Here is a 138,006-nt window from a genome sequence, read left to right on the forward strand (position 1 = left end):
AGTAACTGCTCACCAAGATCAGCGAGCGATTGACATGGTGTCTGGGAGTTTACACAGATTCCCTAATCCACATTTAGCTGCCTTTTTATGCAATTCCCTATAGGCCAGGGGTCAGCAACCTCCAGTGGGTGCAAGAGTGGCATGTAGCCGGTTTTCATTGGCATTGGAGGCGGGAGCTCAGCCCCAGCCCTCATCCCCCATGCAGCTGGCAGCTTGCTCAAAGTCAGGCCACCTGTGGCTTAGCAAAAGCCCAGCTAATGCTACCAACCACCACCTACACAGTAAAGCACTGCACTTTCATTTATTTATTAATGAAGCTGTTGTAAGTAGGACTCTTACTGACTTTAAAAAGTATCACCAGCACTTGGACCTACACAGAGGGTAAAGGGTCAAATTTCGGCACTTCGCCTCGGAAAGGTTGCTGACTCCTGCTATCGAGACTCCATCCCATCCATTCCTACTGTGATTACAATAATCTCTCTTGGCATTCACTTGATAACGAGTAGGATGTCTTCATGTCAACCTCCTATTTGTCAGTCCCTTGATGACTGACCAGCCCAACTCTGGAACCACAGGTGTTATCACAGAAAGGGCAGGTGTTGGTAGCTCTTGGAAGGGAGTGGAGTAATTTTTGCCACTCTTTTCCCCGTCTCTCCTTATCTGCGCTGAGGCCAGACCTCTCAAATTGCGTCACCCCCTCCCAGATCACTGCTCTCCACTGGTGATGGTCCTGGGCAAGGTTTTCCCAACTGTTGACATCAAAGCTGCATTTTCTCATGTGTGCCTTTAGCACATCCTTATATCACATTAAATAAAGGCTGCATGGGGTTACTCCAGGGATAATGGGGGACATTTATCCCCATTTACTAAGCCAGCAAGTTCCCAGTAATTCTGCAATTCCCTAGTGGCCCCTGCACTCCTGGGAAGGGTAGCACAGAAGAAAGAATGTCTCAGCTCCTGTAGTCAGAGAAAGAGGCAGCAGATGCTGGAAAAGTCCGAACGACAACCCTACACTTCTTCTGCAGCCGAGAAAGTTATCCTTGGTACCAGGAGATTTCAGCTCCAGTTGAAGTATGTGTTAGCTGCTCTGGTTTCTTATAATGATATGAGTTGGGAACCACAGTCTGAATGCCTTACAAGGATAATTACAGGTCCCTTGTGTAATTCAACTCAGTGGCAGTAACTGGCTTCTACTCTTCAGCCAGCAGAATGGAACAGGTGTGGCTGAAACTATATCCCACCCCACATCCAAGTTCAAACATGAAATCTATGGGGCCTGCTGCTCTGGGGAAGCACAGCACATTTCTCTCTCATTTGCATGGGCAGGTGGATGCTATAATTCACCCTATTGTCACCCCTTTCTTGCACAAGTAACTTCCCGTGGCTAATGATCAAAGAGCACAGTGGTATTCTCAAGAGAAGGATGCAAACCCTGAGGTCTAAAGAAATGTGCATGATTCTGAAAGCAGTGTTCATGGGATCCAGAAAATGCACGGAATATATCAGACTGTCCTCAGCTGGGCAGGAGGGTTATTATTCTTGCATTAAATCTTGAGTTGATCCTCCTTGCATCACCCATGCATGGCCATTGTGCTTTTGGTTATATGGACAGCTAGGCCACAGGGACTTTAGGAACAATCATAGCAAATGGGGAAAAGGCCCCACACATACGGAGTTTTATGGGGAAGGGAATACTGTGAAGAAAAGGTCCCTTCACCACCAAAAGAAGTATCACTTTCAAGTTGGGCCTTTTTCCCGAGAAGGCCTTCCATCAAAACTGAAGAACAAGCAGAATGGGATATCATGAATATCCTCATTACACAGAAAGCTCAATGGGAAAACTGCTCCACCTCTCACTTATCCATATATGGAGATATACCTTGGGAAATCATTGAGTCCAGTCCCCTGCCCTCTCGGCAGGACTAAGCACCATGTTTTTTTAAATCTAATTGCCCCAGCTCCCTAAATGGCCTCCACACAGATTGAACTCATAGCCCTGGGTTTAGTAGGCCAGGGATCAAACCACTGAGCTATCCCTCCCATCCCAGCATGCTGTTCCAGTTGTGAAGATCTGCACAGAGCAACCAATGTGTCTGTCGAGATGAAACGAAGAATCAAAGTAGCTAGAACCATTGTGCTTCCAAAACCACGTTAAGAGCTGACAAGGGGAGATGTACAGAAGAACCATTTGCAGCACACAAGAAGTTTCACTGGTCTTACAGAAAACTCAAATGTACTGCATAGCCATGAGTGCTGTCTGCTGGCTCCTTAACTGTTAATTATTTGTCTATCTGCAGATACAGAGTGTGCTGGTGAAACCCACCACCCGACCCCATGCCATTCCAGTCATCTCCCCTCCCCATCAAGAGATGGCAAGAGAGGTAGGACCAACACACTCGCCACCTCCACATAATGAATCCTGCTGTTTCCTTGTGTTTCTGGGCTGGGTCTGGCAAAATAAAAAGAAACAAGACATTTTATTTATGGTTGTGTCCATGGACCACTCTGTCTAGACAGCTGGTATTAGCATCTGAAACCGGCCTGGAATTTGAAATGCTATTTATTTATCAGGAGAAATAAAAACCCTGAGACGAAACAGTTCATAAAAATTAGTTGGGAACTGACACCGACCTGGAGGAGACAAAAGGTAACAATGTCTAGAGCAGGCGTCTTCGTTTGTCTTGGCCTCAGAAATATTTTCACAGAAAACAGAAAACAAAAAAAGTCAGCTTGGCTCCAGCAAAATGTCTTCTCTCTCCCTCCCTCCCTCCCCATCCTTCCCTCAGCTTCTCTGAACATGTCCCCACCAGAGAGCCTGGAAGCAAACCAGTCAGTCAATTGAAAAAGAGAGATGGAGGGAAGAGTAGCAGGTGTCACCTATCCACAGGGAGCCTGGGGATGAGCAGTCACTCCCTCTTCATGGAGGGCAAGGCATTCGGGATGACCAGCTAAAAAGAGTTAAGTTCAAAACAAGGAGAGGGAGAGCTGGAAGCAGGAATCCTCAACCCGCTCGTTTCTCTGGCATAGAGGATACAGAGCAAGCCGTGCCTGCCTGATTCTGGAGTGGCATATTTGCAGGGCACTGCACCTCCTTGTCTTCAGATACAGCACCATTTCCATTCCAGTTCACAGGTTCCAGGGTTCCAGTGACAGAGGTTTCAAAATTCAGCATGGACAGAGCAAAATAAGTGTCTGGATCGCAACTTCTCCTACCCCTTGCATGAGCAGCTCACAGTCACTCAGGGAAACATAAAGAGAGTTTAATGGAGCCACCTCATAATTTTAAACAACAGCTACAGAACTTTAAAGAGGAACCACATGAAGTCATGAGACCTCCCGTCTTCCAAAGAGCAACAGGGCTCTGTGTTGTAGCTGAAAGTTCATATGAATATAACTAACTCATTAGGACAAACACAGCAGCTTGGCTGGAGAATTCCTCCCGTTCTCCAAAGACAGGAAGATTTTAATAAGTGAAGCAGAGATCACAGCATCAGGGCTGGAACTAGCAGGGCTTTGTGTGGGTCAGACAAAGGCAAAAGTTAGCATTCCAAAACTGAAGGAGTAAAATAAAAACAAACTTGGTCAGGTAGTAGATAGGGGAGAGGAATCTTGTGCCATTAGTTAAGTACGAAAGCCCTGAAGATCTGGAAAGAAGGGAGAAATTACAGTCTAGAACATATCAAAGCATGTTCCCACTGCAGGCCATGGGAGCGTTAGCCAAGGATTGCAGGAGCAGTAGTATCCTGTGTTTTGTTTTTTTAGAAGCCTTGATAACATGTAGGTTTGGAATCTAATGTGGCTATTCTCAGTGCCTCTATCCCGGTGATAACTGAGCATTCTGCTTCTGAACGCAGCACCTGGCACCTGAATGCTGGATGATGAGTGATACCCTGCAAGTGAAATCTGCAGCCTGTTGTTTCAAACTACTTAAAGTACAAAGTACAAAGATGGTTCTAAGCTCACAGGAAAATTGCCACGTAAGGCCAAAAAGGCATGGACGCAGTAATCAACAGGTGTTAATACAGCAAACAGTCCTCACAGTTAAATTACGTATGAGAAACCAGGGCACAGTAAATGTTCTCAGTTCTATTCAGCAAGGGGGCTCAAAACGAGCTTTTTAAAGCCAATTATTCCAGCCCGAGTTCAGAGGATGGTCAGTGGGTTATTGGAATTTTGGCAATCTGGGTTTAACTCCTAGCTGATTCCATGCTTAGTATGAGGCACACTTATTTTCTGGGCCTCAGTCTCCCACCCCTCCACTCTGAAATGCAGATGATTTCCCTTCCCTACATTCTCTCCCTCCCACCCCGACCCTTGTCGTATGCAGAGTCGTTGTTGTGCTACGAGTAAGGTACCTTTCTCAGACCTGAAGAAGAGCTCTGTTTGGCGAGAAAGAAAAATTGTCTCTCTCGCCAACAAAATTTGGTTGAATGAAATAATTAACCTCATCCACCTTGTAGTTCTCCTCTTCTAATCCATTTGGAATGTAAACTTTAGGCCAGGGGTCAGCAACCCCCCAGCACAGATGTCAACAGTGGCACGTGAGCCGATTTTTATCTGCACATAAGGCAGGAGCTCAGCCCCACCCTTCCTCCCCCATGCCGCCAGCAGCTTGCTCAAAACCAGGCCACCTGTGGATTAACAAAAGACCAGCGAATGCTATCAACCACTACCTACACAGTAAAGCTCTTCATCTTCATTTATTTATGAATGAAGCTGTTGTAAGTAGGACAAAAAGTGACTTTAGAAAGTTATCACGAGCACTCCAACAGTACATAGAGGTCAAATTTCAGCCCTTCACCTTGGAAGGGTTGCTGACCCCTGCTCTAAACTCTCTTACCACACATACGCAGTTCACCTAGCACAACAGCGTCCTGGTCTCTTTGGAGCTCTGCCACTGTTAACCACAATTCTCTAATTTGTTCCGTGCAGTCTTCTAGATATCGCTAAAGCATCTCATAACTGTATCAAATTCAGGTATTTTGTGCAAAGGGTGAGTGGATCCTGCTAGAAAGACAGGATTTGCTGGACCAAGGTTCTGATCCACTATCATAAAATACTACAATCATAAGGGACCTCGCGAGGTAATCAAGTCCAGTCCTCTGCACTCAGGGCAGGACCAGACACCCTGTCTAGATCATCCCTGATAGATGTCTATCTAACCTGCTCTTAAATTCCTCCAATGATGGAGATTCCCTAAAGTCCTTAAACAATTTATTCCAGTGTTTAACCATACTGACCGTTGGGAAGTTTTTCTTAATATCCAACCTAAACCTCCCTTGCTGCAATTTAAGCCTGTTGCTTCTTGTCCTAGAAAATGTTACCGACCCCTGCCATACAACCTCCTAACCAGAATAACCTCCTCTCACTTCCAGAAACTTCCCCCCAGCCAGCTCCAGAGAAAAACCTAAGTCATGCCCCTTTGATATGGCCAAACTTATCTAAGGCTTCTCCTACACATGCCACTTCCCGTCAGAAGTGCCATAGTAACAAGGCAATTCGAAGCAGGCTAATGAGGCATTAATGTGCATATTCAGTACCTCATTAGCATAATGGCAGCCACGTAATTTCAAAGTGCAAACTTGGAATTGCAGATTGGTAGTGGAGATGGGGGCAGCTTCAAAATAAGCAGCCCGCTTCAACATTCCCTTACTCTGATCTAATTCTATGGGAGTAAGGGAATCTCAAAGTGGCACCCCCATATACATGGTCAATCTGCAATTCGAAAATCTCACGGCCACCATTGTGCTAATGAGGTGCTGAATATGCACATTTACACCTCATAAGCCTGCTTCAAATTGCCTCATTACCATGCTAGCGCCGATGGGAAGTGGCATGTGTAGAAGCAGCCTTAGTATGGAAATGCTGTGGTGAATTCAGAGACCAAAGAGCCAAATGCTGAAGCACAGCGAGGAAAGGATGTTTTCTTTTCTGCTGGACAAAACATAACATTTCTGGCAGGCGCGAGCAAGGATTGAACACTCTGTCCACTTTGGCAGTACCCTGAATTCCTGGATGGACGCAAGTGTGTTTTTACATGCAACATGATTGTGTAATCAATCTCCATCCACTCCCTCTGAAGGAACTTGGCTAAAAAGCATCCACCAGGCTTTGGAAATGGAGAGTAGCCCAGGCACATTGCATTTCACTCCATTCCAAGTACTCCTAGGCACAGCTGCAGAGCAAACACCGCAAATAAACCAAGCCCCCTTTTACTCAGCACAGTCTGGGACTTTGCTGCACCTAGCTTGTAAGAAGTTCAATCATCAAAGCCCAGTTTCTCTCTCTTGTTACACCCAAATCAAATTAAGCTATACACAAAAAGACAGACAGATAGAGTCATGAACTAGCTACACCAGACAGCACCACTGAAAAAGTCTGGAAAACCTGAGACCAGGGTTCCCTACCTGCTAGGTGCTCAGAAGGCCAACCAGGAGAAATTCAGGTTCCGTCCAGCTGATTAGCAGAGCGTCCACAACCAGCAGCATATATTTCAATGGGTGGTGCACATCCACACATGCCTTGGTTCACATAACAAAATTAATTCTGCTCATAGATGGAAAATAGAGGGAGCATTACCTTAGCCTTAGAACTAGGATTTCTAGGCTTGCTAGCTTGTCTGTCCATCTTCTCAGGGTCTCCCACACAGCTCTGGGCTTGCTGCACAAGAAAAGGCACCCTGCAAACAAGAACACAGTTAACTAGCTGTTATGTGTAGGCAACTCACCCATGAGTCCAGGCCATTTGAGATATACAGATTGCATTGGAATTAACAGCTGTTACTCGTCAGCCTTGTCTGCCAGGCCTAAGAAGGAGCAGACTCTATCGGTACTTGGGAGCATACATCCAAAAGAAACACCCCATGCTTACTAATTCTAGGCAGTACTCTGCTTCCCAATAACAGCTAACCTCTGCCCAGAAAAGCGTGAGAGAATCCCATTGCCAGAGGTGCTTGCTTTGGGAGAAGAGATACACCAGGATGCAGGTGCCTCACAATCAACAGAAACCTTGTGTGCTTTTGCAGGAGGAAGAACTAACACCCTTGTCCTAGCCAAACATCAGTTAAGGCAGGCATATTTTGCCAGACTGTACTATGAACCAGCTAGCATATTTGCTTGTGCGAGTCCTGAACTGCTGTGACATTTTGCAAGGCTCTTCTAAATTGCAGCTACTGCCCAGGCACAAGCTGATTACAACAGTACAGGGCAGCTGAGCTTTGAAGCCCTTTGTGACTCATCAGGCCAAACAAAGCCTTTTCTAGAAGGCTATACCACTGCAACACCTCCACTCAAGCCTGTACTTCCCTGCTATTTGATACCCCAACCAGCTCCTCCCTGACTTATTGCTATCTGTTTTCTTAAGGGGATTCCCTGGGAAAAATCCACCACCATCCACATGTACTTTGGGGGGAAAACTGGTGGGTGAGTGGGGAGAAGTGCTGAATCTGCATGCTTTTTAGAGGTACAGGTTTAAGTCCCATTGATTGAGTATCAGTCAATGCTCACAGTCATGGCCTGGTACCCAGTATCTGATCTATACTTACACAATCAACATAATTGGAGATACTTACCTCCTAGAACTGGAAGGAACCTTGGGAGGTCATCTAATCCCATTCCCTGCCCTTTTTTTGGCAGGACCAAGCACCATCCCTGACATCTGTATGCACTCATCCCTAAATGGCCTCCTCAAGGATTGAGCTCACAACCCTAGGGTTATGAGGGGAATGCTCAAACCACTGAACCACAGAGTTTTGGTCAGTACAGCTTGAACCTCTCTAATCTGGAACTCTCTCGTCCAGCAACATCTGTAATCCAGCACAATTCTAGTTAGTTGGATGACCACCTATGGCTGTGACCAAGCTTCCTACAGTCCCATAAAGTTTGTTTACAGCCACCAGTCCTAGCTCTCAGTATTCTGTGCTGTTATTTAGCTCTAACTTACCCCTAAATGGTCGTGTCTACACCAGCCCAAAACTTTGAAATGGCCATGCAAATCAGCAGATAGGAATAAGGGGATTTCGAAATTGCTGGGGTCCTTTCGAAAAGGAGCCCCATCTGGACGAGCCGTGAGGTGGCGAGCCGCGGCAATTTCGAAGTGCTGCAGCCACCCGCATTCTAATGAGGAGCTGAATATGTATTTCAGCGCTTCATTAGTAAAGGGCTAGTGTAGACATAGCCAATGTCTTCCAGAGCCTAGTAAGCTGTGGCAGTGTTGGTAATGCAGTAAACGATGTTAACCATCTGTGGTCTGGCAAGTTCTCTCGTTCAGCGATGGTCAGGTCCCAAGAGTGCCAAACAAGAGGGATTCAACTTGTGTAATTCTGTTAGTTTGGTTTCCTTCCTAAGGCACTTGCACTGTTTTCTGCCATCCTGTAATAAGATCTCCATTTTACAAACGGGGTCCCAGAGAATAGTAGAAGTTCTGGACCTGAACGTAAGCTTGCAGCTAGTCAAGAAAAGCAGCTGTTGAAGACTAATTTTATCGCAATCAAAACATTTGGCGTAGACATGATGTCAGCACATCTTCAGGTAGTATTCCTGCTGCTTTGCCTACCTGCAAGAACTGGGACCTTGTCAGGGCTTGCAAGCTCCCAGCTTCTTGGTACCCTCCCCCCAGAACCCCAGGGCGTCAGGACTCCAGGCAACCAAAGGAGCTGTATCAATTTTGTTTAGAAAGTCAAAATGAAACAATTCGATTTTTTCAAACTGGAAATTTCAGGCTGTCCCTGTTCTGCAGGAAATTCTGTAACCGCCATTTGATGCAATGCAGCATTATTTTTTCCATTATCAGACTTTCCTGCCTGCTGGTGATTCTAGGTTCCAACCAACCCTAACATTAGGTGCAAATCTATGTAAGGGAATGCAAGCTCAGGCCAGGATGTGTCTGCATGACCCAGTTGCTTTTACAAATGCCTGAAAGCCACCTTAACCTCTACGCAACATTGTAATGTGCAAAACAGTGGAACATGGCTGGACCAGGTGCATCTCAGTACCCCTGAGGGCCAGAACAGCAAGTTAGGCAGTCAACGCGTAATGCCATAGGCTTGCGTGAAGCTCTTAAGCTGGTATCTCCTCAATGCTATGTATGTATGTGGTTTGGGTGGAATTGGGAAACAAGCATTTCAAGGCAGCAGAACAGAATGCACCAGGGCAGTTCGAACTCTGGCAGGAGAGCCTTGCTAAACAGTAAGCAAGTTGTAAAACACAAGTCAGACAAAACATCTGGCAGCTGCTTCAAATAGTTTTCTGTCTGAAGGGCGGACAAGCCGGCAACAGACTCATAAATCAAAACATTTGTGAGGACAGGGCCAAAACCCTGGGGGGAAATGAGAGGGGGCTGGCTTTGTGCAGCCCTGAGACAAGCATTTCTTGCTTTGGCACCACTGCCAGGGCCAAGGAAGTTTTAAAAACAAAATAAGGAAATAAATCTCCAACTATGTCCCTCTCCAGTCAAACTCACACCAGCTTTTGGTGCAAGATGATGATTATCAGTGTGGGATAAGGTGGGGGAGCACACTACACAATGCGTTTTACTTCGAGCTTTGGAACAGCTTCCACAAGGGAGCAGACCTTTTTTGCACCCAAATTGGAACATTCACTACATCAGTCAGCAGAGGAAGGCTGTGTGCGGTGAAGACCGGTGTTTGCTCCCCCACATCCACGGGTGGAATAAATTGTTATGCATTCATGTGCAGATGTGCACCACCAGTAGAACTATACTGCCAGCTGTGGGCACTCTGCTAGTCCCTTGGGCAGCACCTGAATGTCTCTGGGGTGGCCCTCCAAGGCATTGGTTTACAGGGAACGCTGGTGAAGGCATGAGGCAGGGATTCAGGAGATCTTCAGTCAGTTCTAAGCGGCCCACTGGACATCCTCTGTGACCTTGAGCAATCTGTGCCTCTGTTCCCCATATACCAGGAAATGGGACTTCTCCTTTCCAGGCAGCACCCCAGGGCAGAGTTGCTAACTTTCCAATCATACAAAAAACAACTCCTTTGCTCTGCCCCCACCTTGCCCCTTCTTTGAGGCGCTGCTGGCTGCTTGCTATATCCCCTGGCCCTCATTCACTTTCACTGCTCTGGGGGCAGGAGTTGAACAGTGGACTCGAGCTGGAGCCAGAGATGGGGGTTTGAGGGGCAGAAGAGGGCTCTGGAGTGCAGGTGGGGACTCAAAGCTGGGGAGAGGGCTTAAGTGGCAAAGGGAGTGTGAGCTGTGGAAATGAGGGGGGATGTGATCTGGTGCAGAGGAACGGGGGTGTCTGCTGTTGCCAGAAAGCACTTACCTTAGACAGCTTCCAGTCAGCACTTTTACTCTAGCCACCAAGGCAAAAAAAACTCTCCTTCAGGCTTCTGAGTTATTTCCATAGGTGCTGGAAGCAGTCCTCTGGCTAACTAAAAGCATACTGGATTACAGATGTAGCTGGATGAGAGAGTGACAGACTAGAGGTTCACCCTATAGTGGAGGTGCTGGGAGCCACTGAACCAAACTGTAAATCTTGTAAGTAATGGAAACCTGTTCAAGACTGCACCCTTCCTTATGATGGGTGTGGCCAACTTTCCCACGGTCCCATGAAGTTTGTTTACAGCCACCAGTCCTGGCTCTGTGTTCTGTACTGATATTTAGCTCTAATTTATGCCTAAATGTCTTCTAAGACCTCAGCAAACAGTGGAAGCATTGGTAATGCTGCTAGACAGTATTGACCTCCCATGGTCTGACAAATGTTATGGTTCAGCACTGGTCATGTCCTGAGGGTTCCAGGCTAGAGATGTTGAACCTGTGCAAAGAATTGTTCCAATACCCGTGTTCCCTTTATTTTTCCCCATGGAATAAATTTTATTATGTGCGCTAAGGCACATGTGGATGTCCCCCACCAAAAGAAACTTGCTACTGACTGTGGGTGGCTGTGGGCACTTTGCTAACCAGCTGGGCAGCACCTGAATCTCTCCTGGGCAGCCACACAAGGGTTCAGCTTACCGAGAACACTGTCCCGCACCCCTGCTTAGTTTTGTGTGTAAGGGGTGTTTCTGGGGCGGTGGGGGACGGCAGGGAAGAAGAGAGGTTATCTAATCAGCAAGATACCTCATTTTCTTCCAGAGATCATCACAGGCCTTCTGGGGGCAGAGGTGCTTCGGGCACCTCGCCTTGCTGAGGCGGGAAAGAGTGCAAGAAAACAGAATGGCAAAATTCCTTGCAGATGAACTGTGATTAGTCAGCAGCAGAAGGGAGGCAAAGCGATATGGGCCAGCAAGCCGTCATCTGTTGATTCCACCAGGCCCCATCCTCAGCTCCTGACTTCCTGTGCGGTTGCTACGGCGACGTACATAAACACTGCAAACTCCAGGGCCGGAGCAGGTCATTTATTTCAGCTATTCCCAGCAGCTGGAACGAGAGCCTGTTTGGGTGTCTGGAGTGGAGCATGAACAATTTTCTCAGTCTTGGGCGCCTGCTCTGCCTTCTGTCCCCGCAAACCCAGCTGATGGCTGTACCCCCCGCCCCGCGCCCCCCATAGTTTCTGGCGCAGTAGAGCTTGCATTCCACAGCGCATCGATGGGACGGGCGGCGAGCCTTGTCCGCAGATGGTCAGAACTTCGCCTTTCTCTTTCAGTCCCTGCACCATGAGGAAGGGGCTGAGATTAATTCCTACCACGTGGGCAGGCTGCCTCCCTCAGCATCACTTCCCCCCAGGCTCACCTTTAAATGTGAAGAGATGGCACCAGAGAGGGGTCGTGCTCCTTTCCCCGCGTTTCTCTTGCCTTTGCCCCCAAGGCCAGGGCAGAAGCAATCTCTCCCTGGGCTGGAGTTTTTGAGGCAGTTTTCCTCTCACATCAAGCCCATCAGGCTGGGTAGCTCTGTGGCTGGTGCACTTCCTCTCCCAAGAGGGCGTGGGGTTTGTTCCAGATTAGGACAGGTCCTCACAAAGCCCAGCCAAGTCTGTTGCATCCACACAAGCCTGCTGGCAGGGGCAGGGCAAAGGGGGCAGTTGTCCCTGGAGCACCAGCCACCACGATTGCTACTTGTGCAGTTGGGGTGGTGGCTGGAGCTCCAGGACCCTTTGAAGTGCTGTGCCAGCACTGCTCCACCTGCGGGCAGGTAGGGAGGGAGGAAGCAGAAGGGATCTGGTCATTAAACCAACTCAATTTAGGTCCATTATTTCAGTGGCAGCAGGGCAGGGAGCCACAGAGAGCCTCACCCACCCACCTACCGGCAGCCACACCCCTCTGGTGTGCATGGCTCAGTTTACGCCTGCCAGGGGAACACCTCCATGCCAGGCTTCCTTCTGCTGGGTGCACATGGCTGCCTGGCCTAGGGTCCCCAGCCAGAGACACAGAGGGGTTAGGTTTGGGGCTGAGGCGGGTCAATGCTATGGAGGGGAGGTGGATTTGGGGCTGAGAAGGATTAAGCCTGGCAGTAGGGGCAGTTTGCAGGATGTGGGGTAAAGCTTGGGATAAGGGAGTAGATTTAGGGGGCTGAGGCATGTAAAGCCTGGAGATCTGGGGCAGGTTGTGGGGTAGAGCCTTTGAATGGGGTTCTGCAAAATTCTTTCAAGTTTAAAAGGGTTCCATGGCCAAATAAAGTTGGGAAACACTAGTCTAAAAGATTGGTCCTCATCAGAAGTCATGGAATCCATGGGTAAAAAAAGCTCTAGGATGGGCTATACAAGAAGTCAGCCTAAATAATTGTCTGTTAAGGACTTAAAGACTTTGAGTGAACCTAGGTTCATTTTAAGGAACAAAGTTCAGGGACAGTGACTAGTCTGCCCAGTCAAAACTGCCACCTCATCTCCAAAGTTAATTCCAGCCACATGGGCAGCAAAGGTCTCCAGGCATGACTGGGTCCCACAGGTATTAAGAGGTTAATAATGTTGCCCAAACACAATTTAGCTGAAGATCACCAAGGTTTCAAGAACACAGAAACGCTGCAACTCCTACATCTGGTCACCATTCGCTAGGCCTGCTGCCTGCCTCCCTCCTCTCACTCCCCGGGAGGGAAGTTACGTACAATGGAAGGGCATCAGGCTTGATCCCAAGTGACAGGTGGGGTGGAACCCTAACTCCAACACTTGTCACCAGTAAAAGCAAAGCAACACCAGCTGGTTTGGCACCATCAGGACCTGACTGGCTCTGAATGAGAGAATTTGTTGGACAAGTCCCCTGCCCTCAGCTCCCAAGCTGCAGGCTCCTGGTTCAGCTCCCACCCACCCTCCTTGCGCAGCTGCTGTGTCCTGGATGGCCCAGGCTCTGGCCCTCACCACTCTCACCCACCTCTGCTGTTGCTGCAGGGCTCTGGGTCCAGTCATATGCTGGTGGCAGCCTGCTCTTAGGCTCCCAGTTCCTCTTGTCCAGGAACATCCATGACCTGACCAGAGTGTGCTGGTTTTTGAGGTACATCTTAAATTCAAAGCCCAGATGCCTTTATGGAAGTTCTGCTTTAGCCAGTAAGTTATTCATATCAATGCAGGGATAAGGGGTAAAACTTCAATGGCTTGTGATATACAGGAAGTCAGACAAGGTGATCTAATGGTCCCTTCCAGCCTTACAATCTATTTAAAAAAATATATATATATAATCAATCAGAGCCATCTCAGCCTATAGTGGTCCATTACGTGGCTCTGCTAGAAAGCATGCACTGGACTTCAAGGAGTGCAGAGTTTGTGAGACAGGATGTAGGGAGCTCTCATGGTCAGATAGAGGTGCCAGACCCTGTTGTCCTCAGCCTACACTTCTATTCCTTCCCCTACAATGTGATACTCTGCCCTTTCACCAATACCACCACCACAGTGTTCCCCAAGTAACTTTATACCTCCAACACTGCACTTCTTCAGCATGAGAGCATCACCACAAGGTTACCCCAGATGAGCTTGCATAAAAGCACAACTAGTAACAACCTCTCTGGACCTTAAGCGGAAGGAGGAAGCAGTTCTTCAGTTTGAAGAGCAAGGATGGTTGGTGTTCTAATACCTAAGGCCAGAGTTCAAATCCCAGCTCTGTCACAGACTTTTTGGGTAGCTTCAAAAGGAAGTCTGTAAAATGGGCATAATTCATGGCTTCATCTTTGTTCTACTCAGATTTGACTCTCTGAGGCAGTTCTCTTGTCAGTGTGTGTACAGCCTTGAGCTCAACTGGCCCCTGATTTTGGCAGGGCCCCCAGGCACAAATGAAAAAAGCATGACTCCTGCTCAATATTTAATAAACTTTATTTCTGTATCAGGTTACTGAATATTATCTACAGCTGTAAAAGAGAAAGCAAAGAGTTTAAAACTGTACAAAGCAATGCACTGAGGACAGGAAAGAGACAGTGGAGACAAAGGGGATGCTAAAAGCACAAGAACAGGGCAAAACATGGCCACTTCCCAGGAGTGGTGGAAGACGCTGCTAGAGTTGAAGGCAATAAAACTAGGCTCTGTACACACTGAATTCTCTTGTGCAACTTCGTACGTGTCCCACCTGGTAACAGAAGCTTGTACAAATCCCTACATAAAATAATCACCTGGGTCACGTTTAAAAAAAAAACACCAAAGGGGCACTCTGCACCCCCACCCAGTCTTGGCACCAATTCTGTGCTTTAAAAAATATACTATGGCAGTAGATTTTTTTTTTTTTTTTTAAAAAGGTACCCTACAGCAGCTGTTTAAAACAGGATTATACAAACACCACAAATATATATTAAACATTTTCAACAAATAAACTTGTTTGTACCTGTACAAAACTGAAGCAAAACACACAAAACCTTGTTTTTCAAGGCAAAAAAGAAATGTGCAAAATAACCCCAGAGAAGGCAGCTGGATAGCCTACTATTTGGTGAAGCCAGGAGAGAGCAGCTCCTGTTGTTGGACAGGGTTCTCTCTGTTGAGCTACCAAGGGGAGAATCTTTATTTGGGATGTACAAGGATTTGCCTCCCCATCCCCACTCCTTTTTTAAAAAAAGTTTCACAACGTTTTTCTCCCCCTCGTTCTTTGTAATTTGTGCCATTTCCCTTTGCTGTGCATGCAAAGCCTCAAAAGAGCACTGTTAAACCTCCCATCAAAGTACTTTCCACCACATCATCCTCTAGACATCTGGCCTCCTGATATACTGCTAGACAGAACACATACTGTGCACACCCTTCCGCCTGGGTCATCTCTCTGTCCACCAGCCGGGATGACAGAGGATTGTTCCTGCCAGAGAGCAAGGGAGAGATTATCTTGATGGACAAAGCTCTGATCTGAATGCTCCAAGTGGTTTACCAAAGCAGAAGATTCCCAGGCAGATCCAGGTCAGGGGCATTGTAGGCTTAAGCCTTAACAAGGAGCCAAATAGGACACAGACATACAAAAGGAGAAATTTGTAGTTATAAAGGATCTGTGACTGATGTCTGGAGTGGCTAGCTCTCCAACGAGACTATTGCATGCCAACGTGTTACAGCAGGGGAAACTCACCATCACTGGCATGGGGATAGCAGAAACCTGATCTAATGACTGCAGGTTCAAGTGAACACAAGGGAAGAGAGGGGAGATGCAGACCTCAGAGGGGCTTCTCACTGCTTTGCTTTCCCAGTCCACAACAGGCTTTAATCTGCCACTGGTGTCACAGCCAGTGACAAGGAAGACAAGACGCAGAGGGGAAGGGGAAAAAAAAATCCACAGTGTGAGGGATGGAGCACGACAGTGAAAGAAGTGGGATTCAATCTACATGAAGTAACAGTTAAGACAGGGTGAGACAGTATCACAACACTGACATCAGCTACATAACCACCTTATCCAAGTTTTAAAAAAAGTGTCCACAGAGTTTTTTTGGTGTCTTCGCTCCCCATTGATGTGTTCCAGGTCCTGGCTTGCCCGACGGCCCCCATCTCATGCCATTCACACCTAGCACCTGGCATTCAACCTGTTTACATTCCCAGCACTTCCCCTTCAAGCTATACGGGCTCTCCTTCAACCGGCAGAATTTGCTCCTAGACTGCAGGCATTCAAAGGACGCTCGACAGCAGTTTGCCAGGAGCTGGGAAGAAAGCAGCAAGGGATGCGTGGAGAGATTCTGCAAGAGTGGCGTGCAGGGATGTGAATTTCATCTGCAAAGGTCACTTCATTGCGGAACAAGGATACTTGAAAACAGCCATTTTAAAGGCATATTTGGTTTTGGCATTGGAGGAGGGTACTTGGGCCGAGGGCATCCAGCACTAGTAACAATGAGGGGGGGAGGCTGACAGGACCACTGTCCAATGGGTTAACGCCAAATTGTTTGCCTCTGTTTCAGTTCTCACAGCGTCCTCTTATCAGTATAGGTCATTGGTAGAGAAGGTAGCTCTTGAGGGAGGCCGGCAAAGGCAGTGCGTGGATCTCACTCAGCCGATCCTTGCCCAGAGCCAGCCGCACAGAACGCCGGCACAGGTCCATCAAAGGCAGTGGTTCAGCTGCAACAGACCAAAAAAAAAAAAAGCCATGTGTTAGCTGGAGCCAGAAGTTAAGAGCTTGGTAGCTGTGCTGCTAGTTATGGCACCTGGTACTCAGGAGGAATGAGAAATGGAGGGCCTGGCATGTTCAGGAACCACATGCTCTTAGTAACCTAGAACTGTTTCCTGGCTTGCTATGAAAAGGGCCCACAAAAGTTGAGAGCTATTTGCAGAGAGCCTGGAAGGTGGTGCACAGCCTGGCAATGCCATCAGTAAGGTAAGACAGGAGATCCTGGAATCCCACCCTGAGTAGTTAGGGAGATGTAGCAGCATTCAGGGAAGGTCGGGGATCCTGCATGTTTACCCATCACAACGCGGGAGCCTTTGTGAAAGCTGTTTGCATACAGCCTTTGCCGTAAGATTTTACTGTATCTAGGCACCCAGAAGCAATGCACTACTCTGCCCGTTTCTAGGTACCCCAGAAGCCTACGCATGCTTACTTCTGACACCCCCACAATGCAGGCAGGCCAGCTCCATCAAGCTGCACAAGTCATTGTATTTGGCTGCTTCAGCCAAGATTTCCCTTCCAACCTGAATTCTGGTCTAGCAGCACCTGATGGGACTATATACAGCACCCATCAGTGCAGTATCCAGGCAGTGCGCTACATAACCATTTATTTGGAGCTCACAAAGCCAGTCCTACTGGGGTGTATTTCTACATGTCCTTGGTTGATTGGGCAAGTTCCTCCTGCCAGCACAGCATTCCCCATAGGGAATCTAAAGAGTTCCTATTCAGTGAACACATCCTGAAATGCAAGCACCATTGTACAGCTGCAAGCCTGCAGACAAGGGGCCATGGCAGGTATATAAGGGGCAGCTGCCCCAGGGTCCAGCAATTCAGAAAGACCAGGGACACCCAGCTGGCACTGCTGCTACTGCAACAACAGTCCAAACCCCAGTCTAGTCCCATCACGGTTTAGATTGAAGGATCCATAACATAACAGCTCCAATCCCTGCGTGTCTGCTCCTGAATGTCATCGGAAGTGCCTGTTTTGCCTTAGCTATTTCTGCATGGTTTGGGACTTACAAACTTATGAGTAGGGCCCTACCAAATTCACAGCCATGCAAAATGCATCAAGATCATGAAATCTAGTGTCCTTCCATGAATCTGATATTTTATGTGCCTTTACCTTATACTATACAGATTTCACTGGGAAGACCATTATTTCTCAAAATGGGGGTCATGACCCAAAAGCATTTGAGGAGGGGTAGAAAAATCATGGCATTGCCACCCTTACATCAGCTGCCTTCAGAGCTGGGCAACTGGAGAACAGTGGTGATAATGGTGGCTGTGTGCCCAGCTCTGAAAGCAGCTCCTTGCCAGCAGCAGTGCAAAAGTAAAGGGTGGCAAAACCATACCTGCCTCATCCTTTACTCCTGTACTACTGCCTTCAGTGCTGGGCCCCTGTAGGGAGGCAGCTACTAAGGTCCTAGCTCCGCAGAGAGCAGTGCAAAAATAAGGGCGGCAAAGCCACTAGGCCATGCTCAGAGCCCCCGTACACTAAATTTGAAAAGCCAAGAGACTGATTGGTCGGTGTTCACAGCAGGTCAGACTAGGAGACATGAAACCTAAAGCATACACACGCCCCAGAAGAAAAATGAAACAGGCATGCCAAATGCACTGGAGACCTGTTTCCACACATTCACTCCAATGCCTGTGAGTCACTACTAGTGCTGTCTCAGGCCAGGAATACTCTATGGCAGGGATGTGCAAAGTGCAGGGAGAAGGCCCCTTCAGGGGGACTTGAAATTTCCTATATGGGGGTGCAGCACAATCAGCTACTGGGTCTCAGACTAATCCAGCTCATTAAAAACCTTGAAATACTTTCCTGTTCTGATGTCTGTGTATTCACATTTCTAGATCAATTCATAAAATTTTTTACACTCTACAGACTTCTTTTCTTACACGTGCCAAAAGGTTTCCTGGACCCATATGAACATAACCGAAATTTCCATTGGTTTGGATTACATTAGACAGGTTCAGGGGGCCCTGCTAACTGCAGAGAGACAAGAAACGGGGCCTGATGTTGAAAGTTTGGTCATCCCAGCCCTACAGCATGTAAAATACAGCACAGAGCAGCAGAAAATCTTCCAGCTTTCACCTGTCTCTGCAGTTCAACCTGAGTAACAAAAACTAAGATGAGCTTTAATGCAAAGTGAAAAAAGAAAAAAAAGATATCCCGCTTTGGTTTAAAACCTTGTCCCTTTGGGTCTGTGTTTATACAGCTGCTAACAGAATCCTGCTCCTTGAGTTGGGTTCCTGGGGGAGGGAGAACCATAATGCAAGCACAGCCCATTGTCTTAAACTGCTGCAATGGCAAGGCGGGTGCAGTCTGTGGTACTCGACACTTGGACTTTGTTCTACTGAAGTGAACTATATAACCCTCCCCTGGAAATCCCCACTCAGGTATCTGATAAAGCGGGTCTTTGCCCATGAAAGCTTATGCTCCAAAATACCTGTTGGTCTATAAGGTGCCACAAGACTTCTTTTTGTTTTTGAAGGTACAGACTAACTCAGCTACCCCTCGGCTACTATACTGCTGAAGTAATTCATTAACTATAATTAAGCCCACACTCAAGGTCTTAAGAGGCTCTATTATTGCACTGGGAGGCCTCTGAACAGTTTCGGAGAAGAGCAAGTGCATCTACCTGCCAATACAGGAAGAAAATATTCTACAGCCCATTGCAACGATACAAAACAGGTGCTACTCTGGGGTGAACATTCTATCCCCCCCATATTAAACCTGACCAATTTCAGTAGCAGCAAATCCAGATTAAACCATTTCTTCCAGATGGGCTAAGTCACTTTAGGACAATTGGGAACCTCTATCCGAAATGGGCTTCTCCCCCACCCCCAACCAGTGTGAACTGGGGAAGCTTGTACGAAGCTTGGCAACCAACAGCCATCCTGAATTTACACCAAGCTGTCAGAACTAGGAAGTTTTTCATGGCTGCAGTACCGAACTCCCCACTGTTGAAGGGCGTTCCTTGGCCTCGAAAGGAAAACGATGAACAGCTAGTTGCTGAAAGAGACAAGCTTCCAGGCTCATGACTGTACAGCTCCCTACACACCTGCCTGCAGCATGGAGTTTAGAACCTGCTCTCCTGCATCAAGAATACATAATGATAGTACCGGGTCAGACCAAAAGGTCCATTGAGCCCAATATCCTGTGTGCTGACAGTGGCCAAAGCCAGGTGTCCCAGAAGGAGTGAACGTACTAGATGAAACCTTTCAATTAAACGGGAACTACAGAGAATCAAGAAAACTTCGCTTCCTTTATTGACCTAAATCCATAGTAAGGGCCTCGAGACTCTGGCAGTAAAGAGGAGAAGGAGAACATCAACTTTCCACAGAGATTTACCACGGATGGCTGGAGTACCAGCAGTAGGTTTCCCTTCTGCTCTACCACCCAAACATGTCATGATTTCCAGTCACCTGTTTACTGCTGCCTTCCTAATTTGAGGGTGTGTATGATGCACAAGCAGACTTGCTGAGTTTGCTCTACTATAGGGACATAATCTGTCTGCCTGACAGCAGCACTAGATACAGATGGTGCCGGGGGGGGGGAGGAAGGAGGAGAGAGAGAAATACACACCGCTCTTTCCAAAATGTAGCCCATCAGCAGAGACTAATCTGGATTAGAAACCCTATCCTTCCCCCAAACCCTTTGGGGCTGCTGCCCTAATGAGTATTTTGGCTTCACTTCAGTTTGCATGAGTTTTCAGGTACATAACTCACTAGCTACTGGGAAGGTAGTGTGGATATATGGTCTGGTTCCTTTAGCAGGGCTAGGGAGGCAGAAATCTACACTTTCAGAACAAGCAGCAGAGGGTTATACTCACGGTCAAGCCCATTCAAGTAGCGCATCCGTATTTCGCAGTGCCCCCACACTGCACTCACAACCGGATACAGTTTTTTCCCTTTGAGTCCTCGAAAAGCAACACCCATGAACTGCCCGTCTACAATGAAGCTCAAGGTCCCATCGTCCATGTCCAGGACCACCAGGAAAGAGTCGGGAACAATGAAAGTCTCATCTGGTTCTAAGAAGGCAGGGTAGGTTTTACTTGGCTGGTTCTTCCCATCATGGTACAGTCTGTTCCGCCCAAGGTCCCAGCCCCAGGATTCATGGTTATTCCCTATTAGGGTTGTGTACCCCACAGAATGTAAGGGGGCATCTGCTGTAGCCACTCCTACCACGGCATGTGTGCCCCGCTGTCTCATGGCCCATGTGATCTGCCACACATGCAGTCCCCTCGTATATCCAACTTTGCCTCTGATGGCGTCTGTGCTTTGAGCCACCGGATGCCGGTGGAATATTAGTTTGTCGTCCTCTTTCACAAACACATTCAGCGAGCGGTCATCATTGTTCCAGGAATGCAGCAGCTGGACCTCATAGGAGACTGGAGGCATATCTAATAGCAAGTCCAGGCGCGTGGGTTTGCAGTAGTCCAACCCCTGGAGCTCCTGCTTCAACGGTCTGTATGCCGGGTCTCTCATATCCACAGTCTTTATCCCGCCAGTGACCTTTTGACCCATCTTGTGTTTCGATTTCAAGTACTTATAGACTCCAAGGGCAAGCTCATCAATTACCCTCCTGCTGTCATTAAGTCCCCACCAAAGAGGTTGCTAGGAGACCTTATCGAGATGTGCACTGGTCAGTATTGCCTAATGGAGGGAAAGAAAAACAAGGAGGAGAGTTAAACATTAGCGCACAACCTGTAAACAAGATTTCCAGAACCTGGTTGTCTGGTCAAACAGACCAAAGTTCACACAAAGGGGGCCCAGCAAGATACCGGCTCACAACACCCTGCAAAGACAGAACTAGACCACTTACTGCAGCACGTTCAAGAGAGCCTTTAAAAGCTCTGCCTACACTGTAGGACAAGGTCTGACTGCAGCACATACTCACCTGAGCTAGCTTTAAGCTAGCTAGTCAGTGCCAAAACCAGTCACGACAGCGTGGCAGCTTAAGCCTGGCTAGGACTCAGGAATCTGCAAATTGCCTAAGTACCCAAAGTCCTTGTGGCTGTACCTTCTCCACTACTGGTACTTGCACTGGTTGATTAATGCTCTCAGGCCAGTTGCCAACATCGTGCAGTTTCACCTCTGACTGCCGCACGGACAAACCCACCGCAGTCGCTGAGAGTTTCCAGGTAACTCATGCAAGTGAAGTTTACATTTTTCTAGCTTCCTTATTAAGCACATACAGCTTCGCAGGAACTGCAAAGAGAACACAAGTCTAGATACTGGGATGTATGATGCATAGAGAAACCCAGACCTTGAGCCCTTTTGTCTCCCTGATAAATAAATGGGTTGTGGGGACATCATTAAAAACTCTGAAGCTTTGGGTTTTCCTTGCACTACAAAGACTGGACCACTCCATTGTCCATGTTAAAGCTTTTAGACACAGGGCTACTCTAACATGCAGTTTCCCCATAGGCATCCCTTGCATTTAGTCCCCAAATACTCCTGCTAAATTCTCTAATACATGATGCATACACCACTACAAGAGTTACAGCCTGATACAAGACCCTAGCAGAGATTAAGAAATTCCTCTTGGCAGCCCTGAATAGGTGATCGAGCTGTAGCAAATACAGCTTTTAGCAAGCACAGCCTTGCTTTGTCTCATCTGCCACCTATATCCCCGTGGCCGCAAGCTGCAAGAGACACCCCAGCCACTGCCTGCATCATCCTCCCGCGTGTATCTTTCCAGATACTTATACAGTCCCTGGTATTACATTCCAACTGGACATCAGTCAAAGTAATCTCTATGGTTGCCCAGAATGGAGCCAAAACACACACTGCATTTAACACTCTGCAAATAAAAATCCCTGAACAGCCCCAGGCAACTACAACAGCTATTTGAACCCTTGCAGCAAAGCAATTCCCAGGGGCATCCCAAGTTCAGACCGATTCAAGTTGCGTTCAGAGCCTGGGAGGAACTAGCTTTCATCTTACCTACGGGGAGAGATTGCTCTGGGAGGAGAAGTGGGCTTGCTTACTGAAGCTTAAAAGGCAAAGTCCAGGGGTTACTGCATGTTCAATATTTAGCTTGTTCTTCGCAGCGCAAACTTCCCATATCCTGACCCCCCAGCTATTATTTTGCCATAGACACGACAGAGACAACCTTCACTTGCCATGAAAGGAGAAAGGTAACTGAAACCTTACTACAAGAGGAGAGGAAAAGGAGCAAGCTATGTTTCAGCTGGTTGCCCTTCAAGGTTTTGTTTCCTACTCACTGTGCTCAGAGGTGGAACCCGACTGCGGGAACATTACAGGGCCGGCTGGCAGATCCTGCTGTCTAGCACAGCACTGTAAGCCACCGGGTAGGAGTTTAGCACTTGGCAGCCCATTGGCTGGCCTGGTAAGGGTTGAATTCCCAGCCGAGGAAGTGCTCCCCCATGTGAGGAGGGGAAGCAACTAGTTTAGATTTCCCAGGGAGCTGCCGTGGCCGGCAGAGGGAGCCGGATCCAGCCTTCCTTGGCTGGCTGCCGTAGGTGACCAGGCTGTCTAGTTGGGAGGGAATCCTCTGGGCTCTAAGCATCCCTTGGAGGGGGGGCGGGAAATTCTACAATGCAAAACACACAGGCGAGGTTGGCTTGTAGTGCTGGTACAGCCACAAATGGGTTTTCCTGCCTCGGCTCAACGCCGCATGGCAGCTCCTGAAAAAGTCTTAAACATGGCTACCTCCCAACAGCAATAGAGCTATTTCACTGATCAAACAAGGGAGAGGCCAGGCAATAAGAGAAAGCCCTGAACAGTTACAAGCCGCTTGCAGGACAGCGGGCAGAGTTAGAGCGTGCACTGTCTATCCCCTGCACCCTCATCTCTTGCCTAGCCCGACCCCTCAATTCTGTCAAGTACCTTGGAAGTATCCTGACATCGCAGAGCTGAAGCGGCAGGCAAACAGGCTTGGCCCAGCCTCGGAAGGCTCACATTCCAGCAGAGCTCCCATTGAGTTACTGGAATCCAGACAGCAGTTACAAAAACCCTCCTTGTACGTTTGGTCTCAAATTCCCCGCATCAGTGGGGCAGCTGGTCTTCCCAGGCAGACAGGCGTTCAGAGCAGGACTTTTTTGCACAACTTAAGTTTCCTTCCAAGCTTCAGACAGGCTCCTTTCCAGCAGAGCCGATCTGCCTAGAGACCAGCCACTTTCACACACCGCTCTGTGGCATTGTGTCCACCCAAACAAATCTGTTCTGGCTCAGCTACACAAGCAATCCTCTGTTAAGGAGTGGCCAGAGTAGGGGTAGCTATTAAGAAAATAAAAATCTAGGCGGGGAGGGAACCAGCTTTCTAAGAAAAAAAAAAAAAAAGTGTTATTTTAACATTTCCTGGAGTGAGGCAATCCCCCAGAACTCTTGCCAGCTACAGTCACAACACTTACTCACGACTAGGACCTCATCTGCCATGGAAAAATCACAGTGCGTGAATCCAATCTTGTCTGAAAAATACAATAAGGTGACCAGACAAAAGGAACAGCACTTTAGTAAGACAAAGGGGAAGAGCTGTAATGTTTGTTGGCCTAATCATGGACAGACATGTCAAACTGCCCCACTCTTCTATATGAGCAGAGTTAGTGAGACTATTCTGCTATTTTAGGTGCCTGCGGTCCAGGGTTGCGGCAGCTGTTTGGCTATTTGCATAGTGGGCTACACCACATGCACACAAAAGCTTTTCAGAGACTAACCCTAGCTCCATCTCCAAGAAGTCAGCTCCACAGCAGCCAACACAGCTGCCTCTTCACACTCATAAGGAAAGCCCTGCAAACCTGCAGATATCCGCAGCTCATTTTTGCCAAAATGGATGCAGATGCACTTTTTTTTTTTTTTTTTTTTAAATCTAGCACACCACAAGTTTGTGGATATCCTCTCTATAGCTTTAGGTATCCACAATCTGCATCTGCGCAGGACTCTATGCCTAAGGGATCCCTTGACCTGAAGCTCTTTCATATTCTCTTCTGCCTTTCGCAGGATTCTGGGAGATGTGCAAATCGCTCCCAACCCCCCAACCCACCTTGCTTTAGTTTGTTCGACTGCTATGGAAAACAAGGCAGTTACTACTTAGAAAGGTGGCTTCCACCTTCAGAGGTTCAACCCATTGTCTGCTACGGTTTCACATGGGCCTCATGCTTCCCCATTTGAGAGACAATGTCAGTGAAGCAACAAGACCTAACCCTACACCTCGTATTCACTTGCCTGGGATTTCTGATGTATTTCCTTAATAAACAGAAGTGCTTGAACAACTCCAGTCCTGTAGACCAGGGCTGATAACATTGGTAATAAACAACTTGAAACGGAGAACAATTACTGTAAGTGAGACACCATCCTGAATTATCCGCATGGGCGCCTGAAGACAAGTTAGGGAACACGCAAGGAATGCTCAAGTAACTCTCCAGCACTGGCCGACTGCTTAAAAGTCATCCACCATCTGCAGAATTATATTAAATGTTCCCCTTTGTTCAGTTCACTGCTCATCTTTCAAAACAGGAGCCTCATTCCCCTTCACTTCAACTGGTGGCAAGGCTAAGTCCTGATAAACCTGCAGATATGGAGATCTCGAATCTGTCTTCTCAGCGCATCATTCCTTCCTTCGCCCCACACAATCCAATCCTAATGCAATGCATGCTGCTCAAGGTGCCATCAAGATGCCTAGCACAGACAGTGTACCTGCTCCTGAAGGCAAGTCCCAGCATGTATTATTCTGCTTACTCTGAGGAACATACCTAGCTCCTAGTGAGACCAGGTATATTAGGTGCACACCAGAGAGCAGTGATCAACAGCTTTAGACAATTCTGTGCTTTTCTTCACACTAGGCCACACACACGCTCCATGTTTCCTCATCAGGTACCATGTGACTCACATTCTCCCATTTTAAAATTTTTTATTACACAGATCATTGCTTGCTTCCAAGTCATCTTAGCTCTACCCTTCTTTCTTGTTGGATCTTCTGGCTTCCAACCAAGAGCCACGATCAGCAGTCCAATACGGTCCATCCTTATCCCACGCCCTAGTCATTGAGGTCTTCTCTTACAAATCATTTGTGCCGGAGACCTTGCTTTAGCCATTTTTCTGACCATGTCTTTGCTCTTTCCTTATCGCTTACTCCTCATATTCGCCAACAGCTCAACACACACAACTTCTGTGTTAACTGTTCCAAGTAGAACAATGCTACCCCACCCCACAAGTCTTCTTAGCACCAATGCAACACAGCTCAGCTAAAAAGGAGCAGGATGTACCTATAGCAATTTTTTATTCACTGCTCCTAAAACTCTGTTCCCTGCCCCTCAACACACATGCCCCTTCTTGGGAGCAAAAAGCCTGAGCTGAGGGTTCAAACTGAATACCCTTTGGTCCTCCATTTTCAGGCTTTAGCAGCCTAGTTCTGTGAAGAGGTGCTCCACTCTCCACCTATTCTAGCTGTCTGGATCCTCGACTGCAGCAACTGAAGGCCAACTCTGGATCCTAGACATAGGCACAGATTTGCACCCCAGGCCTCACCACAGATTGTGAACGTTCACCATATCAGAAGAGGTCCCTTTGGAGACGAATCACCCCAAAGTAATACTGAAGTGATTGTGGGTAACTGTGGATTTTGTAAAGGCTCAGCTTCATCCAGCCAGTCAGTCAGTCACTTACTCAGAGTAGGAGAGCATGTGTAGTTGTCTTGAGTTTGACACCACTCAGAGTCCTTATGATATGGAAGACCCAAATTAGCCAGCTGACATTTCAAAGAGCTGCTGGGCTTGAGAACAACTCTGAGCACTGAGGCTAGGACACATCTGGAAGTTGAGAGACAAATTCAACTGGCAGGAATTTTGACTAAGACAAAGATCTTCTTGATCACCAAATGTGGGATTGGAAAGGACATTCCCCCAGGTCAGGCTGGCTGTAATTATGGGGCACATTGAAGAATGAGGTATATTCATGGATGATGGGTTCATGATTAGCCAAGAGAGTCAGAGACAAGCCCATGCTCTGGTTGTCCCTTAACTTCTGACAGCCAGAACCTGGGACTTGATAGAGAATGGATTGCTCAGTAGTTGCCCTGTTCTGTTCGTTGCCTCTGAGAAATCTGGCACCAGCCAGTGCTGGAAGACAGGATACTAGGCTAGACAGATCATTGCTTTGACCGTTTTCATGTTCCTCTGCAGCATCTGTTGCTTGCCAGGATTATCTGTGTATCCTCAATCACTTGTCTACCAGTGCAGGTGCCTTGGGCTTTGGTGCGACTTGGCCCCTCCTCCTATTCGCTTCCTGTGGCACATAATAGTCTAGTCTCACTCAGGCTGACTGCTACCATCTAATTTTGGTTTGCCTTGTGCGTGCTGAGTGGCGTTAGTGTCCCAGGACGTACAACAGAGCATATTGGTTGACCAGGTGGACCTCGTAGGCCTTAAACTCTGATGAAAAGATCAAAACACAGACCACAGAGATGCAGAGATTTTCCTGAATGCAAGAGTTCATGGTGATAGCAATTTACAGGAAGCCACAACCCAAACGATGCACCCTGCCCAACTGTATGCTATTTTCCAGTTCAGGACAGGCCAAAGACAAGGAGCGTATGAAACGTTTCTATAGCTAACAAGTACTGGAGACTAGTCATGCTGCTACTCGCGCATTGGCAGGCACACAGAAGTACCTACTCCTCTCATGTGGCTTTTGCTTCCAAATGGTCTGCACCAGATACTCCCCAATCCAGACACACTTGAAAGTGGAGCGTACTTCTGTACTCTAATGAGCCTCCAGCACTAGGTATCTACAGAAGTCTTTCACACACCACTTGTCTTGGACTTGACCTGCGCTTAGAAAGAGCTTCCATTCGGCGGTCTCTACTACTGAACCCGTGCTATCCACAAGAGGAGATGGGGCATACCTCTGCATGGACACAAGGATAGACTTTGCATACTCACGACACTGAGCTGAGCAAAGGATTCTAAAAACAGGGCGAGTGCTCCAAATCAGAGAACAGCGGTTCAGCAATTATTGAATTACATCACCACATACACCTATTGCAACTCTCCACCACATACCGTGTGCCCTACAGAACCACTATTCCAGGAAGGGACTAAGTGTGCTATGAAGGCATCAGCTTTCTCAGGTGGAAGAGCCCCCCCCGCCTTTGGACGAAAAACTAGTCACTGCTTGCTTTCCTGAGGCAAAGAAGTATGAAGCCAGCCACGTCCAAGCAGCAAGGAACTAGAATAGACATTACAGCCAAGACACGAGACAAGAAACACCCCACATTGGGTTAGGAGGGAGCAACGAGAACTAAAACACTGGTTAGCACCTATGTATCACAAGGAAACGTTATTTAACCTATGCTCCAAGGTGCATGTAGAATGAGGCTGCTTCACCCTCTGACAGGCTCAGCAGAATCTCTCAGCTCTGTTAGAGGATTTGATGAACACTATGCAAGCTGACATTGAGTTATAACAATCAAGGCTCATGGAGGAGAGCCAACTCTGGCAAGGAATCATATCACCCAGTGCAGGGTTTATGCCTTACATCCCAACAGATTTTAAAACAAGCTTCTGCATTTGTGAAATAAAGCACAGCAGCTGCCCTGGTGCTCAGCAAGAGCAGAGAAAACCAGAATACAATCCTGCTGCGCCCCACAAGACTGGATTTGGGTAGCGCTAGAGTGGCAGCTCACCTGTCTGGGAACACAGAGCTGTGCGTGAAACCTCCCCACAGACTGCTCAGCACGAGAGACAGGCAGCCCTGGAGAAAAAGGGTCATAAGAAGCTAAGCACCTAAAGCCACAACAAACCTTCACCACATAGATTTTCAGGTGTCTAACGGTGCCTATCACCTTGGTATTTACACATTGGAAGATCTCCACTGATCACACAACCTCTGCTTGCTGGATTTCTGCATTGCTCTACCAAGCAGCACCTTCACCTGGCCCCAGTGCTATTCTGCTTTTATTCTTAACTTTACAGGTGTCGGAGCTTTGGAGAGGGGACAAGGAGGTCTTAGTCATGAAGCAATAACGTGGATTTTCAAAGCATTAGCTCTTCCTTTAGTTTAGCAGTTAGGAACCACCAGAGAATTTCCCATGGCAGAGACACACACAACTGGATCCAAAACAAACGATGCTGGCGAGCAGTCAGAAGAGAGGAGACGAGATGTTTCATCAAGGGCTTTCACATCTCCCGAGAGGAGGCAGGGACACCATTTTGACCTCTAAGGCTGTGCAAGAATGGCTACTGCAAAGGTGCAAATAGAAGCAGAGATAGAGAAGAAGCATCCCACCTAGAAAGCCTCCTCTGTCCTCCTGGCACTGTCTCTCCTGGGCGGAAAAGTTGCCCCAACAGTCAGGCTCCATCACTGAACACATCCAGTTCATCTTCCTACCACTTCACCCAAATAAGTTTGGGTGTAGTAAGAGTCAAGGTCATGCACATATTGCCCCACAGACACCTCCCTATGCCCTCTCCAAAAGGATGCAACCTTCCAATTGTACATCATCCTGCTCCCCAGGAGTGGAGCATCTCTAACCCAGCCCCATCATGCAACCACCTTCCAAAGCCCCATCTTAATCTGCAGGTCTTGCAAAAGGCCTGTAAACCTCACCCACCCTCCACCAAAGCATTAGCTAGTTCAGTGAGTCATCAAAATACTGCAAAGACAATATTAAGATGCAAGGCTTTGCCACTTCTTCCTAAATCCTCCCTCCATCTCTTCTCAACTCTAGACAAGCTCTGGCAAACTACACCCATCCACGTAACAAAGCCATTGAGATTGAATCAGGAAGACAACCATTTTTGCAACATGGAAACATTTTGGGTCTTGCTGAGACTACAGGACTCTGCTCCATTGCTTTTAGTTGCTTTAAGTAAATAAAAAAAGAACTTGCCCAGTGGATCTGAATGTTTCACAATAGTTATTGCAAGTAGAGAACAAAAGCCCACTGCTACATTCCAGACAGGCTATGAGGAACCCCACAGATTCACACACCCCACCTCTCAACCCACTGTGCTCTCGAGTCTGGAGCCTTGCAACATGCTCTCAAAGTTGAATAAATCTGGATCATCTGAACAAGCAGGAGATGGAGCTCTTAGGAAGAAGAATGCCCCCCTCCCCACTCAAGGTGCTCTCTCCAGCTTTTCCTGCTCCACCTAATGCCAGATGATGGACAGCATTGCAGTTTGGACAGAGAAATCATTTCAGGTAGGTGCATTTCAAACTAATAGGTCAAATCCAGCAACTTAAATGCTGTTGAAAAGCTAAGTGGAAGGCAGTGCAAATCTACAGAGCATCAATGCATGTGGTCTCGGCACAAAGCAGGGATTTGGTGAGGAGATCTTGACAGGGGACACAGAAACAGCTGGTGCCATTACAGCAACACCAGCTCAAACTGTGGAGTTTGCAGCAAGTCCTGCCTCGAGGTCTGTGCGCTCCAGGGGGTTAAATCACATATTAAAAGATGCATTAAGGAAAAAATCAGAACCTCTCCATGTGTTTTGCTTCCCCTTGCTCTGGGATGCAATGTTGTCAAATGTGGAAGCAGCAGGAGGACATGTTAGACAGGAAAGCACGCCCAGCATGGACCACTATGATCCACTCATTACATTCAGCCTAACAGCAGAGCCACACCGGTGTCAGTGGTGCAGACAAAGCAGATTGGTTCCTTTTCACATTCAAGCACCGCACCAAGGGAGCGGCTGATGACACGTCCAGCCAGCTCTGAAAGGTTCTGGATAACTGAAGTTCAAAGACATCCACAGCTGCGCCGACCACGCTCAGCTGCAAAGCAGCAGATACCTCCTCCCAGATCCCCAGCCATGGAGGCCTCAACCTGCCTTTCTCCTTTCCCCAGCTTCCCCTTGAAAGTTTTGCTCTAAAGCTGTTCCTTCAAGGAAGGGTTTACTCTGGCTTGCTCTTTTCCCCATAGTATTTACACAGCTTCTGGGGGAGGGAAATCAGGTATCTCTAGAGCACCATGAGGTGATCCTACCCTTATGCCAAAAAAATTTTGGATCCAGAGCTGCCACACTGAAGGGCCAGGGAAAAGGAGATGCTGTGCACAGCCACTTAAAACCATTCTCCTTTTATAAGCCTGGTTAACCACCTGCAGGCCCACTAACAGGCAGGGTGTGGGATTGAAGGAAGGATGACAAGGAGGGCATTTGCACAGGGGCCCAGCATTTCCAAGGGGCCAGCACTCCAGTTGCTGACGTTGCTACACCAGCAGCGGCAGCCTGAGCTACGGGCCCCTTTGAACTGCATGGCTGGAGGGGGGCCAGCACTGTGGGGCAGGCAGTGCTAAGAGCTGACAACCCTAGGTCCTGTCCCTTCCGGGGGTAGAGAGCCAGGCTCCCTTCTCACCTTGCCCAAGGGCTTGTGGCGGCTGTCGGCCCTGCAGACAGCCCAGTATGGCACTCGTCATCATGGCCTTGCCTATCACTCTTCAGCTGCTTTTCAAACAAGCATCTGATTTTGCAAGTGGCCCCAGCCATTTTTTTTTTTTAAATGATTAAGTCAATTCTGCCCTTCTTCCCACTTGTTAGAGACCAGACACTCACCGGGGCTAGCAGGCAGAGCACAGGGCTGGCTGGCGTGTGGGAGTCTTTGTTCTAGTCCCTGCTCTACCCCCTAATCTGTACCTCGGACAAGTGACTTCTGCTCTCTGCCTGCAATTCCCCCCCCCCCCCCCCCCATCATCCTTTGTTTTGGGTGAGGACGCTGAGTTTGTACAGTGCCTAGCACAACATGGAAACCTGAACTCACACAGAGCCTCTATGGGTATGTCTAAAGTCGCAACGCACACCAGCTAACACGAGCCAGCACCGCATCATGCTGACACGGCCGTCAGAGCGACCTTAATTCAAAGGGACCATAATCTATCCTCCTCTCTCAGTGCCGTCCTGGAACACAAGCTCTCGGTTACACCGAGCTGAAAGCACTGCTGACTTTAGCAACACTTTAACCCAAAGTGAAAGCACGCTGCTGGAGTTCCCCCGTGAAACTAGCACCACCAATATCTGCAGCCCTGTTCAGCTGATCTAGAGCCGTGACAGTCGATTCTCTTAGGTCTGAGCAGAAATCTTATCAAATGTTACCCGTACAGCCTTTTTATTGTCAGGACTGCGATCCACTCAAAGGGGGAACAGAGGAAGACTTCAGGACACCCCCTGCACTGAAAAACATCCCCCGCACACACACCCCCAGCTCCTGCTGCTAACAATTAATCAACACTTTGAAACAACAAGCTCACCTACCTGTCTTTGCCTGCTACGCTGGAACCTAGTTGGTGTGTGCGCCACAATGCTCAGCCACCCACCCCGAACAGCTGCTCAGTAGCAAACCAGGACCACTGTATCAGCAACTCTGCTTGCACTAGTTTTGGAGTGTTGCAAGTCAGCCCCAGCAGACGGGCAGGCAGGATCATCACTGCCTGGCAGTGGTTTCGGACAGTGGCTGCCGCCCTTCTCCAGTCTTGCTTCACAGACCACAAAAGGAGGTTACCCAAGGGGGCAATTTCCCCAACCCTACCCACCCGCAGAGGCAGTTTGAGAAGGAAGAGTCGGTTGCTGGAAAGGCCCTTACAGTCCTCTGCAGAAAGTGAAACTGCCTTTGCTTCCCTCCTGTTCTTATAGAGATGGCACGTGTCCTGGCAGACAGAACAAGAAAATCCTCTCTGAAATCAGAGGCCCCTGACAAGTAGCTGTATTCTGCAGATCAGCAAGGCCTGGGGAGAACAAGCCAATTTGTGGCCAAAAAGCACAGCTCTGCCAGAAGCAAACCTGGTAATTCATGCTCCTAAGCCAAGCACCAAATTCTTTGCCAGGTTGTAAGCCCTATGCCTACAGGCTTCTGCAGCAACAGCCACGTTCTCCTAGATGCTGGCTGAGACATGTACCTACCCTCTCTCCTCCAAGAAAAAAAAGTCTCCACTATGGTTCTAGTAGGGATACCTTTCTAGAAAAATCCCTTTTAAAGCACTCCTAGGACCTGGAGCGGTTTTTGGAAAAAAGCTAAAGTACAAGATGGAACTTTCTGAAAATTTTATTTTGCGAACTTCTGCTGGGAGAACCCTCCTGAGCTCCTGCCCAGGAGGGTTCTCCCAGCAGAAGTTTGCTGAAAGCAATGCATTATGGGTAGCAAGCAAAATGCACTGTGGGTCACCCTCGAACTGTTCAATTCTCCAAGGGAACAAGCGTAGCAACAGCAAGAGTGTGAACATGAATGAGCCAGGACACTTTCCCATAGACGTCTCTGTAAAAAATAAAATCATAACTGAGGAGCCACCTATAGGAATCCCATTTCCAGGTTGTTTCCACTGTCACCCTGCCCATGACAGCTATGAAGCTCTGCAGCTAGCAACAAGGCAGTCTTGAAACACCTCTGCAGGCAGGCAGGGGATAGACAATAAGTTCCAAGGCCAAAAGAAAGCACTGTGATCTAGTCTGACCTGTACAACACAGGCCAGAGAACTTCTGCCAACTAACTCCTAGAGCACAGCTTTCAGGGGAGCAGGGAAATCACATCTTAAACCTCTAGTCAACAGATTCTTGCAGCTCTGTGGTCATCAGGGTAATTCTGCACAGCAACTAAGAGTTCAGGCACCCAGACATTTGCTTTGGTGAACGTTTGTACTCAGGAAAACACGTCTGGAAGGAGGTGGTTTCCGCTCCTGCTAGAGATGCTCTGTTAGATTACACAGCCCAGCTGCGAGAGAGTCAGTGAAGTTGCACTTCTGGATGCAATGCACATATCAACATTTGCTAGTACTCTTATGCCAGGTCCCGTCTTTGAGGATTTAAAAGCAGAAAAAGGCATGTTCTCGCATCACAACATTTAGTGGATGCAATAAAAAAAGTCATTAGATTGTCTGCAGCATCCTTAAAAATAATTAGCAAAGAACCCACACGTTTTCTTATGTCAGCTGCAATTCAAGCAACACAAAAGCATCCTCTCAAGGCTCTTCAAATACCATGCTCGAGTGAAGGCAGAATCCAGCCATTCCCTCCCCAAAGCAGTGAATCTACACTCAAGGGACAGCTAAGTTTCAAACAGTGCTGCATGTACAGGTTGAACCTCTCTCTTCCGGCACCCTCAGGATCTGACTAGTGCCGGATGAGAAAGTGTACTGGACGATGGGAGGTCACTACTTTCTAGCAGCGTTACCAACACTTCCACTGTTTACTGGGCTCTTAGAAGACATTTGGGGGTAAATTACAGTAAAACAACAGCACAGAACACTTGGAGCCAGGACTGGTGGCTGGAAACAAACTTCATGGCATGCGGGAAACTTGGCCATGCCATTTGTAAGTGGCCGTCTGGTTAACTAAAATCATGCCACACTACGGATGTTGCCAGATGAGTGTGTTCTGGATTAGAAAGGTTCAACCTGTACATGGAGCCCTGCTAAAGCAGCATCACTCAGATGGTATCCTACTTGCAATGCTGGTCAACAAACAGGCTCTTCAGATAAATGCTTTAATCCTTGCAATGCTCTATGAATAAGGAAGTTGGTTTCCTAACTATCCCCCATCCACAGCCAGCCCGCTCTGGCCTAGAGCACAGGAGATGTTAAAACCTCACATTTCGAAAAACAACCTTGTTCGAGACCTGCCCATAAATTTTTTGTTACTTTCGCGCTCACGAGGGATAGTTCCCATTTAGGCCATGACCCACTTGGGGCTTATGAACCTCAGTTAGTGCCACAGATACAAGGGAGACGGGGATAGATTTATAGCCTCTCAAGCGCTGCCAGAGTCTCCTTGGCAGTGACACAGGATTCTGATTTTTTCCTATGGGAGGATATCCTGGGGGCACGTTCGTTTTCTTTATTCTTTGATGGAGCAGGACTGGCACGAAACGGTGCAGGGATGAAAGGCAGAATTCCCTGATAAGGGTCCTCTGGCAAACCAGCACCAGCTACCTGGACCCAGCTGCGAAGATACATATGTCACCACAAACTGTAGCTGTGCCTGTCACTGGATTTCTCTCTCTTTAATTAAGGCCGGTTCACACGCACCCAGTCTGTACACTATTATTTCCAATGCGAAGTCAAGTCATTGTTCCATCCCCATGTTGCCTCACTGTGTCCAACGCCAGGCAGAATAAGGATTTCATTTCCATTAGGGTAGGTGCCTCCAGTTACCACCATGACAATCCTTTGGTAGTGGGGGACTGGAGAGAACAAAGCACAAAGATTAAACGACTTGCCCCATGTCTCCCAGAAGTGCCATTTGCTCAGCCAGGGACAGAAACCCCCAAGGGAACTGCCAGCTCACTGCCTTGAACCCTAAGGCCCAGTGAGCAAGAGCATCGCAGAATAACCTCTGGGAAGCAGATTTAGCAGCTCTGCATTCTAGAAAGCACCTTTAATAGAGATAAGAGGGGAAATAAGGACATGGTGACTGCGTTGCCTCTAACTTTTTCCATCCATGTGCAGAATAAATTTTGTTTGTGTATCAAGGCATGCGTGGCTGCTCCCCACCAGTAGAAACACAGGCTGCTGGCTGTGGGAACTCAGCTAATCACCTGGGCGGCATTTGAATCTCTTCTGGGTGGTTGCCAAGTGCTCAGCTGACAGGGAACACGGCACAGGGAATCAAAATCATAGAATCCCAGGGCTGGAAGAGGAGACCTCAGGAGGTCAGACTCCAGCCCCCTGCCCAAAGCAGGACCAACCCATATTTCAGCAATTTTGCCATAGGTAGGCCACAAAGTAGGTGTTCACCAGAAGTACAGACTGAACATCTCTAGTCCAGCACTGTCTGGTCTGGCAATGTCTGTACTCCAGCATGATTTTAGGTTGCCAGACAACCACTTCTCATGCTTGTCGCCAAGTTTCCCCTGTTCCCAGAAAATGTGTTTACAGCAACCAGGCTTGGCTCTGTGTTCTGTGCTGTTATCTAGCTCTAATTTACTCCTAAATGTCTTCTAAGATCCCAGTAAGCAGTGGAAATGTTGGTAATGTGCTAGACAATATTGACCTCCTCCTGTTCGGCAAATTCTCTTGTTCTGTAAGGATCACATCCCAAGGGTGCAGAACTAGAGAGAGGTTCAACCTGTAATGGCAGGCTCCAACTTGATCTCCGATATTCAGTCGTCAGCCATCTCCCCCGGATACAGCCCCGACAGTTTGAGCTCACACTGAACAGATACCGCACAGCATCATCTCCACCAAAGTGCTGAGAAGTTTAGCCAAAGCCCCTTCCCATGTCCCCAGCTTGCAGCTGCAGCCCTGACCTTCCCCACACCACTCCCCTTTGCTCCTCTCCAACATCCTGCTGATCCAGAGCATTTGGCTGCAGCTCACTGGCAAAATGTTGTTTTGATCAGCTGCGAGTGGTACAGCATGTGAATTCCCAGGCAGCCTTGCAAATCAGAGAGCTGGTCTAATGAGCCCGGTTTCCAGGTATACTTCACAGCATACAAACCACCTGCAAGCCAGACCGTCAGATGTCCCAACGTCGACTGCCAGCAAGAGTTAACCCAGCCATCTGCCAGTAGCAATCTCTGAAGCTAGCAACATGTGCAGACGGATTGCAGACATACCTTGTTTTTATGCAAGGGTTGCAGACAGGCTGTAATCAGAGACATCACTGATGATGAGCATATGTGGCAAGTTAGAGTAAGAGCCACCACTCTGAACTCAAGACAGACTCTTCTGGAGGAAGCAGCATGACAGTTGTGGTCAGGCAGATACAGCAGCATGGAGAGGCACCTGCACATTGCTTTATGCACAGATTTGCCTGCCTGGTACTTCTTCCCCCTCCCGCCCAATCAGAGAGGGAAGCTAAGAGGCACTGGGAAAACAATCTGTCCTTGAAGTGATTAGGCAATTACACAGCGCTATGCCTCTCCAAGGAGCTTTGCAAATGTTAGTCATCAGCCTCCCAGGCAGCACTATAAGCATTTCACCAATGAGGAAACTGAGTCACGGATTTTAAAGACTTGGCTGTCGGCCACAGTGTCAATTGCAACACACGCGGGCATGGCAGCTGATCCACATTCTTCAGTGAAAAGGAGACACTACTGCTTGTTTCAGGAGAGCAGATTTGCTAGATCAGCCCTCTGCCCCAGACAGGGGAGACAAAGGGCAGTTGCCCCTAGACTCGCTGTTTCAAAGGGGTGTAGAGCTCCAGTCACTGCTGAAGCAGCAGTGGCAGCTGAATCTCCGGGCCCCTTAGAAGTTCTTCAGTCAGCTGCTCTGCACAGACCTGCTGTGTGTGCAAGTGCGCAAGAATAAGAACTGCCTGCCCTCTGCCCCACCCCCTCCATCCTTGGCTCCATCCCTGCCAGGGTCACAGAGCCGGACCCCCTTCCCACTTTGCCTCAGGGCCCACAGTGGCTCTTGGTCCCACTGGCCCCCCAACAGGGGAACAAACCTTCAGCATGTCTGAGTTTGCCAGTTTGTCAAAGGCAAGGCCAGGGTGTGGAGTCCCTGGTTCTGTGCCTCAGACTAGTGGTTTTCTTCTAAGCCCTTCGTGGGCATTTATAAAACATCACAGCACATGACGAAGCTACTAGTCCCATCGCTAGGAACACTGACAAATGACCAGTGCAGAGCGGCTACTAAGACCCATGCTCATTGCCAGAGCCATGTGACAAGATGCTCACAGGTGGGGTATTAGCACCTCATGACAAAGCCAACATCATTTGCAATGAGCTAGAGGATCAGACTGGGAGAAGGAAAGTCAGTGGTTTAAATCAGGGACGAAGAGCGCAGTCCTTTCTTCTCAATGGCCCAAGCTTGGCAGACCTTCATGGTTATAAGTTTCGTATACCCACACCCGATTTCCACTGCCTGCAGTGGGTAAAGAGCCAAGAACCGGTGTGGAGACTGTCAATGGAGCATTGCAGCTCTCCTCTGGAATCTCTCCTTCCACCCTCTCCCCACCCAACACCTGCCCTGTTCCCAAAAGGGAAGTTCTAGCACTGCAAGGACTTGAAAAGCTCACACACCTCCCCTGCAAAGTCACCGCACCGTTCGCTAAGGGCCACGCCATGCTCAACTTGCATCACCGCTTGCCAAGATCCCAAAGCTTAGCAGCACTGGAAAGACTAGTTTGGGCAGCTGGGAGACTGCAGCGACAGGCACCAACTAGGCCCTCATCCAGGTTACGTAACAGGGCCTTGCCTTTCATCTCCTGTCTTGGGACAGCCTCTCCCTGCTTTTACAAGCGAGCCGCCACATCCCCGTTCTGACAGCTGCGCTCCGTGCAGGACAGGCCTGGCTTTCAAGTGATGCCTTTGGCAAAGCCAGGCACTCAGGCAGGCGTCACAATCTTTGGACGTTGCATAATGGTGCGCGTCCTTCAGAGAGGCTAGAAGCCGTTGGAGGCAGAGGCTCTGTTGTGTACAATACTGTCCATTTCCCGAGGGGATCGTGGTCCATGACTAGAACTCTGGAGGTGTCCCTACAATCCTACAAGAACATCATCCTGGGCGTATGTAGCCAGACGGAATACCCCTGCTCTACTCCATCTTACCCCTCTTAGGTGCCTCAGAGCACAAAGGACAAAAGGGAACAGCCCAGTCTTAGACTGCCTGAGAGCACAGATGTGCTAATCTCAAGCACAGTCTTTGATGCCTCAGAGCACAGATGTGCTGCCTCCTCACAACCCTGGACAATGGAAGAGCACAGATAAGAGGGCTAACAGGCCAGCCGATGACCACAGGGCCTCAAACTGCCCTTGGCTGGTACTGATAATTGATACGCCTACACATCATCCCAGGAGAGCAATACAAAAAAAAAAAAACCACGTTCTGTCTTAACGATTTAGTTTTCTCTGTCTTACATGTGTAAATTAAGTCGCAACTCCCTTGTAAGAACTGGCGTCACAAAGGCGAACCAGTACAATTGGCATCTTTCGATAAGGAAGAGTGTACGTGACCCAAGGGGTATAAAGAAAGGTCTGGCAGCCCACTTTAACTGAGCTCCAATTACCTATACCTGCCAGTTGGGTAAGGTCATTGCCTCCCAAGGGACGCCCTCCTCGTACTCTTCTTCCCGAGGGATTGAGTGAAAGATGCTGGCTACACCGGAGTCAGAGGACGCAGGGGTGAGAATTATATCTGTAATGTATTTTTGTGCATATTTAATAGCGAGAGCTCTGTAAGCTAAGGTGTTCTGTCCTTATACGTGTAACTTGTAATCTAATTGGTATGACATATGTATCACCCGACTAATAGTTAAGAAGACAGAGCAATAACCTTGTAACCGCTAAGATTCTTATTTCTGCCTTTTAATAAATAGTAACCATTTAAGCTTCAGCCTGACGCCTTCCAGTTACCGTAACTCGGCCGAACACAAACAAACAAAGAACCCTAGCTGGTTTGCCTATGTTAGTATGGTCAGTGGTAAGGTGCAGCGAGAGCTGAGTGCTCAGTCACGTCGCCTCCACGGGACAAACACCTGGGACATCCGTCAGCCACCTCGGCTGCCCGCTACGAAGGGACAGTCTGTTCTAGCAATTAAAGACTCCGATGAAATAAGGCTCACAGACCACTCATTACCCAGCCATCAGCTAACAGTGTAGATGCCCCCTACGTCCCCTTCCCAGCAGACAGTTGTAACCTAGGTCTGGCCCAGTTAACAACTCTCAGAGGCCACCACACGAATGCCAATTGCATCATGGTTTTGGTGGGGTTTTTTTTTTTCTTAAACTACAGCCGACAAGCCTGAGACACACCCAGCTGGTGAGCTAAGCGGGTGAGAGACTGAGCCCTCTGCGGCCATGCCAAGTTTGTACTTTTATTTCTGGGGTGGTGCACCGCAGCCATCAAGAAGTCATCGACACCCTACTGGATTGACTGAAATTGCTAACCTAGCTCAGAGCAGCTGCTCTGACTTGGAAAGCTTCATGCGCCTGCACATAAAGAGGCGCTTAACAGCAGGTGGGTCAGTTTCCCACCACTGACCCTCAGCCCTGACAGTCTGTCAACTGTTTTCTGATCACTCCCCACCAGGAGCACAGCCAGCTGAAAAGTGCAGCCTCTGGCATGGTTCATTAAGTGGTTCTTTTGCAGGATCCACTGGTTAAACAAGTAGGAGACAGACAGCAGGAGTGTGTGGATGAATGAAGAATCAAGCAGTCCTGTGGCAATTGGAAAAAAAAAAAAAAAAAAAAGCTAAAGGAGTGGAGGGCAGGAGAGCTCCCCCTTAAAATTAACACCTTTTGGCACAGTTACTAGACAGCAACGTGACAGAGGCTCACCAGCAGCATTCCCTCTATTTTTTCCCATCTGGGGCAGAATAAAATTTTGTTATCTGCAGATGTGCACCACTAATAGAAATATGACTGCCCACTGCTAGGGCTCTGCTAATCAGCTGGGTGGCACCTGAATCTCCCCTGGGCCGCCACCCAAGTGCTCAGCTTCCAGGGAACCCTGCTCTCAGGTTAGCCCTAATTCCAAGGTGTAACTGTTCTGTGCCTGGTCTAGGGAGCTTCTGAACAGTTGGTGCCTTCTACACCTCCCTCAAGACAGATTTCCACCCCCCTGCCCCACTCCCCAAGGGAGGTGAACTGACTAGCTGCTTCCCACGCCAGGTTTCTCTGAACCTAGGAGATATCAGGACAAGCTGCATTTCAAAAGGCATTTCCTCTGCTATTAGGCCACATTACAGTTAAAACAGTAGATGAAAATAGCTCCAATTGTAAACATTAAAGAAACATCCATAAACCTTCGCCAAATGAAGCTTCTGCTACACAGCCAGTGCTCGGGTGTCGAGCCTATTCCCTCATTACTTATTCATCCATAGCCCGTGCTGCAATTCATGCAGTCTGGATGTTTATCTGCCTAAACAACCCGGTTTAGTTCTGTGTCATTCGTTGGACCACCACACCAGTTTGAGGCAGCAGGGAAGGGAGGGAAAGAAACTTAAGTTTCTATCACGGTCCAGAGTTTCCGTTCCCATATCAGCAGCTCTCTTCTGCTGAGCCAGCACCATGGGCCAACAAAACAAGCCATCGGGACCCGGGTTTTCGTAACAGCACTTCTCTTGAAGCCCGTTAACAGTGAGTCACTGTGGTTTAATGGTAACAGCAGCTGCGCTGGTGGAAGAAGTCCACGCTGAAGTTGTACAACAGCACCTACCAAAGCTCTGTCCCCGCTCCCCCTACCCCATCCTACTCTAAGCAACAGTGGGGCAAGGCTGGCACTGCTCAAAAGCACAATAGACTGGGAAAGGAGCAGCAGTTTCACTAGGGCATAGATTGTCCATCAGTAGAAGGGGCTTGGTGGATAGAGCTCTGCAGCAGGGAGCCCTCTATGTTCGCATGGCAGGCCCACTGACAGGGAAGGATAAAGGGGGCAGCTGCTCCAGGGCCCAGCAAGATGGGACCTAGGGGTTATGGTGGATGAAGGGCTGGATATGGAGCAAACAGTGTGCCCTTGTAGCCAAGAAGGCTAATGGCATATTGGGGTGCATTAGGAGGAGCATTTCATGCAAATCTAGGGAAGTGTTTGCTGCCCTCAATTCAGCAATGGTGAGACCACATCTAGAATATTGTGTCCAGTTTTGGACCCCACAGCACAAAAAGGATGTGGATGTGCTGGAGCAGGCTCAGCGGAGGGCGACAAAAATGATTAAGTGGCTGGAGCACAAGACCTATGAAGATAGGCTGAGGGATTTGGGGTTGTTTAGTTTACAGAAGAGAAGATTGAAGGCTGCTATTAAGTCACCCCTCTACTTCCTGAAGGGGAGCTGTAGAGAGGAGGGTGAGAAGCTGTTCTCAGGGGTGTCAGATAGCAGAACAAGAAGCAATGGTCTGAAGTTGAAGGAGTAGGTTGGATATTAGGAAAAACTACTTCCCCAGGCGGGTGGTAAAGCACTGGAATGCGTTGCCTAGAGAGGTGGTGGATTCTCCATCCCTACAGGTTTTAAGTCCCAGCTTGACAAGATTCTTGCAGGGATGACTTAGTTGGGGTTGATCTTGCTTGAAGCAGGAGGCTGGACTTCATGATCTCCTGAGGTCCCTTCCAGCCCTATGATTCTATGAAAAGGGCCTGGGGTTCCCATCTGCTGAAGCCACTTCATTGGGAGCAGCAGTAGCCAGAGACCTGGGTCCCTTAAATTGTTGTGGGAACTCAGGGCAGCATGAGTCAGGTGATGCGGAAGGACTGGCGAGGGCAGGCTAACTCCAGCCTGCCCGTACCACCTGAAACCCACCCCCCCTTTGGAGCCCACAGGAGGATGCGACTGAACTGACCTTGTCCACTGTCCCTCCTCTTGACGGGGACTCCCTCCTTTCCATGAGCCTATCAATTTAGGCCCTCCTCTGGAGCCTCCACTCATGCACCTGATGAAGCGGATTTTTACCCAGAAAAGTTTATGCTCCAAAAACATCTGTTAACCTATAAGATGCCACAGGACTTCTTGTTACTGGTGAAACTTAAGGTTCCCACACACCTACTGGGTGTGGGTCACTGTCCCATGTAGTGGCACTTGGGCCCCATACAGAAAGTCTTCTCTGCTATTTGAGCTGAGCGCCAGCTGACTTTTAGCTTAATTGGTAAAGACTCTTGCACGAAGTTCCAGAGGTCCCAGGTTCGGTTCTGGCTGCTCACGGTTACATGCGTGCTTGCCTTGTCACGGGGAAACTAGCTAGTAATATCACAGGAATTTAGTCTCCATTCTATTCAGTCTTTGGCTATTTCCCATGCAGACATCTCCTAGGCATCCACACTGCCATACCAAAACACAAAAACAAACCAACCAACCCACAGAATGACGACAAAGAGCCTCACAGCCCCAATCTGCTGACCCAAGCTTGACTTGGGTTAAAATTTACAATTGAGATCTTTAGGCCAAGGCTGGAATTGGAGATCTGAGACAACACCCCCTCCCCAGGGGTTTCAGCCCCTGAACACCAGCCCAAGCCGATATCAAACACTACGATTTTTAGCCCTGCAAGCCACAGCCATCCCACAGGTCTTCCTGCAGCATGGATGTACCTTTCACAACCAGAATGAGACATCAGTTACCTCACTCGTTTTCATGCAGACCTTTCAACAGCAGCCAGAGTGCAACTGCCAGACATTACCAGCCCAGGCCGTGCGCGAACTAGTAATTGAAAACTTTTCTGGTCATCAGGGTCTTGTAGGATGACTAGGGAAAGTAGAGATGGGTTTCCCTGGTGCATCAGCCTTCCAGGAATTTAAATTTCCTCTTTCCCCCTTAAAAAAAGCCAAGCAAAAGTGCATGGTGACAGTCAGTCAGTCATTCTGAAACAATGCAGGGACAGTTCTTATTCTGGCCTGCTCAGCTGTAAGCAAGGCCAAGACTAAAGCCAGGTCCCTTCTCTATTGCCTGCTGTAGCCACTAGATGACACTCAGTTCCAGGAGACAGGCCAGCAGAACAAAGCCAAGAGCCCTTTCACTGTTAATGCTCTGTTTTGCCTTTGTTAGGAGAACACAGCAAGTTTGTCTGGAATTCAACAAGGCAGCCTTGCAGTGAACCGGCCTCTGACCCCTGTGACAACCTGTACTAGTCAGCTGCTGAGAGAGAAGGAGTATCAAGGGCAGGAGAGGAGTGGGTTTACATATATGTGCGGTCAGTCCCTGATATAAGTCACTACGATTGAAGCAGTTTTGCACCAACTCCACTGAAACTTTGAGGAACATGATGTAAAAATTCTCACACTTAAATTGTTCCGTCTAGAAACCAGAAAGTGAGCGTACCCTCTGAGCACCCTCTGCCTTATACTGCACATAGGATAAAAGTGGTTAAAAGTGTACTTTGAGTTAGGATCATTTCTTTAAATGTTGCTTAAAACATCTGGTACGGTAAGTGAGCGGCACACTAGGGTTTAATGGTCACATAGGAAACACTTATGCTCTCAGTCCCTATCCCCTTCCTTTATTTCTTATGGGGGGGGCGGGAATTTCTCATACGTCTTTTCGCTTTAAGTCTCAACTTTACGGTCCCTTCTGGCAACGTATGCTGAGGGCCCCCTGTACTGCATTGACAGGGCTGTACATATACTCCGAAGAAAATGTTTTCATGCTGAGCCAGAAGCAGCCAAGCCTCCTGCATGCATGGACAAAGGCTGAGGGAGCTGGGAGCAGTTGTGTGTGACCCAGCTACCTGTATAGTCTTTGTGAGCATCCACTTGGCTGGAAGATCAACCCCCTCCTTCAAGGTTTCTGGCAGAAGTCTTTAAACACCCAACGCCGAGGAACAAAATTTAGTTTGCAGGTTCAAGTTGTTCACGCACCCCTTACATGCCCACGAATTCTTCAAATGCACTTTCCTGACTACATCTCCCGGGTCCAGCTGTAGCAATGTGGACATCTATGAGCAGGTTGCCCAGGGTATCCGGAAGGGACCAGCAGCAGTGTCTTCAGAAAACAAGAACTTCGGTAGGTATACCAGACGGCCAGGAACATCTACGATTGATCCACAGCCAAGCTGCATCCTGCTGCTTTTACAAAAAGTGACATGCCATGCTTGGCAGAGACCACACCACCAACCCCCACGCCACAGTGGACACCTCCAGGAAGTCCAACGCAAGGGCACCTGGTATGCATGTCTAGGACAAGGAAGATGACAAAAATGGGGGACATCTAACCAGAGGGTCCAGTTATGCTGTGGACTAGGACCTGTTTGAGATTCACCCACAGCTCAGTGTGCTGAGCACAGGCAAGCCCAATGCAGGGGAATAAACTTTGAGTAAGCAAGTAAATTTATTTCCCATCACAAGGATAGAACCTCCCAGTTAGCAGGACACATCACTATGACTGCTCATTAACATATTTGTACTAGCAGAGGTATCAGCATCACAGAAATAGAGGCACCCCCTGCGCTGTGAAAAGCAGGCAGCAGATGTGGAACAGTTTCCGTACACAGGGATGTCCTCGGAATCCTTGAGATCTCTCAGTGACGCTTTGCTGGAGATGCTCAGCAATCCCTCTCTGAAGGTTTTTAGGGCTGGTTGCAACGTTCTCTAATTTTTTCCATCCGTGTGTGGAATAAGTTTTATTATATGCACTGAAGCACGTGTGGATGTGCCCCACCCACCAAAACACGTGCTGTCTGCAGTCTCCTAATCAGCTGGGTGGCACCTGACTCTCCTAGACAACCACACAAACGCTCTGCTTTACAGGAAACACTAGCCAGCACCCTTGTTTCTTCCTCTGCAGTAGGTCACTTTCTCATACCAGTGAAGGATCGCTCCAATGGTGCTTGGCAGCATATGGGCACAGCCAGCTACTGAATGCCAGCAGCTGCTGCCATATATCCTGCTTTCGTTAACCTCGGGAGTGAGGTTTAGCTACAACCACTGCCATCTGTGCGGAACAATGCCACTCTTTGGGTGCCTGAGCCCAGCTTTAAAGGGCTAGTGCTGAGAGCAGAGCCATACGTAAGCACTCAAACCCACCTTGATTAAAACCAAAGGGGAGCCAGTGCAAGGAGCTCCGAGTTCTATACTCTCACTTTCTGTTGTGCCTACACAGACAATGGTGCTTCTGTGTGTTTTAGCTCCGAGCTGCTGCTGTTGTGCTCCAGAGGGGTTTACAGAATGCCTGACCCAGAAAACGACGAAGGGGAAGACTGGGGATGACGTGGTTCATGAGAACCAGCAAGCCAGTGCTGCATCAGATGAGGAGCAGAGAGTCTGGAGGGTGCATACTGCACAGAGAAGGAAAGAGGGGACAAGCAAAAAGCTCAGATGTTGGAGAGAGGGAGAGCGACATATCAGGACATGAGACTTCTTTGCAAAACAGAGATGCTGCAGACTCTTGGCAATCTACAGGTTTAAGAGTCCCAGCTCACCTCCCTCTGATGTCCTGGAATCCTTCATGAACAGCACTTTCCTAACCCTCCCCTACCACTGCACATTGGACAGTAAAGGACAACTACACCTTCTCATGCCCTGACCTGCAACAGCCACAGTAGATGCATGCATAGCTAAAATAGAAGTTCCTTCTTTAAACTCTGTTCCATAAATGGGTTAAGATTTTAATGAGCTTGCTTTAAACTCTGCAAGCTAAAGTGGTTTTGTTACTCAATTACTTGTAAATCTTTTTTAGTTCCCTCCACATACTGCAGAAGAGCAGGTGGGATTTGGGATTGAACCCTTGGACACACCTCTTAGAGCCAGTGATAATGTAATCGTACACGTGCACCAAACCACCACAAAATTCCTAGCAGGTCTACCCACGGAAGGCCAAGTACTGCAGAGACCACAGCACATTCCTATGGCTCCATGTTCTAGTGGAACATCCATAGCTCACCTTAACTCTATAGCTCCATGCTGAGCTCGATATCCTGTACAACAGGCTGTTCAAATGCAGCCTACAGCCGCTCCACCAGCAGCAGAACAAAGCGACTTGGTAGACTGCAGAATGTGTGACAAGGTAAAGGAAAAAAGCTCTTCCAACTTTGGAGATGACAGACAACAAAAGCTAAATATGAGTCTGAGAGAGACTATTGTGTGTGTGGGGGGGGCGGGCAGGGAAGCAAACATAATTCTGGGATGCATTAACAGGAGTGTTGTGAGCCAGGCACAAGAAGTCATTCTTTGGCTCTACTCTGTGCTGATTAGGTCTCAGTTAGAATATTGTGTCCAGTTCTGAGCAGCACACTTCAAGAAAGATGTGGAGAAACTGGAAAAGGTCCAGAGAAGAGCAACAAGAATGATTAAAGGTCGAGAGAACATGAGCAATGAGGGAAGACTGAAAGAAATGGGTGTGTTTAGTTTAAAAAAAAAGAAGACAAAGGGGACATGATAGCGGTTCACAAGTACCTAAAAAGCATTACAAAGAGGAGGGAGAAAAATTGTTGTTCTTTGTCCTATCCTCAGAGGCCAAGGAGAATGGGCTTAAACTGTGGCAAGGGAGGTTTAGGATGGATATTAGGAAAGACTTCCTAACCGTCAGGGTGATTAAACACTGGAATAAATTACCTAGGGAGGTTGTGGAATTTCCATCACTGGAGATATTTAAGAGCAGTTTAGACTAACCTCTATCAGGGGTGGTCTAGATGGTGCTGTGTTCTGTCACAAGGGCATGGGACTCGACTCAGTGACCTCTTGAGGTCCCTTCCAGTTCTAGTGTTCAATGAGTCAATGGGATGTATCCCATTCCAGACTTTGAAAACAGCAGGACAGAGGCAGTTCAGTTATCCTACACATTTTATCTTTGATTTTTTTATTTTAAACTGGTGCCAAGTCCCCCTATAAAGGCTGAAAAGGTCACACATTGTCACTCCATCACCCTGCTTCCCTCATGGCACTCAAGACAATCCCACCTCATTCTCCACTAGCCTGCTTCATCCTCCCACCCCAGTTAGTACTGCATTCAGGACACGCACATCTTCAGTGTTCTGCTGACATTCCCAAGAGTGTTTCCATTCTTTGCCTCCTTGGGTGCTCAGCTTGGGCTGAAGACTCAGAGCCTTCCACCAGCTTCTGCAAGCAGCAACATGACTGGAGCTGTTAACATGCACTTCTGTTTGCTAGCACACGGCTGGGGCTGTTGCTGGGCCAGCCCTTAGCCAACTCTGGAAGAGGCAGACAAATGGTTTGGTGCAGGGAATCAAGTTTCCAAGTGAGAGGAGCAATAAGTTCGTTCCAACAGCAGCTATACGCACGCAGGCAGACCATCTTGTCCCCCTGGAAAATCCCTTACAATTTCTGAATTATTTTAACAATACTAAGGCAGCCAAACTCCAACCTCCTCCTTCCTCTTTTCATGTAACCTGTATTAGCCATGTCACAAGCACTATTAACCAAGAGCAGAAATCCCCCCACATTAAAGCACTATATTACTCAGTTGGCTTCCCTTCTAAGGCTTTGTTGAGGTAGATGCATAGCTACGGTAAAATGTGTCTACAACAGTAACTTCCCTTTAGGCAGAAACGTTACAGCCAGGATGCTTGCGCACGGTCTACGCTAAGTAGAGAGGTCAGCCCACCTGCGTCTGTGTGTGACAAATCAACACCCCCCCCGCCCCCCAAATGTAGTTAATTCAGACTAACTCCCAAAAGATAGCTTCCATCAACTGAGCTAATGCCTCTCAGGGAGGTGGCATGCTGGCACTAAATGGGAGAACCCCTCTTGCCATGCTGGAGAGTGTCTACACTGGGGTGGGCAATAAGTTTTGATGGGGCGGGGGGGGGGGGGGAGAAGGAAAGGCATGCCAAGATTTTGGTACGTGGCCAAGGGCTGTGCTTTTCTATGGAAGAGGAGGTATTGGCTCTGGGATGGGTGGGTGCAGGAGAGAGCTCAGGGTAAGGGACTGGGGAGCAGGAGGGGGTCTGCAAAGGGGCTTGGGTAAAGGAGACGATTGTGGCCTGTGATAGGGCATAGGAGGTACAGGTGTTGCAGGAGAGGATTCTGACCTGGGGAGGGATGTATGAGCAAGTGCAGGGTCTGAGAGGAGACACTGACCTGGGGCAGGGTGGGGAGGAGGAAGGCATGGTGCCAGAAGTAGGTTTTGGCCGGGAAGCACTTCCCTAAGCCCCTCCTGGCCAGCAGCACTCTCAGGCAGGCTTCCCTGTCTGCCAGCAGCCTAGTGCACTGGCTATACCGTGCGAGACCCTCCTCCTGCCCTGAAGAGAGCCACAGGAAGCAGCCAGTGGCCTTGCCCAGTGCTGCTCTCTACTACAGAGGCCAGCCACAGGCTGGATTAAAAGGCATGGTGAGCTGGATGTGGCCTGTATCTTGCCCACCCCGGTCTGCACACACATTGCGAGTGTGCAGCTGTAATACTTACGGTGTGATCATCACATTGCCAACGCCACTCCGATGTTTAGGAAGGTGGAACGGTCTGAAAACATTTGCTAACTGATTCCTCTTGCTCTATTAGCAGCTGCCCCTCTAAACCCCACCCACCCCCAAATATTCTCACTTGCTCTCCTGCAGAAAAGAGCTCAAGGGAAGTTTTGAGGAGAATGAAAAGGGCACTTCCCTATACAAGCAGCCTGTGGTGACCAGCCCAATAAGCAACTGCGCCACAAAGACGGAATTCCCACCCGCACCTCTGCGGAAGGCCTCTCCAGATCAGAGCAGCGGCATGCTGAGCCGGTTCATGTTTATGAAATCTTCTGAGGATGTTACTCTACGCCTCCAGCTACCTGCAAACAGATGTGGGGTTGTCTAATCAATAGGGCACCGGAGTGGGATCAGGAGCACAGGAGCAAGTCCCCAGTCTGCCGTCACGTTGCCACCCTGTACTTCCCCCACCTACAAATGGGCATAGTGATCGGACCTCTTTGGTGAGCGACTGATCAAAGCACTGTATAAACGCTTGGCCTCATACAGCCAGGGTTGCAAGTTCAGTCCTTGGGGGTGGGGAGCATTTAGGGGTCTGGGGCAGGGAAGGTGATTGAGTTCAGTCCCTTGCTCTCCCAGCAGGACCTACGACTCCTCAAGGTCCCTTCCAGTTCTATGAGAAAGGTCTGTCTCCATATATAAAGTAGGAATGCATGCAGCTTTGTACACAAATAACCAAGTCTTTCTTAAAAGTAAACCCTTTACTACAGTTCAAGTTTTGCAGTCCATAATTTGCCTGAACCCATGATTTCATTAGTTATGGTCAGGAGAGGAAGTTATTCATTGAAATAAAAGCATCCCTACTGCATACCCAAAAGACAGTGTTTTCAGGCAAGAATCAGAAGAAAACAGCTCTAAACGAACAGTTAGAGATCGCCTAATTATGGTGCAATTACAAAAAAATTAACAGCAGTGAAGGGTCCTGTGGCACCTTATAGACTAACAGAAAAATTTTGAGCATGAACTTTCGTGAGCACAGACTCACTTCATCAGATGCTGGGTGTTGGAAATCTGCAGGGCCAGGTATAAATAAGCCAGAGCAAGGGTGGGGATAACAAGGTTAGCTCAGTCAGCAAGGGTGAGGCTTACTACCAGCAGTTAATCTGGAGGTGTGAACACCAAGGGAGGGGAAGCTGCTTTTGTATTTAGGCAGCCATTCGCAGTCTTGTTTAAGCCTGAGCTGAGGGCATCAAATTTGCAGATGAATTGTAGCTCAGAAATTTCTCTTTGGAGTCTGGTCCTGAAATTTCTTTGCTGTAGGATAGCTATTTTTAAGTCTGCTACTGTGTGGCCTGGGAGATGGAAGTGCTCTCCTATGGGTTTTTGCATATTGCCATTTCTGATATCGGATTTGTGTGTGTTTATTCTTTTATGTAGAGACTGTCCAGTTTGTCCGATGTATAGCAGAGGGACATTGCTGGCACATGATGGCAAAAATTATATTGGTAGATGTGCAGCTGAATGAACCCACGGTGTTGTGGCTGATCTGGTTAGGTCCTGTAATGGTGTTTGCTGGTGTAGATATGTGGGCAGAGCTGGCAACGAGGTTTGTTGCATGGATGTGTTGCTGAGTTAGAGTGACTGTGGTGCGGTGTATAGTTGCTGGCTAGGATTTGCTTCAGGTTGGCAGATTGTCTGTGGGCAAGGACTGGTCTGCCTCCCAAGGCCTGTGAAAGTGGGGGATCATTGTCCAGGATGGGTTGTAAATCCCTGATGATGTGCTGTAGAGGACAAAAACAGCACAAGACTGAGTAAAGGTTAGTGTATTGACAGGAAGAGGATAGATAAGGGGATACACAACAATGCAATCCCCTCCTTAAATTCAAATGCAGTCAACTCAAAAGACCAGACAGGCAGCACCTGACCCCCCATACCCAACACCCCATCTCATCGGCATGCACGGATGATCTGTCCGAGCTGCTCCACCAGCGGTTTAAACTGAGGCTACCTGCACTCGGATCTTCCCTGCTGCATTTGACTTCATATCCTGGTCTCTCCCCTCTCTCGGGAGTAGTGGGGAGCTATCCCCTGAAAAGCTGCCAGCTTGTGCTGGTGTGTATTTGGGGAAGAGGCAGCAATTCCATTCCATGTATGGCCAAAGTCCCCACACCTCCCACAGCCAGCAGGTAGTCTTTCTACAGATGGTTTTTTTGCCCTGTGCCTTCACAGGTCAGAGATGATTGCGAGCCTTATCTTTTCTGAAGTCCTCTTGCTGCTGGGCCACTAAGCTATTAACAGCAAATTAAAACCGAGAGCAAGAATCTAAAATAGGCAGTACAGTACCCAAGCACCTTGAGATTTCTGCATCTCCCCTCCCTGGCACTCATAAGGCAGGGGGCATGCTGACTCCTTACAGGTGTAACCAATCAGCTCAGGCCAGTCATGGGCATTTGACTGTTATACAGATGTACTCTGAGATCTCCAGGATGGGTCTGCTCAAAGATCTTTATTTGGATGGATTCTGAAAGAGCCCACTAGATTGGCAGTCAGACACTAGTTAGAGCCCCCAGGGACATAACGCAACACCATGGGTATCAACCCTAGAACTACTTCCTGTCATTACGAAGAAATGCCTCTGACTAGCTTACAGTTGTGACCGATTAAGACAAGACGGAGAAGCACGATACACAAGACTGACCAGTGCGTTGCTGGAGGAATAAAGCTATTTCAGCTCCAGGGACAAGATTCTTGGAAGAATCCAAAGAACCTTCTGTTTAATCATGTTAGTCTTTTGCCCATCTGTGATCCCAGCTCCTTTCAAGGCAACAGCTAGGAGTTTAAAGATAGGACCACCCAGGAAGAAATCCCAAGGGGCTCCGAGGTTTTGCAACATCCCCAGTGGAGAAGTGAAATTAGACCTTGCTCCCCTCTGCAACCCAATAAACCCCAGCATCCCATTTTGCTGAGAGAGGCTAGTTGGTCAAGTTCTCCAGCCACCCCCACACAAAGATGCTGTTGCTTATTCTCTCCACTGGAATCTCCCTAACACACCGAAATGGAAAAAACCTTTGTTAGCAAAGGTCAGCAAAAGGCTCTGTTCTCTTCTCTCCCCCGCCAAGCCACAAAGCTCTGCATGCCATGAGATTACCCTTCACACTAAAGCCCCCAGCCCTCAGCCAGGCAGAGCCAACCTTCCAATTTCAGGGCCTGGGGGACTCAGGTGTGGGAAGACAGATGAAGGGAGGCATTGTAAAAGGGTCGAGGGAGACTCAGAACCCTTCCAGGACTAGCCTGTTGTGAGAGAGCAGAGAAAGGACCCCACTGTCTGACGGGAAGGCAATGAGCACTGCCAACAGAAATTAGCCTGACTAGTACTAGAGGCCATCGTTATGAATCAACAAGGAGCTTTATTTATTTGCAGCCAATGTCTGAAGTACACTCAAGCCAGACAAAAAAAGACGGAGGAAAGTCCCTTGGACGAATGGCCAGGATAGTTGAAGTTTCAAATTCCACGGTCACCACCCCTCAAGCATGGCTGCCTGCTCATTGTTTGGGGGCATGTGGGAGGGGCAGCCCTGGAAAAGCGTTTCCAGCTGCTTCCTGCTGGGAAACGAGCAGCCAAGATGCCAAAACACAGACTGGGCATGCAAGACATCAAAAGTAGTTATCAGCCACCGTATATCACACTGCATAGCTGCTGTGCCCCCTCAAATCTCCCGCTTCCACAACTTTTATGGGCATTCTGAACCCTGGGGCAGACAGCATGGACAATAAAGCACATTTACTTTCCACTTGTTAGCAGTTAAAGACTATAGGATGTCTGGTGTTGAACTCCAGTAGCCTCAATGCTCTTTTTGCGGGGCGGCCGGGGCAGACAGTGAAGACACACCCTAGCGGGGGGTAGGGTAAAGTGCCTAAATAAATAAATAAAATTATTAAATAAATTAATAAAGTGCCTAATAAATAAATAAATAAACCTACCTGCCCAGTGGAGTGCCCCATCATCCCATCCTACTGGGCCAGGTGCTCTGGTCTCCCCTTGCAAAGGCACTGTGTTCGGGTAACAGCCCCACAGCAGAGTAAAAACAGAAGGTGATAACAGCTCAGGGAAGGCTCAGCTACAGGGACTTGACAGCACCCAGGAAGAGAGCCTTCAAAAGGGGACCAAAACCCTCAAATAAATCCACCTTAATTTGTATAAAAGTTTTTACGCAGAAGAAGCTCAGCATTCACTCCCTTGATCAATGAAAATATGCACAGTTGTCATCTCCCCCACCCACAGTAATAATTATTTACACTGGGTTTGACAACACACAAAAGTAGGATTTAGTTGACTGCAAGTGGAAACAGACAGATCAAAGTAAGTTACTAAGCAAAACAAAAAACATGCCAGCTAAATCTAATACATGAAAATAAATGGTTACAAATCATATTTTTCACCCTAGTCCTTATTTCAGGTCAAATACTTTAAGTCGAAGCTGATCTCTCTCTGTTTTTGTCTAACAGCTTCTTGTGTAACCTACTGGATGGGGGAAGGCAGTTTCAAAAGCCCAGCTGAAGACTATAATTAATCATCTCCCTTCCCTTGAACAGAATTTCCTTAGGGTGGGAAGTTTTTGCTCCATTCACCCCATCCCAAAGCAAAAATACCACAATCAAGATGTATTCCAGCACCAGGTAATATGGTCACATGTCTCTATAGGACCAACCACAGTTCAGGCTTACAGAAAAAACAAAGCCATTTATAGATCACTGTCTTGAGCACTGGGCCATTAAGTTCCTTAAATACCACTAATAGCTTTCACTAGAAGACCTAGAATTAATAAAAACGTTTAATATTCTAACTTCACATATAAGAATGGCCCATGCACACCAATAGATTAGACACGTTCAGGGGATTACAGGCTCTTGAATGGTATGTTACTTGCTCTGTTTTGCATAAGGCATATCCAAGTTATACATATTCAAAAACATATTTCCATAAAAATATGGGGGCACAGCATCACATGCTCCACAAGGTAAACACAACAGCTTCTCCTTAAAAATACATATAGCCATGCTCCATCAGTGTATTTGAATCCTGAAAACATACAACCACCTTCCAGCACGTGAATGATTTAGTTTTGAGCTAGCCCATTTAGGGTATATCTATGCTGCAATTAAAAACCTATGGTTAACCCCTGCCAGCTGACTTGGGCTTGAAGAGCTCAGGCTAAAGGGCTGTTTAACTGTAGGGAATACAGCTGGGATTTGTCTGCCAGCCAAACCCTGCGATCCTCCCATCTCACGAAAACCCTGAGCCTAAATAATATCAACATTGCAATTAAACAGCCCTGTAGCCCCAAGCCAGCTGGCATTGGCCGGACAAGGGTTAATTTACTGTAGACAATCCTTACAGTCCATTGAAGGACAAACAAATTTCATTTGCACTGGATACATGAGCTACAGAGATTGCCTCAGCAAAATTGCACTAATAGGCCAGGTGCAAAGTGCTGAGAGGTCTAAGGAGGTTATTCCTGAGCAGCCTTTCACCCTATGCCAAGATTGGACACACCAATCACTAGCTTATAAGAATCCCCTCCAGGGTGTTAGTCAGGACCACTTAGTCCTACAATAAACCCCCAAAATGTGTGCTCCATCTGGCCTGTGGGCTCTACTCTCTGCCGTGTGGGGGAGAAGGAAGAAGTGGTTCTACACACTGCTGTTCTCTCCCTCCCCACCCCCGGCTGGAACGACCAGTGGTGCAAGGAAGTGCTGGCCTCGTACCCCTCCCACCCACCACTCTCCTGGGCCAGATTTGTAGCCAACTGGAGAAGGGTCGGGGAGGGCACAAAGACATGTATGCTTCCAGAAAACTGTGCAGGTAAGCACCCTACCCTGTCCTCCTCAGACCCCGCACCTCACCTTCCACCCAGATCCTGAACCCGCACCCTCCCACGTGCCAAGACCCTGCACCCCAGCAGCACCCTCCCACACAACAAACCCCTCATTTGTCCCCCCACAGCAGGGTTCCCTCTAATTTTTTCCATCCACGGGTAAAATAAATTCAGTTATGTGCACCACCCATAGACACATGCTGCCCACTGTGGGCATTCTGATAATCAGCTGGGTAGCACCACAATCTCTCCTGAGTGCTCGGTTTACAGGGAACACTGCCCGCATGGCGCCTTGGGGCCACCCTGTCTACTAACTCCAGACCACCAGAAGAGTTCCTGGCCTGTGGGAAGCCCTGAACCCCGGTTCCTCTCTCAGGGTTGGAGCACAAGTGGGGGGTGAGGTGTCTCAATCAAGGGCCACATCTGAGAGAGAATTCTGGTTCTTTTTGGCCTTCTACTGTCTTGTGCCCCCTACTGATTTTTCAGTGGGTGGGTGGCCCCCGACCCAAGAAAGGTTCCCCAGCCTCTTTTACAAAAATCCACCACATCTGGACAGCGCTAGCCCTGTTACACAGCCAGGCACTTGCCCACAGCTGAAAAGGGAACAGGCAGCAAAACTAGGACTAGAAGCCACTGGTTATCATGCACCTAGCTCCACATTCATCCCTTGCAGAGAAACAGGTCCCCTAGATTGGACATACTGTTCCCTGGCTTGTGGCTACAGATGATTTCATTGCCACCACCGAAGGTCTTCTCGACATGGAGATTCACGGGCTTGCCTCCCTACCACGCTGTGCGAGGGAGAGCGCCAAGTAGAACCACACCCATGACATGACACTGGTATCCGCCCTTTTGCACAACAGCCTATCAGCAGCTGGGAAGTGATGAAGTTGCAGGAACAACTGTCCCTCAAGCCAACTCCTCCCCTTCAATTTATTTTCCAGCCTTCTGGCTCAAGCTGTATCTCCTCCTCAGCAAAGAGGCAACAAGTTTGCAGAGCAGTCAGTGAAACAGCCAAGCAAAACAGATGGAGAGCTGAAAGCCTGGCCCAAGAGCGGTCCCAGTTGCTTTGTCAGGTTCAAGTTTGTTTTCAGGGAGGAGGTGGGACAGCAGGGTTCACCTGGTCATAAAAAAGGTCATTTTATTAATAAAGTTGTCTGGATGGGGAGCTATGGAACACTCTTTTCTCCCTGGCCCCAAATAAAAGTCCTGTTAAATTTAGCTTCACAACTCAAATCAAAACAAAGCAGCATCTGCTTGGAAGAGATGGATACAAGATAAAAGGTGTCCATGACAGAAAGCTGGCTGCAGCCTCCTGTTTTCTTTTCAAGTTTGAGCTGGGAAAAAACAAAAAAACATAGCAAGAGCTGCGGAAAAACCCTTTCCACATCCACAGCAATGCAAGCAGCCGGAAGATGCAATTCTTCATCTCCAATGGCATCGACAGCCAGGCAAGGTAAACAGCTGAGCTGGATTCAGAATTGCTCTACCTATAGATCTTCTGCCTGAGGGAATCGGAGGAGATTTTCCAAGCCCTCGAAGTAAAAGCAGTTTCCTTGGGATCTCCCTCAGCAAAAAGGAAGTCAAGTATCACATGATGGCAGGGTGCCTCCTGAGCTTTTCTGGCATGGTGGGCTTGCTACCCGGCCAGTAAGGAAAGGAAAAGCACTGGCATCTCTCCTCTGCCTAGAACGGACTGTTCTTAGAAGAGAGTTAAGTTAAGATCATCATGGCGTTGGTGGGACATTGCATAACACAACTGCTGAGGTCTCATTGTGATGAAGTGCAACAAGCGCAGTCAGAATAGGCAAGGACAGCCCTGCTACATCTGCATGGTAATGTAGATGTGCCTCCCTACTCCAGAGAAGGGCCATCTTCCCTTACCCTGCAAAGGGCCAGCCACCGGGACTGCTTTGGTCACACAGCACCCCAAGTTTACAGGTTAATCCACCACAGCAGAGCTTGTGAAACCTCTTCTGTAGTCTCAGTCCAGCTTCCAACTGAGTTGCCTCCACCGCCCCAGTGGTCCCCCTTGGGGTCAAGTCTCAGCAGAGGTGCCCAGGACCAAAAGGGATAGTGAGACCCAACTCACGCTTTTTGGCTTGCAGCCCACCCCCTCAATGAAAACCTTCTGTGGACCACCAGCCAACCACCCATGATGACAAACACGTTTGCTCATCTCTAAATACCTAAAAATTTGAAATGATTCCTCTTAAGCTACTGGAGCATAAAGAAAAATGTAAATACACAGCTATACTATAAGAGGACACATATTTAGATCTTACTAGGTATAGCAGTTTAGTTTATCGAACTTGTTTTTCAATAAAGCAAAATAAATATATGTCCAAAACAAAAGGCTTCAACATTGTCTTTACTTATGGCAGGGTGGGGAACCTTTGTGTTGGGGGATCATTGATCCAACCAAAGCCACAAAAAAAAAAAAAAAAAAAAACACCACGCACCAGTCAGGGGCCCTACATAGGTTAGAATCAAAAACCAATTCCCCCAAACCTCACCAATGTGGTCCCCCAACTGAGACACCACAGGTGGAAAATGGGGAGAGAGAGGAGACCAAGTTCCAGGGCTTCCCACAGGCCAAATTAATTCTTCTGAGGTTCTGGGGCAAGTAAATTTAGTTTTCCTCATGCTCTGGGGCAGGCCAAAAATGAGGGGGTTCAGTATGGAAGGAAATTCTGGGGAGCAGATAGGGATGACAGTGCAGGGTCTGGGTGGGAGATGGGGTGCAGGAGTCGGCCAAGAGTGGGGAGTCTGCAGGAGGAGTTTGGGGGTGAGGAGCCTAGCCAGGCCTGGACTGTACACCCCACATGAGGGGAATGAGGAAGTTCTTACCTGGTTCCATGCTCTCCAGCACTGCCTCCTGCTGCTCCCAATGGCCATGATCCCACAAGTGGTTTCCTGTCATTTCTTACCTCAGAGCTGGATCTGGTCCATGAAGTTCAGTGGTCCCTCCCAGCTGCCTCAGTAGAATGGGGGCAGAGCTGGAGCATCAGTGCAGGCTCTCAGCTGCAGGAGGGCTGAGCCCATGGCTCACCTGCAAGGAGGTTGCAGGCCACCACACTGAGAACCACTGAGCTAGATGAGCCATTGGTCTGGCTGTTTTGTTCAACGTTCTGTGGCCAGTCTACACTGCTGACCTGCAGCACCTCTGAAGAAGGACTATACATGCCCCTCCCGTGACCAGATTATCCACTGAAGTCCACAAAGCATCAGAAAGTTATATACAGAAAACTAACAGGAATCATCCAGATGGGGCATGGACAAATGCTGAGCAGATGTGTCAACCTTTAGATGACTCATCTCCTCATAGTACACAAGTGTAAATACCATTTCCAGAATACACAGCACCTCATGGGATGGCCCAGTAATTACTGAGTAAGAGGACATTCCTGAGAGACCTCAAGACAACTCAAAAGGCCACTCACATGACCAGCGTACCAGAACATACACAGAAAAAACCTCTTTCAGCTGAGCATGCAGGGCCAGAACCTCACCTCAAGCTCACGGAGCCTTCATTAGTCAGCGGCAGTTCAGCCCGCTGTTTACCAGAGTCCAATTATTTTTCAAACAGGAACATGACAGGAAGATTACATCTCTGCACTGCCACCCAGCCTCATTAAAGAATACGTGATTCCTTTCACCCTACCCATAGAAGCTTACCAGAACTTCGTGTTTGTCAAGTGCTTTCAGCTGGGCAAGGCTACAGGAGTAAGTAACTTGGATTCTCACATCACCTTGCATTGCAAAGGGCCGAAATACCATGAGGGTCAATGACAAGACAGCCTGATTTGTCCATTAGTCTAGCTTTTTTTTAAAAAAACTGTGCCAATTAAAGTTTCACACAAAACTTACATCGCAGGACATAAGCGCAGCTCACAGTCACACAACACAAAAGATAGGCCAAGAACAAAATCTGAAGCTACTGATTTCCACTGGGCTTCCTTTCAGGTAGATTTATGTTAGAAACGCTACACCATGGTCAGCAACCTTTCCAAGGTGGTGTGATTAAATTTGACCTCTACATACGGTCCTAGCGCAGTGATACTCTCCAAAGTCACTAACAGCCCTTCTTACAACACCTTCATTAATAAAATGAAGGTGCAGAGCTTTACCGTGTAGGTGGCAGTTGGTTACATTAGCTGGGCTTTTGTTAATCCATAGGCAGCCTGGCTTTGAGCAAGCTCCTGGCTGCATGAGGGAGGAAGGGCTGAGTGGAGCTCTAGCCTCACAGGCTGATGAAAGTCAGCTTGTGTGTTGCTCTTGAGATAGCTAGCTATGTTGACAGAAGAATTGTGCAGACGTGTGGACTTGTTGCTCACCTGAGAGATGTACCTGCCGCCATCTAGTTTTCTAGTGTACAGTAGCCTGGAGTCTTCATTCCTCAAACAGTCTGCAGAGCACCAAGAGCTAGATTTTTCCCTATTGGTGGTACACATTTGCCTGTACACGCATGGGAAAGGTTAGCGGAAAAAACTGGTGCTTAGCACCTGCTGTCCCTAACAATTAGCTTCTCCTCTTCCCTCCTAGCGCTTCCCAGCTGGCACAATCAGCTATTCCATGGCAGGCAGGCAGGACGCTTTGAGGGGAAGGGGAAGGAGTGTCAGTAGAAAAAGGCAAGACAGGGTTGGGGACTCAAGGGTAGGGCATGGGCTTGGGGCACAGCAGAAAGTTCAGCAGCCGACCTTGGGCCTGGAGAAAGCCAGAACTTATTCCTTCAACCCTCTGGAGAGATGTCACTAAGCCAACTTCAGGCCAGTTACAGAGGCTCTCCCAGCTCAATGGAACAAGTCTTCTGTTGACTTACTGCCTCTCCAGGGAGCGAATTTACTATACTAATGGAAAGCCCCCTCCTATCCTGTATATTCTACACCACACAGCAAAGCAGCAGCACCACACCCATAGCACTTGGAGCAGGCATACTTTAAGAGGGAAAACAAGACTAAGGGCCTGACACAGCTCCCTTGGAGTTGACTGGCACAAGCTCTAACTACAGCTTGCAAGACACGATAATAAGTGCTTACCTCCCCAAACCTCATCTAGTCAGCATTAAGCTGCACCCAGCTCATTACATTACTTAACAGTTCTAACAACTTAGAGTGATGCTCCTATTATGTAAACTGGTATAGACAGTGCATCATGTGGGGAAACACTAAGACAGCAAACGTGGCCTGCATAACTTGAGGGAGTTACTTATAGGCATGTTGGTCCCAGGATATTAGAGGGACAATAGAGTCCAATAAAATGCTACTGCACCCACCAACTTCTGCTGGCAAGCGTCAAGATGGAAGAGCACTCTGTAAAGTTTGAAGCTTGTCTTCCACCAGCCAAAGTTGGACCATAAGAACATCACTCACCTTGTGCTGCTAACTTCCTAGGACTAATATGACTAGACAAATTGATGAAAGTTAGGTCCGTAAACGGCTGTTAGCCAGGATGGGCGGGAATGGTGTCCCTCGCCTCTGCTTGTCAGAGGCTGGAAACTGACAGCAGGAGAGGGATCACTTTGATTTGGGTCATTTGGCATTGGAAGACAAGCTACTGGGCTGGACGGACCTCCAATCTGACCCAGTATGGCTGTTATAACTACACCACCACAGCAGGCAACTTACATTGTACATACAACGTTGCATAAGCAAATGCAGAATGTGCATCCACTGGGTAGAAGACAAATTGCATCCTAAGCACAAAAGCAAATACTTATAGCCTTGTTAGCCTTATAATTTTTTTTTCCCTGTTTTGGTGGGGGTTGGATCATGAACTGGAAAGAATACTTAGCAAAATTATTACAAATCGCCTCAAAGCCACCTTATTTTAGGCACTTGCCTAGAGTTAAAGGCGAGTGGTTCCAGCCAATCTGGAGTAGTCTGAAATGGCGTTTAGAGAAGCTGTCAGGAAGAGCTAAAGATAAGAGCTGGAGTTTGCTCACACTGAATGTTCGAGCTTGTTTTTCCCCCTCTATAAATCTGAAGTGCAGATGAAGCATGCTTGCTGATTTCCTGTACTGGAGCGTATGCACGCTTGGCAGGGAAATTAAGACCAGAGTATAATTAGACTCGTAATATACTGATTGAAGGTACAGGTTTTGTTTAGCTACCTACCAAGACAGTCTCCAGCAACAAAGAAAGGCTGCTAGTGCAAACTGGCCCTACAGTAATTAGCGAAAAGCCTTGGCCTACTTAACTTCACACAGACCCTCCTTTCTCCTTTGTTTTTACTTCAACCATGTAAAACAAAAATAGGACAACTTGTCTGCCCTTTACACATTCACATTCCAACTGCATCACAAGGTTCTGTGCTGAGTAGTGTCGGAGGGAGCCTCAGAAGCGAGCACGCACACACGCCATGCCCTCCCTGAGGCTTCTCTGCAAACTAAACTGCGCGTTTACTCTTACAAAGGACAGAATTCCTTTTTGCTGTTTTATGCCATGACTGTACTTGCATGGCTGGCTGATTCCTTCCCATCATTACCAATGTCAAAAATGGGAACTAAAGTGAGAAAGAAAAGTTAAAGAGGGGAGGGGACAAGTATGTTACACACTAAATCAACCTCAAATTCTCCTAATTTTTTTTTTAAAAACGTTCAAAGGTAAGGCAAAAAATATCCATAGTCAACCTGTCCTCTCAACCATCTGAAGTCCTCATAAATCAACTTACTCGCTTAAAAAAAAAAAAAAAAAAAAAAAAAAGGACACCCAAAATATTTCATCTAAATGTTTATATAGTCACTTACTTCCTAGCAAACCCACCATTTGAACTGGGCCATGGAAAGTTCTCATGACATCAGTGAAAAATTTCCAACAAGGAGACCATGTTTATAGCATATTAAGGGCATTTGGGGCTTTCTAGAAAGAACTCGGTGGACCTGGAAATAGCCAAAAAGAAACCTGCTGTGAACGAGAGAGTCAATTTCAAGCAGACTCCGAGGCCCAAGAACAAACAGAAGACATGGTCTAAATTCTTCAGTCAGTGCTTATGCAGGTTGAGTAAATGCAAAACACATGTGACCCAACTGAGACAGAGATGCCTAGGTCATTACATTCAGACTTGTGTCTATCAGGACTGGTCGATGAAACAGTTTGACTTGCCGAGTCCATTCACTCAAAGCACACAACTTTTACCCGTTTTCAAGTTGCAGTTGGGACATCCACTCTAGATCAAAAGAAGGGAGTCATTGCAAGCCTCCTTCCTGTAACAGGCCTTTCAGGAGCCTTCTCCAATGGGGCATCTTACTAGGCTACATCAGCTTTGCTGTTCAATAGCTGGAACACACTTCCTCCCACTTTTAGGGGTGTGGTATCCGGTGCCAGCCAGATCATCAGCTTGAGTAAAGGGGAGTGGTTCCCCTTCACCCTCAGAGTTAACACTTGCTAAGGCAACTCAGAGAGGGTTGCAGCAGCATTCAACGATCCACAAGAAGGCCCTACTATAGTAGGGGCTACTGGACAGGAGAAGCAGACTGCTGAGCCTTCACGGGGGGTGTTTCCCCTCATTTTTCCCAGCTCTAAATGCAATTAATTTTGTTCTGCACACCACATCACCTTCATATTGATGGACATGTCAGGACGTCAGGAGTGGACCCAAAAGGTTCTGAGTGTGGGAGGGAGCTCAGGCCTGGAGCAGAAATTTGGGGTGCAGATGTGAGAGGACTATGGCTGCAGGTATAGGCTATGAAAGGAGGGTGCAGGAGGAGACTCAAGATGGGGGCGGGTTGGAATACAGAAGGGGAGTACAGGTTGAGAGCTGTGGGGTGGGCCCAGAGATGAAAGGTGTGGGCACCACGTGTAGGGAGAGCTTGGGCCTGGGGGTTGGGGTGCAAGCTTCAGGGTGGAGCCATGGATGAGTGTGTGGGGTACAGGTGGTGGTTCTGGACTGCAGCTAGGGCTCACCCAGGCCGCTCACGGTCAGCAGAGCTAAGGCCTGGCGCCTGCCTGCCCTGTGCACCACACTGCGCCCCAGATACAGCCAACAGATCTGGCCCATGAGGCTCTGCTCCACACCCGCTGCTCCCCCTCACACAGAAGCAATGCACAAAGTCCCATGGCTTCCCTGCTTAGGAGCTGGACGTGAGTACCACTTCCCTACAGGCCCCCGCACAGAGCTGCCCTAGCAGTTCTCTGCCAAGGTTGGTGAGGAGTATGACACCACCACCAGTCACGGCAGCTTCATAGCGTGGGAAGACCCTTCTTCCCATTGCAGCCCTGAGCCGCCGCGTGGGGCTGAACGGGAAGCTGCACAGCCACACATCTTAGAAGGAACTTAGCTCAGAGGTTAGGAGTGTCCAAGCAGAGAGCCTAGCTTTACCTCCTCAGAGGAAACAACAAATCTGTATTACTTAGGGCCTTCCTAAAAGCTGAAGTTCCACCCAGCTAAGTGGGACACTCTGGAGTTCAAGGTTACAGGGGACTTTCGCCTTCGCTCACAAATTACTCAGGATAGGATAGCAACGAAGGCTCCTGTGGCACCTTATAGACTAACAGAAAAGTTTTGAGCATGAGCTTTCGTGAGCAAAGACTCACTTCATCAGATCTGAGATTTCCAGAAAGCCTTTGACACGGTCCCACACCAAAGGCTTTTATGTAAATTAGGCGGTCATGGGATAGGAGGAAAGATCCTTTCATGGATCGGGAATTGGTTAAAAGACAGAAAACAAAGGGTTGGAATAAATGGTAAATTTTCACAATGGAGGGGGGTAACCAGTGGTGTTCCCCAGAGGTCAGTCCTGGGACCGATCCTGTTCAACTTGTTCATCAATGATCTAGAAAGTGAGGTAAGCAGTGAGGTGGCAAAGTTTGCAGATGACACCAAGTTGTTCAGGACAGTCAAAACCAAAAGGGATTGTGAAGAACTACAAAAAGATCTCAGCAAACAGTGACTGGGCAGCAAAATGGCAAATGAAATTTAATGTGGGTAAGTGTAAGGTAATGCACACTGGAAAAAATAACCCAAATTACACGTACAACATGATGGGGTCAAATTTAGCTACGACAGATCAGGAAAGGGTTCTTGGAGTTATAGTGGATAGTTCTCTGAAGACATCCACGCAGTGTGCAGCGGCAGTTAGTAAAGCAAATAGGATGTTAGGAATTATTAAAAAAGGGATCGATAATAAGACAAAAAGATATCATACTTCCCCTATATAAAACTATGGTACGCCCACATCTTGAGTACTGCGTGCAGATGTGGTCTCCTCACCTCAAAAAAGATATATTGGCATTAGAAAAGGTTCAGAAAAGGGCAACTAAGATGATTAGGGGCTTGGAAAGGGTCCCATATGGGGAGAGGCTAGAGAGACTGGGACTTTTCAGTCTGGAAAAAGAGGCGATTGAGGGGCAATATGTTAGAGGTATATAAAATCATCAATGGCGTGGAGAAAGTGAATACAGAAATTATTTACCTTTTCCCATAATACAAGAACTAGGGGACACCAAATGAAATTGATGGGTAGTAGGTTCAAAACTAATAAAAGGAAATTTTTCTTCACACAGCGCACAGTCAACCTGTGGAACTCCTTGCCAGAGGAGGCTGTGAAGGCCAGGACTCTATTAGGGTTTAAAAAAAGAGCTCGATAAATTTTTGCAGGTTAGGTCCATAAATGGCTATTAGCCAGGGGTAAAGTATGGTGCCCTAGCCTTCAGTACAAGGGCAGGAGATAAATCACTTGATCATTGTCTTCTGTTCTCCTTCTCTGGGGCACCTGGCATTGGCCACTGTCGGCAGACGGGATACTGGGCTGGATGGACCTTTGGTCTGACCCAGTATGGCCGTTCTTATGTTCTACAAAGGGACTTGAAAATAAGAGCCCCAGGAGGGATAATAGCATATTACATTTCTCCATACACAACCCGTTGTCGCCAAGGCATGTGCGCTACAACATCTTTTGCTAATAATATGGACACACACAACCGGACATCTGCCCTGCAACCCAAATTCCCAACTGTCACCATTACAGACAAGGAACAGTTTTATTTTTTAGTGCAGAATGAGACCCTCTGCTTTTTAATGTAACCAAAGGGCCGGCGCCAAGGACAGAGAGTCATTAATGATCATTACATCTCATAGGCTCTCCCCACTGAGAAGGAATCTGGCACTGTTGGAAGACAGGACTCTGGTGTAAGGAGCCCACACTGTCTCAGGCACAGTTACCAAGCTCTTAATGAAAGCGTTGTTTCACATATTGAGTATACTGAGATATTAGACCTCATTCCTCCAGTAAAAGGAGAAGTCCTGGGTTAGCTGTATTGCCCTTATACTGTACTACAGAGCACATATGGTCACAGGCCAGGAAACAGTGGCTAGATCCTAAGGGCCTGGAATAAAATTTGATTCCACTCAGCAGAGTTCAACATGAAAGGAAAGGGCGGGAGGGTGGCCAGTAAATAGGAACACCAGACTAGGACTTAGGAGACCTGCATTTTATTCTTAGCTGTCACTGGTCTGCTGGGTAACCTTGGGCAAGTCACTTGACACCCATGCCTCAGTTTCCCCATCTATAAGATTGAAAACAAGGCTCTGAGTCTTGACCACCTAAACTGCATTAAGATTTACTGAAAAGCATTGTGAGCCTCATTATTAATACTCCAGGAACAATGCTTCCAGAGTACCACTATCAGCTCACAGTTGACGTGCGTGACTAAGGCTTGGTCTACACTAGACAGGTAAGTTGACTGCCAACACACAATTCAAGCTACCCCTATTATGTACCTAGAATCGCCTTATCTGCAATTGACTTACCTGGCCATCCTCAGTGAGGGAGACTGAGGTGAGAATCTCTCCCACCAGCCTCCCTTACTCCTCACAATAGCAACGAGTATAGGAGTTGACTGCCAACCCCAATAGGTCGATTTCACACATCTTTACCAGGCGCGCACACGCGCGCACAAAATCAAGCCCTGGAAGACTGACCCTCAGCAGGTTGATCTCCCAGATAATATAGACATGGCCTGGGGACTACCTGAAAGGTGTTTCTGAGAAGGAGGCACAGGGAAAAGGTTCATATGAAGCAATAGCCTGTAAAACTACAGGACCTTTAACCACCTTAATCTATAGCAAGTGGATCTCGGACAGAAGCTTAATGAATCCACCACTGAACTAGACAATTTCTCAAAAACAAACTGATAGCTGTCCAGTAAGTTGCGATCTGGGGCCTTTTTAGATGACCACCCACTGGTTTAGATGTTGAGGTCCCCTGCATCTCATGGCCAAAAAGCTTCCCTCAAGATGGCAAGCAAATGCCAGAGTCATCTATACTGGAAAGCCCTGACTGGCTTGAAAAGGAAGCCACAGCTTGAGTCAGATCTATTTGCAAGAGGGGAAGCCCAGCCTCCTCCTCACAGAAGAATCTCGTCCCCCAGGCTCTTGAAACCAACGTAGAATTAAAATAGCCTGCTCTGAAGCAGGCTAAGAGCACTCCAATAATGCGAGTATTGAGAGATTGGCAAAAAAAGAGGTGGGGGGGGGTTGACCCTTTACAAAAGGCAAGGTAACAGGTGCAAGCCAGATGCAGAGTAGCATCTGCTGTTCAAACACAGAGCATCCATGCCAAAGTGGAGCGTAACATATTCCTGGCTGACAGCTTTATATCATCAAGGGACACAGCATCATTCAGGAAGTTTGCTAATAATGGCCATACAACGTAACCTTTTCAGTGTCTTCTCTGTGCCACAGCTGGGACACTGGTCCAAATTTGGGCATCCAATTTTAAGTGCTACACACAAATAGGGCCTATTACATAGTGGCTTTCCCGGAGACTCAAACTGCCCTCAGTCTGCAAAGATGAGCTGCTGTTAGCTCATGCCAGCATCAAATCCTCCATCAAGGGAGCACAGCTCTCATGCCAGACACCCTGGCCCTACTGCCTCCTTTTCCGTTCCTGGCATCTCCATAGCCACTCTCTGGATCTATGGGTGGAATGATCAGAACTCAGGAGAACTTCATCCCTGAGAATTCTGTGAAGATGGCCCACAAGGCTGGATTGGCCAACATTTATATAAAAGTTTTAACGCCAAAATGGTTGTGGCCTGCAGATCTGTCTCTTGCACTGTTGAGTGCCTGCCACCTGCAGGGTTATTGGCCTTGTCCACTCAGGGACAAACGAGAAACTTTTGTTAGCAAGCAGCTCAGCAACATCATTTCACTTACATAGGGTGGCCCAGCTTTGCCGGATCAACAAGTTCCCCCAATACACAGCAGGACATTGAACCAAATGCTATGGCAGCACTGGAGGAACCTTTGGCTGTTTGATTCCAGATGCCTGGGGAGGACCCCAGAGAGCCACAGAATCCAGTAACTAAGGAGTTATATAGACTAAGGGCTGGGCTACTCTCGACGCCAGAGGCCAAACACACAGAGATCAATCTTCCAGGGTTCAATTTAGCAAGTTGAGTCCGGACCCGCTAAATCAAACGCCGAGGGCATCCCATCAACCCCAATACTCCTCGAAATCATGGAGGAGTAAAGGAAGTTGATGGGAGAGTTTCTTCCATTGACCTCCCACTGTGGGGACAGTGGAGAAATTTGACCTAACGTACATTGACTCCAAACTACGCTATTCTCATAGCTGGCGCTGCGCATCTTAGGTCTGCTTTGTCCCCTAGAATAGGCCTGGTCTGGAATTCAAGGGGAAGATACTCACACGTTAGCTTGCATGCACCAACACATTTGAGAAGACAGTGGACATGGGACACCACCTTTAACACAGGCTAAGCAGGTCACCTTAAAGCCTAGCGGGCAGCTTAAGATTTCACAGGACCAGCTTCACAAGCATACATTGTCTTCTTCTATCTTGTTCCCCAACCACACTGGCACGTGCCAACATCACACCCACTAACCCTAGCCTAGGCAAGCCTTCAACTGCACCTGTTTGAGTTGAATTATATTGGTCTTTCCCCACGCCGCACACACCTGCACAAAGAATATGGATAGAACTAAATCGGAATCTCTTTCCTCTCAGCTGGAACAGGATGTGCACTCAGAAATCACAGCCCCTTTGAGTGTCCTGCCTAGGAAACCACTTGTCATAAGCTGTTGGAGAGCAGGATGGAGTTTTGAATTCTGTGTTTGGCTCGTCCACATTTCCTGAATACGGACCCCAAAGAGAGTTGCACGGATGTTGTTCATGGCTAAGAAAGAAGTCTCTACAACCGGCACTTGGTGTTTAGAATGCGTAACATGCCATGGAGTCCACATGTCCCTGGAACACAACATGGTCCTGTTTCCCCACCAGTTACCATCTATAAAGCTGTCCAAGCAATTGGACTTGGCTGCCGACTGGTTGCAGCCAAACCAGGAGTAGCATCCAGACCTCCTGATTTGCAGTCCTATCTTTTTAACCCCTCCCTATTCCTCTTTAAGCAATATCAGCTGAGTTTATATATTCCCAGATGCCTCCCACTCTTGGGAGGGGGGCAGCAGGGAGAAAGTTGGTCTCATCCCCATCCTCCCCAAAATTTTTAAGAAAATGCCATACCACAGCTAGTAGTAACATCTGAGAAGCCTGGAAAGAAGTCTGCCTTGTTAGCATGGGGGGGTCTCTTCCAGTGTTCCCTGTAAGCTGAGTGCTTCGGCATCCGCCCAGGAGAGATTCAAGTGCTGTCCAACTGATTAGCAGAGCACACACAGCTGGCAGTGTGTGTTTCTGTTGGTTGTGCACATAATGCCTTGGTGCACCTAACAAAATTTATTCCACCCATGCATGGAAAAAATTGGCTTGAACATTGGTCTCTTCCCCAGTTCCAAAGAGGGAAATAGCTCTCAAAGTTCTACTCCCTGACCAGTTATGTATTGCCTGTTTAGCAGGGACAATCCACGCTGCTGTACCTGCTCCTCAGTTGGCCAGAGGAGAGAATGAATCGACAATCTTAACCAGGCGAGCCACTTTTAAAGTTCAATCAAGACTCCCATGTGCAATTAGAGCTCAATACCACACTGTAATGGGAAATTTCTCCTCATCCCCCATTCAGGGCAAGCAATCATTTCACCATATTCCACAGCGTTACTGGCAGAGAACAGAGCAGTTCCTCCTGGAGCGACCAGGCTGCTGATGGAATATTCCAGCTCACACAGTCTGCAATCCTTGGCCCTGGTCCGACTAGTGGAGTTTCCTGTATCAGGGCTGATGGACACATCCCTTGGGCATCAAATGCTTTTGCTCACACCAGTGCAAGGGGGCTTGTTCAGCAGCCGTCCAGAGGTTCCCAGAACCCAGACAGTCCCTTCCTGGTCTCCTAGTTCGGCTTATCCATCGGCTGCTGGGCCAAGTTTTTTCTTGGCCTGGAATCTGACAAGTCTACTGGAGATGAAATTTTACTTGGGGATTAGGTTAGTTCCAAATCTTAGAGCAGTCCCTCCCTAAGCCATCTCCGGTCATGACTGGTTCAATCCCAACTAGCAAGGGGAAAACACTTTCTAATGAGTCCTATTACAGGAAGGCCAGAGGTGTATAATCCAGCAGCTTTGTTTTGAACCCCTGGCATGGAGAATCTATTCCCCACACGCTTGTCACTTACACTCCTGCAGAGGCAAAAGAGACCAAAGTTTACAGGCATTACCTTACTCTGCAGCACTTCAGAGATCACAATTCCTGTACACTGGAACAGACACTGCTCACAAAGCGGTAGAGGGGCAGGTAGTGCTCCTGTGATGTAGCTATGCAAAAATCAATGAAAGGCTCTTCTAAATGAAAAGCAGTCAAGTAGCACTTTAATGACTAGCAAAATAGTTTATTAGGTGAGCTTTCATGGGACAGACCCACTTCTTCTGACCATAGCCAGACTAGAACAGACTCAATATTTAAGGCACAGAGAACCAAAAAACAGTAATCAAGGAGGACAAATCAGGAGGAAAAAAAGGATCAAGGTAAGCAAACTCCCCCATTTGCTTACCTTGACCATTTTTTTTCCTCATTTGTCCTCCTTGATTACTGTTTTTTGGTTCTCTGTGCCTTAAATATTGAGTCTTCTTCAGATTGTAGCCATACCAGAACAGTGGGTCTGTCCCACAAAAGCTCACCTAATAAATTATTTTGCTAGTCTTTAAAGTGCTACTGGACTGCTTTTTGTTTTGATAGCGTATAGACTAGCACAGCTCCCTCTCTGTTACTCTTCCAAACGGCTATTCTTCTGGAACATGGTTTCAGCTACCTTGCAACAGAACGGCAAGTTTTCACAGCTGTCCGTATTATTCACAGTAAGAGCAGATGACTGGGTCACTTTCAAGATCTGCCTTTTGAATTACAGGCAGGTAGAAATCTCTTCTTTCAACAAGGGGTTATTTACTATCATCCCCCAAAGAGCCTGCTGGAATGATCACTCCCCCACACGCTTCCCTAATCTAATTCTAACATTAGCATATCCTGTGTATTCCTTTCTGCTCCCATTTTATACATTAACTTCTTTTCATATAGTCCATTTACACAAAGTTTTGCCTGCCTTAATCTGTGGCCAGGTCAACACTAAGGGGAAGGTTGAATGAACATATGCAACTCCAGCTACGTTAGCCACACAGCTGCTTACACGCCCCCTCTATGGCGGGAGGCTGACAAATGCTCCTGTTGACTTTCCGGTATTCCTGCCCCTTTCAAGGAGTGAGGGCCCCAGCAGGGGAGCCCTTTGTGTTCAATTAAGGGCATCCCTACCAAAGCCCTGGAAGATCGACTGCAGTGTCATTCTTCCCCATAGTAGAGACGTACCTTGCATCTAAGCACCTAGGGCATTTGGGGAGCTCTGTGGAGACAGGGCATTCTGAGGTAGCTCTGTGAGAAGAAAGAGGAAGGCCAGTCTGAGGCTTTGTCTACAGCACTAATGTCAATGTAACTACAATCACTCAGGATCTGAATTCCCTCCCCCTCCCCACCACCACCACCACCACCGTAGAGGCCTTTTCCCATCAACGTGGCACTAGCCTCTCAGGAAGGGATATCATATTCCAGCAGGAGAAGCTCTCCTGTCAGCACATGCTGCATCTTCTGTAACTGGCACAGTTGTACCAGTGAGGGACTTTAAGTGTTGACAAGCCTTGAGTGTTCACCTCCACAAATTTTGTTTACCTCCTTCAGTTTTAATCACTGACAGAATGAGGCTGGGTCACTGACTTCGGGTACCCAGGCTCTTATGAAAATGCTAAGGAAGTTAAACCCACTAGCACTTGGGAAGTTCACAATGCATTTGTTCCACCTGGATTGGACAAGGCCCAGGGTAGAGGCACTGAAACTAGGAGTGTAGCAGCACTCCTGGCTTAAAATCATAATAGCATTGCTACCATAATATGTGGAGTTTGTAGTCTTGTGCAAAGGCTTTTAACCCAAAAAGTTGTTCTAGCGCCCCTGGCCTGGGAGTTTAACCAGCAGCTTGGAAAGATATGTACATTCATCCTTTTCGGAAGGACTGTAGATACGCTCTGTGCCCCTGCAGATTTGTGGGACCGTGGAAAACTTGGACACATTCGTGGTAAGTGGATATCCAGCTAACTAAAATCATGCCAGACCATAGATACTGCAGGACCAGAGCATGCTGGATGAGAGAGGGTCAGCCTGCACTACCAGTCTAGTCTCCCACTTTGGTCAGTGTTCTCGATGTCTTTCCAGCCCACTCCTTCGGTTTCAGGCTTTGTAGTTCAACTAATATTAGGACTTGGAAGAGCTTGATTTTTTTCCCCCCAAAAAGATATAATTGATTGATACTACTGATGTTTATTAAGTTTTATTTTTACCAAGAAGTTTTCCACAGTTGCAGGAAGTTATGTCAGAATTTAAAAGGCTCAAAAATAACTTTACAAACATGAATGGTTTCAAAAGTATATCAAGTATACAATGTAAATACTCCTGAAACTAATTTTACTAAGTTCTCAAGCAGCATTTTTCCTCCTTTGCTCACCAGTAAGTTTTAATTATTGATTTTTTTTTAAATTGCTTTTGTACATGCACTGAAAGTGATATTCACCGACATTTACTGATTGAAATCTATTCCTGCTGAGCCTTGTCATAGCGAATTTGTCTGAACCAGACTGCAAAACATTCTAACAGAGGCACTTTGACTGAACATGTGTCACAAGCACCAGACATGCTAGCACTGTCAATATCTGATCTACAAGTTTTACAGGACTAAACATTATTTTGGTTATGGGTGATTTGTTTTAAAGCAAATATTTATCCTGCTAAAAGCCATAGGATGGATGCAGTTATAACGGTATAAAGTTAACAATGTTACCTTCTTCCACCTGCTGCGCCAGGAGTTATACCAGTATAAGCACTCATCCTGAGTACCTGCTGTCTGGACAATGATTTTTTTCCAGTTTGCAGGCCATTCCAAGAAATTGTGATGGGGAGGAGGGGAGAACTACATGCTTTGTTCAACCCAAAACAAAACTGTTCGTTTGGCTGAGATTTAGGTTTAAATGTTTCTTTTATGTTGAAACAGTTTTGAATTGTTGATAGCTGAAATTAAAATGTCTTTATTTTATATTTCCCAACTTAAAAAAATGCAGTGGAATTAACAATTTATTAAATGTTTTCGTGTTCCCAAATATGCATTTTTCACCTAAAAAAAGTTTTATTTCTCTAGTGACTTGATTTACAGTAGTGGTTTTGCTCCTCAGCCCTCCACCCCACAGCAAAACTTTCTACTGTAATCACTGCCCTTGATTTAAATCCATTTAAGAGAGAGTTACATTTTTTACACTAAGGGACACAGTTTAAATTCCACCTTAGACAGTGGGGCTAATTTCTTCTAAGGCAATAGATATTGACAATAAAAGATTGTCCTATTACAGTAACCCACCACCACTGCCTATGGTAAAGTTGTGAGAAAAGCATTCTGAACTGTTTCCATTATACATGTTTCAACAGAAGTCAACATGCAAATCATGTCCAGGAGGTATTATGGAAGATCAGAGGTCTCTAAACAACACAAAAACCACTAACAACCAGCAACTGAAACAGTTGTTACTTCACAGAAAGAAATCATTCAAAGGGCTCCTATAGATGCAGGTATCAGAGGTAGCTGTTGTGATTTTATAAGTAAACTGGATACAGGGTCTTAGTGAATTAGCCTGTCGGTAAAAAAAAAAAAAAAAGCCACACACGTGAACTTTACCTTGCCTGGAGGGGAAAGTTAGTTCCAGCATGACATTCACTATACACAAAAGTTTGGTTTCTTCAAACCAGCCAGCCATGCACAGACCCTAAGCCAATCAGGAACAGATTGAGCAAGTGAGAAATGGCTTTGCTACATTTTTATATTGGGCTTACACAGTAGACGGGCGCTTTGGGGAAAGTCAGCATAATGACACAATAAGTCAGTCAGGGAGGCTAACAGGAGAACACAAGGAAAAGCTCTTGTATATTCAAGTTTAGGATGTTATCCAATGCCAGGAAACTGAACTTGGGTGCCCATTATCCACTTTCCTATCTTTTTCACCCCATTGCTTATTATAAAAATAAGCCAGGTGGACTTTAATATCCCTTCCACATGCTCCGATTTGAAAGAGTACAGTTCTAATGCCTAAGAGGTTTATGTTTCAGACCCTTGCTGGCATTTTCACAGACATCTCTGTTGATAGTGTGTCACATAACAAATTGAGCCTCTCTGATCCAGCACCCTTGGGACCTCTTGACCAAAGAGAGAATCTGCTGGACTACAGGAGGTCAATAGCATCTTGCACATTACCAAAACACTTCCACTGCTTACTGGGCTCTTAGAAGACATTTAGGGATAAACAGCACAGAACACTTGGAGCCAGAACTGGTGGTTGTAAACAAAGCTTAATGACTGGAAACCAACTTTATGGGAAAACGGAAAACTTGGCTACACCGATGACAAGTGACATCCAGCTAACTAAAATCATGCCGGATTATGGATATTGCCAGACAGTGTTCCAGATTAGAGAGGCCCAAACTGTACTAGTGTGAAAGTTACAGGCAGCGGGCTCTCCAGATACCTGACTATGGCAGAACTGCTCCAGCCAACCATTTAAATCTTCTATATATCACACAGCAAGCATTTGATGATACTGGATTTTATGAGCCTACCATAGGTAGAAAACAAGTATCAGAGGTAGCCGTGTTAGCCTGTAGCTGCAAGAACAACAAAAAGTCTTGTGGCACCTTATAGACTACCAGATATTTTGGAGCATAAGCTTTCGTGGGCAAAAGACCCACGAGCTTATGAGCCTCATGCATCTGATGAAGCGGGTCTTTGCATGTATGATCTGTCTTCCTAAAACTTGTGGTTGCTGTAGGACTCAGAAGCTACCCTAATCTGTCAAACTAATGAGAACAACAACAAGTCTTGTGGCACCTTGTAGAATTCCAGATATTTTGGAGCATAAGCTTTCATGGGCAAAGACCCACTTCATCAGATGCATGAGGCTCATAAGCTCGTGGGTCTTTGCCCACGAAAGCTTATGCTCCAAAATATCTGGAATTCTACAAGGTGCCACAAGACTTGTTGTTGTTCTCATTAGTTTGACAGATTAGGGTAGCTTCTGAGTCCTACAGCAACCACAAGTTTTAGGAAGACAGATCATACATGCAAAGTTACATAGATGCTATCCCCTTTGAGGATGATAGGTTGTAAGAGATAAGGGGCATCAGCCAATCTATCAGCATCACAGTGACTGAGTCGGGGGGGAGGAGGAAGAACAAACCTTCAACACAACAGCTCGACCAGCCTCCGTAGTCAGGGCTTTCTTTAGATGAATGGAAATGTGAACTGTTCCACACTTTCTGGTTAGATGAGTAAACAGTAACTCAGATGTTGAGATCTGCCATTTGGTTTAGGACTTCAGATTTTTCTTCTACTGGCTAAGTGCTGCTTTTCTCCCTTCAGATGAGCATTGAACACAAGGCAGTGCAGGTCCAGCAGCGATGGCTAGAAAGGGCAGATGTTGGGCAACTTCACCAACACCTGAAAGTCACATTCACCCCAGCGGTCATTCCAGTCCCATCTTCCTCTCTAGCACAGACTAGCAAAAGGCTGACTGTGCTGTGGTTCTCTTGAGAGGCTCCAACTCAGCGCATTTGTGACCCAAGCAACATATGACTGCTAGGATGCCTGGAATTGAAAGCTACACCAGGCTTTATGCATTCTGTTTATTGGTGTGTTTGCTTGAAGCATCATTCCCCATTTCCTCTCAAAGGAAGTTTATTGTTAAGGCTTGCACTGAGTCAGAAGTTTGGGAGCATTAAAAGAAACACACATTTCAGCCTTCAAGATGGCTATTTTGCAGCTTAATGATGAGGCTGCTGCAGAAACGCACCAAGCCCTGCTGGTGACTCATGATCCACAGGGAAGGGGAGGGTTAGAAGCCAGGTGACAGTCAAGAAAACCACTACTGCAAGTGCCCTTGCTTATCTTCTCTGAGCTAACCTCAGATGCATAAAAACTCCTTCCTGCCTCAGACTTGCAGTGAGCCAGAGTCCAGAAATGAGGGTGGAAAGGGTTCCAGCACACACCAACAGCTGCAGGCGCCATGCTGGAACCACAGACCCATGCCGCAGCTTCTTCAGGGCATCAACAGGATGGATTCATTCCCCGCCCCTGTAGCAAAAGTGAGTCTTCACTTCATGAGAAATCTCCCACCAAACCCCAACAATGCTGCTTCCTGCATTAAGCAGAAGGCAGCACGATGCAAATCAGCACCAGATGAACTTCAGTCCTCACAAGAGCCCGGCTCAGCAGACTTCTCCTTCTGCAAGGGCAGGGCTAATGCATTAAGGGACCTGCTAAAGGCCACAGCAAGTCGGGGGAGAGCTGGGACATGCCTGCAATTCCACCTGGCTCCCAGCCTTGTCTTCAGTCCACTACACCCGACTCCTGACAAGATATTGCTGCCAGAATACTATAGGTTGAACCCCTCTAATCCAGCACTGTCCTCCAACATCATCCATAATCTGGCATGATTTTAGTTAGGTGGATGTCCTTTTATCCTGGGTTTGGCCAAGCTTCCCACTGTCACATTAAGTTTGTTTACAACCACCAGTCCTGGCTCTCAGTGTTCCATGCTACTATTTAGCTCTAATTTACCCTTAGATACTTCTAAGATCAGTAAGAAGTGGAAATCTTGGTAATGCTGCTAGACAATACTGACCTTCCATGGTCTGGCAAATTCTCTCCATTGGCACCAGTCAGGTCCCAAGTGTGACAGACTAGAGAGGTTCAACCTGTACAAGCACCAGGCAGCTCAGAGAAATGTGGACCCAACGCCCAATCACAGGCACAGTAGCATTCTGGAAATGTGATGGTCACACAAAATTGACTGAGCAGCTCTCTCTTGCTTCCATCTGTCACTTCAGCAGCACCACTGACCTCTTTGCACATACCATGGTTCTTCCACCAACAAAACCCCTTACAAGCATATGGTCCCCTTCCAAATCAACAGCCCACAAGGGGCTAGTCTGCAGGCAACCTGATGGCATAGAGGACTGATGATGAGTTATGCAGCATTTCACCTCTAAGTCATGGCTTTGTAACCAGATTGTCAGCGACCAACTGCTACTGTACTGTAGTTATTGAGTGAGCACCAGTCAGCCGGGAGGGGGAAGAGAGAGAGAGAGAACGAACTCAAACTAGCCTTTGACTCCTGGAAATGATCCTTCCAGGCTGGAGGCCAGGAAGCTTGTGTTGCTGCAGACTGGATAATGCAGAAAATTGCATCATCAGCCCATCCATTTTATCAGCATTAATATCACTGGATTTAACACTTGACAACTTTTCACTCTTAGAGCACTCCTGGAGAGCTCAGGCTGGCACCAGCCACACAGAATTCATTTGTTAACTCCAGTAGAGTTTGCCTCGAGACCATATCAGAGCTGCACTAAAAACCTTAGTTTCTAAGGCTACAGAACGGCTATGATGAGCGTGGTTGAAGCTAATTAGAGAGCGTCAGTACTATGGAAACTGCTACCATGAAAACCTGTCACAAGGACAGAGCAACCACAAGAGATGCTTACCTTAGAACGAGGAAAGCCTTCCATTTAAAAGGGAGGGGTGGCCAATCCACCGGTAAGACCCAGCAGAGAACCAAAAATGGCCTAGTCTAAGAGTGCCATCAACTCCTGGTATATCTCTCCAAGCAAGTCTCAGTTTCACTCTACTCAAGTCAACGAAGCTGGACAAATAGGTGCAACAATTTTCAGATGATTTTGAGGCTGAACTACCACACTTAAACAACAAGCAGTGTTGTAGCGCTTTCAGGCCTAACGTTTATTAGTTCATGAGCTTTTGTGGGTAAGACCCATTTCTTCAGATTATTGAAGTATAGCTACACTGAAGTTGCATACTAATAAATTGCCAGCAGATTAAGCGGACGCAGACCACACAGGTGCATAAACACTGGCCAAGAGCTCCAGAAAGATTAGCCAAGAACGGAACTACTACAAAGAGGAAAGGGAATGGTAGCAGTCAGGCCATCCAGACAAGAAAACTTCAGCTACAACAGCAAGCTTTGTAGCTTTAAATTTAGTGCTGAGCATATTACGCGTTTGAAGTTGTCACTCTGGTGTTGATACCACTGTGTTACCACACCCTGGAAGTCTGTTTGTGTAGATAGAGCTTAGGGTATTCCCCCCCCACCCCGAACCCTTACATCAATGATCAGCAGAAAAGGGAGAGAAAGACATTTGCTCAGTTCTTCACCTGCTCCATTTGCTGCGCTAGCCATGCCTTAAATGCAGGCAGGGCAGAGCAGAGCAGTAATACAGTTCAATGAATGTACCAAGTCCCATTTTATTAAAGAACACTCAGAAGCAGAGCTAAGGAGTACAAGTTACCTTGTTTCACTTGTATCTCCTGGAGAAATGAATAGGGGAAGGAACCCCTTCACCAGGGCCCTGACTTGAAACTCTATGTTGCTGCTCTGGAAGACAAACATCCACCCTCTCACGGGGTGGGAAAAATATCAGGAGGAAGCAGACAGCAAGTCTTGCTGGGAGCCAAGCTGCTTGCAGGGAACCTGGCCCAAAACCAACAGTTACCCAAGTAGAAAAATGGCTCTGACTTTTGCAAGTACTCGCGGCACTTAAATCTGGTGGGAGTGGGCATCAGAAGTACCTAAGCATTAGTGAACTTCTTAGCAGCACCCAATTTCATTCCCATTTTGCAGTAAGAGAAGAACCAACTGGGTTAGAGATTTTTGGCAAGACTATACGAGAAGTTAAACTTAAATGCTTCAAAACCCAGCCTAACCATAAGGCCTTGCTGGCTCCTGGCACCCCACCTCCCATAAACAGCCCAACTTTCCTTCTAGGTAAAGGGGAAGATAGGCTAAACTGGTGCAGCTAGTAAACTTTGCATGCTAGACAGACAATCTCTTTGCCCTCCATTGGCAAGGAAAGAGACAAATGTTAGATCCATCCTACCGTAAATCCCAGGGCCAGAATGCTTCTTTTGACTTAACTACCATCAGTCAGAGAGGGTTGTTCCTACACAACCTGGAAAATCTCTTCCACTGGTGCAGGCTGTATCTTCACTACTTCACAGCGTGGACATACCTTGTATCACCTTTGCCAGTAAAATTATGTAAGTGCATAATTGCATGTTAGGTAAGCAATGTAATAAACTGGTTTTGTTACACGTGTACTGTGCTGTGCAAACATATTAACTTAGGCCATGGGAAAGCTTCCCGACTATTCAGCATGCAGAATGAGTGAGACCATGCGACTTCAAAAAACCACAGAAACGGAAGCCAAGACCAGCATTCCCTGTAGGCTGAGCACTTCAGCAGCCACCCAGAATAGAGACAAGCATCGCCCAGCTGGTTACCAGTGCGCCCACAGCCAGCAGCATGTGTTTCTATGGTAGTGCACATCTGCACATGCACACAACAAAACTTCTTCTACCCACAGATGTTTGGTGGGGGTGGGGGGGGGGGAACACCCTAGTGGAAACACCGACCAGGCCCTGCAATGAACCCAGCATGTCTGTTTTCAGACTTAACTGGCAAGTTTAATGTATTTCGGTATATGCCAACCTCACAGGATTACTATGAAGTTGTTTATACAGAATGCACACACGAGTAAGCTAATTAAACACTACTGCTGTACCTTTCAGTCAAGGATCAAAGCAGTTCACAAACACTATTCCTCACAAGCCCTCCTATCAAGCTCACTTATTAACCCCACTTTACAAAGCGGGAAACCGAGGCACAGAGAGTAAAGTGGCATTCCCACGGTCCCACACCAAGGCAGGAATGTTCCCAGAAAAGGAGTCAGACATCCTGATTCCCAGTCACATGCGCATAGCGCTGAAAAAAAATTAAACAACTGAGGGTATGTTTCCTCCTTTACATACCAGATGCAAAGCCATGTGTGGTGCATGCCTGCATTCTTTGGATCCGAGTCATTAGCTTTGATACTCTAGAGCACTCCTGCCTCTGTAGCGAGGCTGTGAAAGAACAGAGCCTTTCCAGTTATGGTGGGAAGGCAACATTTCCAGAGCCTCCTGATCCGCACAAGAGACCTGAAGGCAAGAAGAGATTTCAGACAAACATGTAGTGTCATAGTTCAGGGCAAGTGCTCCTGTGTATCCACATCTACGTCCAGCCAGGGAACCTGCTCCAGGTGCCAGCCTCCCCAGCCATCACCTCTCCTTCCTTCTCCCCCTGACTGGGCTATTTCCAAGCTGCATAGTTCCCCACAGCTATAGTTTGACTCCCACAGCAGTACTGGCTGTACAGCAGGCCTGTGTGGCCTTCCTTCCTTAGAGGCTATAAACAGTTTAATTATCCAGTTACTACACGGCTCTTTCTAAACATTACTCTTCAAACACAGAGCTTTACACAAGACATGAACAATAAAAATTACCTCTCGCTCTCCTCCCCACCCCACAAGGACGCGGAGGTGAACAGTCCTTCAAAATTCAAGCCCTTCTGGAGTACGTAACCACCTTGGCCCAGAGCAAGCCAATATTTGAAATCAGTCACTCTCATCCAGCTGACCCTCTGATCTTATCCTCCAGTAATATTCAGATCAACAGACAATGGATTTCTCCCCTGGAAGCAGGTTCCAAAGGACAGGTCCTGATGTAACAAGCTATTTTCCCCTCCTCTCCAGGACTTCCTAGGCATCCCACTTTGCTTGATCTGCCTACTTCATTGTTCCAGAGTTCTCCGAAAGCTCATAGCACTTCCCAAGGTTTTCCTTGGGTCACATCCCCCAGAGAAGGTTACACACACACACGCGCGCACAATTTAGTTTGCAGAAGAGAAGTGCAGGCAATTTGATAGCAACCTTCCACTTCCTGAAGGTCGGTTCTAAAGAGGATGGAGAGAGACTGTTCTCAGTAACAGGAAGTCCTGGGGCACCTTAGGAACTAACAGATATTTTGGAGCATAAACTTTCATGGTCAAAGACCCTCTTCATCAGATGCATGAGTGGAGGTTCTAGAGGAGGGTCTAAATTTATAGGCTCGTGAAAAGGAGTATGTCATCCTCTGAACTGACCTTGTCAACTCTGGCCCTCCTCTTGATTGGGACTCCCTCCTTTTCATGAGCCTATAAATTTAGGCCCTGCTCTGGAGCCTCCACTCATGCATCTGACAAAGCAGGTATTTCATAAAAGATTACGCTCCAAAATAACTGTTAGTCTATAAGGAGCCACAGGACTTCTTGTTGTTTTTGAAGATACAGACTAACTCAGCTACCCCTCTGATACTTGTTCCCAGTAGCGACTGATGGCAGAACATGGAGCAATGGTCTCAAGTTACAGAGGAGGAAGTGTGGGTTGGATATTAGGAAAAACTACTTCCCCAGGAGAGTGAAGCACTGGAATGTGTTGCCTAGAGAGGTGGTGGAATCTCCATCCCTAGAGGTTTTTAAGTCCCAGCTTGACAAAGTCCTGGCCAGGATGATTTAATTAGAGTTGATCCTGCTTTAGGTAGGGGGCTGGACTTGATGACCTCCTGAGGTCCCCTCCAGACCTAGGATTCTATGAATCCTACAATAACACAGACATTTGCATTTTCAATATAATGCATTCCCAAGACACTTACTGAGGTAAGTTTAAGGTTTGTCCAGGATGTCATTGGAAGTTGCTGTTTTCCATCTACAACCAGCAACACTGACACCCACAGGCAGAACTTCTGAACTTTGTCAGCCTTTCAGCCAAGCAAAGTGACCTTTTTGAGGTTAGGTGCATATAGCCATCTCCATCTACTTGAGATTGGACAACCCAGAACTAGGGAGTGCAGGGCTTAAAGCTAACAGGACTGAAGCAAAACGATGAGTGTTTGGAAATGCAAATTGCTACCGTAGGACTCCAGCTGAGGCGTTAAACAGCACTACTGTGACTAAAGGAGATCTGGTGGGAAAGAATGTGCATGTCGTGAGTCAGTATAGTACTGTGGATAGCATCCTACCTTTTCGTGGGAGCAGGGTGTGAGAAGGGTGAGAGACAGGAAGAAGAGCCTTGCAGTTAAGGCGTAACACTGACATCGGAGAGACCAGTGTTCTATTCCCAGCTCTGCCACAAACTTCCTGTGTGAAGTCAGGCAAGTCACTTATTAAGACTTAGCTTCCCATGCGTAAAATAACTTCCCAGACACTCCTATGTCTGAGGCCAAGCAGACAGCCACCTGACTATGGTACTATTTCCCTGCCCACAGAATGGCCACAGAGCATTTCTACCTGTTAACTGCTTGTTTTTAAGGCTTGCTCTAAACAGCACAGAGGTGGCTTGTAGCTCACTTTAGCACTCTTCATTCCCACCCTACCCCTCCATGTCCAAGGCTCAGACAGCAAATGGCTCGCCCATCACATGTCAGAATCCTCACTAATGGTGTAACGTACAGACCCACTGCAATTTGGCGGAGTATCTTCCTTCAGCAGGAAGGAGCCAGCTGCCAGCTGACCCACCCACATAAAACACAGGTCTTGTCCTCATTTTAGCTTCAACTGGCTGTTAGACTGGTGCAAGCCCCCGTCTGCACACGCTGCAGTTTAAGAAGAGCTTATTTCAGCTTCAGTAGATTCCCAAGGCTTTGTCTACACTGGCAATTGAGCAGCAAAGCTTGTCATTCACAGCTGACAATTCCCCCCTTGCCTCCAGGAACACACACATACACACACACTTTGCCACAGCAAGTACGGGTGTGAACAGTGCACTCCTGCTGACAAAGGAAATCCCCTCATAGAAGGTGGAAGTCTGTTGTCCACAGAAGAGCAGACAAACCATGTTTACGTTGCCTGGCTTTTAGTGAACAACTGTCGACAAAGTTGTGCCGCATACACATACCTTAAATGTGTCCACACAAGGATTTCCAAAAAGACGGAAGTGAAACCAGCAGACGGCATTCTTGTTAAGCCAGTCTCAAAGACTGAGCGGGTGGGGGGGGGGGGAATTTACATGTTTCACTGCTTTTTTACAGCAATGGTAAATGGCTCCCTGACCCTGGCAGTCTCCCGCTAACCAGACTATTTATAGCTGATGAGTGCTAAGTGAGCTGCTGAAGGCAGCAGTATCCATTAAGGAGAGAGGACAGCCACACAACCCCCAGATAATGTTAACAAAACCCCAGAGCAGATAGAGAACTGTCAGAGACTCAAAAAACACAAGCACTGCTCAGACCCTGCAGTGTTTTTTTTTGTCTCTCTCTCTCTCTCTCTCTCTCTCACACACACACCCCCTCCCCCCATTCCACACCCTCTCTCTCCCCCCCCACCCCCCATTCAGTTTCAGATCCTGAAGAGCTATTGCTGCAAACTGCTCATCCCTCTTCAGTGGGCAGCCTGCGCCCACAAGGCCTTTCCTTCCCCAGCAGTTTGCTGGGATTTTGCATCTAATAAAGACATGAAGGTATAAAATTTGCAGTGGTTCCTGCTCACCCCCTCCACCAACTAGCATTTCAGGCACAACATAACCCAAAAGGATGAAAGAGGCCATGGCTGAGGAAGTTTCCCTCTCCCCGGCTCCGGGGCAGGGGGGAGGAATAATCAATCCATCAGGAGAATTTGAAACTGGTCAATGAAAACAGTGCTTTCCATTAGCCTATTAGCCCATAAATAAATGATTGCTAAGTAATCAAGTAGCTGTAACCTTGTCTGAAAGTCACATGTGACCAGCTCTGCTGGAAATAACTCCCTAAATCTTTAAGATCTTGATAGAAAGAGAATGGACTTATTCTCATTACTTGGTTGTCTGGCATCTAGAAGAAAGATTTCAGTTTTAAATTGTAGTATCCAGAGAACACAAGGTCTGTTCAGCAAAATGAAGTAAGGAAGTGGATTGCAGAAAACCTCTGTCAAAATGAAGTAGCCAGTTCCTTGCCTACGCTTGTACAGCTTTAGCTATACAGGGTACTGCTTTCACTATACCCAATATGGGCACATTTATAGTGGAAGACTTAAACCCTGTTCATTTTTGGTTTTTCTTCTGTTGTGGAGCTGAGGATGGGGTTCAGTAGACAGAGTGCCCAAGGAAGAGAGGCCTGTCCCACCATGCAACCGAGAAGCATCTCTCCATGTGTGCTGCAGCTCCAGCAGTTACAGCCAGAAGAGGGGTGTACATCCCCTGGCTGGAGCAGGTCCAGGTTCATCTGCCCCCTGCACTCCCCAGAGTGAGGAATGCAGGAAAGACTGCACTTTCCCCTCACTCCCCAATGAAGGAGAACAGCTAGTAATGTTGCTGTATGAATTAGGTGTGAGGGGAAGCTCCCCATCCTCCCTAAAGGGCACCTGTGGGTGCCCAACCAGCCTGTTTCTGTCTGGTGAGTTTGTCTCTTTTCTGTACCATTTTATGAGAAACAATCCCATTCCATCACACATCTCATTTTCCTGGCACAAGTAAGCCCAGACCTTGCTTTAAGTTGTAAGAGGAAGCTGTATTCCAAAAATTGGCAACCAGAGTTCTCTTCATTCAAGAATCAGAGAGGTAGCCATGTTAGCCTCTATCTTCAAAAAGAGTAAGAAGTCCTGTGGCACCTTATAGATTAAATAGATATTTTGGAGCATAAGCTTTCGTGGGCAAAGACCTACTTTGTCAAGAGAGGCTCTTTAAGAGCTAGAGACAGAGACGGACCCAAAGACAAACTTTCTCACACAGCTAGTAGATAAGGCGACTAGTTACACTCAAGTTTACATCCTCTTCTTGTACCAGATGCTAAGGGCTGAGAAGGTACAACACTTTTGGTCAAGTGAAAGTCACACCATTTAACCAAGAGAGTTCGGCTGGGAAAACTGAGCTGAAATCTGGTCCAAACATCTACTCAGCTTTTCCCCACCACTTGGAAGCAATGCTGTGTCCTAAAGGATACTCTACACAGATAAAAATACACCTTTGCTTGCCACCATGCCCCTCACATCTGAGGAAACCATCATGGGCAGTTTCAGTACTTCAGAACTCACCATTCAAGGAGGCTAAAAACTCCAAGTTAACAAAAACCCAGTTTCACATTCCGCTCTTCCGGGATGCGGTTATCTAAATTCCTGTGTTTTTTTTTTTTATTACTACTACTACCACACACGTACCAGTGGCAACAGCACAACACATCTTTCAGTGCTTCTTAGGGCAACACCACGACAGCTATTTAAGATGTACCAAGGACAGCACCTATTCTCTGTCTTGAGGCTCCAGTGCTAACGAAAGGACTTGGATGCCTATTTGATCCTTGTTCAGCTAAGAAAATTTTTACTGCAACTACGTGGCACGAAACAGCCTCCTTCCAGCCAAGAAATGAGAGATCACAATGTGGTTATACAGGGACAAAGCAAGACAACCTAATCTGACAGTGGGAGAGCCTCACAGGCCTAAGGCCAAGCATACTAACGAGCCCTTAATCAGCACAGCATGGAGCATAAAGTTCACCAAGGCCTTATAACTACCTCCAAGCTTCTACCACCCCTTCATTTAGATTTAAAGAATAGCAGCCAGCTATATAGCATACTGACAGGACATGTGACCCAAAGCCCTTGATTAGGCATAAAATGGCCAAAGCCACGTTACAGATTCTTTCCTTGCACACTTATGCCTCGTTACAAGCTGCTCCGATCAAAGCTGTTTTGCACTTACACCACTGAAACTTGGAGGAACATGACAAAAAATTCCTCACACTTAAGTTACTTCATTTACAAGACAGAAAGTTAGCATACCCTCCCAGCATCCTCTGCAGCTCTGCTCTGTCTCATCCTGAGCATAGAATTTAAAAAAAGAAGGAAGGATTAAAATGTATTTTGAGTTAGGACCACTTTAAATGTTGATTAAATGCTTTAAATGTCTGGTACATAAGGGTTTAAATGGTCACATTGGTAAAACTCACACTTACAGTCCCTTGTTTGCCTCTATTTACATTACTTCTTATGGAGGAAAATTCCTCATATGTCATTTCGCTTTAAAAGTTGCAACTTTATGCTCTCTATCCCCAACTTATATCGAGGATCCCCTGTATCACAAATACAAGGAAGCTTCCCAGTGTTCAATTGCCCTAAATGTGCCTTACTGCACAGTTTCTCTGTGGGACAGTCTTCTTCTAGACTACCATGTGGAGATTATATATATTACCTGTTGCTTTAGTCTACCTTGGTTTAAGAGCCACAAAGACCAGACTGCGAGCGAGGGAGGGAATCAATGGAGCAAGCTCTAACAGACTCAGGTTTTGCTTTCCATCTTACCTGCATAGGATTTGCTTGAGTATAGACCTGCTTCAGCAGTTTCACTTTAAGAAACACTGCCTTGCATGTTTCTTTTAAACTGTGTTCCCTGGAACAGTGGTGTTACATGAACCCACAGGTGTGCCATGAGCATTTGGGGGGAAAAAAAAACAAAACAAAAAAACAAACCTCTGATGGTCTATATTTTCTGTTCTTAAAACCAGATACAACGTTACTTCTTCATTGCTATGACACCAAATTAAATTACTTCATTTTGCTTTTGCTGTACATGTTGCTGTTCTGATTTTTTTTGTCTAATTTTATTTTTTAGCAAATTTTCATAGGTTTTTTGCATAAAAAATATTATTGTTTAGTGTTCCATGGTCTCAAAGTTTAAGAAACACCGATGCAAGGTTATTTTTTATGCATTTTCCCCCCCTCCAGCCTTGAAATTTGTTGGTTAAAATATGAGAAGGCAAGGTACCGAAATAGCCATTCATTTCTACTAGCGTAAGATGTACTTTAGAGTTCAGCGCGAGCTCGTCCCTGCAAAAATGGAGACCATAATCCCAAGAAGGATAGTATGAAGAGAAGCTGAAAAAACCACCACAGCTGAGCCTGCTGTCACTGCTGAAGAAGGTTTTCACATCAAGGTAGCTTGACAAGCCATGAAAGGAACATTAAACAGAGTTGATCTTCTCATGCCACTTGCAGGTAACTAATTGGGCCTAGCCTCCGATGAAATTTTACACCATTTTCTATCTTGATGCAAAATAAAAAGCCACCAACATGCTTTTAGCGGAAAAAAGCGCCGCCTAAGAAGAAAGATGATCAGGAGGAAGTTAGGGCAGAGATTGTGCCGGGTCTTGAAAGTGAAGGATAGGAGCTCAAATCTGATGTGCTAAAGGGTCGGAAGCCAGGGCAGCGCACGCACGCACGCGCACACACACAGTTCAGTATTGTGAGCATGGAACACAACTTCTGCACCAAGACTAGCCATCTGATATTCTGACTGTTACAAAGGGTTTTTGCGTCCAGCTGTAGTATTGAGTGCCCATATTTGCAAGGTTGGTACCATCCTTTGTAAGCCGACAAAATCAGTAAGGCCAAACTCGCACCTTGCAAAGTGAACCCAGAGCTCCCGCTACCGGAATCCACCCCCTAGCTGCACATTGGACCTGGATCTCCTGCTGTTTTGACAACTGCACATGCACTAAAGTTTGTAGTCTCAAACATCCCATTACTAAGCTTTTCATCCAGCCTCTGCAGTGGGTCGGATGGTGTTGGGGACGGAAAAAAAAAAGTTTCAAAGACTTTCTGTTCTGTTTAACAGTTTTCTGCTACGTTTCATTCAATGACCTACCATAATTTGTCCCCAGGGACATCCTTCTATACGAAAGTTTCCTTCAACCCCTGATGCATCTGCCAAGATCTCCAGCAAGCCCACTCGACTCAGGTAGGTGGGTCTCCCCAGTTCAAAACTCATGAGCTACTTACTCTGGAAGACTTTTCCTATAATCCTCCTGCCCAGGGTTGGTTTCTACTCCTGTTCAAAGGCTCTCAAAACTGTCTCCAGACTTTGGACTGCATCTCACTATACGGTCTCCTCAACAAACCGAAAGGCACGTGTCATTCCCCACTTGTCACATGCAACAGCGTTACATCCTTGGGGGTAATTTCAGCAATTGCTTACATGGAAAAGCAACATTATGGAAGTAGTTTGCTGTTTAATGTGATGTGAGCCACCTCTGAAGACCAGCAGCGTGAACTCCACAGAACACTGTGTGGGAGCCTCCATTCTTGAGATACGTATTCACTTTTTATTTCCCATGAGAATTACCCTGGATTGCACAGCCTCTTGAAGTACTCATCAGCAACTGGTGTCTAATTAGTGCCCTGTCCCAGCACTCTATAGCCATTAGGAGGAGAGATTAAATAACTCTCCCATTATTACTCTGCTCACAGGAAGAGCAAGGTGTCCATTTCACAGGTGACACCTCTGAGAAATTTGCACCCACTTAATCATTGCAATCCATGTGGCTAGTCAACTCCAGTTGTGCTCTTGCCCTAGTACAATACCAATGCAAATTTCTCCTGTAGCTATCGCACTGTTGTGACTTACCCCTTTTAAAAACCCCAGGTGTTAAGATGTAATACTGCTGCAGCAGCTGCATGAAGGCCTTACCCTGGTGTAGCTGAACCAAAAGAGCCTCACTGACACACTCATGTGGGTGTAAATCCCCTTCATCTAACCAAGCCATTGAGGACTGGGAGCTCTTCCCATTCCCACCCCAAACTGGTCTCTCACACGAGTAATTGAGCCCTGCTTCAAAGGGATAGGCTGGTTTACAGTCGTCAGAACCTGCTTCCATGCTCATTAAATTCCAGCTGCCCTTGGAGCAAGTGCCGCTGGGACAGGAAGAGCACAGGTAAGCACCAAGCACTCCACCTGCTCACCGTATCAGCCTACGGCATGCAACCAGACAGGCAGGCAATATTTTCCCCTGCTTGACACCCCTCCCCTGCCCCAAATGCAGCATTTATTGATACCTGTTGCTACCATCTGTTGCAAATGCTACCACAGGCACACAGCATCACAACCCCCCAACCATCAGCTGCATCTTCAGCTCCATTTTCAAGCTCAAGCAAGATCTCCAGGGCAAACAACTTACCTCTTTGCACCAGCCAGGGGACAATGTGCTCAAAAACCATACTTCATCCTCCTTTTAAAAACCCCTGGCAAAGCATGACAAAATGTACGGCACACTGCAGGGTTTGACCAGAGTCCAGAGGAAAGAAACCAAGAGAACACTGTTATTCTGGAAAGTTAACAAGACCATCAGTCCTAGTATCATATTAAGCTGAACGCATGGTTTCTGGGATTTCCTCCTGAACAGTTCTGGGGGAAATGCTGAACAATTTCTATACCTTCCCACTCACAAACTATGAATCAAACACTAATCCACATCTACAAGATCTACTCAAACTCCCCTATCAGTGAACAATGGAAAATAAAATTTAAAAAAAACTTACTGGATTTAAAACAAGCCTCCTTGAACCTGAAGATTAATCAGCTTATGCAATACTCACTCCACAGCATGTAGACTGAGGACTGGAACTTTGGTGTACTTACTGCCTCAACTACAAGTCAAATGCAGTTCATGACCAGCCCATTTTGCAAGCATTTATAGCTTACTGATGGAGGAGGAGCTGAATGTTAAACCAACTCCTGCATGTGTCCACAATCCATGGGAAGCCACCTGATTCCACAGCAGGACAATATACCATTAGAGCAAATTAGTTCCTGGAAAACCAAGCCACTATTTAGACACATCCAACATATGAGCACCAACCAACTAATCACATTATAATGCACTTCAGTGACTTCTGAAGAGAGAGACATAATACACTAAACTTGTCAATGACAAACTGTACTAGCACAGTCGCCCTCCGGGGAATACTCTTCTGCAAAACAGCGATCACTCCCACTGCCTCTGAAATGCCAAGAGAGATGAATGGGCAGAAAAAGGGAGGAACAAGTTACACCATAATATGTCAGTCATCTTAGTTCTTTATACAGCTCTAACAGCCAGATGAGCCGAGACAAGACTAGGCAGATTGATGAAGCAGTACATATCAGCAGCCTCCAATACACTCACCATTCACCACATGTGGTGAACAGGGCAGTGCAGCGTGGCAAAGTGCAGCTCAGGAGAGCTGCACACGTGGGGTGCCCCACATGGTGGGACAAGCATGGTGGCAGCGGTGGAGGCAGCTCCTCTGGCCCCAGTGGGCTCCAGCTGCATTCCAGGGTGGCTTCCACAGTGGCAGCATCAGTTGCGTTCTGGGACAGCTTCCATGAGTAATCCTGGGGGGTGGGAGGGGGAAATGACATGGCACCTGGCTGGCTGGCTGGGTGGGGCAGGGGTGGTGCCTGGCCCCAGGAGGGCATGGTGATCCCTTACGGACACAAACAGGTGCATCTACATTCGCATTCCTCCTTTGAAAGAGGTATGCAAATGAGGTAAATCAAATGCAAATGAGGTGTGAATTTACACATTTGACACCTCATTTGTCTATTCTAAATTTCAAAAGAGCTTGTTTTGAAAGAAGCAAGCCAGTGCAGATGATACTCTTTCGAAAGTAAACCCCATTAAATAAAGAGAAGAAGGATTCCTTCAAAGATGGGGTTTACTTTCGAAAGAGCAGCGTCTACACTGGCTTTCTTCTTTCGAAAGAAGCTTTTGAAATTAGAATATACAAATGAGGTGTCAAATATGCAAATTTACACCTCATTTGCATGCCTCTTTTGAAAGAGGAATGCAAGGGTAGATGCACCCAACCAGTTTAGATATCAGCAGTGTTCCCTGTAGGCTGAGCAGAGAAGAGATTCCAATACTGCCCAACTGATTAGCAGAGGGCCCACAGCTGGCATCTACTGATAGTAAACATCTGTACATGCCTTGGCGCGCACGCGCACAGACACGCAGACACACACACAAAACAAACAAACTTATTCTGCACATGAATGGACAAAAATAGAGGGAGCACTGGATATCACCCTATCAAGGGAGGAAGCATGTGGTCTGGGAATCAATTTTTAGTCCCTCTTGAAGGTCTCACCTTGGAGATGACTTTAAGTGCAATGGCTCCATATAATCCTCAGTGCATTTCATATCAACCGGCTCTGCTCATTTGTTTCAGCCCTCCTCCCCTGACAATTGTCATTCCCAGTCTCTTTCTCTAGCCCCATGTACCTACCCCCTCCCCATTGTAATCAACAGGAATTCTGCATGTGGACTGCTCAGAGAATCAGGCCTTCAACTTGCAGGCTATAAATAAGAGAGAGTAGCTGTGTGAGACAATCTCCTTTACTGAGCCAACTTCTCTTGGTTAGTGAGATAAGCTTTTGAGCGCCACAGAGCTCTTCCTCAGGTCTGCTTTTGCAGCAACAGAAGTTAATCCAACACCAAGTATTCTCTCTCTCACCTTGTTTCTTTCACAGCCTGACACTAACAGGGTTACAGCAATGCTGCATGTCAAAAACTAAGTAGTATTTCTGTTGGTCAGAATGTGACCTACAGGTTCTGTTAATGGATAAGACATAAAAAACAAAGATCAGCCATTCCCCTAGCTGTGGCCATCCTGCCTTGCTGACAGAAGGAAAAAGCTCAGTTTCCACGCAGGAAGTGATTGTACAAATGATACTTATGTCAAGTGCACTGGAACCAGTAGCAGGAAACCTCTCCCACACCCAGACTACTCCAGCGAACCCAGCCTCATCCACAGAAAGGCTTAGGCTGGTATAATTAAGTCTCTCAGGGGGTGTGATTTTTCATATCCCTGAGATAAACAGCTGTGCCAATGCATGTTCTCAGCATAGCCCAGCCCAAAATCTGACTCCAAAGGACATTTAAAGCACGCCAGAAGATAGACCTTCTACAATGAAGCCTAGTTTGGGTGTCACTCATGACATGTCACACTGGTCATTGACTCAGTCTGGAAGCCACAAATGCCAAACCAGTTATAAGACATCCCCTACCCCTATTCGCCACAAAGAGCTCTGGGAAGCTCAAACTCTTGGTTCTTCCACCAACATGAGTTAGTCCAATATGACTTCACCCACTTGGTGTCAAACTGCTTGGTGTTCTGTGGTCTCAAAAAGTCTAAGAAACGCTGTTATACTACCAAGATGATCACATTTTAAAAATAACCATGTTTATGAGACTTGCAAGGTGCACCCCAGAGACCATGCCGAGCAGTACTGTAAGGCAGTTAACAAACCTATTGCCTTAATTAGTTAGTTTAAATCTCTGACTTGACATTATCGGTGTTTGCCTTTCAAATTTACACACCGCTACAAAAGATGACCTCTGGCCCTTAAACATTTCCTTGCATCTTAATTACTTGGTTTTCTGATAAAGGAAAGAAAGCATTTGACCAGGTCCCCAGCTGACAGCTCTGTGACTATTGGCAGCTGCCTTGACCAGGCTAATCTTAACTCATTTTTATATGTGAAGAGGACTGTCATTAACTGTTGCCCTAAGGTGAATACAGCAGTTCAGCAACAACAGCTCCTTTGCAGCTGTACAAACAAGGGCATAGTATTTGGAAGGAGTTTCACTTGGGTAATGTTAGGAGGGAGGTGTGTCAGAGAAAGAAAGAGAGAGCAACCTGTTTTTATAAAGTACCCCTTTAAAAAAAAACAAAAAAACACAAACTATAAATACCCCCGAACACCTACAATTTTCAGACAATTTTTTTTCCTAGCACTGCAACACATTTGTCTAAACAACTTAATCATAACCAGTTGGTTGGATGAAATTCTCTATAGGCAATAAACTTACCATCATCCTTATGATTGTGCTAAAAAGAAATTAAATATATGCATATAAAATAAGGCCAATTTTTTAGTCATAGAACAGGTTGAGAAAGAATGCGTTAGAGCTCTATGCATCCCCTGGGATACACATAGCCCAGGCTGAGAACCACTAGACTAGAGCATAATATTCAGCATAATCAGAGTTTTACTTGGGTACTAAAGTTTTCAGAAACACAAGCTTCAGACAGTCATAAACAGATGCCTGAGGTATGACCTTCGCATCAAATGGCGAGACTTGGTCACAAATGAGGAGCTTTGGAACAGAGCAGGACAAGACCCATTTGATGTTCAAATCAAGAGACGAAAGCGGGGATGGCGAGGCCATCCTCTCAGAGCACCATCATCCAGCACAGTCCCTCAAGCTCTACTATGGAGCCCACAAGGGGGAAAAAAAAAGCACAGAAGGGGAAGACCTGGGACAACGTGGAGAAGATCTACTGAGACTAAAGGACAATAACTGGGGTACTCCTGAAGTCAGCTAGTTTTGTCCTGAAAGGAGAGGAAGCTTGTAGATAACTTAACCTCCACCCGGCGCACAGGGGTTTTAGTCAAGTAAGTCATTGCTGGGCTTGTGAGCGTTTTAAACCTGCCTTCAGCCACTTCGCTCACCAGGAAGGGGAGTAAAAGTTCCTGGCTGGGAGCTTGGAGAGGAGGAAATGTCGTCCTCTCGACCAGCCGGTGTTTGCACAGCAGATGCAGCTCCAGGAGAAGGGCGGGCGGGGGAAGCAGTATTTGTTATTGGCAAGGTGAGCGGATGGAGCAGGAGAGAACCACCCTCCCGCCCAGCACAGCCTCCCGCAGGCCAGAGCCGCCTCGCAGCTGGGCGCTGGGAAGGAGGGGAAGGGGCCGGCACACAAGCGCTGTAGTTGTCTCTACCCCAGCGTGGGCCGCTACTTCGGAAACCGAAGCCGCGGAAGGTGGGCAGAGAGGAGGGGTCCCCAGCCAAGTTTCCCTTAACCCCTTCGCGCCGGGAGCGAAGCCGCTCCGACCCCCGGCTCGCAGGCATCCCGCCCCTGCAGCAGCGGGGGAGGCCTTTCCCCAGCAGCAGCCCGTGGGGAGAGAGCAACCTACCGGGCACCCGACTCCCAGCTCCGGCCAGCCAGCGCCCTGCAAGCCAGCCTGCTGCTCGCTCCAGCCGCTCGGAGCCGGGGCGCGGCAGGGTGGTCCCTGCCAGCCCCCCAGCGACCCCCGCCCCCGCCCGCAAACCCCAGCCCATGCCGGCTTACCATGCAGGCCCTGCTCCCTACCGCTCCGGGACGCGGCACCGGCCCATGGCAGCGGCTCTCCCGCGGGCAGATGTCCTCGGGGCTCCGCGCCCGCCTCCACCCCAGGCAGGGCCGCCGGGATGCCAGGCACAATGTAGGGAGTGTGTGTGGGGGGGGGGGGGGGGAACCAGCCCCACCCTTTGCACGCGAGCCCGGCCCCGGGCTGCTGCCGCCGCCGCCGCCTTGGGCCCCCTGCACGCCCCGCCACCGCAGCGCGAGATTCCCCCCCCGGACAAGCTCAGGGCTGCAGCCCGGCTCCTCCCGGGCGCCAGAAGGCTAAACGCTCTGGCTGGCCGGATCACATGGCTGAAATAGCTCCCAGCTGCCGCTTGGCACCTCCCCTCTCCCGGCCCCTCCTCTCGGTGGGGAGGGGGGGACCCGCGGCGGGGCCGGGGAGCGGGCGGAACCGCTGCTCTGTGGTCGGCTGCCCCCCAGCTGAGATGTCAGGGGAAGAAAACTTTCTCCCTCCAAGGAAGGGTCGTTAAAGGCCGCAGGAGTCGGAATGCCCGTGGCTGGGCTGGTTTACTTGCTCCTGTCAATGCCTTGTCTCAAGGTCCCTTTCTCTGCCTCTGTGACTTGGGGGGAGGCCCAGGGCCTGGGACTTGTCCTGGAGCACAGATTGGTGTTGTCTTGTGGTGGTGTCTAAAACCCATTGCGCTGGGGGCCCTACCAACAGCTAGTGAAGAGCTTGCAACCCAAAGCCCTAGATCAGGGATCAGCAGCCCTCGGCAGGGGTGCCAAGACCAGCACATGAGCCAGTTTCCATTGGCACTCCACGCGAGAGCTCAGCGCCTCCTATGTCATGCAGACAGGAGCTTGCTCAAAGCCAGGGTACCTGTGGATTGACAAAAAACCAGTTAATGCTACCAACCAGCACCTAACTGGTAAAGCTCTGCACCTTCATTTATGTATTAATGAAGCTGTTGGACATAGGACTATTAGTGACTTTAAAAAGTATCACCGGCACTTGGGCCACACAAAGAAATCAAAAGGTCAAGTTTCAGCCCTCTGCCTCAGAAAGGTTGCTGACTCCTTCCCCAGATCCTGCAAACCTTATGCACAGAGCTGAATTATACAACGGCAATTTGTTCGACTGATTTCTTTAGGCCACCTCCTGTGTTGCCTCTAATCTTTTCCATGCATGTGCGGAATAAAGTTTTTACATGCACCAAGGCATGTGCAAATGTGCATTGTCAGTAGAAACAACAAACGTAGCTGTGTGTGCTCTGCTAATCGGCTGGGTGGCATTCGAATCTCTCCTGAGCAGCTGCACAAGGGCACAGCTTACAAGGAACCCGAGACACCTCTGGTATCAAAAGTTGAGCACATACATATGAGTTTACAGATTAGGGGCATCAGTGCATGCTATCGGTCCCAAGCATCCAATCATCATGAATTGGGTCCTGTAAAGCCAGAAGAATGGCTAACTATCATGAGATTTTAAAACTAAAATGCGATCAATTATTTTTCTTGGCTTTATAGTTTCTGAGCCCTTATGTCTTGCTCAGGACATGGTTTCAAGCTTTTCACTCTAACCCTGAAGACCAGAAGCATGCTTTAAAAAAAACAAAGGCAAAGATTCCCACCTACTCACATGGCTCCAGGAGCTGGGATTTTGAGAAAAATACCAAATATGTTGAGAGTTGGCAACACTAGTGGGGTAAAAATTCTACTTATCTAATTCCTTACCTATGTTACAAAGGACACCTTAGGTTATTAATGCTCAAAGCATTTTTTTTGTACTGTTTATGCTTTGTTTATTTTACTTGTGGACCAAAAAAAGAAATTCTGCTTTTGCTTGTTCACTGTCTAGTAGTTGCAAACACTTTAGTGGAAGTTTTCTTTTTTAAAAATTATTTAATTAAGAGATATGTCAAGAAAACAATTTTATTAGTTTTAGGTTCTGGAAAAAAGTCAATTGTGGGGCAAATTTGACTTGATGGCCTGATTTTCAGAGGGGCACTTTCAATATTTCCAAACAAAAGGTCTGGCTGTTACCTTGCTACTTAGAGATGTGAACATATGAATTCTCATAAATTAAGCAAGCTTGAACTTGACCAGTATGGAATGGGATACCTCCAACAGCCACCTAGGTGGTGCAGGAAGTGGTTTGAATGATTCAGTGAGTGGCCCTTTGCCATCAAAGTCAATATAAGGCTAGCGCCCCATCAGGGTGCTGAAGATGGTGGTTTTTGACTCAAAACATTCATATCAGGTCCTGACCGCTGCAGTCATTAAAAATCCCAGGACGCTTTTCCTGAGAAAAGCAGTATTAGTTCTTAGGTCTATGCTAAATTGAAAGGGCCTCATTCTCCTCTGTGCTCTGGCACTTTATGCTGCAGAGCCTTAGCTTAACTAAGAATCACACTCAGGTTGTGTAACTGTGTACTTTCTCCCTAAATGTTAGTTAGAAAACTTTCTGTCCTGTTCGTGCTGCTGTGCTCTTTGTGGTAATGGCTGAAGTTCAGAAGCAAGAAAGGGGATTCCTTACTGTGCGCATCATAGGCTTGTCTTCACTGCGAAAAAGGTGGAGGTTTTCATTGTGGAATAACAAGTGTACTTTAACTAGCCCATTATAAAAATCTGAGGCCAGGTCTACAGTATGTTGAAAAGTCAATTTAAGATATGCAGTTACAACTACAACAGTTGGAGTTGAAATATTGTCGATCGATTTTTCTGGCCATCCCCACAGCAAGAGGCTGATGGGAGAAGCGCTCCCTTTGACCTCCCTTACTCCTCACAACAGTGAGGAGTAGCACTGATGGCAGAGCACTGCAGTTCATTTTAGCATGTCCCCCCTAGGTGCGCTAAATTGAACCCTGGAAGATCGACTGCCCTCAAATCAATCTTCAGGTAAGTATAGATGTACCCTGAGTTTAGACACGCACTATAGTTTTTATTGCAAGGTAATGAAGTGAGGTTAAGATTATAGTACATGATGACATTCAAGCCATCAAGTGGAACCTGGAAATTAAAAATTCCTTTTTACACTGCAGGAGACAAAAGGGAGAAATAAATATTGAAAATAAATAGGCAGACTGGCATACAAAACAACTTTGTATTGACCTAACTCTTCCACGATTTAAGTCAATGGGATGTTTCCGCTCATTTCAATTATAGCACTGAGCCTTTTGAAAATCCCACGTGCACATGTTCCCTCTGGTGTACTTTTCATTTGAACAGGTGGCAGGTCAAACCCTGTATATCCACAATCAGCTGAAATCAGTGGGTGTTTTTTCTGAAGAAGAAATGAGTAGGGCGTGCAAGATTCTGCCTCTTGTAAAAGCTCCAATTCAGGACTACGGTGACAGCTTGCTGGGTAAATCCTTGGGCAATCAATTCTTTGCAGCTGTTAAAATCTCTTGTGTCTCTTCCCCTGCCCTATGTGCATAACACATCTCCATGCAGAAATTTCTGCTCAGAAAACTAGATACAGGTTGAAGCTCTCTGGTCTGGCACTCTCTCATCCAGCAACATCCATGGTCCAGCATGATTTTAGGTACACTTACAGTTGTAGCCAAGTTTCACTTGGTCCCATAAAGTTTGTTTACAGCCACCAGTCCTGGCTGTCAGTGTTAGTGCTTTTATTTAGCTCTAATTTACCTCTAAATGTCTTCTAAGAGCCCAATAAGCAGTGGAAGTGTTGGTAATGTTGCTAGACAATATTGGCCTCCCGTGGTTTGGCAAATTCTCTGCTTTGGTGCTAGACAGGTTCTGAGCGTGCTGGACTAGAGAGATTCAACCTGTACTAACACTCAATGCTGTGGCTGTCTTTAGTTTGGTGTTTAAAATCCCCAAGGTCAGGGGCCTGCAACCTGCAGTTCCAAAGCTGCATGCAGCTCTTTAAGGACTTCTTGGTGGCTCCCAGTGCTATAATCGCAAAGTGTTAAAAAAAAATCTCCTGATTATTTTTAATAAATGGTGAACATTTAAGTGCCCAACAATGAACAACTCATATTTAAATAGCAAAGTATATGTGATCTCAAGATATTGGATAACTCCTGCTTTAAAATGTGCCGTGCAATGTGGGATGATACTGCATCTGCGTTTTGATCGTGTTGCTGATAAAGTCTTGATTTTGCAAAGGAAAAGGAAACTTGCGGCACTCCTGCTGTGAGGGCAACACACATTTTAAGAAAGAAAACTGAAATTAAAAGTGAAGTAAAATTGGCGTAATTAAAATGGTTTTGGAGCGAAAGTCAGGAAGACAGTGGGACAAACACACACATGTAAAGTGTGAGGAAATGAACTATATAATAAGCGTGTGAATGTCCTACAGTAAACGTATTACAAATCACTGTGTGTGTGCTGGTCTTAAAATAAAGGATACAAAAAGTATGCTTTGACGTTATCTATTAAGGACCATCTTGTATTCACATTCATTGCAGCTCTTAACTTACTGATTTTTTTTTACCACATTGAAAAAAAAATGACTCTCCTTGCTATTTTGGCTGCCGACCCCTGCCCAAGACCATTCTAAATCATCCTCGTTTACCCTGAAGCTTCTTTACGTCATTCTGGCTATGGAGTGGTCACTAAATTACATGTTACACCAATGTAACAGCACTCAGACAGTATAAAAAGTTTTTTTAGGAGTCTTAATGTAATAGTGACCCATGAGAGGTAAACATAGGCTGAAATGGCCTGTGGCACCTTAGAGATTAACAATTTATTAGGTCATGAACATTCATGGGTAAAACCCACTTCATCTCACAAAAGCTCATGACCTTGTAAATTTGTTAGTCTCTATGGTGCCACAGGACTGCTGCTTGTTTTTGAAGTTATAGACTAACGTGGTTGTTCCTCTGAGACCGGGGATCGCTGTTTAATTTGTTATCAAAATGTTTGGTTTGTGAAGGATGTGGGATCAGACATGGGGTCTTTGGTTGGCCCACAGGATGACAGGTACAGCAGTCAACAGCAACCGTGGCAGTTTGCCTGCAAACCTGATCTAGAGGTCCCACGTGCGCCACTAAGCAGGTTTCTAATTGGACTCTGCTGATGCTGCCATTAACAGTGTCCACTCGGAGCCTACCATCTCATTTTACATAAGCCACCAACCAGCCATGAAGTGGTTAGAACTGCTAACATCTACTGACCTGATCCAGGGTCACAGTGGTGACCTAGAGATTAAATCTTCATAGATCTCCTACCCACTGCTTGAGGTGTTGAGTCCCCACCACTCAAAGAGACAGATGGACTTACAGATGCTGGTCACTAGGAGTTGAGAAAGCCCCTCTTTCATTGCACGTGCGCTGAACTCCAGTTGTGAAACAGGCCCCTGTGTGAATTTGTAAGTTCTTGCTCTGCAGGCATCATAGAGATACTGAAGTTACTAACGCTCCCGTGCTGCCTTGTGAACCAGCATCAGCTGTGTAATTCCTGCAGAGAAAGAGGCTCTCTCATTGGCAGCTCCCAAATTTAAGATGGCCTGGGGGGAGAATTCCACAGAGAAGGCACCACCAGTCTGCCCGTGAACTCCGGGGCTCACTTTGTTGCTGTGCAGCGTAATAAGGTCTCCCAATGTATACACCTGGGTCACCAGGTCCTCAGAAGATCGGATGGTGAAAGGGAGGTAATAAGGCTTTCTATGGAAAAAACAAGGTGAAACAATCACCAACAGACCAGAGTGAAAAAGCATTAGGCACTGGTGAGATGATTCTTTTAATCTGGATCATGGGCACCTGCCTGTTTGCCTGCTGGGGAGAGGGAAGGAAAGAAATCCCTACAAGAGATGAAATTTATCCTGACTTTCTCAGCTGAGGTGACAGATCACAATCAGCTAAACGTATCATGTTTGCAGCATAAAACTTATCAAACCAGCAAGACGGATGTGTCAGTTGTGGTCTGTGTCTCCTGCAAGATGAGGGCAGAGCAGACTCACTGGACCTAATACAAGCAACAATGGAAAAAATCTTTTTTTTTTCTTTTTTTTTTTTTTTAATGTATTGGGCCAAATCCATTCCTGGTCTAACTTCAGGAGTGGTACAGTGTGGATGCATCTGTAATTCGGCAAACCTGCAGATATCCACTGTATATCCCTGGGTATCCTCATCTGCGGATAGGGATGCAGATATCCATGGTTCGCTTTTGTGGATACAGATGTAGATACAAATTTTGCATCCATGCAGGGCTGTACGCACCTGGCCCACAGAGAGTGCCATGGAGGATTTCAGGATGCATGAGTGCTGAAACAGACACAACTGAGATTATTCCATCCCATGCCTTTCTAATAGACGCTGTGCTCCTGGGCTGGAGTTTTTATGAGACTAGTGATTTTTGGGCGTTCAACTGGAAACACCTAGAAAAGACGTAGTTTTCAGAGGGTGGGTGCCCAGCATCACATGCATATCAGATGCCTTGGAGATATCTGAAGTTGGACAGTCTCTTGGTCTCAGGGTTGCACCAGTGTAAATAATAGGATGCGCAGCTCCTTCACAGACTCATCCAGGGGATAAATTCTGCTGGCTCACAAGGGCAGGTGTAGCTGTTAATCTCGATGATTAAGACAGAATGAGGGTGGCTCCGTGGTGATGAGCATGGTTAGACACAGAAACAAAGTTTCCTAGGATGCATGCTTCTTGTGCCCCCTATAGAGTCAAGCCCCATAAGCGGCTGTGTTCAACTTTACATGGCAGGTGTAGGCTTTAATTTCAGCAAGGTAGATCAGCCATGTGCTACAAGTGAGAGGAAAACCAAGTCCTGTATCTTCCACTGTTAAGTCAAAGATACCCTAGAGAGGGTTTTATCATTATCCCCTTGTGACCAGTTGTGCAAGTTTCCTTGTTTCGAGTCATTGTCTCACAACCTTGGACAGTCGTTTGCTGAAGTTCCTGGAGGCACGTGCTGTTTCTATCCCAAAGATACTCTTATCTCTGGATTCACAGCTGGGAAAGCTCAGAGTGTTCTGTTCCCAGCGGTTACAGCCAGACACATTTGCCTGCACATGCTGACTATGCCCCCTGGATCTGACTGATTCTTTTGCGTTCACTTGAGTGGGATTAGCAGATTGTTGGAGAATTGTTGTGCGTGGGGTGGTGACACAAATGTGGAGCCCTATCTTTTTGTTACAGTGATTAAAAAGGGCAAGGGGAGCAGACAGATTGCAGGAAACACTGGGTTTCAAACGGTGAAAATAGGGTTTTGGTCAGTCCGTTCTGAAAAGGGTCACAGATGGATTCTTAGAACCTCTTGCTAGATGAGGTTCCAGCTTCTACAGAACTGGTCTCAGGTGCATTTTAATTGTGTCACATTTAGCTTTCCTGTATCTTTAAGAACCATGAAGATATTGAGTTCTTTCCTAGCATCACTGCCATGCACATCCAGCCAGCTCCTCAGAGGAGAGTGAGTTTGTTTTCTAAATCCCGCTTCCTTTCAATTTTGAATGGGGGAAAAAAATGGAGGAAGGGGTTAGTTGACAAATTCCATCACCCACTGACTAAAGCTGACTGTGCTCAAAGAGCATCTCCAGGCCTTCTCCGGCTCTATCCACCATGAGCCTAAGCCAAGGTTTTAAAAAATCATTAGTGATTTTGGGGGGCCTCCATGTTTGGTTTCTGCACCTGAAGAGGTCTGGTTTTTAGAAAGGGCTGAGCAGCTGCCTTCTCAGAAGATGGCCTCTTTGAAGTGGCTCACGTTGGGCTCCCCAAATCACGTATAGGGTTTCCACCCCTGAGGCACAGCAAAACTGGCTGTGGGGTCAGGTCCCATCTGGAGGGCTGGTCTGTGGGAGGGGCTGTGTCACAGGGCTGCAGGGACCCATGGGGAAGAGGCTCAGCTCTCGAAAAACTACATGAGATTTGGAGAGATCAAGGAATGGGATTGGTCATCCCTTCCCCATGGGCTGGTGTCAGCCCTGGCACATTACCTGCCTCCAGAGCAGCACTCGGGTGCCGGTCAGGCAGCTGCAGTGCACTCCCAGCTGCAAAAACACCCAGCCTGTAGATAAGATCATTGCCTGTGCGCATGCATGTGCATGGAGCAAGCAACCTGACACATCACATCGTCTGACTGGCAACCAGCAAGGCCCTAAACAATCCAGACAAGTCAAAAGCCAGTCCGGGGGCAATCCTACTGAGCCCTTGTTTTTGAAAGCGTTGACCCTAAGACGGAGACATACTTTGTAGGCGTCCTTTTGCCTTGTGGGAGTTACTTCCTCAGTAGGAAGGTGGGAGACAGTATCTAAAACACAGCCCAGAACTTTGCCTGTGGCCTCCTGGTGTGGGGAGTGTGTAGCCACATAGCTTTTTCTTAAGGGAGCCATCTCACCTAGCCTACCACTCCCCTTTGCCTGGGGCCAGCTGGGGCGTTCCCAGAGGCGACAAGGCTGACCAATGCCTGGAAGCAGCTACGTGCTGCATGTAGGCTCTGCGTGTGGGAATGTAGGGAGACAATGCAACAGACAGGGAACAATGGGAGTCTGTATTGTTCAGTGCTGGAGCCAGAGTAACCTAGTACTCTACTCAACAGAGGGAAAAAGACTCTCTTAATACAGCATCCCTAGGAGGTAGAACTCCTGCCAAGCCTGTTCATAATGCAATCAGCAAGACCTCCTCTGCTAGAGGATGGGTCATTGTGATCCTGAAGGAAGTAAAAAAATGAGGGTGTGGGGATGGTGATTCCCAGGGGAACTCCTGCAGGGAAAAGAGCAAAGAATCCCTGTTCTTTTAAGTCAGCCTGCCTCCCAAGTGGGTCAAACCCAGAACTTCAGCTTTGCCAAGCAAATAAACAAAGCTCCACACACGCTCCTTTCAAGTGGGACGTTAAATGAAGCTCCTGACTGCTCTGCACAGACACTTTATGGTGCTTGCCATCAGAGATGGAGTTTCAACTGATGATCTGGGCCACTATTTCCTCTTGCCCATCCCAATTGCATGGGGCACTCTGTGCCCACTGGCTGCTTTGCTCAGCAAAGAGGATTAAAAGCATCTCTTACATAGATACCCAGCCACCAAGAGTCTAGTTAAACTTGGGATTCATGTGCTGTGGTCATGACACCCATTGCTACTCCCTTAATGGGTATGCAGTTCTGGTGCACTTGCCTATAAGCGTTAGGTGCTCCAGAGAAGGGCCCCTTAGCATGCCCACTGCTTTAATGACCATTTCCGCAATTGCATTAGCCTTAGCAGCTAAGACAACAACAGTCTCTCTTTCATCCTGTGGGCCTATAGGTTTCCCTCAGCCATTACTACAGAACAGCATCACAAGCTTGTGCACAGGGGCTGATCCCTCTGTCACAGCCTGCACACAGAGCCTTGTCCTTGTGTACAAGGAGTCTGTGTGAATGTGAAACGTTTTCTGCTCTTACTGGCCCAAACTGACAGAGGAAACACAGGGCTCCCCAGAAAGTCAATGGTGACCTTACAGGCTGCCTAGGACCCGCCAATGCAAACACTGTGCCCCAGCTTAGCCCAGAAGAGTTTATTTCTAGTAATCACCCTGCCAGCGACGCAGACACAGGCATGCCCTCCATGGCCTGTGAGCAATGCACTGCAGAACCGGGCTGAGAAACTAACCCAGTCGGGTCTTGTTCCTTTGGAGTTAGGCAAGAGCACCCCCTGCTGGTAAGAGGCCTGCCTCAAAAACACGTTGTCCTCCACCCAGCCGTGTGCCGAGAGCCCCTAGAGGTCTGCAAGCAACACAGTGAGAACCATTTCGGCTAAAAAATCGACACTTCAAGAGCCGCAATTGCACATGAATACGAGACAGCCCTTAATAAATAACGTCAACCCGTACTTCTTGTAACCCTTGTTTTAAGAACAGCGCGCACACAATGGTTTGTACCAGTCAGAAAGCGTATGACTTTCACCCCTGGACTGGAGAGCAAATGAGGACAAGGAAAATGCTGCACCTGGGGACAGGCTCTTAAGCAGGACGTAGCAATGCTCACATCAACCCTCCATGCTCCCTCACGCATTCCCAGGCTCCACCTCCCTTAGCCCCCTAACCTGCCACCCACCTCTAGACTTAACCCCTCTCAGCCCCGAATCTGCGTCCCCCATCCCCAGGCTTAACCCCTCTCAGCTACAAAACAGCCCCAAGACTAACCCATCCGTGGTACTGGCTGAGGAGCCCACACCAGGCAGCCACGTGTACCCAGCAGAAGGAAGGCTGGCATGGAGGTGTTCCGCTGGCAGGTGTGAGCCGAGCCACAGCTAGCAGAGGGATGTGGCCACTCGGGTAGCGGGGCTTCTCTCCTCGGAGACATGGCTCCACTGAGGGTGAGGAAACATCAGCGTGCTGAGCTGCCTCCCCCCATCCACGGAAGGGCTGGCCCAGAACACAAGGGCTGTCTGTACCAGCTATGCCCAGAGCTCCTGCAGCCTGGGGCCGCAGCCCCAAAGCCCCTCTCTGAATCCAGTCCTGCGCTGGGACCAAGGAGAGGCGGAACCAGCCCAGCATGGAGCTGCCAGGAAGTGGAGGCCATGACAGCTCCATGCGCGGCAGCTTGGAGGACAAGCAGCAGGGCGAGTGAGGAGCTCCCTGCCCAGCCGGTGCTGAAACAGTGGAACTAAATTTAATTGGTTTAGCAGCCAGATCCCTCCCGCTGCCCTGCCAGCCATTAAACCAATTAAATTTAGCTCTACTGTTCCAGCAGCAGCAGGGCAGGCAGTCACAAGAGGAGTCAGCGGCAGCAGCACTCAGAACAGCAAATCGCTCCATAAAACCGCAGGTTGCCAACTCCTGGCCTGGAGAGAAAGGCTGCAGCTTCATCAAGCCTTGCAAAACATCTCTCTGCAAGTCAAAACACTGCAGCATGTGGGCGGTTTGTTTAATAGACCATCTGACCATCATGTCACAATACTGCTGCTAGGGAGGAAGATACATCTGTTCTCAGCCAGATAGCAGCTGGGAAATATACTGCGCACAAAAGACCTTGCTCGCCACTCTTCTCCGAGTACTTTGGTTAATATTTTATGGTGCACGTGCCCACCCACACCCCAGGACTCTGTACAATAAGGCTCCAGTCATCTAGCATCCTTCAGCCAGCACTATACAAACCTTCATGATGCCTTTAACAAATTGCCCACCTCATGGGCAGAGACAACTAGTGTGGGGATTCCGGGGGGTGGGGGGGCACCAGCCATGTGCCCCTACTACACCCCCTCCACACCTGTGCCCCATCCTCTCTCCAGCCCCTGCTTTGCCCCCCCCCCCACGTCTTCCGGCATAAGTGTCGTGCTGCTTCAAGGAAGTACAGGGGCAGTCCTGCCCTCTCCCACCCCCCAGAGTGGCATGGCCTGAGTGCAGTGTGATCTTCCTACCTCATGCTGCTCTCAGGCTGCACCACTCTGGGGGATGGGGGGTCAGGATTGCCCCTGCCCTCCCTGGAAGCACTGCAGCACCGATTGTAAGTGTGTGGGGAGGAGATGATGCTGGGGAGAGTGTGTGTGGCCCTGCTGTGCACGCCCCACATGTTGCCCATGGGTGTAGTAAGATGAGGGTCTGAAACATAAGCCCATGTCTCACAAGCCTAGTGTGAGGCCTAAAGCCTGGGCCACAATAGTCATGACTTTGCTAATAGAAAGCTGAAGTTGTGAACAAGAAGCAGGTCCTGCTCAGAGTTTGGCAAGAACAGGGCTGATATTACAGAAACACTCATACATGCCTAAGAGGTACTGAGCATAGGCTGGATCAGCTTGTTAAGAAACATCAAGGTACCAACATAAACCCTACAGATAACAGGAACATACTGATCCAGGTTCAGGACAGGGTTTACTCTGACAGCATGATGGATAAATACATTCAAGTTAGCACCAGAACACCCCAAATACACTCAATAGGTAACAAGAACAATAGTGATCCAGGCAGAATATAGAGGTGGGGGTGGATGTCCACTTTGCCATATCATAGTGATGTTTTTTCCTAGGAAAATTTCCCAAGAGCAGTTCGTCAAGGGCGAGCCAGTGCGTCCCAATGGAAGGAGCATTGAAGGGGCACAGGTCGGCTGGAGTCTGCAGCAGTACCTGCAGGAAAGCCTGGTGCTGCATTGCTACAGGAAAACAGGCCAGCTCTGCAGAGGTAGGAAGTGGGATGAACTGTAGCCACTTGAAACAGACAGTTCCTCCAGTGACTTGTTTAGGAATCAAAGGGATGCTGAAGATGTTTCATTTTCTCCTCCACTTTTTATGAAACAGCCATATTCAATACCGCTTTGGGGCAGGTGGAGCGTGGGAGAGGAGGAATGAAATCAAACCCTCGGGAAGACTCTGCTAAGGGCAATGATAGCAGTTGACTGTAAAGAAGCCAAGATGAGCCCTGAACCAGTCATTTATTTCTGAAACGATTAAGCTGCTTCCATGAGCAAGCCTCTCCTGAGTTTCATAGTGCTGCCTTGGCAAAAGGTGGAGGAGACATGGCTTTGGTAACCCTGCTGGCATTTTTAAGCATCCACCTTAAGTGATATGTACGGAACTAGAATGATCTTTCCAAACAGGATTTAAAACATTTGTGACTGAACAGGAAAGCGCTCTCTCTCCTGTATGGCCGAACTGTGGCATATGTTTTCAATAATCTCTTTGGATGTATTCACTTACATGTGCTTTGTTGAATCCTAATTTAAGAAGCTGTCATCCCCCTTCTGCACGTGCATGAGATGCTCATGTGTAGTCCTACCCTAAGTCCCATTGCCTTGAGTGGCGTGGCCTCCTGTTTGCAGCTCTACAGGTACATTTAATGTCCTTTGGTTTAGCCTGGAAGTTGAGTTCTTAGGTGGCCACCCAGGAGAGATACAGGTGCCGCCCAGCTGATTAGCAGAGCGCCCACAGCTGGCAGTGCGCGTTTTGGTGCACACGACAAAATTTATTCTGCCCATGGATGGAAAAAAATTAGTGGGAACACTTGTGCACAGCACAGCCATCAGTTTTAATCAGACCTGTGATTGTCTACAGATCAAAGCCAGTGACGTCTTCCAGCATAACATACACCCTCTGAAATACATATTCTATTCAACTGTGCCTGGGGGTGGCAAGGGGCTGTTAGAACAGGGCTGTGCCCTGGACCAGTGCAGTTCTGTTCCTTTATTGCACATTTTCTCCTACCATAGGGTCAATTCTGGACCCTCTTCTGACCCATCAACCTATTAGGGTCAGAAACTGAGTGGCAGACAGCCAGGGGAGGATTCCCCAGTTGCAGGAGCAGCAAACAGCAGCTATGAGGACCCCTATGCCACCCTTTCACACAAGCCTGGGCAGAGGGGCATGTTAAAGTATGAGGAGTGGAGAGGGAATTATCCCTCACGCTTGGTGCTGCAGAGAACTCCAGCTGCAGTAGAGCCCAGCGGTAACTTGGGCGTGAGGGGGTGGCTGTTACCCTCTGATTTTAAACCAAGAACATCTTGGCCTCTTCAGCAAGCTGTAATCCAGGCAGCATGAAGCCATATTTGTTGTTCATCCTTACGGGTGATGCAGCCCTTTGTCAAATTAGAAAGATTAAACTCCTTCCCTTCCGAGACTGCCTCACAGTTGAACAGACAAGGTATGGCAGAGGGCACAGCAGGGGTAGACAATGAGTTTGGGTGGGGGGAGCCACTCCATGAATTTGGGAAGTGGTTGAGGGCTGCACTCTTCCATGGTGTGAATGGAGGAGGCTGTGAGGTGGAGGGTGGGGGCAGATGGAAATTCAGATAGGGCATTGGAGTGGAGGAGGGGTTGTGGGGTTTGGGTGGAGGAGGGGCCATGACCTGGGGCAAGGAGAAGGTTCAGACCTGAAGGAAGGCTGCAGGGTCTGAGAGGCAGTTGTAACCTGGGGCTGGGGCTGGGGATTGGGGTGCCAGAGAAGTGATGTGCCAGAGACAGGCTTTCAGGGGTGTCAGGGAAGCACATGGCCCCCGCAGCCAGCTGTCCTGAGCAGTGTGCAGGAGCAGGGCAGGCAGGGAGCCTGTCCGAGTCTCCCGCTGGGCTGCAGGCCAGATCCAGCAGCTTGGCAGCCCCCGGGGGTATAGCGTTACACTGGAAGACATCACAGGCTTTGATCTATAGACAATCACAGCTCGGGTTAAAACCGATGGCAGTGCTGAGCACCATTCTTTCCGGCTAATCTGAAGGAGCAATTAAACATACTGTTAGTGTAGCGATAGCTGCAAACAAGAGGAAGCCGTACCATGCAAAGCAACAGGCTTTAGGATAAGTCCAGCCAGAAGTTAGGCCATGTTGGCCGACAGATTTCCACACGGCTGTCTGTAAAATGCAGCCAGTAGAGGGACTGGCTAGCTGCTGCGAAGCAGAGACAAAAAACCAGCAAAGCAAGGCAAGTGTGGCTTTTGGAGGGAAGTGAAAGACTGGGGTATGTGTATACTTACCGGGCGACTAACCCAAGCTTCCAGGCTGTGCCTACACTAGCAAGTTCTTTCAAAAGAGCTTTCAAAAAAAGGGGGCTCTTTCGGAAGATCCCACAGAGCGTCTACACACACACAAAAGCTGTGTCTACACTAGCTCCCTACTTCGAAGGGAGCCCGGTAAGTAAGGTGTCGAAAGATTATTAATGAAGTGCCGAGGTGCATACGCAGCACTTCATTAAGCTAATTCTCCCCCAGGGCAACTCCGAAGTGTTAAAAGTGCCGGCTCGCACGTAGGTGTGGCTAACCCACCGGTACTTCGAGGAGTAAAGGGACTTCAAAGTAGGGAGCTAGCGAGACAAGCCCAAAGTGCTCTTCTGAAAGTAAACAGAAAGAAGGAGGCGCTCCTTTCGAAACTGCTCTTCCTCTCCCGTTTCAGGAAGAGCGCCCCGTTCGAAAGCTTCCTTTGAAAGAAAAAGTGTGTAGGTGCTCTGCAGTCTGGTTTTTTTCTTCTCCCCTGAAAGAGCAGTCCTTATGGGGCCTGATTTTTTGATCCCTGGCCTGTTCTTTTGAAAGAGCAGGGGATGTGTGGACAGTCTCCTTCAAAAGAGCAGACTTCTCTTTGGATCCCCTTGCTTGTGTGTGGACGCACTCTTTCAAAAGAAGTTCGTTCACAAGAGATCTTCGGGAAGGGCTTCTTTTGACAGATCTCGCTAGTGTAGATGTAGCCCCAGGGTTTGATTTTGGGCGCCTAGTGGGGACACGTGAAATTGAACTAGCAGGGCTCAACCGTCAACCTTGGTCCTCCTCATTCTCGCGAGAATCAAGGTCTGTGAGGACAGCCCTATAAGTCAATCCTAGACATGTCAATTCCAGCTATACAATCGTCATAGGTGGAATTACCTATCTAGAATCCACTTCCAGACCTAGCATAGACCTGGCAGAGATGTTTGGGCACAGTACTTGATGGAGAAGCAGACCTGGATTTAGGAGGAAGGAAACAGCCTGCTGCTCTCTGTTTCTAGTGTTTTCAGGAATACAGGATTTTATGTACACCCTTTTTTCAATTAACAGGATTGCACTAAAGAAATACGGGACTTGCATAATCAATTTCTCCTCAGGAAAACAACCCATCTCCAAACACTGACAAACACCTGAGCCCAAAGAGGGTGACAGCATAAGCTGCTATGGTTTGCCTTTCCATCACCAGACAATGAATGAATTCTCCACCTCACCCCTCACACCAGGTGTTACCTTTTAGTTTTGTTTAACGCAGAGAAAAATCTCATGTACTAAAAGGTATTTCATTTATAAAGTTCCATTAGAAATTCAGGAGACCAGAGAACACAGAGGCCCAACACTAGAATTCTTTTTTTTCAGTAGCTAGCATATTCTGTAGAAGACAATCTACAGGTTTCATTTTAAAAATTCATCCTCACACTCTTTACTGTTGGGAGAGACACAATAAAGCTTTAGTTACTAAGCAACCATAGACTACGGTGATGCTTTCTACAGAAATGCATAGAACAAATCAATCAGCGTAGGGCTGTCTCCAAGACATTACAGTCTGTATTTTTAGAAGAACTAATGATTTTGGGAGCCAATCTGACACCTTAAAAAGGCCAGGAAGGAGCACAGCCTGGCTGATGTTAGGTAGGCAAAACTGAGAGAGTCTAAATGAATACTGGACTCATACAGAAAATTGAGACCTATTCTCTTCACACATCTGTAAATTTAGGCTGACTGTCTTTGTGAGAACCGGTATCAAGTAAATGCAGTCATCAGAGGCTAAAGATTGAAATGCAGCCTTTAGCCAAAAATATTTTATTATTCAAAAATATATATTTGTTTCTTAAAAAATAAATTTCCATCAATCACCCAACATTTTATGAATCATTTTTAAACAGGAAACAAATCTTTATAGCTTGATTCATAAAAGTTCAGCCACATGAGAAATGGCCCATTTCCAGTGTTAGATTTCTGTAAAAACATATAACGGTCACATCATTGTTTTGTATGAACACAGTGAAGAAAGAGTTCTTCCTTCTAAAAAAAGTGGCGAGACAATGCAAATAATTGGTGCTGTGAGAAAATGACTGTGAAAAAGTCACTGGCTCCTCTTGGCAAAGATGTTTAACGTACATTCACTCAGCAACACAACTGCACACACCATTCCTAGCTCACTACTCTTTGAAGAAAAATTCTATAAACACTTTCTGTGAAGAGCTTTCCCAAAATATAACTGGCACACTCATTCCATAGCCTAGAGCAGTGGTTCCCAACCTGGGATCTGCAGACCCCAAGGGGGCCACGAGGGTACTGCCAGAGGTCCATGAAAAAAAAAGGATCATAGAAAATAAGTTTTAAATAAATTGCAAAGTTACAATCAATTATTATTTTTAAATTAAATATCTTCCAATAATGTTATTAATTGCTGTCTGAAAATCTATGCTGTGGTTTCCTTTTTCATTTAATGAAGTATATGTAGTAGCTAGAACTGGCTTTGATTGGGATCTGCAAATGATTTGGGGAAGGTGACTGGGGGCACTGAACAGTTTGGGGGGGCGACTGGGGGTCTGCACTAGTGAATAGGTTGGGAACCACCGAGCTAGAGCGACAACTTTACTTAAATTTCACATCCCCATCCCCTCTCCCCCAAATCTATCATATCTCATCTTTGGGTGTCTGAAAAATATTTACCCCCGCTCTGTGTTCCAGAGTGCAGATACTAAGGATACAATTACGTAAAAAGTTTCTATTGGAATTTTTTTAAAGGAAAACCTGAGATTTTGTTGGCAGTTTTGAGACGTCCAACCTCAGAGCTCTTAAAGGCTCCTAATTTTCAGAGAGTGAAAACATCCAACTTCCGAGAAATCAAGGCCTCTATGAGGTGTGAAGTGGGGCACCTCACAACCACTAGTCATTTTAGAAACGTTTAGTTAAACTATTCAAAAAGAATCAAGGAAACAACCCACCCCAGCGCACTCCTGCAATGTCACAGCACCTTCTGATCTGGCGAGAAATTCGACTGATATCCAAAACATTACATTTATCCTCCTGCAATTCTCCCCTCCCCTGCTCCTTTTTTTAAAAAAAAAAAACACCTTAAATCTGTTGCACCATATGGCTGTTGGAATGAAGCTAACCTGGTTAATTTTCTTTAACTAAGAAAAATGAAGCTTTACATTTTCACCCATCCCAGGTCTCAAACCTCCACCTCTCCATGGCCATTTCTGCAACTGAGTCATATTTTGGAATTACCAGTATTTGTTAGTGGCCTGGCACTTTAAGCCAGCAGAGAACAGGCAGAAGTGTGTTTTTCTAAGTCTGTGACAGTGCTAGCAGCACCCCCTGAGCACTGAGATTGGAGACAACAAGAGGCCATGGGCTCAGCTGCAAGCAGTTAACTGCTTTTCTATTAGGAGCACCTGGAGGGTAATTAAATTACCAGGCAACAGGAACAGGCAGTAACTGGGAGCATCAGGAAGGGAAGAGCTCAACCTGCAGTATTCGTGTATGGCTTGGGACTAAGGCTCTGTCTACACTAGGCAAAGTAAGTTGACTGCAGATACGTAATTCTAGCTATGGCAACTGCATAGCTAAAATCAACCTATCTGCACTTGGTTTCCTTTTCTGTCCCTACTGAACAAGGTTGATGGAGGAGATTCTCCCACCAATCTCCCTTACTCCTCGCCTCTCATGAGGGGTACAGGGGTCGACCGTAACCCCTGAGAGGTTGATTTTGTGCGCCCCTAGTAGATGCATGAAATCGAACCCCTGAAAATCGACCTGCTCAGAGTTGATCTTCCAAGCTAGTGTAGATGTAGTCTGAGACACTATGGAAGCAGGCCAGGAAGTGAGGCACAGTAGGTACCTAAGGGAGCACCCTGGAACTAGTTCCTATTGCAGGAGGTTGTGATGCTGCCAGGTAGGTATTAATGTTTTTAGGAGCTGGAGGATTTGCTGTCTGGAGAAAACAATGGAGCTGATGGTACAAGACACAGAACCCAGAGAAGGAAGTTGGAAAACATTTCCTAATGCTGGCGGTAAACTACAGCATCTCACTCCTATGAGCAGCCAACAGGGCTTCCCCACTACAGAGTGCTTTATTCTTACCCTTTGCTTGAGCCTTCCTGCCTTAATAATCCTGAGAGGAGGTAACTCCAACCCACCTCATTGCTGACTGGACAGCCTTTGTCTCCTCTGAGGATTCAGCCCATCATGCAGCTTCACCAGTGCAACCTCCCAAGTGTAGATAAGCAAAGCTATCTGCACCACAGCAAGTTGTCCAGGCTTGGTTAAAGGCATTACAGCCAGCGGCAGCTGTTCTTTCTGCACTAGATGGGTGCACAACCTCAGTGCAACAGCCGAAATGGTGCAGCGACCTCAGGGGAAGAGATCAAAGCCTCCCTAATGGAGAAAAGCCTCAGCTCTGAATCCCACTCTGATCTGAGTGTATCTCCCACCCCAGCTTACTCCTGTCTCGCTGCCTCAGTTTGCCCCAGGTCTGGTGACAAGGGATAAGCTCTCAAGCACTTGCCCATTTTATTTGCATCCACGTTGTTAAAAGAGGATTGTGTGTTGCAGTAAAAGCCCTTTGGAATGGCCAGGAGTGGGAACACAGGAACTGCCTGACCGTTCGAGAGCCATGGCCTCCGACAACAGCCAGCATCCAATGCTTTGGAAGGAGGAGCAGGAGAAACTGACGACACGCTACAGCTCATTCTGATCTCTCGTAGTCAGAGCTTGGCTGGACTCTGCAGAGGAAGGGTCTGACAACCCTTCCAAGGCATTTTTGGCATTAACTCAGCTAACGCTGGATATTCTCCTTAGCCGTAGGCCATCCCTCTGAGTCATCTTGACACCCCTCCTCCACCCAAATACCTGCTCTCAGGACTCCATACCAGTTTACAATGGCGTCCTGCTTTGAAATACAAAAAGGAAGGAAGTCCTGCAGCCCCTGTCATACACTGAGTCCCAGCTGCTGATTTGTGCCCATATTTTCCTGATTGTTAGTTACTCTTGCCAAACACTCACCCAGGACAGTGATCCCAATTTCTTCCCAGCTTGTGCACCATCAACTGACGGTACCCTGACGACCGGCTTCCATCAACATCCATGGAGCTGAGTGGGGTGCAACTCAGGCAGAATGTGGCTCCAATACCCATCTCCCAGCCCTCCTGATCAGACTTTTCCTCTCTCCTGCTCCATCAGAATTTCCCTTCTGGGCTGGTCCTGTGGCCTGGCTCCTGGGAATCTCACCAGCAGAACAGAAGCAGCCTCTCCCTCCCCTCAAGCTCAAACACTGTCATGCTTGGAAAACACACACAGTCACCTGGTTTGTTGGGTCACGGCGCCCCCATGTGTCAGGCTCCAGCTTTTCCCCTGAATTCCAGTGGCACCCGGCACTCTTTGACGTCTGTCTGGACTCTGATAAGACTGGACCAACTGCGGATGACTAATTCTTTCGCTAGCTGCCAAGGTCAGAGAGTCAACAGCCCGCAACTCACCCTCCCCAAAAAGGGGCTGCAACAAGTCACCCTGCAAATAGACACTCCTCCCTTCTCCAGCTCTGCCGGTCTAGGACGCAGCATTGCCGGGCGCAGATATGACACCAGTGGGTTTGGATGTGCCAGGAACTGGTAATAACCCCTAGTTCTGGGATCCTACAGCTCTGTCTTGTGCTCCTGGCCCGGCACTGCTTTGGTGGCTTTCCCTCCACCCACTGCAAGGATCACAGAGCAGCTCAATATCTCCCAAGGTAGTCGGCAGGATCGGGGCTTCCTTCTCTGAAAAAGAACATTCCTCTGGCACACCACAGTAAACAGTCCACTAACACAGGCCACACAGTGTCACCAGAGTATCTGGGGCTATGGCTTTCAACTGTTTGCAGTCTCTTTACTACTGTGGGCTGCAAATGCAGCAGCTCTGTGCATCCATGCTACATGAAACTTGTATGGCTCTGAGGATGTCACATGGGCCACAGCTGTGTGGTGACTGGCCACAAATCACCACCAAGCTGTGGGCTGAGACCCACTGGTTACATAAAGCATGAGCAGCATGCGAGCAAGACAGACATTCTTCTGCGCTGTATTAAATAGAACTGCACCCTCCTCCCTGCTTCTGTGCAGTTGGACTATGTCCTTCTGACCCGGGATGCGTCTCCCCTACCCGGGGATGCAATGTGTGGATTGGCTAGAAAACATAAAAAACACCTCCCTTCCCTTATCCAATAGCGCCCCAGCACCACTGAATAGCAGCTCCAATCACTGCAGTATCCTTACTGTAAGCAGAGAGAGAGAGAGATTCCTGCTGAAGACCGTAATACTACTACTACCGTACACAGCTGCCTCAGGCGGAGATGTCACAAGCTGCTGAATAATGCCGCAGCATGCCTGTGAGCACGGAGGAGGGCTCTTCCCAAGGAATGTGACAGACAGCTCTGGATGCTTCAGGAAACTCAATTCCATCGTCAGCTAACGCTCCACCCCAATCCTCTGACAAAGGAAGCTTCTTCCAGCAGTAACGTCATGCAGACAATGAATGATGTCTCCAGAATAGATGGAGCTGGGCCGGGATGGTCTTAGGCCAATCCCCGTAATCTTGAAAGTTTAAAAAAGCCTTTGCCTTTTCCAGTCTCTGTGGTGCTGGCTTCCCACTTAGGAAATAAAAAAGCAGACATGGAGCACTTTCCTTGAAGTGCTCCATGACTGCTTTTTTGTTTTGATAGAATACAGGCTGACACGGCTCTCTCTGTGTTACTAGCCTCTTAGGAATGCTGCCGATAAACCACGCCTGTGCACCAGGCAATTGCTAAAGCCTCAGACAGGCTCCCGGCAGAGTGCTGGAGAGGGGGCTAGTCCCTGGATGCCTGCTGCTTCCAGGGCTACAGAAACACAGCCATGTGGGGAAGGAAACGGATTGGTTTTGTGGGGGAATAGAGGTGCAGAATCAAGACCACAGCCAATGCAACTGACAAAGGTGAATACGAGCCAATAAGGCAAGTCGGCAGGGTAAGGAAAAGTCCAGTGCCTAATGACTGCACCCAGTCCTGGCTACCCACCTTGCCAAGCTTGCAAGAGCTAGTGGCTGCTCACTAGCATGCCAAGGAGCTGATTTAGACTATAGCAGTGTCCCTTTGTAAGAACCAACAGGCTCAAACTCCACGGTAGATACTACAGTTACCACACGGCAACACGTGGCTAGACCCTGCTTCAGCTAAGCACACATTTAAGTCCCCCTGATAAGCAAATTCTTTGTCCTTTACTAAACTGGAGTCAGGGCCACCCTTCAGTCACCCTCACCATGAGGCAGGGCCCCCCCGCCAGAACAGGAGAGCTCTCCAAACAGGAGCTGCATCAGCAGACATCAGACTAGGAGAGCTCCCCAGAGGAAGAGGGTGGGTAAAAGGTCTGTATTTTGCTGAAGCAAAGGGTTGGCACGTCTGGGTCTAAAGCATAATAGGAATGGACTGGACGGGGCCTCTGGCCACCGTGAGAATGACTGTCAGCTTTTCTGATCAGAGGTGAATATTAAGAGTCAATAGCACTGCGCTTTTTTCCGATCCTCTCATCTGAGCATGCTGAAGAGCTCTGCAGGCAAGTGACCACAGTTGCCTGGGCCGGCACTTGTGAGGTAGGTCGGTATGAACAATCCCCCAGTATGTGGCGGGGGGGGAACTGAGGCACAGAGCTGCAAAATGACCTGCCCATGGTCACAGAAGCAGACTCAGGAATGCAATGCTGATATCTGTGCACCAAGTCCCTCCCTTTCCCAGGCTCAGAGGGTGCAGCCGTTGCAGCCAATGGCTCTTCACACAGGTTAACGGGACTGTTCAGAGCAGGAGGCATGACTGTAAAGACAGGCGTCTGTGCGCAGTGCTGGAAAACCTGGCTCTGGGGCACTGGGGTGGGCGTGAGAGGAGAGTAAATCGGATCACCCAAGCAAAGCTTCATAATCCATGTACCACACCAGCTGGCCAGAGGTAGGGTTGACCCCCGAAATAGGCCACTTTTCCGGCTCCTGTCCCACTCTACTCATCTGGGTTGTGATTTCGTGCTTGTTCTTCCCCATCACTAGCACAGCCACCTGCCTGGCCCTGTTGATGAGAGGCAAGCTGAGGCTCATTCTCTGGTGGGGTTTGCTGGGGCTCTCTGTAAGCACCACCATCTGGGCCCCTTCGAGGCCACTGTCGGAGTGCGGGAAGAGGGAGGCCGTGTGCCCGTCAGAGCCCAGCCCCAGCAGGACAAAGTCCAAGCTGCCGTTGGTCACTAGCGCTGTTATCTCCTTGGCATACAGCTCCAGGCCCCGGTCCTCCTCCACGCAGAGCCGCCGGCTGAGGTGCACTGGCATGGGGTGGATGTTGAGGTAGGGCACCCGGACGTGCTGGAGGAGGTGGTCGTGCAAGCTGTGGAAGTTGGACTCGGCGTCAGTGAGCGGCACGCAGCGCTCGTCCACCAGCCACAAGTGGGTGTGTCTCCACGGGAAGCCATAGTGGTGCATCGCCAGCCGCTGGAACAGGATAACGGGGCTCGAGCCACCCGACAGAGCCAAGTGGAACTCGCCACGACGTGCCACAGCCTTGGCAGCAGCCGCCTCAATGTCCAACGCCAACTGGGTGATCAGTTCCTCCGGCCAAGCCAAGACCAAGGGGCTTTGCCGAAACTTGGCCTGGACAGTTCTGTAGTCGCCCGGCTTTTGCCTGTCAGCATGCAGCAGCTCCACCGGCTCCTTCAGCGTGAAGGCCACCTCCCTGCCCATTATTTCAAAGTCCAGGAGGTGCCGGTTCTCCACTCCCCCCGGGTACAGCCGCGGGACTCTCGGGGCTAAGCTGTCCAGCAATGGAGTCCAGAACTCCCAAGATGCCAGCAGGTTCTCAGTGGGGATGAAGGTGTCCTTCCTGCCGTGGAAGATGCTGGAGATGAGGACAGAGTAAGCCTCTCTCTCCTTCACAGGGCTGTACACGTAGTAATCCGAGAGCGGGTGCCCAAAGAGGTGCAGCTGCGGGCGATCTGCTGCTCCCTCTTTCCAGCTGTCTCTTGGCATGATGGGCTTGAAAAGGTTCCGGCTGACCAGCACAGCAGGGTGGTTCAGCTCCCCGTGTCCAATGTAGAGGACGATCTGCTTGGGGCCACACTGGCTCTGCCCCACCTCCCTCAGACTTTCACGCTGGGTGCAGTAGGCCCGGTCCTTAAAGAGGACACGGATGTAACCCACCCGCTCGTCCAGGGCTTTGCCAGAGATGAGGATGAAGGGGACTCCCTCCCAGCGCAGGCTGTTGAGGTGAATCAGCACACCTGAAATGACAGGGGAAACTCAGGTCCAATGGGCCCTTTCAATTTTTCCATCCGTGGGTGGAATAAATTTTGTTACATGCACCAATGCATGGGTGGATGTGCACCACCTGATAAACACATGCCGCCAACTAATCAACTAGGCATCACCCGAGTCATTCCTGGGCACCCATCCAAGAGCTCATGTCACAGGAAACACTGCTCTGGTCCAAGCCCAGCACCGCTCTCCTTGGGGTGGGGGCATCATGAACCCTGGCCTCCATAACCTCCCTTGCTCCACAATCAGCTCTCCCCATTAGCCTGCCATGTCTCTGCTCTACAGCCCCCAACATTTGCCTCCCTCCCTTCTGACTGGCCCAAGTTCCTCGGCTTCCCTAGCAACCCCTTAGGAAAGCAGCTTCTCTGGATGAGCCCTCACATCGCTCCCTCACCAGGAATCCAAGCACGGGGCACCTGCCGCCTGGCCAGAGATGGCCTCTGATGAACTGAGGCCACCAGCCCCAGAGACGCCCCCCAGTCTTACCTCTCAGAGATCTGGCGTGGCCCTCCCCCAGTGACACAAGGGAAGACGCTCCGCCATAGAACAAGCTCCGAAAACTAACTCTCAGACATTTGTACTTAAGAATTCCACTTGGGGCTTCACTGGTTGAGGAATCCTTGGATGTCCCAGGCCAGGTGGACACTCTGCAAAACCTTGGGCACTTTACGTTCCATGGGGACAGATGCCCTAGAAATACCCTACTTCGTGGTGCAGTTGCAGAAGCAGACACAGAAGTGATGTGATTGGCCCATGGCCACGGAGGAAGTGATGGAGCTGGGATTAGAATCTGGATGCTCCCTGGGACCCAGTCCCACACTCTGGCCACTAGCCCAGATCCCACTTGCCTCAGCCACTTTGCCGTCATCGGCCGAGAACCTAGTTCCCACCTGCAAAGGTTGGTGTTGTGGTGACATAGTTCTGGGGCTTCTGCAGCTCCTCCCGCACGTGGCTGGCGTAGGTCTGGTACTGACCCAGCACCGCGCTGGTGCTCTCCAGGCTCTGCAATGACTTGAAGGTCTGTAGCTTGTGCCGGAGAACCTCTTCGGCACTGCTGACATTGGCCGGCAGCTCCATGGCAAGAGACAGCAGGGCCTCGGTGAGGTGGTTCTGGAGAACGTCGCGGATGACACCGTACTGCTCGTAGAAGCTGGTGCGGCCTGAGCGCGGAAAGGGGCAAGAGACAAGGAATCAGAGCAGCAGGGAAGAAAACCCCCCGGAAGGCCCCAGCCTTGAGAAAGGAGCCTGAGAACTGGGGCCAGAGGGAATGATGGGAAGGGCCCAGCTACGGAGCCGTCTCTAGCACCACACTGAGCATGAGGCCCCTGCCTCTCTGGGCACCTCAGCAACTCACTTCAGCCTAGCAAAGCCCTTCACCCACTGCTGAGCCGGTGGTGACTCTCAGGACAAACCGCCACAGCTGAGGAAGGGTACCCAGGAGACCAGCTGCCCTCGCTGGAGCAGCCAAAGGGATGTCGCTGGAGGAAGGAAGACAAGAGCTGAGGCTGGGTGGGTTGGGGACTGTGTGCGTGGAAGGGCACAGAGAAAACCAACCAGGGCATGTGCAGATGCGCACCACCCCTAGAAACACAGCCTGCCAGCTGTGGGGGGCTGTGGGTGCTCTGCTAATCAGCTGGGTGGCACCTGAATCTCTCCAGGGAGGCCGCCCAAGTGCTCAGCTTACAGGGAACTCTGCAGCTGTCAGCACTGCATCGGGAGCCTTCTGTTCACCCCTCCATGCACAAACCACTCTGAGCAGCTGCACACTGCGCCACGCCATCCACTTAAGCCCTGCTCGCAAGGACAGGAAAGGTCAGCTTCAGCACAGAGCCTTGGAATGATTTCCTACTGAGCCTGGGAGGGAGAATTCCACATCCTGTTAAATGCAAGGGATTCAAACCACAGCCTCCTGTTGGCGGGCCAGGGACAAGCTAAGTGCTGCCGATGTGCCCCGGCCCCGGCTTCCGCACTTGCTGGATACAGTTTGTCTCCCTCTCTAAGCCAAAGGCATATTCACTAACGTAACCCATGCTGCAGACTCTCTGGGAGCCAGGCTGCACGGTGGGGGTGGGATGATGAGTCAGATGAACAATGACCAGTCTTAAGTACAGTTACCTTATTTGACACTGCGAGGAGCGGCTTGGGGCTGGGGAGGGAGAAGGAAAGAGGGGAGGAGACATAATTCGGATGTTGTAGAGGAAAGGGCACCTGGTGTCCCCAGAACGGCTGCTGGCGACAGCCCAACATGCCATGCTTCAGGCTCGGCACTGCAGTGTGGGGCTGTGGCACTGCAGGCAGGGACCCTGAGGCTCCGCACTGCAGCACGGGGCTCTGGCACTGCGGGCAGGGACCCTGATGCTCCACACTGCAGCACGGGGCTGTGGCACTGCAGGCAGGGACCCTGAGATTCAGCACCGCAGCACGGGGCTGTGGCACTGCGGGCAGGGACCCTGAGGCTCCACACTACAGCGTGGGGCTGTAGCACTGTGGGCAGGGACCTTGAGGCTCCGCACTGCAGCATGGGGCTGTGGCACTGCGGGCAGGGACCCTGAGGCTCCACACTGCAGCATGGAGCTGTGGCACTGCGAGCAGGGACCCTGAGGCTCCACACTGCAGCATGGAGCTGTGGCACTGCGGGCAGGGACCCTGAGGCTCCACACTGCAGCATGGAGCTGTGGCACTGCAGGCAGGGACCCTGAGGCTCCACACTGCAGCATGGAGCTGTGGCACTGCGGGCAGGGACCCTGAGGCTCCACACTGCAGCACGGAGCTGTGGCACTGCAGGCAGGGACCCTGAGGCTCCACACTGCAGCATGGAGCTGTGGCACTGCGGGCAGGGACCCTGAGGCTCCACACTGCAGCACGGAGCTGTGGCACTGCAGGCAAGGACCCTATGGCTCAGCACGGAGCTGTGGCACTGTAGGCAGAGACCCTGAGATTCAGCACTGCAGCGTGGGGCTGTGGCACTGTAGGCAGAGACCCTGAGATTCAGCACCGCATCGTGGGGCTGTGGCACTGCGGGCAGGGACCCTGAGGCTCCGCACTGCAGCATGGGGCTGTGGCACTGCGGGCAGGGACCTTGAGGCTCTGCACTGCAGCGTGGGGCTGTGGCACTGCGGGCAGGGACCCTGAGGCTCTGCACTGCAGCACAGGGCTGTGGCACTGCAGGCAAGGACCTTCATCCACAGAGCCGCAGCAGCTGCATAAGGCTCATCTCTCCCTCTCTGAAAGGCTGCTTAGGGACACCTGGATAGATGAGCACAGCCCGGGAGGCGTGAGCAACCCCCAACGCCTTCAGCAAACATGGCAGCAGCCTAACCCTGATTTAAACTTTTGTGCAGGCAGAGAGCAAGCCAAAGAAAGGGACAGTGATGCAACAGCAACATGACTGTTTCTGCCTCTGTAACAGCTGCCAACAGCCAGGGCCTAGCAGAGCTGCCCGCCACCTTCAGGCATCCATTGCAGCCACAGCGCCCAACGGAGACCTGAACCCAAGCTGGGCCCATTCTGAGTCCTCCTGCAGCAGGTCTCAGGGCTCCAAGCATCACTGTTAATGGCCTCTTGACTCGGCAGCAGAGGGACAGAGCCCCCTCCAGCTGGGATCTGCATGGGCCAGTACAACATGCCGGCCTCATCCCAACTGCTGGAGGGCTGAGCACCCCCTCCCTTTCTGCACTCGGAGGAGCAGGGAGTGAACAGATGTGACTGGGGATCAAATTCCTGCCACATGCACACCCATGCAGCGTGACACAGCTGAGCTACCACTGCCGGATCTCGTGCATTTGCAACATGCAGCCATAAGGTCCTTCTCACGGAGCTACACTAAAGCACCCAGGTCCTGAGAGATTCCCCAGGGCTAGCTCTGCCCAGGCACCCTGACCTTTGGCATCCAGAGTCTCCTTCAGAACAATCTCCACTCTCTCCACGTGATGCCGGTTCCAGATGGGGTCCAGAAAGCGTCGGTTCTGGTCTCGGAAAGGCAGGATGTGGGCCACAGCCTGGGGAGGGAGGGAGGGAGGGAAAGATCAGAGTGAAAAACAAAAAGCCAAACCTGGCAACTTTTCTAAAGCATCTCCCACCCCACTGCTCCATCGGGCTCAGAAACGCAGCCCACGCCTGGGGTCTAGGGAGCACATGGGGGAAGAGGAGGAACCGGCGCAAGAAGAGCCTGCCGTGCAGAAATATCGTGCGGTTTCTAATGTGCACATGGGGCAGCCAGGAAAGGTCTCCCCAGCCACGGCAAACATTTTACGGCTTTGTGGGAGAGAGACTCACATACAAAGCACTGGGCGTTCAGCTTCCCTCCCTCAGAAGGACCCTGGCCAAGTCAGACCCTGCTAGGATTCGATGGTGGGGTTCCAGGGCATTCAGGTAGATCAAAGGGGACATGAGCACTGCCAAGCCACCTGGTCTCGCCTAAGGAAAACGATTTCCAGCAGAGGTGCTCTCCTTGCAGCCGGGCACCCATGACCAGGCCACAGGGCGATGGCTGGAACAAGGCTACTTCGAAAAGGAGATATCACACCATGCTGAGGCCACGGCTGTGCCTTCTCCTCACGCGCGTTCCCATGGGGGGCAATACCACAGCCCAGGCACCATCTGCAGAGCGGGACAGGGCAGCCGCGTGCCCTCAAAGCCCTGTGTTCTTGGGGGAAAGACTGAAACTTCAGCTTGGCCCACTCCATGGCTAAGGAAAGCGATGACTTATTGGTAAGAATGGGAGGGCGGAAAGGCCACCTGAGGTCTTCAGCAACCTGACCCACCCAGGAACAAAGGCACAGCCTTGTGGCCCTTGAACCACTTGTGGTCTCGTAGAACTTGCGTGGGGCTTGGAGTCAGAAAACCTGAGTTCTGTTCTTTGCTCTGACATACTGGGTGACCTTGGCCCACGCTCTTCCCCTCCACATCTGTAACGCACGGACAGCCAGACCTTCCTCCTTCACATAGCGCAGCATTTCTCAAACTCTGCCCCACGCAACATGGGTGTTCTGTGAACAACTCGCAGGCGAGCTGCGAGCGTTTGGAAAAATCATGCAAACTTTTACAGCAAATCGCTAGTTTACAAGGATAACAGTAATGCAAAATACTGAAACATCATTTTATTTCTACCTCTTGTGAGACCGGCAGTAGTCTGGGAACACAGCAAGGCTGATTAGAGGAGAGGGGGAGCCAATGCAATGTTAATCTCCTATCCCTAAGACAGCATAGCAGCGAGCAACAATTTTTTTTTTTGGAAGAAAATTTTCACAGGTATCCCGCACAAAAAATAGTTTTGTTTGGTGCTCCATGGTATCAAAAAGTTTAAGACACACGGATGTAGAGCCCTGCTCAGCAATCTTTATCACCTTGTGGTGCACTTCAGCATTCATTATAATTTCACAGCACATCCAATGTACATAAACCCCCATCCCCTCCCGCAGACTCAGGCACCCCCACCCCCTAACTGAATGTCCTCCCACTCCCCTAAGACAGCTACCCCCAGCCTCCCACTCTAACCCAATCTCCCTCCTGTCCTCCAGAGCTAGGCACCCCCAGGCCTCCCCTCATCATCAGCATCATCAACCACCAGGGGCTCAGCACCCCTTGGTGTTTGATGCCTCTCTCTCTATTTCCTTCCATTTTTCCCTGTCCAGTGCAGAGTGGCTTCATTTCCGAAGATTAGCACTGCACCAATCTACTATATCATCTACCCATTCTCTGTGGGGTCTGCCTCTCCTATTCAAACCGTCCATTGTGCTGAATACCAGGATATTGATTTTTTGTTTGTTGTTCATTCTGCATATATGACCAAATAGCTGTAGCTTCCATTGTACAACCTTCCGCAGCAGGTTCCCTTTCAGCTGTATCTTCCTTTTTAATTCCTCGTTGGTGACCTTCTGCGTCCATCCTATTCTCAGGATCTTTCTGTAACAACTCCTCTCAAACGCCAATATTCTTCTCTTCAAATCTTTCATTATCAGCCACGTCTCTCGTCCGTACAACAGGCTGCTGAATACACACATTTTCAAAACGCTCAGCTTCGTTCCCAAGCTAATCGCTTTGCTTTTCCAGATCTTATCCATCGCCTTCAAACTTGCTCTCACTTTCGCTATTCTAGCCACTATTTCCTTCTTACAGTCTAGATCAGGCGTGTCCAACCCGTGGCCCTGGACAGCTAGTAATGCAGCCCCACAAGATCATAAACTTTTAACATTATTATGTGATTTATATACATTAACTATATTATATATTTTATATGCGGCCCAAGACAATTCCTCTTCACTCACTGTGGCCCAGGCAAGCCAAAAGGTTGGACACCCGTGGTCTAGATCATACGTTCCACGGCACACCGGTTGCAGAGCGCTGATGTAGAGGACTCCAGTGTCTCCAGGTGACCAACCCTATCAGAGCTAGACAGGCTAAAAACCCTTGAAGGGCAAGAGGCACAAAGTCCACAAATAAAATTAACTATGGCACAACTCAGATGACCCCAAACCAGTGGTTTATGGGATGGCAGCAGTGGACCAGTGACACTGAGGCCGGATGGGGGATAATGTGGAGTTCCTTGCAGGCAGGGGGAACGCAGGACAAAACAGGAACCCCGAAAAGACGGTGTCTTTGAATAGGCTCTCCGGTGTGATGTCAACACGCATCTGCCAGCTCATGGATAGAGCCTGATCCCCTGCCGCCCCCGCGGCTTGGAAACTGTTCAAAAGATGAGCTAGCAGCCCAATGGCCAACAGCACGGTGATCGCCTGAGTTGCTTACCAGAAGAGCCCGAGGAACAGAGAACCCTGCTCCACTGCTAGAGGCGTGCTGGGCACATAGCACTGGCAGGGAGAGAAAGAGGTGACGTGGTCAACATTCCTTCTGACTTTTTTCCATCCAGGTGTGGAATAAATATTAATATGTGCACTGAGGCACGTGCCGACGTGCACCACCAAACAAAACACACAGGCGGCTGGCGCTCTGCTAATCAAATGGGCGGCATGTGACTCTCTCCTGGGTGGCTGCCCAAGCGCACAGCTTATAGCGAACACTGCTTCCAGTGCAGCAGACACCATCAACCTGCTCATGTGTCAGCTGCTTTCCTATTAGGGGAGCTGACCCCAAGCAGGTCTGTACTGTTACCTGCAGGATCTGGCAATATCTGATGCAGGCGAACGGATAAATTAAGTCTAAAGCAGAGAGCACATCGTTCATCTTTCGGGGGCTACGATCTTATGGGGATGGGAGGGATCACGCCTGATTCTCAAGAGAATCAAGCGAGAACCCCATGCTTGGCCTCACACCCTCTTTCAGCACGAGCAGAAGAAGCCTGACTGCCTCTGCGGCAGGTCTACCTTCGCTGCCTTTAACCTCCCCCCCACCCCCCCGCTGCAATCCCTTGCACAGATGCACCAGCCCCTGAAAAACTGGCTGATCACTTAAAAAAAAAAAAAAAAAGGCAACAGCACATCTCATCAAAATAAAAGCCTCCTCTGGACGCGGGTGCTCACAGGCTAGGCCTGCAGGTGGGGCGGCTTTGCTTACTCAGCGAAATGCAAGCCCTGACCTTGCCTGGAAGGCCAGATGGATTCTGCCTCTCTCCAACACCCCCATCCACCACTACCCTTCAACCTGAGCCATAGCACTTTGGCACGCAAAAGGTCCTGCCTCTTGCCTGAACATTTCCTCCTTCTCGCCCACCTTGGGGAGGCGTGGGCTTCAAGTAACTGCAGGGGAAGAGTAATGACCAGTCACTGCAAGGTCAGTCAGCTGCAGCCAAGAGCAATGGGCTGGACATACTCCCCGCAGCAAGGGGAGGCTTTGAACCGTGCTCTGAACAGCTCTGCCTGGGATCCCAGGGGGAGGTGGACCCTTCAGGCACAAGGGGAAGGGGCAGGTTCCAGACACACTGGAAGGCAGGGAAAGAGCTCTCAGCGCTTCATAAAATGGGATCCAATTAGCCTCCAAACCCCACTTGCAGGCAGGGACCATCCTCGGCTGACGGAGAACCTAAGGAGCAGACAGGATGTCACCAAGGCAATGGGGCCCACAGCCACCGTGAGCCCTGTCCCCAACATAGCAGGGGGGGTCCCTACTCCGAGCTCCTTGGAGGGGCAGGTCCAAGGGTGGGAGGGGCAGGGCCTAGAGCAGTCAGCCCTTAGCATTACCCAGTCTGCAGTTCTCGGTCTCCCCCACAACAGCCGCACAGAGCAGCACCGCCATGGTACTTCAAATGGGCGCAGAGGGCTGACTGACACGCCTGCCCAAATAACTGCGGCGGTAGCCAGAGTTCCGGGCTCTTTTGAAACACTGGGACATTGGGCAACTGCCCCCCTCCCGCCTCTCTCCCTCAATCAGTGGCCCTGCACCAAGGTATCACCACACCTTTAAGAGGCTGACCTGGGAAATGGAGCTTTGAGTCTGGACCTACAGTGGTGTGCTTCCCCGTTACTAAACAAAAGACAGTCCAACCAGGACAAAAGCTGGGAGACAGGAGCACAAAACTCATTGATGGAACTGAACTGCAGAATCGTAGGGTTGGAAGAGACCTCAGGAGGCAATTGACTCCAACCTCCCATCCCAACTAAACTACCCCAGTCAGAGTTTCATCAAGCCAAGACTTCAAGACCTCTAGGGAAGGAGCTTCTAACTTATCTCTAGACAACCCTTTCCAGAGCTTCACCACTCTCCTAGGGAAATAGCTTTTCCTAATATCCAACCTTGCCCCCACTGCAACTTGAGACCATTGCTCCTCGTTCTGTCACCCGTCACCGAGAACAGCCTCTCTCCTTCCTCTTTGGAAACCCCCTTCAGGGAGTTGAAGATTGCTATCAAATCCCCCCTCACACTCCTCTAGACTTAATAAGCCCAGGTCCCTCAGCCTCTCCTCATAGGTCATGGGCTTCAGCCCCCTAATAATTTTTGTCGCCCTGCACTGGACTCTCCCCAGTGCATCCACATCCTTTCTGTAATGGGGCCCCAGAACTGGACGCAATACTCCCTCTGGCCTGGAGGCAGAAAGGGGAGAGAGAAGCTGCCTAAAGATATCTGTTGCTATAAACTCCTCAGGATTGGGGTGTGAGCAGGGACAAAACACAGAGCCTGATAAGGACTAGGCTACTGTTTATATTGCCCTGTTCCACAATAGACTCTCAGCTCCTCAGGTCCTGGCACCCTGCCTTCTCCTTTACTACCTGCAGAGCACCGTGCAGGCCTCTGGGATACACAGTCCAGGGACATGCAGAGTGCAGCCAGGCTTGTGTTCGCTAAGAGGAAACATGGGATCAATGAAGCCACCAACCAGCATCTCATAACTTCATAGGTCCAATGGGAATGACATCACACGCGCTGCGCCATGGCCTGCAAGCAACCGCTACACTTTACAATATTATTGCACCAATCACACATTTGTGAGATAAAAAGTGCACGAGGACGCAGCCAGATTTCAAGGGAAAGGCCTGAAGTTCTGCCCAGCATGCTGAAAATCTGGCTGTACCCTTAGGCTCACAAAAAGGGTAGACAGCAACAAAGGGTCCTGTGGCACCTTACAGACTAACAGAAAAGTTCTGAGCACGAGCTATCGTGAGCACAGACTCAGAAATACTCAGTTCCTGGCCTGTGCCCTGTCTTCCTCTTCCCTGCCTTCCCTTTCCTGGCTAGGTGCCTGGCCCATCAGCCAGTCATAATAAAGTTAATTTTGCTGATGCTGAATATCAGCCATGGATCCCTTATGCAGCTGGGTAAAGAACAATGTTCCCTGTAAGTTGTGTGCTTGTGCAGCCCCTCAGGAGAGATCAATGCAACCCAGCAGACTAGCAGAGTGCCCACAGCCAGGTTGTGTGCTTCTACGGGTGCTATACATTTGCACATGCCTCGTGCACAAAAAAATTTATTCTGCACGTGGACTGAAAAAATTTTCATGTGGATGGAAAAGATTAGAAGGAACATTGGTGAAGGCCAATAGTATTCAGTGAGGAGAAGCCAATGTGGCCCTTGGTCCACAAGATTAACAGAAACCAAGAGCGCCGCCCTGGGTCACAGGGAGGAAATGCTCCATGCATGTGCAGGATAAATTTTATTGTGTGCACCATGGCATGGGTGAGGTGCACCACCAGCAGAAACAACCTAGCTGCGGGCACTCTGCTGATCAGCTGGGCAGCATTTGACTCTCTCCTAAGCAGCTGCCCAAGTGCTCAGCTCACAGGGAACACTTGCAGCTAGCTGTATGTTAGTCTCCAGCTCTGAGCATCTTGGTGAAGGGGACAAGGAACCAGCCAACTGAACAGTCTTGATGAGATTTAACTGGCTCCAGGTCTCTTCACTGCTCCCGCAACCTGGTTGAGCAGCTCAGTTGGGCTGCAACCAGCAAGCTGCCCTGGATGAAAGGCTGACCACAGAACCCTGCTGCCATCCATGCTCCGGCCCCACCCAGACCCCACATAACCTGGCAGCAGAGTATTCCAGGTCAGCTCACCTGTTTGCCCAGGTAGTGATCCACCCGGTACATCTCCTCTTCCTGGAAGAAGGTCCTCAGCTCGATGGCCAGCTGCTGGGCTGACTTGTGGTCGTGGCCAAAAGGCTTCTCTAGTACCACCCGCAGCCAGGCTCCGGGCCGTGGCCTACAGGTGCTGTTGATGTGGCGGGCGATCTCCGCGTAGGCGAATGGCGGCACCGAGAAGTAGAATATTCTGCCGGCTTCCTCCAGCCCTTCCTGCTGTAGCAGCATCTCAATCTCTCTGTTCAGGGCAGCGTAGTTCTCAGACGCCTTCAGCTGGTGGTACTGACTCAGCTTGAGGAACTGGTCCTTTACCACGGCACACCTGTCGGGGGAGACGTCTGCCGGGCAGGCCAGCTTCTTCAGCACCTCAAACATCAGCCTCTGCCCTGGTTCCTGCGCCGTCAGCGCAGCCCCGTGGAAAGTGAAGCTGTGGCCACTGCTCACCTGCTCCAGGTAGAGCTGGAACAGCCCCTCCCATAAGTACTTCTTGGCCAGGTCCCCAGTGGCTCCCAGCAAGACCACCGAGATGTGCCCTCGGGACTCCCTGGCCAACGATGGCAGGGAGCCTACGAGAAAGACGGCATACACGGCTGCTCTCAGCATCCTGGAGCAGGAGACAAGGACCCAGGGAACCTAAAGGACAGGAGAAGAGAAGGGAAACATCAAGCCATGCTTGCACAGATTACGATGTCATAAAACACAGTTTAGGGGACTTAAGCGGGGATGGGAGCCAGGACGTCTGGGTTCTCTCCCTGGCTTGGGGGGGGGAGTGGGAGTTAATGGGTAGAGCATGGCATTGGGAGCCAGGACTCCTGGATGTCTTGCATGTTTTCATACTGGATTGGATTCCAGCTATGCTCCCCTGCAGGTGTTGGCTCTTGGAGTCAGGCTCTTTCTCCTGGATTCCTCTCCCAGCAGTCTTTCCCCAGGAGGGAGGGATCTCAGCTCTGTTGATTCAGCCCCAATTATGCACTAAGAAAAGGCCTTCAAACAAAGGCAAGGACCCAGATGCTGCATAAGCCAGGTGGCTTCTGTCAACCAGGAGGATCAGATCTCAAGGGGGAGAGGGGGTCAAAGCCATCAGCACTCAGCAATAGGGTGGGCAGACCAGGCACGGTCTCCACTGGCGAGTTAAGTCGACTTTAGATACGTAATTCTAACTATGGCAACTGCACAGCTAGAATCGACTTACCTGCAATCGACTTACCTGGTTCATCCTCATTGAGGAAGGTCAATGGGAGACTGACCTCCCTCAATCCTTGCGATATAAGGAGTACCAAGGTCGACTGCCAAACCCAGACAGGCCAATTTCACGCATCTCTAGCATGCACACGAAATCGAACTCCAGAAGATCAATCCTGACTTGGCTGATCTTCTGCATAATCTAAATGTGCCCTTTGCAACTGGTTAGGACCCCAACCAGCTCAAGCGAACCCTCTAGTTACTTTTTTAATGTGCTGTATGTGGGGGACTCCAAAAATATTCCTGCTTTGGCCCCCAATGGGCTAGCACCACCTCTGTGGGTGGCTGCACAGGACAAGAAGGCTACACTAATGCAGAAAGCCCCATCAGTGTTCCCGCAGTTTGACAAAATTTATGATTATTGCCTGCAAATATTTGCATTACAGAGTCCAGATGTCCCTATCAGGACTGAGCTCTGGATAAACAAAGAACACAGCACCTGCCTTGGAGACCTTCCTGTTGTATAAACGCTAACACCTATGTGGTGAGGTTTATGATGGGAGTTGCTGGCTTTGAGCTGCGGAAATGAAATCTATTCTTACAGGAGTTTCGGCATCTGCTGCAAACACATGTATCAATGCAGGCAGGATGCTACTTCCTGCTTGGGGCTTTTCTTTGATGTTGGCACCGATTTGCATCAATATTGTCACAGCAGTTCAGACACAGGTGCTATAACCAGTACTCCCAGTTTTCTAGCTGTTTGGTTCACATCCATAATCCGCAGCCTATTTAAGACTTGCATGTAACTATATCCCAAGGAAAGGCACTGAACCAGGATCTAATAAGTGGAAATGGACTAATCGGGTTGATGAAACAAGTGGAACATTTGGTGAAAACACCATCCAGATTTGGGACAAGCTCTGATACGTCTGGTACAGGTAGCTATGAAACTGGTGCATTTTGGTGTGTACTGCACCCTTATATCTCTTAGCACTCTGCCTGTCTGCAGAGACCTCCCATTCTGTCCCCAGACCTGCTACAGCCTAGAACAGAAGAGATGCACCCAACGCGCACTCAAAAATAAACTTTGCTTTTGTTCCTTCTTGCATTGGTTTCCTTATACCAAAATTCAAGCCATTTTTCAGAAGAAAGTCTGCGCTTTGTTCTTTATGTTCAGCAGTGATATGGGAAACCAGAGGAGACAGCACAAGGCAAGTTATGAAGACAGCCAAACAGTTGATTCATAAGCTATTGCATCATGCATTCTCTGTCTCTGTTCACCTAATTTCCTGGACTTGTGCGTAACTGGAAAGCAGCCACAATAACAGCACAATTGAGATAATCAAGGGCTTTCATGGCATTTCAAAGAGATGAGCCTCATCTACAATAGAAAGGTGCGTCACTTCAACTACACTGGTGTAAAGCACAAGGACACCTCCAAGAACAAACGTGGTCACCTCGGTATAAAAATGCTTTATATCATGCGTGTTACTCTAGTGCTCTGCATCCACAGTAGGTTACATACTGGCCTAACTACTTAGGTAAAAACATCCTCTATCAGACAGACACAGTCCAAAATGGGTGTTTAGAACCCCACTCACTAAGGCCTAGTCTTAACAAAGCAGAAGAGCTGTCTGACATCATAGACCCTGTCTGCTTTTTGCATGCTCTGCATTTGGGGCAGTGAAACCGGTCAGTTTCACTTTCTAGCCTTCCCGCAGCAGCTGTTAGGCTGGATTTCTCCAAGGCAAGGGCCAATTTAAATTTTAAGCAAAAACAAAACTAACAAAAAACAGAACGCTCCCACCCAAACCCTTCCTGCCTCCCAGACCCAGCAAAGTATCATTTCAGAAATTTAAAAAAAAGGTGACAATATTTCCATTCACAGCAGGGTTTGAAGCAGCTGGTTTTCTTTTCACAGCAAAACTGCACCTGGGCACTGCACTGCAGTGCTAACTGCATTTGGTTCCTTCGCCCTCAGCCAGCAAATACACACCAACACAGGTCCAAGATGAAGGACGCTGCTTTTTAAGCCTGTTTCTTTTGCCTTTCAGGCCAGATGGGTCAAGTGTAAGGCTCAACCTTGTCAAGATTCTTCCATGAAATGAGAGCAATAGTATTTGGGCTTCTTCCTGTCTGCCAACATCCTCATACCATCTGCCACCATTTTCCAGGGCCTTCGCTGCCCACTCTGGGCTAACCCACTTCTCCCACTCCTGAAACATCAGCAAGGTGGGGAAGCTGGGGCCAGTACATGCCATGTTCTGTTTAACAACTATGTGCCCCGAACTGGATCTGGCCACGCCTCCGGCAGAGGGAGGGGTCTGATTAATGGACTGCCCACTCTGAGCAGATCTGAACCCCAGCTTCCAAATGCTACTGAGCACGCCTTGTCCTGGTTACATCTGCTGTCTGAAGTATGTTCAAGGCGGGCTCATAGGCCCTCGTTGTCACCCCGGGGTAGCTTTCCATGTAGACAAGGTTACCTAGCAGGAGAGTTGCAGTGGGCAGGTCTGCCTCTGAAAGGAGGAGAGAGGTGCAATGGCATTAGGGAAAGCTGGTACATTTGGAGCAGAGGTGGGGAACCTATGGCCTATCTGGCCTGTGAGACTCTGGGCTCTCCCACCCAGTGCGTGGGGTTGGGGGTCACTACCATGGTTATAGCACCACCACCACCTCCCCACTGCTGGGTGAGGAGCCCTGAGCCTCACAGGCCAGATCAAAGCAAACAGCCGTCAGCATCTAGCCCACGGGCTCTGCACTGGAACCTGCAGTGCAAGGAAGCTCCATCCCCTGCACTGCTTGCAGGCTCCACCCCATCACTCCCATTTCCCAGCCAAGGGGAGTGGCAGGTGGACAGTGCCTGCCCACACATGGTCGTGCAGAATATTCTGGCCCCTGCAGGCCCTCCAAGATGCCAAAGCTGCACCTGGTAGATGCCCCCGCCCCCTCCCTCCTGCCCAGACTGCACACCCAGCCCTGCTCCTGCACCCTACCTCCCACTCAGATCCCTCCCCCACCATGCTCCTGCACCCTCCCTGCTGCCCAGATCCTGCACCCCGCATCCCAGTCCCCAGTAGCCTCCTCCCACTCGCTGAATTCCCCCACCCCAGAGCTTAGTAGGGCCCACAATATCTAGTAGCCCTGGACCACCAGAAGAGTTAATCCAGCTCTGGGCAAGGGAAGCCTTGAGCCTTGGTGCTCCCTATCTGTGCATGGAGTGCCAGGGGAACCTTGACACCCCAAGCTGCACGAGTAAGGCGAGCATCTTTTTTTCTCCTTATCAGTGGGGGACCATGTGCAGGAGGGTCAGAGGTTTTTCGCACTTCTCACTTGCATGTGGGCCCCCGACTGATTTTTCTGTGGCTCAGTGGCCCCTGACCCAGATGAGGTTCCCCGCCCCTGGTTTGGAGGATGAAGGGAAAAAAAAATGTGAAACAAGACCCAGCCTGCCCCCTCTCTCATCCCTGTGCACTCACCCTCCTCCTCTGGCTCTCCGCACAGCTTAGCAGCTCAGCGGAATGTTTCTGAGAGTGGGTGGAAAGGGGAAACATAAGAGAGACAATCTTAGCAGCACCCAAGTATGGCTTTGCAGGCAGAGATGCTCCTGTGATCCCTGGCTAGCTAGCAGACATCTCCCCTTTCCCCCACCACACAGTGACATCTGCACCAGTGTCCTCTCCCTTCCTCTTCGTCAAGCCCCACTTCCAGCCCTTGCTCTGGAACAAAGAGCCTGGACTCTGATCCCCTGCAGGTCCCACCCTCCTAGCACGGTTCTAAGGGGTTTCTGTATTAAAGCAGTCCAAGGCCGGGGGGTGGGGGGAAGCACCTGTTCAGTGCTAGTGTTTTCACTACACCAATACAGGGAGCCCCAGGAAATCCCCACTGCCCCATCTTGAATAACCCTGATCCAAACCCACACTGATCTCCCCCAGCAGACTCACCCCAGGAACACAAGGACTTTGCAAAGACTGCAAGGGTTAAAATGCTCTCTGGAAACTGACTCCCTCCTGTCGACTACAGACCTTTCTTCTCCTGCAGCCACAGATGGACAGCCAAAGCTAGCACGCTCCAGACTAGCAAACTCTTGACTGATAGGCAAACAAGAGGCCTGGTTAACGATAAGCCCAGCTCAGCACTTTCTGCTAAAGGGGAGGAAAGAGCAAACCTGAATCTCCCATCCCTAGCAGGGAAAAATCAAATGCTCCCGTAGCAGACCCCACCCTGCACTTCACATGTTGTGGTCCAGCTCAGCTCACTTTACAAAGCTATCCATGCATGGGGAAAGGGGAGAGAATTTTTTTTTTTTTAAAACTGGAGTGGAAGGAGTATGGAGAAAGGTTAGTGTTTGCACCTAGGCTAGTAGCAGATGTGTGGAATACTGGCCCATGCAGAAAGTCCAGCTTCCCAAGAACAGTCTCTGAAACACTGATCTAATTGGTTAAAACAGGGGGCGCACAAAGTGGGGAGCAGGCCCCCTCAGAGGGGGTGAAATTTCATAAGGAGAGTGTGCCATGATCAGCTGCTGGGTCTCAGGCTCATTTTCAAACAGAGACAGTTTTCAACAGGGTACCCTCCTCCTCCTCCTCCTTGTACCCTGTTGAACTGCTAACCTAGAAGAAATCCCAGAGTTTGACAGATCATTGCAGGATGAGGGTGTGATGAATTGGAGATTTTAGTTGCCTCATTGTGTTGCATTTCGACAGGTTGAACCTCTCTAATCCTGAACTCTCTCGTCTGGCAACATCCGTAATCCGGCATGATTTGAGTTTGCTGGGCGACCATTTATCAAGAGTGCGGCCAAGTTTCCTGGGGCCCCATAAAATTTGTTTCCAGCTACAACTCCTGGCCTTTAGTGTTCTGGACTGTAAATTTACCTCAAAATGTCTTCTCAGAACCCAGTAAGCAGTGGAAATATTGGTAATGCGGCTAGGCAATAGTGATCTCTCATAGTCCAGCAAATTCTCTTGTCTAGCACCAGTCAGTTCCGATGGTGCTGGTTCTGAGACGTTCCACCTGCACTATCTCATAGTAACCCCGTGTGTGTGCCTCAGTTTCCTGGGACACCAGACCAATAAGCATCTAGCTGCAGGATGAAGGCCTTCGTGCCTACTGATCTGCAAAAGGGAACTAATTCCAAGGCTTTCCCAGCCTGGGTGCCACCGATCACAGCAGTTTTGGTCCGACACTGAGAGGATTTCACTTGGCCATAAATACTGTGACATTTACAGCAGGTGAAACAGAAGGTTTATTAGCTGATAGGAACACCATGTAGAACAGATTTGTCAGCAGTCAGTACAATCCATCCCTGAGAAAGGGAGGTTCAGAGGGGGCCAGGGCTCTGGCCCTCCCCCCTGCCTCCCAAGCCAGCCAAGACTGCCCCCACTCCTAACAGGCTGGTTCTCCAGCCTCTGATCTGGGAAATGCGTCACCCATCTGCACCCACATCCAGGCTCAGGTTATGAAGGGCAATTTTTCCAATTGGAACAAGAGGACCGGCACACGGACCTGCACCAGCTAACTACCTCAGAGCTAAAATTGACTTAAGCTAAAATGTTGCAACCTAGTTAAACCCTAGGTCACGGGGGAAAGGAATCCTTCTTGGGTAACATAATCCTGCTTGTTTAATTTTTTAACATAGATCCAGGAACTGGGTTTATTCTGCTGGCTCTGGGCACAGCCGAGCACGATTTTGCAATTGGAAGTATTGTGTAACTAATTTTTAGTTAGCCAGGAACCGCTGGTGACTGTCTCCTCGAATCCTCCAGGAGGGTAGTTGGCTTAAGGCAAGTCTACACTACGTCACAGCTGCAGCGTGTCTACTGAAGATGCGCTATGCTGATAAGAGAGCAAGCTTCTGTCGGCGTCATTACAGTTTTACATTTCTGAAAGAGGTGGAAGCTCTTCTGGTGGGCAGCATAGCCCTGTGCACACAAGCGCTAGGCCAGCAAAACTTACATCTTTCAGGAGGTGCTTTTTCCCTGAGCAACGGAAGTTTTACTGACAGAAATGCAAGTGTAGACATGAGCTAGATGAGCATACTAGCCCCACGGAAGACCCTACTGTAGACACACTTAAACTGGCTTGAAATATGCTCGTACCAATTTAATTCAGTTACCAAACTGAGCTAAATCAGAACTTGCACTTTAAACCAGTAAATGTGTTGACAATAGTGGTTTACACTGGTGTGATTAAATTGCCCTTAAATTGATCTTAATTACATCTGTTCAGGTGGCCAGAAGGGCTGGGATACCCCAGCTGTAGATTCTGTAGTGCTTTCATTCAGCTGAGAAGACGAAGCAGCACAACCCCCCCCCGCGGATGCAATTTATGCTGCTGCAAAGGTGCCTTCTACCAATTTCGCTATTCCTGAGCGGAATAAGGGGATTTCAAAAAGTGCATGGTCCTTTCAAAGAGGACACCCCGTGTAGCCGCGCCGATCCACACACGTTTAAAGTGGCGCTTTTGAAGCACTGCAACCAGAAACGTCCTAATGCTAACGAGGTGCTGAATATTCAATTCAGCGCCTTATTAATATTCTTCAATATGGCCATTAGCATGGCCATTTCGAAGTTTTGTCTTAGCGTAGACACAGCCTATAAGTATCAGAGGGGTCGCTGTGTTAGTCTGCATACGCAAAAACAACAAGAAGTCCTGCAGCACCTTATAGACTAACAGATTTATTGGAGCATAAGCTTTTGTGGGCAAAGACCTGCTTCATCAGACGTACATCACGGAGGCAATGCCAAGGGAAGAATTCAGGTCTATTTGTGCCTTACCCTTTCTCACCCCTCTTTCCTAATCTGCAAATTCATCTCTGAGCCAGGACATTCAGAATCTCAATAGGATCAACCCCTTAATTTATTTTATTTGGGTGACTGTGTATGAAGACGTATGCCTTTTCCACTCAGTTTCTGTGACCTTGAGAAGTCTCTTCTTAATTCTCTTTCACTGAAGGATCACAATCAGCCATGACCAGTGCTTTCCGCTGAGAGCGTCATGTGTGAGTTTTAAATTGCTCATCCCTGGGTTAAGGCAACTTTTTACATCCGGCCTCACTTTTTGTACCCGCAATTAACAGAATCCCTATAATGTAATCCAAACTGACAGAAACTATGGTTATGTTTATATGAAAAAAACACCCTTTCGGCATGTGTAAGCAAAAAGTATACAGACTGTAAAAACTTGGATGAACTGAATATAAGTGTGAGCACGCATACAGTAGTGCTTCAAGTTACATGAGGGATCCGTTCCCACGCGCCCTCAAGTAACTCTAACTTTGCTTATGTCAGGAGGGCTTTTTTGCCCCAGCGGGATGTACGTTCTGCAGCCAGGGAAGCAGCAGGAGCACCTGGAGCTCCTTTTGAAAGGTAAGTCCTGGGGTTGGGGTGGGGAACAGGACAGCTGGGGAGGATTAAGCCTGCTGGTGGGCTGGGGCCATGGGAGGGGTGCAGGAGGATTAAACCTGGCCTGGGTTAGGGCTGCAGGGGGGTGGAGTGGAACTGAAAATGTGTGCGGGGAGGGGCTGTTGAACTAGGCCACATGTGGTGGTGGTGAGCTGGGCCGCAGGGGGTTTGAACTGAGGCCGGGGATTTTTGAACCGGGGTGGGGGATTTGAGCTGGAGCCACAAGCCGGGTGGTGAGCCATGGGGGGATTGAACTAGCGCTCATTTTCAGACAGACAGTCTCCTCCTCCTCCAAACAGATCCTCTAGTGCAGAACCCGTCAAATAGAGCTGATCGCAGGGTCAAGGCCAAGGATGTTCTCCCAAACTCTCTGCCTCCTGCTGCTGCTCACTAAAAAAGCCACCCACCACGGGACACACGTCATCCAGGGTTTTTAATTCCAGACCCTTTAAGGGAGGAAGACTGATAGGACTCAGTCTGGGAGAAAAGTCACCTGTCAGTCACTTTTCAACACACACCTACAAAGAAAAAACACAGTTTCTGAACGAAGAAAAACACTTACAGTCTTGGGGAAACAGCTGCTGCTACCTCCTGATCCCCCAACTCACTGCTGTAGGGAAAAAAATACACACTGGTCACCAAATGGTAGGTTTTCACTTGTGAATTAGCTTTCAGTGCACTTGCAAAACATTTAAGAGACATAGAGCGCAAGACAGCACAGCTCAAGCCTCCTGCAAGGCTGAACAGACATAAAACATGACAGAAAGCATCACCAAGGAGGAGTGAGAATTGGGGGTGTGGGAGGAGCCAGCTTTCTGCATGGGGGTGTATTAGAGCTGGGTTGAACTGGCACCATCAGTTCCTGGAAATGTCAGAGGTTTAATGCCCAGGATCATGTTAAGTCCAGAATGAGAGATTCAGATTAGCCCTTGATCCTTTCTATTTACTGTTCTGGCACAGCTGTGAAACTCCAAGCCTCATACAAAGCGTGGGAGCGTGGGCTACCATACCCAGAACACAGAACCACAGAATTTCTAAGGAGTAGGCACAGCCTGCTCTAGCAGAAGCATTTATAATGCACCAATCAATATAACATCTATGCCTCCACGACACAGAAAGCAAAGCCTTATTAATACAGAGGTTGTTAGGCAGTATCTTAGGCATGCTTTTCTTGCTACTACAATCACTGCCTAAAAATTGAGATCTTAAATACTCAGCATCTGCCTTTCTCAGCCTGATTCCAATGCCATAATTTATTTGCTAAACCCCTAAGCATGAAGGAGGCAGGAGGATTTCTTTAAGGTCAGAGATCCATGCACACAGTTAACCGGTGTCATCATTTGCAGTCAATAACAAATCATGAAGCAAAATAACACAACAAAACCCAAAAAGGCAGAAATGGTGAAATGTATTTATTTAGGTGAGTTCTAAGAAAAAGTTACCATAGAAGAGAAGCATTTCTTGTCATGTACACACACACACACACACACACATACTCTGTATGGAAATAATTTTGTTCCCTTGTCTCACCAAGCAACAGCAAAAACTCATGCTCCAAAAAATAAGTAAAGAAATCACTCCTCACACGTGCAACCTCCCAAGCCACAAACTGCTGACTGAGCTCCCTTCAGGCCTCCTCCTAGGATTCCCATAGGAGTAGACACCAAGCACCCCCTGCAAAGTGTCTTGTGCGAGAAGAATCCTGGTGCTTTTATTTTACACACACACACCCCCCAACGCGGGGAAGGGGAGGATCTTTCCCATACCCCTCCCAGCATCCCTCCCCAAAAGCCCATACTGACCCTGCTCCCATCTCCCCTAGGAGTGGGGGTGCCCCTTCAAATCCAAGTTTAATGATGCAACCCCTAGGCACATCAGCGGGCACGTGCTTTCGTGCGAGGCCAGCCCAGACTCAGCTGCTTGCCCGCTCCGCAGCCCATCCCCCTGGGTCAGTCCCCCGCAGTTTCCAAGCTGTGTAGAGTGTACAGCGCTGCAGCCGACTGTGCTGCCACGCCTACCACCAGCCGCTCACCCCATGCAGCAGCAGGGACCGCACTCGCTGCACAGCCCCCGCCCAGCAGCCCAGGACATGCGCGAGCCCCTCTCCCCCGCGCACTCACCTCCCCTCCCACTCCAGCGGCCAAGCCACGGGAAGTCTCAAGGCCGGACCAGAGACAGCTACAGGCTCCGCCTCCCGCACCGGCGCACAGGGCCCTTCCTCCGCTGGTAAAGTTTATGGTTCACGCTGGACTAGCTCCCGCTATTAAGAGGCGGGAGGGAGCAGAAAGGCTAAACCTGGACTCCTAGGGATTCAGCTGGGGGGCAGCCCGGGTCTCGCCCCCAAGCAAAGCAGCTCCATCTCAGAGGGGCTAGGTGTCCCTCACCAAAAAAAGAGCTTAACTTCCTTCTAAGCACTGGAAAGAAGCATGGCCAGATTTCCTGAAGTTCCCATGAGCTGAAGGGCAGCTGTCGATCAGAATAAAGCTAGGGTGATTTCCCCTACCCAGCCCTACAGGCTGGGCAGCAGCTAGCTACCACTTAGCATCCCTAACACGACCCTCAACTATCTCCTCCTCCTGGCCATATTGCCTACGAACAACTTGACAAGGGTGAGATTGCTGCTATACTGGGATCACTGCCTGTCAGGCTGAGCCACGTTGTCCCATGTTTCCATACAGTCCCTCAAGCTGTTGTTGCATGTCAGATTTAGACTGTAAACTCCTCAGGGCAGAGACCATCTTATTGTTCTGTGTTTGTAGAGCCCCTAGAACCATGGGGGACCTGGACTATGATTTGGGCACCTGTGCTCTATGATAATATAAATAATAATGATTAATAATGAACTCTTAGGAAAGTTTGGCCTTGCATGCACGGATCCCTACACCCACCCAGTGTTTAGTAACTTCCCATCCTCAAGCAGTAGATTTTCTTCTACCTTTATTTGTCTCTGGTTTACATTACTGTCATGCTAAAAATGCTCTGAGTGGCTGGGCAGGGCAGCGCTGCTGCCCAAAAGCTGCAAGAGAGATCTAGCTGGGTTGGGGTCTCACCGGCTGTGGGGTATTTGGGTCGATTTCAGATCTGAAAGTCACTGCCTGGATCCCTTGTGGCGCTGTTACAAG

The 138,006-nt window shown here is 48.5% G+C and overlaps 2 protein-coding genes across 3 annotated transcripts; both read right to left on the minus strand.

Annotated features, from left to right (window-relative positions):
• Positions 1 to 14,177: 14,177 nt before the first annotated feature.
• Positions 14,178 to 92,491, minus strand: SPSB1 (splA/ryanodine receptor domain and SOCS box containing 1). 2 transcript variants are annotated; one of them, XM_074975837.1, is made up of 3 exons: positions 92,188 to 92,491; positions 20,272 to 21,094; positions 14,178 to 16,389 (listed from the first exon to the last, which is right to left on the minus strand). In XM_074975837.1, exons 2-3 carry the CDS (start codon positions 20,963 to 20,965, stop codon positions 16,262 to 16,264), a joined length of 822 nt encoding a protein of 273 aa, XP_074831938.1. In that variant the 5' UTR covers positions 20,966 to 21,094; positions 92,188 to 92,491; the 3' UTR covers positions 14,178 to 16,261. The 2 variants fall into 2 exon arrangements, with proteins under 2 accessions (XP_074831938.1, XP_074831939.1); XM_074975838.1 differs by lacking the exon at positions 92,188 to 92,491 and adding an exon at positions 23,294 to 23,587.
• A 13,239-nt stretch (positions 92,492 to 105,730) lies between these two features.
• H6PD (hexose-6-phosphate dehydrogenase/glucose 1-dehydrogenase) lies at positions 105,731 to 137,053 on the minus strand. The gene is made up of 6 exons (XM_074975720.1): positions 137,005 to 137,053; positions 135,447 to 135,494; positions 126,273 to 126,929; positions 119,712 to 119,829; positions 116,722 to 116,991; positions 105,731 to 115,797 (listed from the first exon to the last, which is right to left on the minus strand). The coding sequence occupies exons 3-6, from the start codon at positions 126,897 to 126,899 to the stop codon at positions 114,437 to 114,439; spliced, it is 2,376 nt and encodes a 791-aa protein (XP_074831821.1). The 5' UTR covers positions 126,900 to 126,929; positions 135,447 to 135,494; positions 137,005 to 137,053; the 3' UTR covers positions 105,731 to 114,436.
• Positions 137,054 to 138,006: the final 953 nt, after the last annotated feature.

Source organism: Carettochelys insculpta, chromosome 23 (assembly GCF_033958435.1).
Source record: "Carettochelys insculpta isolate YL-2023 chromosome 23, ASM3395843v1, whole genome shotgun sequence".
Classification (NCBI taxonomy): Eukaryota; Metazoa; Chordata; order Testudines; family Carettochelyidae; genus Carettochelys; species Carettochelys insculpta.

What these genes read in the sequence shown, in the direction of transcription:
- H6PD (XM_074975720.1), bottom strand. Translation starts at nt 126,899, where the DNA reads ATGCTGAGAGCAGCCGTGTATGCCGTCTTTCTCGTAGGCTCCCTGCCA. An exon ending in ATCACTACCTGGGCAAACAG is followed by an intron (nt 119,830 to 126,272) that starts GTGAGCTGACCT and finishes CTCCCTCCCCAG; the next exon opens with GCTGTGGCCCACATCCTGCC. An exon ending in GGAGACTCTGGATGCCAAAG is followed by an intron (nt 116,992 to 119,711) that starts GTCAGGGTGCCT and finishes TTCCGCGCTCAG; the next exon opens with GCCGCACCAGCTTCTACGAG.
- SPSB1 (XM_074975837.1), bottom strand. Translation starts at nt 20,965, where the DNA reads ATGGGTCAAAAGGTCACTGGCGGGATAAAGACTGTGGATATGAGAGAC. An exon ending in CTACTTGAATGGGCTTGACC is followed by an intron (nt 16,390 to 20,271) that starts GTGAGTATAACC and finishes GGTCTGTTGCAG; the next exon opens with CTGAACCACTGCCTTTGATG.